This window comes from Balearica regulorum, chromosome 3 (genome assembly GCF_011004875.1).
Source record: "Balearica regulorum gibbericeps isolate bBalReg1 chromosome 3, bBalReg1.pri, whole genome shotgun sequence".
NCBI lineage: Eukaryota > Metazoa > Chordata > Aves > Gruiformes > Gruidae > Balearica > Balearica regulorum.
Window position 1 is genome coordinate 11,294,395 of NC_046186.1, and position 122,462 is coordinate 11,416,856.

The 122,462-nt window shown below is 43.5% G+C and overlaps 3 protein-coding genes and 2 long non-coding RNA genes across 10 annotated transcripts; 3 read left to right on the top strand and 2 right to left on the bottom strand.

The window, feature by feature from the left end:
- Positions 1-18,350: 18,350 nt before the first annotated feature.
- LOC142601244 (uncharacterized) lies at positions 18,351-19,107 on the bottom strand. Its single transcript, XR_012834845.1, has 3 exons — positions 18,970-19,107; positions 18,558-18,642; positions 18,351-18,438 (listed from the first exon to the last, which is right to left on the bottom strand). It is a non-coding gene; the product is annotated as an uncharacterized LOC142601244 (long non-coding RNA).
- A 15,438-nt stretch (positions 19,108-34,545) lies between these two features.
- Positions 34,546-48,525, bottom strand: LOC142601429 (uncharacterized). Its single transcript, XR_012834985.1, has 4 exons — positions 48,446-48,525; positions 43,269-43,547; positions 42,435-42,547; positions 34,546-34,651 (listed from the first exon to the last, which is right to left on the bottom strand). It is a non-coding gene; the product is annotated as an uncharacterized LOC142601429 (long non-coding RNA).
- A 117-nt stretch (positions 48,526-48,642) lies between these two features.
- LOC142601430 (uncharacterized) lies at positions 48,643-79,533 on the top strand. 5 transcript variants are annotated; one of them, XM_075750540.1, is made up of 11 exons: positions 48,643-49,123; positions 59,489-59,548; positions 60,603-60,693; positions 62,158-62,226; positions 64,132-64,338; positions 65,804-65,878; positions 67,503-67,601; positions 74,363-74,469; positions 75,180-75,299; positions 76,748-76,877; positions 77,346-79,533. In XM_075750540.1, exons 1-11 carry the CDS (start codon positions 48,824-48,826, stop codon positions 77,399-77,401), a joined length of 1,314 nt encoding a protein of 437 aa, XP_075606655.1. In that variant the 5' UTR covers positions 48,643-48,823; the 3' UTR covers positions 77,402-79,533. The 5 variants fall into 5 exon arrangements, with proteins under 5 accessions (XP_075606655.1, XP_075606658.1, XP_075606656.1 ...); XM_075750543.1 differs by lacking the exon at positions 75,180-75,299; XM_075750541.1 differs by lacking the exon at positions 67,503-67,601.
- Positions 79,534-86,463: 6,930 nt separating this feature from the next.
- LAPTM4A (lysosomal protein transmembrane 4 alpha) lies at positions 86,464-99,715 on the top strand. The gene is made up of 7 exons (XM_075750546.1): positions 86,464-86,713; positions 93,018-93,138; positions 95,369-95,445; positions 95,541-95,663; positions 96,884-96,979; positions 98,345-98,443; positions 98,940-99,715. Exons 1-7 carry the CDS (start codon positions 86,615-86,617, stop codon positions 99,012-99,014), a joined length of 690 nt encoding a protein of 229 aa, XP_075606661.1. The 5' UTR covers positions 86,464-86,614; the 3' UTR covers positions 99,015-99,715.
- A 2,080-nt stretch (positions 99,716-101,795) lies between these two features.
- On the top strand, positions 101,796-119,746 carry MATN3 (matrilin 3). Of its 2 annotated transcripts, XM_075750547.1 has the most exons (9): positions 101,796-101,996; positions 103,932-104,501; positions 108,063-108,185; positions 108,647-108,769; positions 109,987-110,109; positions 113,137-113,259; positions 114,033-114,155; positions 117,635-117,742; positions 119,271-119,746. In XM_075750547.1, exons 1-9 carry the CDS (start codon positions 101,858-101,860, stop codon positions 119,324-119,326), a joined length of 1,488 nt encoding a protein of 495 aa, XP_075606662.1. In that variant the 5' UTR covers positions 101,796-101,857; the 3' UTR covers positions 119,327-119,746. The 2 variants fall into 2 exon arrangements, with proteins under 2 accessions (XP_075606662.1, XP_075606663.1); XM_075750548.1 differs by lacking the exon at positions 114,033-114,155 and having other exon boundaries at positions 101,837-101,996.
- Positions 119,747-122,462: the final 2,716 nt, after the last annotated feature.

Here is a 122,462-nt window from a genome sequence, read left to right on the forward strand (position 1 = left end):
GTACTCGCTGGGACACCGACCCCGCACCCAGCCCCGGGGTGCTTGGTGCCCTGTAAAAACAGAGCAAAGAGCTTGCCTGCAAAGCAAAGAGGCAAACTGAGATTACAAAAGAGACGGGAGGTGCCAACAAACCATGAAATAATACAGTAGCATTGCAAACAGCAGCCCAGAGCTCCCCCAGTCGAATTGCTCGCTGGGTGTTGTAGCCAAAAAAGCATTGGAGGTTTGCAGTTTGGAAGAGATCACTCTAAACCAGCTCCTGCAGGGGAGGCACGGCCTCTGTCCCAGCACTTCAGAGCAGGCAGCCCTTCTGCCAGTGTCGACACACGTGATGAGCTTTACATACAGCGAGCTGTGATTGCAACACAATGACTTGCAGTGTATTAAAATTTATCAAGTAGTTAAATTATCTGCCAAATCAGGTCCTGACTTGAGACAAGATGCAAAGTCAGTCTAGTAGAGGAAGTGAAGGGGGCGGAGAAGAAAGGCAGCAGCACTCCGGATGTGTTGTAAAATAAACCAACAGCGCACCCGACTTGATGATTACCAATCTGGGGTTTTTTCCAGACGTACCAGATAGAGGAGGTAAATGCCAGAAATCCAGGAATACCGAGAGCCCACCACAAGCCCACAGGATGACAAATCTGCTGTCTGGTTCTCACGCGTCTGCAACCTCTTTTCCACTTCAGCTCGTGGTGTGCAGCAATGCCTCATGGTGGAAGGGACCCACGGGTGTTGCGTTGTGTGGCACGACCCAACCTGGAAGCCTGTGTGTGTGGTGCTTCCTTGCTTGCAGACACTGCCAAGACAAGTACATGGTGCTTGCAGTCCCCTGCTCCCCTTCTTGCTGCCTGGCTGCAAAATTTTCCAGTGGTTCAGCACATCTTCTGTTTATCCTGCTGACCTTTGTACAAAAAAACAATCTCTGTCTTTTGCAGTGAAGAGGATGCTTGCACAGAGCTAACATCATAAGCCAGGTACCTCACCAGCTCCTGCAGCACCTTTGGATGCTAAGAAAGTGCTAAACAGCCTTGCGCACGCCTTGCACGTGTGAGTGACTGGCTGCAGGGGGACTTTTTTGTGGACACATGAGTTTTAGTCCACAGTATCTCACGCAGATGCCCTGGAGGGGTTCTAAGAGATGTGCAACGGCCCTTCACAGACCCTTTTGTAACGTGTTAATGAGTTACCATGATCCTGGTTCCCAGGTCTATGTTCAATCCACGCCAGTTGCTCTCAGGCAGCCTGATTTGTGCACCTCCACCATTAGTAACAGCACCTCGAGCAACTGGCCATTTCTCTGCCACAAATATGTAACTTGTTTTTATAGCAAAGAAATCGAGCCTACTTCCACCCCAGTGTGAAGATCAAAAGTACACTCATCTTCCTTTTCTCAGTCCTGCCTCTGGCCTCTCCACCATCATTATATGGCAACAAGAACCTCACCTACTGTAGCTCCAGTCCTCTGAAACGTCTTTCGCCTCCCAATGACGTGTTTCTCTATTTTTTATTTTTTCCCTGAAAGATTCTCACTTGTTTTTTAATTGTGGGTTAGAGTGAGGCTGGCCCTGGGACAGATGGGCAGGAGCACACTGGGAAGGTGCAAGGCTCTTCCTTACCATAATTTCCATGGGGCAGATGACAGTTACAGTCCTGGCCTGGCCCCAAACGTAACTGCACAAACAAGATGCGGGGGGAGAGCCTGGCCAACACCTGCTGCCACCCTGCCATGTCTGGCAGACCTTGGAGAGGCTTGAGAGGAGGAGAAACACCATATCGCTCGTCACCCTCTCCATGATGAAATGGAATCGCAAGATCCTATGTCAAATGAAGCTGTAGCTAATGCAAGCTGTATCTGGGGCCACCGTAATGAAAACTGCACTGAACACTGAGCTTCTGGTGCCACCAAAGCGCTCTGCCTTCCCCAAACTTCCTGGGAAGTGTTTTGAACTTTATTGTTAAAAGTGCAATTAATCATGGAGCAGAGCTTGAAATCAGTCCAAGTGCAATAAAAGCACCCGAGCAGAGCCTGCTCAGCCCAGCGAGCATTGTTTGCCACGGCCTGACTTCAGGCATCAGGAAACTTCCAGATGTGTTAACTTTGCAGCTCCTGGCTCCTGCAGGAATCTTAACTGCTACCATCTGTATGAGGGGAAAGGCTTTGGAAAAGCAGCTCTCCCTCTCCCTTCACTTACGTTCCTCTGGGCACCAAGAGTTATTACCCCAAGGCCTCTGCAATTTCTGCTAGCTTCGCCCTCATCGACTAACGACTGCACCCTGCGAAGGCGGTGTTTCTTTCTGCTTCCATCCTTCGGCAGGGAGCGTCTTGGTGGAGCCCCTCCGTCAGGCGCGGGACAGGCCCCCTCCATCTGCTCCTGTTCTGCATGTGGTTTACAATATGCTACAGGAAGGCATTTTCTCACGCTATTAAGTTTTCACTAGATGTGGAGGGGGATCAGGAATGCCTCGGATGGCGTAAAAATTCCCTTCTCGGTTTGGTTATTAGGAGCTAGTGGCGGCAGCAGGCAAAATTACAGCCTCCATGAAATCCAAGTCCACTGCTCTGGCACAAGCAAGGGCTGCACACCGTCCCCCTTCCAGGTACGCTGGGGCACCTCCTGGGCCAGCTCCAGAGCCTCTTCAGTTACTGCTCAGGCCTCTAACCACAGGGGTAGTTTGTACCTGTGCACGCTCCCATGCCCAGAGCCTGTGGGTGAGGCGGCTTTGGGGCTGAAAGGCTCCAAAATGGCACTTCCCTTAGTTCCTGCCCTGGGGAAGTTCTCCTTCCCTCAATCTGCCTTTTTTTTTTCCAAGAAGCGGTTGCCTTTTGCTGCAGGTTTGTCACCTTTTTCCTCGAAGACTTTCAAGTAACAACCTCATGCACAAGCTCTGTAAATGGTCTTAATCATCCTGATCACACTTAGCACTTATTTAGCACTCTGCATATCAACAACTCCTCACACGTAAATTAATCGGCTTTTTCAATACCCAGAGGATGGAGGTGAGCAGGAGCTACAAACTGCATTTTGCAGATGGGGAGGCTGACGCGCCGAGAGGTTCCTTGCTTCGCCAGGGCCACACAAGGGGTTAGTAGCACAGCTGGGATCAGAAGTCTCTGGCTCTTAAACTGTGCTCAAACCACCAAACCTCATGGCAGAAGCAAACTGGAAGGACTGGGTCCAAACCAAAAGCGAGCAGTGCCCAGGACTATAAATAATTTCATCTGACGTGGCTTTTATGAAGCTTGTGCAAAGTACAGCAAAGGCTGGTGTTGTCCTGGGGTTTATGACTGTTTCCTTCAGAAACCCTGCAGATCCTTCAGCGCCCCAGCACCCAGATGAGTCCTGGAAATGAAAAACCAGCAAAGCGGTTTGTGACAGCAGAGACCTTGTCTACAGCCAGGATTTTGGGTGCTATCGCAGCAAAGCCAGTAATGAAGTGCAGCTGCTCAAAAGCAAACCTACACATGAGGCCTTGAAATAGCAAAGCAGTGAGTGAAAAACCAGGAGGAGCAGGGGAAAGAGGAAAGGAGAAGCCCAAGCAGAGGGGCTTTGGTAATCCAGGCTTCTCTGGTGGAACCTAAAAGGAGGTACTGGTTACCTGACTGGTAGCAATGTGGCTGAGTACGCTTGCACCCAAATACAAAGTTGAACCTATGTGTTCAAGATGTAACATTGCCTGCCTCGTGCTCCTGGCTGGGAATAAACCAAACAGAGTGAGGCTGTATGATCTTAAGAGATGATTGCACTTTCCCATATTTTGCCTTAACACCCTGCAGCTCCAAAATGCTTCCCCTCGTGTGGGTTCAACTTCTTGCCCTGCTCCTTGGAGGAGGGGGAATGTGACTCAGCCACATTCACACGGAGGAGCTCCAGCTATCCTGACAGCAAGTCAGACCTGCTGTCCTCAGGCTCTACGTGCCCCGGGACAATGTCTTCTGAGAGGAGGGACATTTTCATAAACACTGTGCCAAAGCAGAAGCAGGATGCAGAGACATCCGAGTTACTCATCCTGGCTTAAACCTCACAGGATGTCTCAAGTGACTGAAGTGTAGGCTGAAATACAGACTTAAACCATAAGTTTGGGGATTTTGGCATTAGGTGACTGCCCAAAGAGAGGTCCAACATGAGATGACCGAGTAGATAACCCCAAATGACAGCAGGAAAAACTACCAGATGGAGTTGTCTGTTCCCAAGGGGTTTTGGCATCACTAGTAGCAGCAAATGACTAGGCTTTATTATGACAATATCAGAGCAGAGAAATTATGGTCATAGGGGGAACAATATCTATTTTTTGCTCATCTGTGGGGGGTTTTTTTCAGCTGTTTATAAAATTTTGAAATCAAGAAGTTTCTGTCTTCTCCATTTTTCTGTCAGTGCAGCTTCTGTTTCTGAGAACAGTCCCCAAATGGGGAGCACTGGAAATGAGATGTGAAATCAGAATTCAGATTTCACATTAGAATTAGAAATTGTGAAGGGCAGCTAGCTCACCCTCTCCACTTTCTATGCCGGACAGATTCACTCCCTCCAAAATTCAGTGCTTTCAGTGCTATTTGCTTAATCTGATAGAACAGACCTTTCACTTCGAGATTAAAATGTTGTAGTGTGCTTTATCAAGAAGCAGATAAAATATAGTTAAGGAACATAGATATGTCTAAACATGTTAAATAAAGCAAGGATTTTAGTATTCAATCTGTACAGAAGGTTGCAAGCAATTTATCTGAGCAGCAATTCTAATGCATGTTAATAGTGTAACAATGGAAATGAGAAGCAAACTGGAAGACAAAACCCATGACAGTTGTGACATAGTGGAAATAATTCAGCATCGCTCACTAAGGCTGAGCAGAGGGAAAGGAAACAGAGAAGTCAGGAAGAAGATGATACAGCAGAAAAAGAGAAAGAGCTGTTGTTGCTTCAGAATCAGACATAGTTTCTGTCGTCTTTGCCATTTCTCAGCTCGTTACCCCTAAAACAGGCTCCAGCTGTACAGCATTGACTTAGCAGAGTCAGCCATCGCTATTTCACAATGATCTTCTCACCAAGTCTTTCACTAAAAATTAAATCAAAACCATTTGGTTCAACTGACTTCATATGATAGCTCTGTAAACTGCCAATGATCTGCTGGCTGGATTTGGAAGCCATCACCCTCACACTTTCCCAGTTGGAAGGTTTTCCTCACTTGTTTGCTCTTTTCCTTGCATTCTTGCTTCTTTGTTTTCACCCATATGTCCAGCAGTATCCCAGGCACTGGCTCCTCCACAGTTGCATGGACTGCTGTCCCAGGTGGTCTCATTAATATCTGTGTAGAGAGGATTATTACGTTTTGAATGCTTTCTAGTGCTGGTTTTATTTACAATGCTCCTCATTTCAGGGAATGTTTGTGTTTCCTCGTGACTGATGGTGCTACAGATGTTGCACCACAGCCGTGATGGCAGCTGGAGCGTACAACGTGAGAACTGAAACTCTGCTTAAAGCTTCTGCAGTAACCCAGGAGAATAAAATTCATTCTTCTCCCATCCCATTCAAATACACACATGTGGACCACTATGGCCAGATAGCAGCCTTTAAAATGTTTTTGGGTTTGGTTTTTTTTTTTTTTTTTTCCTGCAGATCTTCAATACAGTTTAGAGGAGATTTTCTTTAGGATCCACATTGAATGGTGTTCGCTAGGCTAAACTTGCTCAGCTGGCCTGATTCATTCTGATCTGATGTGTAAGGGTATGTTTCAATCTTTTGTTCATGAGAAAAAGTAAATTAAAATTAAAGTACATCCCAGCTTATTGCTGCATTCTGCAAAGGCCTGTGCTCTGCACTATGGTTTGTTTTGGCAGACTAGGCTGTGCAGGTCTAGCTGTGCAGGTCTAGCTGTGGGTGTCATTTCCAAACATGTTTGCTGTTGAAATGTTCAGCATCTGATCCATCCCTATACAGAAGTCAGGTTCCCAGTATCTTTTTAGAAGTGGGAGTGAAATAAAAATGTGACCCAGACATCACAGTGCCTTGTATAAATTTGGCCCTATGGCCAAGCTTCAGGACCTGCCTCTGCCTGCATGAGTTCAAACCAAATGGCATGCATAAAAAATCTGGACTTCATTCTCTCTAGGTACTAGGCTACATCCCCAAAACCTGGCTCCAAGTTTAGAAAGACTTTAGTTATATCTATTCCAGAGGCCGGTTCCTGTGGATTACTGAGCAATTCAGTGGCTCAGACAGCCTAACGCAGTGCTAGAGACAATCCTGAGGTTACCTGAGCAAAGGGTCTTTCATCTGCTCAGCCGCTCCCCGGTGTGAGATGACAGGCACTGTGCTATTGCCTAAGCTTATTTTCATTAAGGTCTGTCATCTGTGTGTATTTGTTTGCCCAAATCAGCAGGGTGCTCAGACTACACCTAATTCACTCAGGCTACATCAAGGACTGATGGCATCCTTCCCTAGTAAATGTAAGTGAGGGGATGCTGGTGGAGTAGGGAAGAGGAAGAGAAGGTGCGCCTTTGCTTAGAGATCTTGAGACACCCAAAGGTATATAGGATGGCAAGTGCTGAGGATCCAGACAGGAGTAAACAAGAGAGCTCTGTAACCTAGAACTCTACTGCGATAGCACAAATAAATAATAAGAGCAACTATAATAAAAGTTGTGAGCGGGACAAGGGTGTAGACTCATGCAAACATCCTCAGGATGCATATATATACACACATACACGCACTCTTAAGCATGTAGGTAGCAAAGTGGCATAAATAATTATCTAGATAGTTGTTGCATGCATTTTACTTATGTAGCACTTTCAAGGATCTCAGGGATCTTTGTAGAAATCGGTGAACTGCTGAAGCAAATAAATATTGAACATGCAGCTCAGATGGGGAAATCCTGACCCTGCTCTGAGCAGGGAAGTTGGACCAGATGGTCTCCAGAGGTTCCTTCCTGCCCCAGTGATTCTATGATTCCGTGAAACAGCCTAAAACAGCACAGGAAACCTAGGGTAGGATCAGATACCTTGACTTCATTTAAGCTTCATGTATTTGGTCTAGCCTCTCACATCTTGCAGGAGGTGGCTTGAAGAGCAGATTGGAAACCATAGAGTTCATCAGTCCATATTGCAGCTCTTTGCAGTTAAGTCTGCATTTGCTGGCACATGTCTTATTGCAGTGGTGGTTTGCCACCTTAGATATGCAACATCTGAACAGCCTTCCCATTACGATGCAGAAAGTACTTCACCTTCCAATCTCACAGAAGATCAAGCCACCAATTTGTTCTTGATTGCATTTTCTGGAACAGCTGAAACAAAGTACATGTCTGAATCGTGCTGCTTTAAATGTCAGAAATAAAATATTGCTCATACATAAGGGTCTAAGAACTGCATTGATTTATGGACCAGAGTTTCCCAGAAGTCAGAAATCCACGCAGCGCCCCTGAACACTGAATTCTGCATGTGGTCCTCTGTCAGCTGACATCATACACTAATTGTAAATTCATGTATATAACATGCAGAGAACAACCTGCTGACTTTGGGCCTGAAGGGGTTCACGTGTGGTACATACTCTGGAAAAATGAAATATCTGATGGCCCTTAGTGAGCGGGAATGTGGAGTGAAGTTAGAATCTGATGCGTGTTAAGCCTCACCAATCGATTTGTGATACACAGACAGAGGTTAAATCTGTATTAGTAAATAAACAGTTCCAGGGGATATTTCTGAGTGAAACTCTTGTTTTTTCCAAGTGGTTTTCCATTAAGATCAATTGAACTGAAAATAACCAAACCAAAACAACAGAGTGAAGAGGTGAAATAAAAGGGGAGAAAAGTGAGTGGAAAAAAAAACCATTGAGAAGAAAATCCCACTCTAAAATAGTTGTCAGGTTTTCTGCTGTCCTGGTTTTGGGTAGGATAGAGTTAATTTTCTTCCTAGCAGCTGGTATAGTGCTGTGTTTTGTATTTAGTATGAAAATAATGTTGATAACACACTGATGTTTAGTTGTTGCTAAGCAGTGTTTACAATTAAGTCAAGGACTTTGCAGCTTCCCAGCCCTGCCAGCGAGTGAGCCTTCTGCAGGAGGTGCACAAGAAGCTGGGAGGGGGCACAGCCAGGACAGCTGACCCAAACTGGCCAAAGGGATATTCCCTACTGTATGACATCATACTCAGTATGTAACCTGGGGGGAGTTGGTCGGGTAAGTGACTATGGCTTGGGAACTAGCTGGAAATCAGTCAGCAGGTGGTGAGCAATTGTTATGTGCATCACTTGGTTTGTATATTCTATTATTATATTTTAAAAATTATTTTATTTTATTTAAAATATTATTCTCTTCATTTTCTTTCCTATTAAACTGTTTTTATGTCAACCCATGAATTTTACTTTACAGGATAAACCACAACATCTGCTCTTCTACATCAGCTTTTTAGCCAGTGTAGCCTAGTAGTTATAAAAGGGGAAGCATTGTGGCCAGGCATCATCACAACAGGGCATTTCTACCTGGAAATGGCCAGCTACTACAGCTACCTGTGCCCTTCTCTTGTCTCAATAATGGTAAGATCTGGGATGAGAGTCATACAGATGAAACCTCTCTTGGGAATAAAACGACTCTGAGCGGAGCATTCTACAGATCACTTCTTGAGACTTGGATGGAAGAATTTCCTATTTAGGAGTGCTGACATCAAGAGTTTTATTCTGATCCCATCTATTTCCTTCTCAGGCTGCTAAAATTTCATCTTTTTCAAAGTCTTAGAAAAATTATTCTCAACAAGGGAAAGCTTCCTTCTTTGGCTGGCTTTTTTCCAAAGACGTCAGGCTTTGATTTGCTTCTAGTTGAATCCATGGGAAAAAAATAACACATTGATTTCAATAGCAGTAGAGTTAGGCTGGTGCATGGAAAATTCCTCCATGTAGCTTTTAGTGAATATTGAATCTATTTAATAATAATAACTTTTTCTGGTGCAATTATATACTCAGGAGAAATAATTACTACTCATTACATTAACAGTTATAACAGATATGTTCAGTGCTAGGTCAAGTGGCACTGGGTCAGCAGCTATTTTTCCTTTATACTCCAAATGGCAGCCCATGAATCCCTTGCACACAGGGACAGACATTCATATGTATATAGCCCAAAATGACTTGAGCCCATCAACCTCCAAGCAGCATTAGATCATGCTGTTGCATGAAATTATTCATGTTCTTTCTTCAGTGTTGTCCTTTTTTAGGGCTTCCTCACTGCAACTTATTTTCCATTGTACATTGTATATTATTCAGATGAGATATTCAGATTTGGATATATTAGTCAGCTTTTACAGTACTTCGCTCCATAGGACAAATCAAGTTGCTTGCCTTAGTGGTTTGACTTATCCCTGTCATAAACCTTAAGCCTAGTTTGATGGGCGTATACGGTGGGTAGTTGGACAAGCCAGTTGGGAACATGCAGAGTGGGAGAAGGATAGAATATTTCACCCGCCATTCATGGGAAGAAGGTCACTGGGAGTGAGCCATAAAGTGGATGAATTGCCCAGGCAAGATATACAGATGCCAAAGGTCATGCATTGAGTATCTCTGGTCTGAACAGACAACACAAATCACCCTGAAAGCTCCCTGAGGCAGCTCGGAGAGATGAGGTGCTGCCCTTCTTGTCTGATGGGTCTGCCCTACCAGGCTTGGTGGGATCTGCAGGCTTGGTGGGATTTGCTTTCCAGGGCGAGCTGTATTTCCAGGCAGGAGAGCAGCATGGAAAAAGCTTTTACGAGGAGAGTAGCAGGAGAGTGCAATGTATATGGGGCACTAGCTTCAGTGGCAGAATAAAATGGAGGTGTAGGAGCGAGAGAGTACAGGAAAACGGACACCCAAATAAGCACCTAGATGAAAATAGAGAGCCATGGAGAGGAAAAGGGAAAAGCTGAAGGTTTGGTAGAGAGCAACGAGGTGCTCCAAAGAATGGGGCAATAAACACTGTGTAGCAGGTAAGGAATATATAATTCTATAATATTTTTTAGTCTCTTTTTCCTCCAAACACAGATATCTCTACAACTATGTGCAAGTTTGTATACATCTATATGTCTAAGTCCATACATGTAAATGTAAATAAAACACTGTTTTTATGAAATTCATTTAATGGGGGGTGGGTGGGTGTGTGTGTGTCTGTATATCCTAAATTTTACTTTTCTTCTGACACAGGAAAATTCCCTTAGGCTACCAACATCAGCTGCTTTCTGTTATGCTGCCATCTGTTATGTAAAATAACTAGAATTCCTTTTTTCTCTTTCCCCAGTGGCTTTCCTGTTTTTCAGCTTTGGTCAGCTCTGGTTAGTTTTGTCTTTTTAGCTTTCTTTTATGATGCAAAATAACCTTTTACTTGTTATATAAATAAAATATTGCAAAATAGGATAAAAGGATTTATCTCTACATATAAAATGCATCAAATCTATCTATGTTAGTCATTTGAGAAATACCCTTTCCTTTGCTTTCCAGTTGCTGATTTAAATCACAATATATTCCAAAGTGTACGTGGCATTTATGATGGGAGTTGTAGCAAGTCCACTCTGGTGGCATAGTGGTATACTTCAGATCTGAATCCAGATTCAGATTTTAAAACACCTTTGAAATGCAAATGTGATTCAATTAAGGGTTTTGAGTTAGAATTTTCGTTCATTGAAGATCCAATACCCAAATTATTGTGCCAGGAACTAAATATCCATAATATTTATACTGCCAGTACTTAACAGGGTACTTTGAAGTCTTAGAGACTTGTTAGATTGAGGTGGACTTGGAAAATATGTGAAATGCACTGTAAAGCAGACTGCACAGATATATTGTTATCTTATTTTAATTCTTTTCTTAAAATTTGAACTTTTTTTTTTGTGACCCTTCAATAAGTTTTAGGGTAAAGCCACTGCTCATCTTCCTGTGTAGCCTACACATTCACAGTTTCTTTAAACTGAAGAAATATTCACTATACACGCAGGAAATTCAATTTATATCTCACCAAGGGGGTTTTACAGAAAAAAATATTTTTCTGCAGGTTTTCAGATGACTGTATTAAAACCAGGATTCCATAGTTTATATTGCCCTCAGAAGACAACAATCACTGTGATGCGATGCCTATCCTTCCAGCTCACCGTTCCCCTGGGAGTCCGTACAGCTCCCTCATCTGTCTCGGCTGTTTTTCTGGGCATCCTTTACAGTAATTATAGGGAAAATAGGAACCTGCAAGAAACTTGTTGACCATATGGGTGGCACCACCACTGACCCAACCAAACTTGCTTAAATTCACTGTCATATGGCAGTCACAGATTGAATCAAGTGCAGCTCCACAGAGATGTTCACTGTCAATCAGTAAGGTCCCCTGGAGCAAATAAGCGGTGTGTTTTAGAGGTTCCTCTGCAAGAGTATTCAGCATGGAGGTGTGCTCGCTGTGCAGGGAATTACCCAGCCTTCAGTCTTGTAGCAACATGACAGTAGACTGAAGAGACTTTCCTCTCTTGGAAGAAATCATGCTTTCTTGGATCACTTGAGCAATTTGGCAATAAATAATGGCTTTGAACATTACAACTTTGAGGCTACTAAATATGAGGGGAAATCACAACTATACAGTTTCTATTCTATGCAAGCCCTCTAAGAAGGGGCTACATATCACATACTTACTGAATGATTTCACAGGAATTCTCCAGTTAGGAACCTGCAGGAAAGCTGTAACTAGTAAGTTACCCAAGCCACAGAGCAGTGGAGTTTACTCCATGGGATGTGCCTTTTGGGGGTTTTAAAGGGAATTTAGAGAGATTTGTATATTAGGAAATTTGAGCAGGGACAGGAAGAGAAACCTTTCTGTTACATGACAGATACACTGAGCACTATGATGAGTTGCTGAAACTCTTCAGTCATGACAGCATGTTCAGTATCACTAACAGAAACAAGGATTTATCAGTGGAACATCCCCCCCCCCCCCCCCAGTGACTCATCCTGTCTGTCACTTTTGAATGATATATACTTGGATTGCTTCCTCCTCCGTTGACTTGCAGCCACCTTCAGGGATGGGACAAGTGCAGCTGTTCAAACAGCATGCAGCAACCCTAAACCATGCAAGGAAGTGGAGAGATTTATCATCACTCTCCATCTGCAAGGAATTCTAGGAAGACAGTTGAAATTACTTTGCATCCTCAAAATACTGTGTCTCTTCTGACAAAAAAATGCCAAGGTATCTTTAGTGTCCAAGCATATTTGACTTCTTTGGTTTATGATCACCAAAGCAAAGGCCCACCATTGCAAATCTCATGGAAGGAGCAATATTTACTTTTCAGCTGTTTTGATAAATTGAAAACAAGTGAGTGTTTTGACTGAGAAAGCATCTTTAATGGGAGTACTGAAAGAAACATGTTCTGAATTTTATTTTTTTCCTAATCTCTCACAAAATGCAGAGAAGGTGAAAGAGTTTATGTGGCTATCATCTGGGCAAAATTCCTTTTGTTTATGGCCATTTCTGACTCTCCTGTAGACACATTACTTGATCACCTTCTCTGCAACCAATGTTTTTTCTCCCAAAAGAAGGTAGAATAGTCATTCCCATGTCTTGTGGTTTAACCCAGCAGGCAGCTAAAACAATCACATAGCCATTTGCTCACTTCCCTCCACAGTGGGATAGGGGAGAGAATCAGAAGAAAGTAAAACTCATGGGCTGAGATAAAGACAGTTTAATGGGACAGAAAAGGAGGAGGATAATAACAACAACAGTAACAGAATATACAAAAAAATTGATACACAGAACAATTGCTCACCACCCGCTGACCGATTTCCAGCTGGTTCCCAAGCCATGGTCATGCCCTTGGCCAGGTTCCCACAAGTTATATACTGAGTACGATGTCATATGGTATGGAATATCCTTTCAGCCAGTTTGGGTCAGCTGTCCTGGCTGTGCCCCCTCCCAGCTTCTTGTGCACCTCCTGCAGAAGGCTCATGCCTCCTCACTGGCAGGGCTGGGAAGCTGCGAAGTCCTTGACTTAATTGTAAAAACTGCTTAGCAACAACTAAACATCAGTGTGTTATCAACATTATTTCCATACTAAATCCAAAACACAGCACTATACCAGCTACTAGGAAGAAAATTAACTCTATCCCACCCGAAACCAGGACACCATGTGATTATTTTCAGGAAAATACTCCCAACTTGAAGATACCTTAGGAGTATTTATCTAGCCATGAAAAGAAGCTGTTCTTGTAGTTGTGTTAAAGAGCCAGAACTATGTTGAGAAGTGCACTACAAAGAAGAAATAGATGATTATACAGATAACACATCTAGCATTGTACTGGAAGTTTTTGCAATCAATTTAGTTGAAACTCAGACACTGGTCTGGGCTAGCAGGGCTTCGCAGATTTGTTCAGGGTGCAGGACCGGCTCCAGAGCCCTCAAAGCACAAAGAAAATCACAAGCAGGTTGGCTCTTTGCTGTATCTGCATGACCCAGACACATTATACTAGTGATACCTATTGTATGTATTACACAATTAAAGGATATGATCCTATAACTGGGCTTTGGATCTCTCACACAGGCTCTCCAACACCGAAGCAGAGCGGCTGAAAGTGAAAAGCTCTCTGAGGCTTCACGCATCTTTAATTTTGGACAATGAAGCCTCCCTCTCTGGTTAACAGATCCTGTGTTGCTCCTGGCATGGATTTTAAGCAGCTGTATTGTCAAGGATTTACAAAAATTCAAGCAGTGGAGTATAGCCCAGGGCTCCAGCAAGCACAGTTTAAATGGTATAATTAGGCATTTACTGAGATGTTTCTTTCTGCAAATTATATTACTTGATCTTCACACATTCTTACAGCCTTTATTAGTGGAGGCATAAGGTACTATCATCAGCCCTATTGAAATATCCAATATATGTTGAAAATGCTGGATTAGTAAAGCCAGCAGTTCAAGCATTTATTAGAAATGCAATTTTCAGACCTTTGCATGCAACCAGGAGTTGTTTATTACTAGCCAGGTCCATTTGACCTCATAGGTGCTTCAGGCATGGCCTACAGAAGACCAGCCTGGATGTGTCAAAGAAGGGGGTTGTCCTGGCACATTGGTTTGCTGGTGATTTTGTTTCCACCTTTCATCCCTCTTGTCTATCTGGACTGCAAGCTCTCCAGAGGAGGGACTCTCCCTCACTTACTTAACAAGGTGCTCCCAATGTAGATTGAGGTCTGTGGGCAGTACTCTAACATATATGTATATCTATATATAACATTTTCAGATGAGTAATAAGACATTTGGAAGCAGAATTACCTGTCTTTCCTCTTTGAGCTCCCTGCAATGAGAGCTGCTTACCAATCTACCAGAAGCCAACAGGTCTTGACGTCCTTTTCACCCCCTCACCCTGACCTTGCTACAGCCCTAAAATTTCAAGATATGATATTCCTAGTTGTATTGAACCTTACTTTCTGAAAGACAAAAATCTGGGTACTCTCTCTCTAAAAGTGTGACTCACAGCAGGAAAGAAAATCCTCACAGGAGGTCTACTCTTCCAGATTAATTCCTCATCATTCTTCTAATTCTTGAGATCAGGAAATTATATCAGGAAATGATAGAACACAAACAAAACATGGTTTAAAAGGGAAACTTATATTGAACAAATATCTTTCCTGTTAGGATGCTCATGATGAAAACTGCAAATGGCTGTCAAGGGCAGCCCTTCGCCCAGGGCTGTGCTTTCTTTCCTGGCCTTAGTACCATTCTCCTGAAAAATAGTTCACCTACAGCGTTATAAAAACTGCTGAATCTGAACTAGGTAGGAAATAGCTGTCGTACAAATGTGCCATGTGAATTTTAAAACTATTGCTGATAAATATGTCTGCAAAGAGCTGCAGAAATGATGGAGGTTAATGTAAAAGAAACTACCTTGTGGATCAGAAGCATTTTCACTTCTGTTGCTGGGGGTACAAGTACATGACTTCAGCTTCTAGCTACAATATTTACCAATATCTGCCATATATAAAAGGGGATGCTTAGGCTAGCACATTGTTTTCATTTTCTTCAGTGCTACTTTACTTTCAAGCAAACCTTTGAAAAGCACTGTAGGCACCAGAAGCCCAAAGGCTGAGCGGCCGTGGCTGCACACTGCTGGTGGGTGTCCAGGCGCTGCCCCAGCCCTCTCCAGGATGCCAGCATCGCCCGGTTTGGTGCACAGCCCCTCTGGAAGAGCCACTTGGTATTTATCACTTGTGACTAACCCACCCTAGTTTCCCACCTTTGTGCAGTGTGTGCTGCTCTCTGTATCTGCAGGATACTAAGTCAAGAGTAACTCATGCTCAGTTATTGTGGCAGCCGAGAGATGCTAGAAAGGAAATCTAAGTTGTTTCAATTCTTTCTGTGCAATTTGTTCTGCTTCAGAAAGGGGAGATACATGCAGCGACAAGTCCAACTGTGCATGGTTTTAGGGAGGGTGAATCTGTGGGTGTAACTATGTCATCCAGTGTACCCAAGTTCACAAAACAGGCCTATGAGCCTGAGAAAAAAGGCAGAGCAACAGAGAGACAGAGAAAAAAAGTGAGAAGAGAGGGAGAGAGAAGAGAGAGGAAGAAAGAAGGACAGACAGACAAAGAAAGAAAAGGAAGGAAGAAAGGAAGGAAGGAAGGAAGGAAGGAAGGAAGGAAGGAAGGAAGGAAGGAAGGAAGGAAAAAACAGAAAAAAGAAAAAAGAAAAATAAGAAAAAAAGGAAAAGAAAAAAGAAAAAAGCCCACCACAACAAAAAAAGCCAAAAAAAGGAATGGAGGGAAATTTATACATCTCGTTTATAAGTTATGACTTTTCATGTAGCCTAATTTTCATCACTGAGTCAAAATATGAGATTTAACCTAGAAAATGCACTTAGGAAGTAAAACACAGCAAATACCATAATGATGGAAATACAGTCACAGGCAGCAGTAAACTGAAAGGCTCAAGGGTGCAGACTAGCACCAAACAGCACTCCATCCCCAAAAATCAAGAGACAGTACCAAGCTAGATGAATATCTCTGAACAACTTTTGCTCTTAAACTGTTCAAATCCATATCTGACCTCTGCTGGCCAGGTTTTTCTAGTCTTTTACATGATCCATTTATGGAACAGCACACACCAGCTTCCCAGGCACGGCTGAGGCTGGTAGGTGATATTTTGCATATGACTATTTGGTTCCTCTCAGTGGAGGAATTACACCAAGTTTTTAAGCAACTGATGAATCCAACCACTATTTCTGTTTTCCAAACCCTGAGCAGACACCAGTACTTTGGAAGATAGCATTTGGCAGAGTGAGGTATATGACTGGTCTCCCAACAGATACCCAGGCAGCGTGGCCTCGTTTCGCTCGCCTGCCTGGGAACTCCCCGGGTCAGGTTTCCCACGGGCTAACACACCTTACTGCCACCCCGCCACTGGGACAGCCACGACTGCCTTGACAGAAAAAAACCCACCCTTTGCTTATAGAGTACTTTGTGGCCAGGCTATTATTAACACAGATTTTTATGTTCACATTCTTGCTGTGTTTATATGAAATAGAATCAACGTTATTTGCTTGTTTTAAACTTTTAGCAAGCGTGGAGAGAATGTGCCTGCATGGGAACATGCAGGACTGGCCATCAAAGAGGGATGAGTTCTCTTTGACTCAAACATGCATCCAAAATGCATGTGACAGGTAATTGGTTAGTTTAATACATCACTGAGAGGCATTCCCACATGGGTGTGCTACAGGGACCTGGGACAGCACAAATAAACCAGGGTGAGATGCATATTGCAGAGGTACAAGTCTCCACAAACAGCCCAACCTTGTGCTCAGCCCTCACCGAGAGCCTCATGGGGCTTGTGGAAGCGTCCCTCCTCCTGAGCACTGCAGGGCACATCCCAGCTCTTCGGAAATAATAACCACATAATTTCATGTGAACATCTGACAGTGACAGCTACATCAACACTAATCACAGGTAGTCTCTGAAAGTAGTTTCAGACACAAATTGTAGCATTCCTCACAATTACCAAGTCCTGTTTTAATGGCAGAGTTTGTGAGCTCTCACGCCATAATATAAAGTGTATTGTGCACAGGAATCAACAGCTTCACATGAACTTAAATGTACTTTCTTCTTAAAAGCATAGATATATATTACAGTTGGGTTTGCATTGTAATCCTTGGCTAGCCACAAAAAAACCTGTAGACTTAGATGCTTGTCCCCTGTTAATGAGCCCACAAGACTGATTTCTTGGTGTTATGACATCAATGCGACCTCATATTTACATGGAAAAAATCACCGGCAGAAAACAGCAGCACAAGTCGAATCCTGAAATCCTTTCCTGAGCAGAAACTCTCATCAAAGTCAGTAGGACCAAAGATGTAAGGATCAATTACGTAAAAGTTTCAGGGCTGTTCTTTCAATCTACATATCTAAAAAAAAACCTGTTAAAATGCGTCAGATCAGTTTGCTTTGTGTCTTTTCTTGCCAGCATGAAAAATGCCTTGATGATTGCACAATAACAATCCTTCAAAGAATAGCTCTGATTTGACTTAAAAAACTTCATGATGCTGGCTTAGCCACGTAGACTACACTTGCCTTTGGGACAAATGAGATACTTTCTGCCTATCAAGCTGAAATCCATGCAGCAGTTCTCAGATTTTAATGAGCAGAAAATCTTTGTTGGAAAGACAGGTTAGACTTGATTTATTTTTTTTTTTAAGATGAGAAAATACTGTCAGTAGCAGTGGGAAGGACTTGATGTGTGTTCACTGGTTACAGCAGTTACAAGATCTTGTATATGAAAAAAGGATTAGAGCAGCATGGATTTCACTTTTTGTAGACCTGGAAAATTTAGTTACAGGTTCATATTGGTGAACAAATGCCATGAGCTGATCCCACTGGTATCGACATTAAGGAGAATTTTGTCATGCATTTTCTAAGGAACAGTTCTTACTTATTTTCTTTATTCCATACCCAAGAATCTTACCTGAGCAGCTCAGGGATTTAACTTTGCAACACGCTGCCAGGACATTATAACACAGACAGTGTAGAAGACCTGATTTTAAAGATTTGTCTTAGTATAGGCACTGCTGTAGGAGCAGGGAATGGAGCCTACAGTGCAGGTAGCAGGCAGTCATGGAAATCAAGGACTGTAGACTGAATTTAAGAGTGGCAACACAGCTCCTAGTGTAAAGCAAAAGAGGATGATGTGATTCATGGGTGTATGAACAAGGAAGTAGTGAGTAGAAGTGGGGAGCTGATCTTATCTCTCCCCACTGCTCTGGTAAGACTAATATTGGCATAGTGCAAAAAGTTCTGATGCTCGTATTTTAAATGGGAAAAGTTGGAGACAGGTCAGAGAGAGGAGGGGAGAAAATGTCTCTCTAGTGAAAGCCTGGAAGGGATCTCTGCTTACCGTATCAAAAAGATGGAGACATGACTTGATTAAAGTGTACAAGTACCACCACAACAAGATAATACCATATGCAAAAGATCTCCTTCATCTAGTGGAGAAAGCACAGCAGGAATCAACAGCTAGAAGCTGAAGCCAAACAAATTCATACAAAGAAACCCAGGCATGCATTATTAATAGTAAGAGCAATTAATTCTGGGAACTACTTACCAAAAGTAGGGTTGGATTCTCTGTCTCTTGATGTTTTCAGATCAAGATTGGATGTCTTCCTAGTAGAGATGCCCTAGGCAAACCCCTACGAAAGGGAAGCAAGGTGAGACATAATAGTCCATGATATACCATCAGACCAGTTGACTGGATGATCCTGTTGTTACTACTCACTGACTCTATCTCTGCTAGTAAATTAAAGTGTCAGGACCCAGGCCGAGACTCCAGAGCGTGATCACCTACACAATTAAATTGTTACGATAGTCCCTCATGTGCTGTTGGCCTGGGTCAACTAGCCCTCTCCCAGACACACTTAGCGCAGTTTGGGAATGAGCATAGTCGAGGGCCACAGGAAATTTGGACATGGGCACCCTGTTTTGGAGAGGAGAGGAATGTAATGGTGGTACATGCTGACCAGACCCTTTGGTTGGCAAAATCCAGCTTTGCCTGTATTACTGGCAAAGGCTTGAGTCAAATATGGCTGCACAAGGTTCAACGTCAAGCAAGAGAAATGCCTGTGAATCAGATATTCCAGAGCCGCCTCTGAGTAGGTGGAATGATGTTGACACACTCACAGCTTGGATGAGCCCTAAAAGGCAAAAAAGAAGAATGTTTTGACATATTTTAAATATTCAGAAAGGATAATTGTTTCCTGCAGTAACTGACATTCCATAGGAGTAGTGTATTCCTGCCAGTCATGTCCATACTAGATAGAGATGTTGAAGCAGTGCTTCCCACACAGGGAATTGCAATTAGGCAGCACAGAGCCTGATAACTGGGATCTTTTAAGTGTCAACAAAGCTTCCTATTCCAGTACTCACTTGGTGCTCATTAGCAGCATTGAGTTAATGTGTTTTGCTGCTGTTGCTGATGATGTACAGAGACCCAACTGCTACCCCTCGATGTCTGCTGTAATAGGAAAACAAGGAATGCAAGTTCATTACAAGATCTAGTATCTCATCTCAGGGATCCCAGAAGGATGATCTTCACTGTTTCCAGTGCTGGAAGCATTTCTTGCCTCCTGAATGTTAAACAGATACTAACCCTCAGGCTTTTTATGGAAGAAAAAAATCCCATATACTCTGACTAAAGGTTTAGCAGGCTCTAAACAATTTCTACAATGAAATTGCATCTATAGTGCATATTTTTCAGCACTGTTGAACCTGGAAGCACAGTAAATTATATGGACCATAAAGAGAGTTAGGCAGTAGTTGCTGGGCTACCATGGTACACATCAGATGTCCCTAATCCATAGTTTCGTCTGTTGGGAGACATTGGACAAAAGACTGGCATTATAGCAAGCCTCTACGTAAAAACTTCCAGAGTTCATCTCCATTCATAAATCAACCAACACAGAACCCCCAAGAGAAAATGAAATAGTATTATCCTTTCTTCTAGTTGAAGAAATCAAGACACAAAGGCTGGGTGCTTTTGGTTCACACGATGCCCAAAAAGAACTGAAGGGCAGGTCTCCATTGCTGGTTCCTATGCAGAGACACCACGTAGCTTTATGAGCACTGCATACCTCCAAACCAGATGTTTTCCTCCATGCTGAGTACCACAGTGCCAGGACTAACTAACTTAACAGATGGTATCCAAATGAAGGAGTTTAGCATTAGTTCATGTATCTCCACAAAACACCTAAACCAGCCTTATGCTCTGCGTGTATCACAAGAGTCTCTTGCCGAAGAAAACTGAGCAATTCCAGGTCTCTCTGAGACTTGCTGAAAAAGCGCTACAGCTGCAGCAAGGGAATGCAAAAAGACACTTTTCAGTTCTCTTCTGCAAGCCTAAAGATCCTATGCTGACAACAAGGTCATCTATCTCAGATCAAGGTTTATTATTTTTGTGAAACTCAGATCACTCAACACCTGGAGGCAATTTCCTAAGCATCTGCATTTTTACAATGTGAAGCCAAGGTGGGATGAAAGGGCAAAACCCAGTCAGCTCTCAGAAATCCTGGCACTGCTGGGCTTTGCAAGATTGCCTTAGCTGAGTAAAGTTGTCATTCGCGGGGTATCCATGAAATGCTTCTGGTTTAAGTGAAGCAACACTGTGGTTGTGCTTTTCCTTTCATTATACAGAACACCCATATTTTAGAAAATTTCAGTCACATTTCATCCTGGCCTTAAAAATTTATGTTGTCATAAAAAGTGGATATAACACTGAAAAGCAGCACTCTGAACAGAGGATACAAATATACTAGCAAAGTGTAGAGAGGCCCATGTGTTGGCCATCGCTCATTCCCAACCCAGGCCAGCTTGCACTCTTACAGTCACAGCTCAGGCGTGGTTCAGGAGCTGAACTGTTGCCCACAGGCATTTTGGATGTGGTCACTCAGTTTTGGGGAAGAGGGTTGCTTACTTGTGTGGCCATGAGGCATGCCACAACTCTAGACCATGGGGCAGAAAGCAGTCCTTGAACTATTTTTTATTCACAGTGGTGCCATCTTAGGATTTATCTCACCAGGACATGAGAGAACAAGAGCAAATGAGGCTCTCAGCAGCACTTCAGACATCGGGACTTAGCAGAAGGCAATAAGTTACTGTAAAAAAGTCAAGATTCAATTTAGGACACTAAGTTGAGATGGCTACATCAAGATGCCAACATGTGAGGCAAAGGAGCAGTTCAATTTTTATCACCTGAGACCTTCTTTGTGCCTTCTCTGGCTTCTGGACAACAGTGCAAAAGACTTTGTGTCTTTTCTGTGCTGTGTCACTTCTCACAGCACCACATAAACGTCTTGTGCACCCCAGGACATGTGTATGGGCAACCGAGCTGAGCTCACTGGCTGTGCTGACAAGCTCTCCACTGACCATGATGGTCTCCTATGTAAACTGCATACTAGGTGTGGTTTGCATGTAGACAATGAAATTCAGGAGTTTTAATATAAAGCTGAAACCTACCCCAACTTTCTAAAGGACTAGTCATTAAATTTATAATAAATTTCATTAATTTAAAAAGACAGACAAATAAAATCATATATTGGTCTTAATGAAGATGATTATAAAGAAAAAAATCAGAATACTACTCTTATTTGTTCTGTTCCAAGCATAGAGAGGTACAGATATTAAGGGCTACCTGTGTTGGTTTTGCGTGGCAAGGTTTTGGTAGCGGGGGGGGGCTACAGGGGTGGCTTCTGTGAGAAGCTGCTAGAAGCTTCCCCTGTGTCTGATAGAGCCAATGCCAGCCGGCTCCAAGACGGACCCGCCGCTGGCCAAGGCCAAGCCAATCAGCGCCTCTGTGATAACATATTTAAGAAAGACAAAAACAGTTAGAGAGCGTTTTTTGCAGCCAGAGAGAGGAGGGAGAAGATGTAAGAACATCTGCAGACACCAAGGTCAGTGAAGAAGGAGGGGGAGGAGGTGCTCCAGGCGCCGGAGCAAGATTCCCCTGCAGCCCGTGGTGAAGACCATGGTGAAGCAGGCTGTCCCCCTGCAGCCCATGGAGGGAGGATGAGGGGGTGTAGCGATTCCACCTGCAGCCCGTGGAGGACCCCACGCTGGAGCAGGTGGAGGCACCTGAAGGAGGCTGTGGCCCCGTGGGAAGCCCGCGCTGGAGCAAGCTCCTGGCAGGACCTGTGGATCCGTGGAGAGAGGAGCCCACGCCAGAGCAGGTTTGCTGACAGGACTTGTGACCCCGTGGGGGACCCACGCTGGAGCAGTTTGCTCCTGAAGGTCTGCACCCCGTGGAGGAGACTCACGTTGGAGAAGGCCGTGAAGGACTGTCTCCCGTGAGAGGGACCCCACGCTGGAGCGGGGGAACAATGAGTCCTCCCCCTGAGGATGAAGAAGCGGCAGAAACACCGCGTGATGAACTGACCGTAACCCCCACTCCCCGTCCCCCTGTGCCGCTGGGGGGGGCGGAGGTTGAAGCCGGGAGTGAAGTTGAGCCCGGGAAGATGGGAGGGGTGGGGGGAGGTGTTTTAAGATTTTGGTTTTATTTCTCATTCCTCTGCTCTGTTTTGCTTAGTAATAAATAAGATGAATTCCCTCTCTAAGTTCGGTCTGGTTTGCTCGTGATGATAATTAGAGAATGATCTCTCCCTGTCCTTATCTCGACCCGTAAGTTTTACCTTTTCTCCCCTGTCTAATGAAAGAGGGGAGTGATAGAGCGGCTCTGGTGGGCACCTGGCCCTCAGCCAGGGTCAACCCACCACACTACCGTTACGGATTTCCATACTTTGTATTTCTATTCATTCTGCCATTCTAGTTACTGAAACTTTGTCTACATGAGAAGGTATTGCATTTTTAGAGAAGGTCATGAACAGATCACATCTGTGGATGCAGCGCTGGTCTCTAATGTTTTTTAATATTTTTGTCAAGCATAGAAAGGAAAGGTGGTAATAAATTCCCAGGTCATATCTAGCCTATTACTGCCCTCTCTACAACAGTGACAATGAGTCTTCTCAGATGGGTGTGCTGCAGTGTGAGAACTTCCAACCAAAGAAACAAAGGGACAGTAGCAAAAAGAGGGAGGCTTGGCAAATGGCTAAGAGACTTTACTGAACGTATTCGGACTTGCCAAACTGAGCCCCAATATATGACCTGGCATCTGTCAGGACGTGTCCATGTCCACTATATGCTCAGTCTCGTGATGGGCATGTTGTCAGGCAGAGGAGCCTGACAGATCTCTCTTCTCCACTCTGCAGTTGACAGTCTGCTGGATCATAGAATCATAGAATACCTTGAGTTGGTGAGGGATCCTGGAAGCATCCCTCACCTCGTCATCGTCATCCCATTTTTTTGGTCTTGTCTGCTTACTTTTGTAACACTTTCAGCATGTGCTGCTACACTGGGTCCAATTTTCAACTATGATTCCTTGAAAACTCAAGCAACCCTGACTCAACCTCCCATTCAGAAACTTGGGAGACTAAATGACTCTCTCTGTGCACCCTGGATTAAGCAGTGTTTTCCTAGTCACAGCAGCAAGCTTTAACGAAGTGTTTTAAATGAGCAGAACTTTATTAGAGGGAAGGGAGGGAAGGAAACAGAAGGAAGTATTAGTCTGGGAAACCTGAATTAATGGTCAGCAAGTCCTAGTCTTGCTCCTCAGCATAGTTATTAAGGAATTAGCCTGGACTAAGCTTTCTGCTCGCAGCCGTGATGGTGCGGAAGGGACAGCTGCTGCCCTCCTCCCTGGTCACATTCCCCTTGAAGCATGCCTGTGCTCAGGATGGTTCAGTGGGGTGACTGGTCATTTTCAGGGCTGTGAGTATCCCATGGACAACGATCCCAGCCTTGCTGCTGGTGAAAGATGTCCCCATGGAGTCCTCAGGCTAGACAGATGCTCCCAGTTGCCTCAGACTGGTGCCCCATAGCCTCCATGCCATGGGTTTTGCCATGGGCTGCTGTGGATCATGCAGTACCACCTCTTGCTTACAGCTGTGGAACCTGCTGCCATCTGCAGTCATCACTCTCTCAGGCTACCTCCTCACCTTCTCAGGGCCATCCACCTGGAGTTCTTTTGGGAAGCTGGGGGTGGCTCTTCTTCAGGCTCACCAATGGGTAGACTCCACACCTTTTAAGATAACCAGCCATCATGTTTACAAGCCTTCTGGGTGCAGCAGTTGTCTCCTACTATGTGTTTTCACTGTACCAAGGGCAAAAAATGTAAAGCTTCTAGCTATTACTAATGTAAGTGACAATGATGGTTTCAATAATACAATACTACATGGTCCATGAGACAATTGTAACTCTACCAAATGGCCAAAAATCATGGGAATGCAAACAGGGAGGTGGGATAAAAAAAATACAGTGTAAGTAAGTAGTGAACTGGTGAAGCACTGGCCTCTTTCTTTGCAATGGAGAATGTGGTTGATAACTGTCACCCCTCTGATGCCCAAGAAGAGGGGTGTGTGCTCAGGTAGAAGGGGAAGCATGATGCAAAAGGAGGTTAAGGAAAAGAAACACAGGGAACAACAAAGGGGGAAAAGGATGAGCAGAGCACATGATGTGAGACAGGACAGGAGTGCAGGATAAGGGAGAGAAACAGCCAATCTGAGACATGGTACAGCCGTTTCCTACCCACAATGTTCCATCTTCCTTGAAGATACCCCCTTTTCTTCCTTCTCCACCTTCAGGTCTTCACTACCAATACACTCAGTGTCCATGGGGCTGCAGACCAGGACACCTTCTGCCTGGGCAGCCACAATGGCACCATTGCTAGTGACATCCAAAAGAGCCTGGAAATCCTTGTTTCTAAGGTACCTTGTTTCTGGTACCTTTCCTCCTCCCCCCTCAGCATGCTTTGGTACTGATATTAGCCTTGAAGGTCCTTACATCAGGAACGACTTGCATTTGGTTCAAGTTTGCCAAGTGATATTATAATCTATATTTGTATTTCTCCAAAGCCTTGCTAACAGGTCCCACGATATATTCTCCCTCTCATTATGTGTTACAGAAACTCCCTTCGAACCGTCTCCACTCCCCATGCACGCAGAGCAGCATGCATGGGGTTAACTGAGCTCTTCACAGCATTCAAATTTTTGAAAAATGGGCCACGGGCATTGTAGCTTTCAGCGTGTTTCCTCCTGTGCGGAGGCGCAGAGCTGGAGCGCGCTGTGGGTGGCAGACATGAGTGACATGGTACAAAGTTCAGGCTGGTCCGACTCGGCTGAAGCTGCAGCTGAGTTAAAGGCAGCAGCGCTGGGAGTGGAGAAATGTCTCTGTTGGGTATGATAATGGAGTGTGAGAGATGTTGGGAGGTGAAAGCCATGGCAGACCAAGCCAGCAGCAGGAGCCTGCAAACGCTCATCTCCAGGCGCCCCTCATCCAGGCTGCCTCGTTCCCAAGGATGTGATTCATGGAGACACAGTAATCAAGGGAAATGTGAAATAATTGACATTCACCCCACCCTCTCACAGCGAAAAATGTGTTGGCTTTCATGTCCTGCAGGCAACTTGCTCACGTACGCCGTGTGTTCCTCGGAGCAAGAAAACGACCAGTGGTATTTCACCGGAGAAGAGAACCACCCGAGCAGCGCCGAGGACCACGCAGGACGAGAAGGAGAAGAGCAAACAATCCTCAGCACCCGGCACTGGGAGAGGCCATCCTCAGGGCTGGGACAAGCTGTCAGCCCAAGGGGCATCAGGCTGGAATGATGGTGCCATATTTCCTGCAGCTGACAGTGAGGAGTCATGGGATGAAACGGAGACTTTCCCTGTGGAAGAGCCCTGCTTCACATAAAAAAAAAAAAAAAAAAAAAAAAAAAATTCAATTTGGTGCCATGTGCATAGCTCAGCTCTGTTACGACTTGTGTGTGGTTTTTGAGCAGCTGTCCTCATGGCTGGAGAGGCATCAGCCATTTTGTGCTTAGGCACAAATTAAAGTATGTCTTGTCTTTGTTTTCCCATCATGTGTCCTCTCTGTACCACATACAGCTGATCTTTACCCATCCTTACGTTATGGGAAAGGGCAAAGCACCTAAGAATTCAAGTGCATTGCATCAGAGATAATGCTTTTTAAAAAAAAAATGACACAAAAACCCCACCCTGGGTGTGTGGTGACAATGCCTCCCTCCTTCAGGTGGAGAGAGGTTTGGGGACTTTTCAACATCAATCTGGCAGTTTGGGCTCCTGTTTCAATGGAGCTTCTTCATTAAATAAATCCTATTTAAATATGCTTCTCTATCACCAGAAGAACCACTCTGGGCAAATCCACCTCTCTTCCTTGAGTAAATGTGATGAGCTCACTCATGTGAACTGGATCTGCACTGCTTAAAGTTAGTAACAAACAACTTAGTTAAATAAAATAATTAGCATTTTAGCCATTTCTTGCTCAGATTCTCATTTCCTGATTTCTCTTTACTATCTATGTAGGAGGAAAGCAAGTAGGATCTTCGTCATCCTTTCTGGCTGTGAGGCAATTAATTCCTCCTTTTAATTGTGAAGGTGTTTTGCCATAAATGGTTTAACTTCTACCTGGGCTGTCTTCTGCATCTCCCACTGCTTCTCAAAACCTTTGAGAAATGCAATGTGTTATCACTGCACGAGCTCCCTAACTCCCACATTGTGCTGCCTCTGGAAAATACTTCCGTGGGGACACCTATTATGTCAAGCACTTTTTTTAAATTATAGGGGCTTTAAGTGGGCCTGCTCCCTGCCAGTCCTGATTACATTGCTGTGAGGACAGACAGACGGCTGGCGTGTTGTCCCTGCCGAGGCTGCCCCTCTGCCCCCTTCCCATGGGGTCAAGGCTGCTTTTTGGGGAGCAATTTACTGCCTCTGTGACTGCTTCTTCCCTTGGTGGAACGTGAAAGGAAAAGGAATCACTCCACAAGTACCCTGGCAGCTAGAGAGGGTTAAAAGTTTCTTCCAGAAACCTGTTTTATCTGAAGTTTTTGGTTAATATGAACCAAAATGGTTTGCTAGAACATGTATCCCCTCTGGAGAGGGGAAAAAAGGGAGAGATTTTTGCTTAACACAGGAGAAATTTATTCCATCAAGGTAGCTAACAGGCCAGTGTCAGGGACCATTGCCTAGACAAGAGTTCAAAAGTCCTTTCTACAAATAGTTGGACATGAGGACAGGGACTCGACCTTTAGTCTGCCTTCTGAATCTGAGTATTAAAAAACCCATTTCCTGTTTAGTCAGAGGTTGAATTAATACTTAGAGGGGAAATTTTGGCTTGGGTTGAACCAAGAAACAGAAATTTGAGGTTTCTGGGGAAGAGAAATACTTCTGTTACCATCTAAGATATTTTTGATCTAAACCAAAATGTTTTAAGACTCTTGTGGGAGATAGAACTTAAACCTTCAAAGGTTTGCTTTTGTAAATTTAGGATAATTTTAAAAGTCAAGATGCCTTTCTGCAATGAAAAGTGAAAAGTTATGTTTGGCAAATCCCAGGAAGAAATACCAAAGTAATAATTTCAAAAAATATGCCTCCATTTTGAGGGTCAGTATTTTTTTCTAAACTAAACCCATATCAATAAATAGATTTGGTCTCTCTAAAGGTGGGGATTTTTTTTTTTTCCGGGAAAAAAAGTACTTTTTGTAAAATTAAAGGTAAAATGCTTCCACATTCTCTCACCACACCTGGAATAAGGACCTTGACCATTTGGCTACGTTGGAGTAGGTGTGCTTCTCACTCTTTCATATTATTTTTTAATCTCTAAAAATTAGTGGTTTCCTCCTGTGGCGAAAAAAGGAACCAGTTTTCTGCTCAGAGCCCTTGCCGGGCTGTGCCCTGTCTCCCAGCAGAGGTGAACTCCATTCCAAACCTACTTTCCCATTGAAGGCCTGACGAACGCATGGGAGCAGTTTACAAGTGGGAACACTGTCAGCAAGCCCACTCACACTTCCCGGTCCTCTGGCATCTCACCAGGCTGCTGACAGAGAAAGAGACAACAAAGGAATTACCTAAGATGTGTGGCACAGTCTCTTGTGGACTAATTCCTGAAGAAAGCAAGCCAAAATTATCCTCCACATTTGAGTCTCTTACTGTCCAAAGAAGAGAAAAAAACCACTACTGAACTACTTTTGGTGAATAAGTATCAGGGCATGTACCTGTGTTTAATATCTTGAGCTGGATATCAGTTACACTATTGTGAGTAATATCGGCCGGATTATTACTATTTTGCCACTCCTACAAGACTCAGAGGATGGCAAGCCAAAATTGTTGCCCTTATCTGTTCTGCTTGTTTGCTCTTGTGAAAAGCGAGGGACAGGTTTTTGAGTGGGGCAGGTTTTCGAGGGCTCCTTGTCAACAGCTGTACCTGCTTTCAGCACGATTCACACCCAAAGGCAGGTCAGCGAGCATTATTTTCATTTCCCTTGGAAATGTACTGAGAAACGCCAGGGGTGAGATTTTATGTAATGCAGTGATGTGGTACAGCACTCCGCAGGCAATTTACTGGACCTTGTGATTTAGACTAGCATGAATAAGCAAGGTGACTTTATTAAAATCTCACTCCTGCCTCTACAGTATTGCTGAAACAAAAAGTTTTACATGATCTCAGCATCAGGCATGCCGGTTTGCAATGGCAACATGATGCACTGGTGCACATGGGAACCCCAGTTTCACAGCCAATGCATGTGCCATAAATTCGCACAAAAAATAGGCTTTCCCTCTGTTTATAGGGCCAGGACGTTGCCATGCATATGATTGTACTTTTAGATATTACAACAGTTCCCTTCTGTGAGCAGAAACCTTATTGCCCCCAAAATAAACACTGTGAAACCAAAATATATGCCAAGGGAATACTGGCTTCAATATAAACTGCCTAACTTCTGGCTCCTTAACTGGTACCTTGCTTGTATAACAATCAGTGAGTCAGAGTGTGACCCTGAATGCTCAGTCGTTACCTCCCTGGGTGTCGTGGGGAATGCGGAGGCTCATCTCCCCAGATGCTAATTCTCAAAAGTGTGTAGTGAAGTGTAACATAAGAAAGGGCAGGACTAAGCTTTACATCATTTTTTAATTCAACGACTCATTCATTCAAATAAGATTTATGAAGACATTATGCAATTTTGCTGTATGCAGTCATCAGGGGTGTGTGTAATGAATATCTAATTCACAGACTGAGAGATTTAATTGGATGTAGATCACCTTATGACCATGGTCAGAAAGCAAACAGGGACTGTGCACCAAATGAGCTTATAATAAAATGTGTTGAAGTCTCTGACTCAGTTGTTGTCTTATATAAAAGAGAAATGCTCGAGAATTGTGAAACCTTGTGCATTATGCAAGGAGGGAGTTTAATTACTTTTACTGAATTTATAGATATTTTTGAACTGTTAGCAGCTTTTAATACTCATCACATTTTGAGCACTTACAATCAGAAATAACAACTGCAGGTAAATTTGTCCTTGATACTGCTTTTAGAGTAATGGAAAATTAAACCTATCTGTATGGGTTATTTTACGGTGCTATTTAATTCATATATAATATAATTAAAGAGAAAAACAAGCAAACAAAAATCTTATTCACTCATTTCTTCCTGAAAACTTGTCAAAGAGATTAAATAAACATTTCTAATCAATCATGTAACAGCATATTTACTTCCATTAGAAAGGTTCTCCCACTTTGAAACAAACTCACAGATTCACAGAATCACAGAACGGTAGGGGTTGGAAGGGACCCCTGGAGATCATCTAGTCCAACCTCCCTGCTAAAGCAGGATCACCTAGAGCAGATTGCACAGGATTGTGTCCAGGTGGGTTTTGAATATCTCCAGAGAAGGAGACTCCACAACCTCTCTGGGCAGCCTGTTCCAGTGCTCGGTCACACTCAAAATGAAGAAGTTTTTCCTCATATTGAGATGGAACTTCCTGTGTTCCAGGTTGTGCCCGTTGCCCCTTGTCCTGGTGCTGGGCAACACTGAAAAGAGTCTGGCCCCTTCCTCTAGACACCCACCCTTTAGATATTTATGAGCATTAATAAGATCCCCTCTCAGTCTTCTCTTCTCCAGGCTAAACAGACCCAGCTCTCTCAGCCTTTCCTCATACCAGAGATGCTCCAGTCCCCTCACCATCCTCATAGCCCTTCACTGGACTCTCTCCAGTAGCTCCCTGTCTTTCTTGAACTGGGGAGCCCAGAAACGGACACAATACTTCAGATGTGGCCTCACCAGGGCAGTAGCACCTCCCTCGACATGCTGGCCATGTTCTTCTCAGTGCACCCCAGGACACCATTGGCCTTCTTGGCCACAAGGGCACACTGCTGGCTCATGGACAACTTGTTGTCCACCAGGACTCCCAGGTCCTTCTCTGCAGTGCTGCTTCCCAGCAGGTCAACCCCTAACCTGTACTGGTGCCTGGGGTTGTTCTTCCCTAGGTGCAGGACCCTACACTTGCCCTTGTTGAATTTCATTTGGTTCCTCTCCGCCCAACTCTCTAGTCTGCCCAGGTCTTGCTGAATGGCAGCGCAGCCTTCTGGTGTGTCGGCCACTCCTCCAGCTTTGCATCATCATCAAACTTGCTGAGGGTACACTCTGTCCCCTCCTCCAGGTCATTGAAGAATACATTGAACTCTGAATGCATTTATTTATGTTACCAAAGTGCATTTCAGAAAGTTATAACACATCTATTTTCCAGCTTGCAGTTTACTGGGAATACTGACATAGTTTCTTGCAAATAAAAGGTAGGAAAAAGATAAAAATATAATATTTCTTGCTAAATGTATAAAAATCTAATAATAAAAACTTGACACATGGATTAATTGGAAGAAAAAGCTAATTTTTTTTACATTTAAAAATTCTAAATGTATCATCAAGAAGGAAAAACAGAAACTTAAGTATGCCTTATTATCTTCCAAAGCTGTTCAGTGCTAATGGAGTGACAGACACAGTGATCTGAATTTTTTTTACATGGACATCTGCAACCATTCATTTTATAGAAAATACCAGAAGAAAAACAAGTGAAAATGCATTTGATAATGACTCATACTTTCATTTGTAAACATGGCATAAGCACTTGACACAAGGAAATGGAAGTCAGATCTGGGGAGTTATGGACAGAAACATGATGTACTTTAGACCAGAAAATTGCTGATTATTTCAAGTAATGCTGACCCCAGTCTCCCTCGTCCCTTAACACAGTCACCTTGCCCTTGGCAGTGACAGTCACTGGACTTAACTGAATTCTCAATTCCATTTGTGTTGCTACTATTGGGTTTAATTTATTTATTTGGTTTATTAGGTAGTTAACTAGTTGTGTGAAACTAAGAGTGGGATTCAGGTGTCTGATTATCAGTACCAGTATTGCTCAGTACTTGTGATTGTGTCTCCATTGACTTTATTGACCAGCAGGGACTACAGAGCCTAAATTGTTGTAACAGAGGAAAAAAAAGTACCACATTGGTGTTCTTGCAGTTTTACAGTTACCAGTTTCCACTTAGTCTGCACTCTGTACATCCTCAGGGTTGCAGCAATTCTTGCTGATGGCTGGTCTCAATTTAGTAATTTCATTTCTCCGCTTCTCATGTAGCACAGCGATGGAACATATAAACAAAGCATGTCAATTTGATTTAAGTATTTTGACATCTCCTCTAACATCTTTACAGCATGAGCACAACAATAATAAATCACTGCCATTATTTATTATTTGCACCCCAACTGTCAGTGTTTAAGAGGCATTTGGACAATGCCCGTACTAACATCTTTCACTTTTGGTCAGCTCTGAAGTGGTCAGGCAGTTGGACTAGATGATCTTTGTAGGTTCCTTCCAACTGAAATATTCTATTCTACTCTACTCTACTCTACTCTACTCTACTCTACTCTACTCTACTCTATTCTATTCTATTCTATTCTATTCTATTCTATTCTATTCTATTCTATTCAAAAGCCTTGGGCAAGTTCAGGAGATGACTGTAGTAATCTTTTTCTACATAAAAGCGATGATTCGGTCTCTGCCTCAAAGGTGCAAGATGACTATAAAAAATAATTAGTATAACTTCAAGGTTTACTCCTGAATCCAGGTTCTCCTGGTAGCCAGGAGGATGTGGCAGGATGCAGAAGGCATTTTGGGGTTGGATGGCATGGTGGCCTGGGCCAACACCACAACGGGGGTACCAGCGCCTGTGCTTGGACCTGCACCCTGCAAGCTTGGAGTTTGCTAGTGCAAACATGCCCGATGAGGCCAGGCTTTCAGCTCCAGCTACCTACCCACAAGTAGTTTACAAACCAACCCCCAAATTACATGAAGCTCACTCCTCCCACCACCACATATTTATGCAGTCTTGCCATTCTCAAGCAAAGTTTTCAGCCAAGTGGTGAAGAATTTGATATTAAACACTAAAGAAAAACAGAAGGATAAGAGCCAGTGGCGAAGAGCTGCGAATCCCAGCAGTCTGCGGTGCCTCTTGCTTGCCTGCCCCAGTTTTGGGTTACATCGCGGGTGTGACTCAGCCAAGGAGAGCGAGCGCCAGGAGGGGTCGGAAATAAATGTGTTTGGAGGAGGAAATTGAAGGAAGAAAACTGTTTTCTGCAGGGGAATAGAACAGTATGTAGGACTACATGGTGGAAATCCAACATAAGCCTTGTGCAAGTCTTAACTGCTATGATCCCCCATGACTGTCTTCTCATTCCTTAAGTAATTGAGGCTTCACTTCAGCAAAGCATGTAAGCTCAGGCTTCATTTTATGCTGTCAGTAAGTGCTTTGCTGAACAGGAGCTTAAAGTGTCAAGCCTGTTGCATGAGATTTATCCCACCTAATTTTAGACATTTGCAGTGCAGATATCTACACCAGAGCTACTGACCCAGAGAAACAAGCATTTCTGGGGTGCTGTTCTTTAGCCTATTCTACCTTAGAATGAGAAATACCATTCAGTAGAAGTGTTTGCAAGCAGAGCTTAAAATAGTTACGTCAGATGTAAACAGCTACAGTCTAGGTACCTACATTCATATACCTGAACCACAATAACCTCTGATGACAAGTAAGTAGAAAAACCATACCAATTGGAAGGTATCAGGCAAATGCAAACTGAATTTTTATAGAGAAATGAAACTGAAAATTATTTTCTTGGTGAGAAAGTTACAGTTTTAATTGTTTTCAAGACAAATAGCGGAAGAAAAGAATAGACCACTGTGATTGCCTTGTATAAGGCATTATTTCTTTCATTCTTTCATTGTCCGAAATTGCTCCTCTGCCTCCATCAGTTACTGAGGGTTCCAGCTCACCAGCCTAGCTTTTAGAGAGCTGCAGCTAGGCAAGATTAATCTCTTCCTGTGTCAGACAGATATTTTTGGAGGAGGAATCCCAAATATTCAAGACATTTCTTCAGAATTATTCAACTCAGAACTGGTGTTACTCTGAACGTTGAAGACCGTTCCTCTCCCTGCATAGACAAATGGGATGTAAACTTCTGGGAATTACTGCAAATATGGGAATGCCTGGAATCCCTATGGGAAATAACTGCAAAACCTTTAATCCTTGTTATCTCTGAGAGCACATATTTTTGTTTACTTGATTAGCAGTGGGAGAGGATGACTGATTAGCATGTTGGGCAGTAAAGCATCGCACTGTTTCTCTGTTTGCCCACCGCAGACTGCCTCTGGGAAGATGCTGGTTCCTGGGCAAACACCACTGAACAGAAGAATCATAGAATCGTAGAAAGGTTTGGGTTGGAAGGGACCTCAAAGATCATCTAGTTCCAACCCCCCTGCCATGGGCAGGGTCACCCTCCACTAAACCAGGTGGCTGAAAGCCCCATCCAACCTGGCCTTGAACATTTCCAGGGAGGGGGCATCCACAGCTTCCCTGTGTAACCTGTTCCAGAGCCTCGCTGCCCTCACGTTAAAGAATTTCTTCCTTAGATCTAATCTAACTCTACCCTCCTTCATCTTAAACCCATTACCCCTTGTCCTATCACCCCATGCCCTCATAAACAGCCCCTCTCCAGCTTTCTTGTAGGCCCCTTCAGGTACTAGTAAGCTGCTATAAGGTCTCCCCGGAGCCTTCTCTTCTCCAAGATTAACAACCCCAACCCTCTCAGCCTGTCCTCATAGGAGAGGTGCTCCAGCCCTCTGATCACCTTCCTGGACCTCCTCTGGACTCTCTCCAACAGCTCAATGTCTCTCCTGTACTGGGGCCCCCAGAGCTGGACGCAGTACTCCAGGTGGGGTCTCACGAGAGCGGAGTAGAGGGGCAGGATCACCTCCCTCGACCTGCTGGTCACACCTCTCTTGATGCAGCCCAGGACACGGTTGGCTTTCTGGGCTGCAAGCACACACTGCCAGCTCATGTTGAGCTTCTCATCAATCAATACCCCCAAGTCCTTCTCCTCAGGGCTGCTTCCAATCCATTCCTCGCCCAGTCTGTAGTTGTGGTTGGGATTGCACCGACCCACGGGCAGGACCTTGCACTCGGCCTTGTTGAACTTCATGTGGTTCGCATGGGCCCACCTCTCCAGCCTGTCAAGGTCCCTCTGGATGGCATCCCTTCCCTCCAGTGTGTCGACCACACCACAGAGCTTGGTGTCATCGGCAAACTTGCTGAGGGTGCACTCGATCCCACTGTCCATGTCACTGACAAAGATGTTGAACAGTGCCGGTCCCAGTACCGACCCCTGAGGGATGCCACTCGTCACTGGTCCTCGGTGTGCAGGGGTGGGGTCAGGGAATGGGTGACAACTGCAAAACAGCAGCAGCAACTGTAGCTGTTGAAAGCACAACATAGCAGCAAATAAACTTTTGTTAAACTTAAGGAATTGGTGCTTAACATGGTCTGATGCATACAGCAGGAGTCAGGGATGCTCATTCAAGCACTGAACTGAGGCAGTAAGTTACGACTAAAACTGCTTGACGTTTACTTCTATGAACAGTGGAGACAGACAGGTCCAGAAAACAATTCATCCTATCCCAAGGAAAAGATTTAAAATTTGTGGGTTGAATTGCTTTCTAAATACACCAGCCTCTTTCTAACTGCAAGAAAGTTACCAGATCTTTAACCGAGGTGGATAGCCCAGTCCTTAAATGTTACTAATATAAATTACGTGCTTCTTAGCACTGGAAAAGTCTGCACTTCTATGACATCTACCAAAATGAGGACAATGCTGAGATTGCTGCTTCTATGTGCTACCACAGGGCAGCTGATAACAGAGCTCTGGCCTCTGTGAAACCTGCAGAAGGAAAATTCACGTACAGGACCACAACATATCTTTCTCTTTGGACATTTAAAGCTTTCCAATTCTAACACATGATACAGCTTTTACCGCGAGCAGTAGCCTGGGAGCTATGTGAGGACTGAATCTGGTAAAGAGTTTATTTTACTTGGGGACAGATTCTGTCTGGGTGTTTTGTGGGACTCGAAGAAGAGGAAATGATTCACTGACAAAGGGGGGAACAGACGTCTTGACTCACAGTTTCCTGATCTAACCACTAGACAATTCCTCCGGCAATTCCTTAGTGCATCAAAAGGATGGATTAGTTTCCTAATTCCTTGAACATCATGAAACAGTTGTCCTGGATTATACATTCAGGTTTACCATACTGCCTATTGAGGGAAGATCTCTGGGTTTTATTCTTCAAGTTTGTAGAAAAAGAGCCAAAATAAGTGTATTTGCTCAACAAACTTGTTGATATTAATGGAACCAAAGTGCCAAGTCTGCTGCACTGCTTTTCTCATATGTACAGAGCTGGGGGCTTTGGGGTTGATATACTCAAATCTCACTTAGTTCATAAAGTTCCAAATATATCAGAACACATTGTTTAGACTATGGCTAAGAAATGCAAAAGGATTAGGTCTGCATGAAAGCAAATTTAAGACATTACTGTTCAATTAAATCATTCTGGAGTTTCACTTTCCTTCCAGTAAACAGAATTTCTTTCTATCTATGGCCACTATAAATTGTTTCTAGATCATACAAGGATAATTAAGAGTGCTTTATGAAGCATGGATGCCAAAAAAACTTATAATTACATTTAAGCTCTCAGCTGTACTGAACTCCACTGCTATCAGATTGTCTCATATATGCAGTTTCTTTTATAAATTATTTCCCCTAAAGAGAAAATAACTGTTTCCAAAACCACTTTGCTTATGTTGACAAATCAGTAGACTCACTCCACAAGAGCTCTTGCAGGAGCTTTCGAATTCGTTTCCCACGCAATGTTTCCCCGTGGCTGCCTTGCAGGACGAGTTTAGTTTTAGGACTGTGCCACCTGCTGTTGGAATTGCAGATTTCCCTGGGTCTGCACAGCGTGCAACCACTAGCTCCGACAGTCTGGCTGTGCGTGACTGTGATTTGTTCCCATGTGAGGGACCGGCGTTGCAGGACGACTCTGTCTGCCATCCCCGTCGGAGGCTTCAATCTTCCTAGGATCGTTTATTCCGCTGTTCTGAATGGCTCTGCTTTGGCACAGAAATGTAAGGGCCTCCCTTTGTCCCTGCTGCTCAGAAATAATTTTATTGAAGGTGGTATGACACACATAGGATGCAGGGCCACATTCTGCAGTATTAAATTTTAACAGAAAATTGAAGCTCCTTTCTGCCTTTCAGCTCCATGAGCAAAGGAGGTGCACAGACAGCTAAGGAACGGGCAATTTCAGCATATTTGCTAGCTCTAGGTACCATTGCAATTGCTGTTGAGTGAGGCTGCAGCTCCAGGTGAATTGAGCGGGAAGGGTAGAGGCATTTTGGAGCCTGGCCCCACAAAACAAAGAGCAGAGGGCACCACAGCTTCTCAAGGGCAGTGGGGAGCATCCCTCGGCAACACGGGGATGCCGGGTCTCAAAAAGTGGCTTAAAACCAAGATACTTCCTAGGATGTCCCATGGCTTAGTCTGTCAGTGCCCCTCTACCTGATCCTCATGATGGGGCTGCTGCCATCCCTGAGGCTCAAGAAATTCACTTGCTCACAGAAGCGTTTTCCCAAGGTGAGGAAAATATGGCCCACTGGATCACATTAACCCTGTCTGCTTTTGTCTGGAAGCTATCTTGGTATATGAGTTAGTAACACAGTTATTCCAGTTGCATTTCTAACCAAACAGATGGACTCTCTTAGATCTCACACAGCGGTCCTGTGCTCAGGGCTCCAAAAGTTTCACCTGACTTAGGGCTGTTATTTGGGTTCTGCTGGGCAAGAAGTCTGAGGTTGCGGGCGATGCTCTGCTTTCTAGGTCTGATCTTGCAAAGAGTTATTTCCAGACTCTTGCAATGGCATCTTAACAGCCTGTGATGCCCTGACCCCTCATCTGTGTATTCACAGAGGACCATGTACTGAATGCATCACATGCCCCGTCCCTAAGGCACATGCAGTAATGTCTGCTGGTGGCTATGCATAGCACAGCGCATCTCTTTGGGCAGTCCGGTGCACACCTCCTCGTTAGTACCAAACAAGCTGTTTCTTGATCTGGAAACAGCACAGGCACATCACCCTAGTACTGCACACAACCTGTTTGGTCCTGTTGGGAGGCAGAGTGAATTAGGGTATATATTGTGCAGAGCCGGTACAGTTGTGCAGTAAGGAGTATCAGTGCGGTATCTCAGGGCAGCATTTCACCCTCCTGCATAAATCCCACATTTGTGCATTTGGAGCAAGCTGTGGTAGCTTTAATGTGGCAATGAATCAGGTGACTGAGGCATAAACTGAATGTCCTCCACTGGGAACTGGCATTTTTATTAGGGCTTAGACACAGACAGCACACAGCAGGATTGGACCATCAGGGCATGTTGAATTCCCAGTAAAAAGGGCTAACAAAGTTCAAAATGCCATCAGTTTTCTGAAAAAATTAGTTCTTGGAATAAACACTGTGCTCAGGTATTACCTTAGTTGGTGCTTAGATTGGTGCCATCTCCACCACATCTAAGTGGCCTCCCCTAAGTGCTAACTCATCAGTCGTGGTTTGGTCAGCAGTGTGATAAATGAGTCTGAAAATTAGCTGCTGAGAATTGAAATAAAGTACTAGTTTCTGTTCTTGGAACTTGGTGAAGACTCTCATTGTTTGTAGATAGATCGGCATCTCAGAGGGGCTGCTTGTGCATGAGAACAAGAGGATTGAGAACAAGGAATGAACTCCAACCACTGCCTTATATTAGACTTTAGTCCCCGTTGTTTATAAGCTGGAAGGATCACAGAGCTATTAAAAACTAGACTGAACAATAGAGATATTTATTATTGACATTGCATTACACTCTTAACCACAAGTATCTCTTATCTCACAACATGAAAGCAATACCACTTTGGGAAAACTGAAAACAACTGTGCATTTGGATAGTCAGATTCTTCACAAGGGTAACCCACATCCTCCACAGGAGCATTTCTGAGCTCAAAGGTCCACCAGGGAGGATTGGTTAGGGAAATCATCCCAAATGTATTTTCAATTTAAAAATTTCAACAAGGGCCATCTTCCTGGCAGTCACTGCAGAGCAGGGACGTTGTGCTCCATACCTGTCTATGGCGGCTCAGGAAATCAGGTGGTTGGTGTACAGATGAGCTCTCCAGGGGACAAAGTCATATTTCAAGAGACACAACTGATCTGGAACTTTTTAATCCCACTCCTGGTTCCTGTTATAATTACATCTGACTGCCTCATGTCACTAGCATGTTTATCTGCTGACACTATCAGGAAAGGAAATGTCTTACATTTTAGACACAGAATTATGTTAGCAGTTAGTTAATAGGGTTTTGTTACTGAGAGTTGTAGGACCTGGCATCTTTGGCATCTAGACTGTATAATGAGGGGGAGGTACATGCTTAGACATCAAATCGAGAAAGGCCAGGATACCATGCAAGAAGCTGTTTAAACAAGCTGGCTAGAAATACTAAGAGACATATGCCTTAAATCCCATTCTGCTGTAGGATTTAGGCAGTTTTTAAGGCATGTTTTTCTCTCTACAGCATGAAGAACTCCCAGATCAATAAGCATCATTAATACTCACAGTTGGCATGACACGGGTGCTCCGCAAATACCTGGCCCCAAGGTTTTAGGTGTCCATCCTAACATCAACAGCTCCTGCACTGAAACATCACCCCGCTGGCCATGCTAGCCCATGGCTTGCGGGAACCTGCCCCGATTCTGCTCAGAAATTTGGAAGTTAAAACTGAGGCTCACAGGGAGAGCAAAGCACAGTGTTGCCTGGAGAACTTGTCATCTCCTGTAGCCCATGGGCTGGTGGAGTTTGGGGAAGGCTGATCCGAGGAGACAAGGAGATGAAGGACGTGAAAGCAAAGCCATTAACTCCTGAGACAAAATGTCTTGGCCAGAGCCACCTGGCAGAGCCGGGTGGTGAACATGGCCCCCGAGTGGCACATAAACCAAGTTATGTTTTCTAGTCGGGAAGTAAAATGGAAAATATCAAGAACATAAAAAAATGTCTTTTGCAGACTGAAAATGTGGCTAATATTGCTGTCCCTCCTCCACTTCATTTAATCATCTTAAAACTTGCTTGTAACAGCAAATGATTCATTTTCAGATAGAAACATGATGAAGTGTCAGCAGAGACCCCTGACATAACGATGGCCAGCATTTCCTTCTAGGATTTGAGCTTTTCCCACAGGACATGCTGTCCACTCCAACCCCTTTTTCTGTGGGAGCTGCCTTCCCCAGCGCTGCCTGCAACCTGAAGTTCATTAGAGGAGAGCTGTTAAGAGGTTACGTGATGCTGAAGACCTTTCCCGGTTCCCCCGACTTCAGGAGGTTTCAGAGCGGGCCTTGGATCAACGGCAGGACTGCTAATGAAACAGGGGGGCTGAAAGCAGGAGGCAGAATTAGCTGTGACTTTTTGACCACGAAAGCTTCAGCCAGAGCAAGCTGTGATGGAAAGCAAGTTCCTCCCGGAGAGAGATCTCGAGGTCCAGCCGTCACTGCCAATTTCCCTTCAGCGGGTGGACCTGGGCATGGAGCCGCCTGCCCCAAGGCCACCACGGCTTTGTCCAGCAGCAATGCGGCTCAGGCAAAAAGCTTGTCCTACCTTGCCGTGGCTGCCTACCGTTTCCAGTCTGGATTTCCTCCTCCTGAGACACTTTGCTACCCACATTCCCGAGCTAGGCTTAAAAATCAGACTGCCTCTGATCCATGCTGGGTAAACAGAGTTTAGTTCCCTGTTTTGCATGTGTTGAATTGCTGGTTTTGCATGGTATCTAAAGCAGGCTGTGGGCAGCACAGTTATTGATAGCTGAGAAAAGAGCCACCTCATCTCTAGAGATGCCTTATACAGTCAATTTAAGCTCAATATCCTAAATTTAGGAAAATGTTACATGAAAGGAACCTGCAGTGTAGGGAACAGCTACAGGACTTGAGCTTGGCTTAAACACGCACTCCTACAGAAGCCTGGAAAATTACAAGATACTCCCTTCTGAAAAACACCTGCCAAACACAGCTTTCCCTTCTGAAATGCTGCGTTATTTGGGAAGAAATGCGGAGGAACAAGTAACCCAACGCATGGGAGTCTCCAAAAGTGCTGCTGCAACAAAATGTTGTTGTATGGCACGGCTGGCAAGGTTGTGCAAGAACGAGGTGGTGGGATGGTTTGAATGCTAAATTTTGTCATGTTTTAAGAGAGACAACCCCAGAAATTAAATGTTGCCAGTCTAAGTTACAATGCAGTTGCCATGGCAATTATAAAATGGGAAACCATTGCTGTCATTGCTTGCATTGTCACATGCCTTATGGTGAACTCGTGGCTCCCTGGGTTATGGAAGGAGACAAAAAATGTTGGGTCCATCCCAAGAGGCTGCATTTTTTTGAGGGTGGGGTGAGCAGAGGAGCAGCAACTCCAATAAAACATGCAGGTTGCTCTGACTGTGGCTGGATCCTCGGGGCACAACGCAGGGACACAAGCCTGGGATCTAGGCAAAACAGCAGTTTGAAAAACCTCCGGGCTTAGTCATTAATAGAGATTTCTTCTGCAGAGCCAGATCCAGAAGCTTCTTCATGATGACTCCAGGCCTCCAACCTGGCTGCTGATTCACCCCAGCTCTCCTGGCCGTCCCTCTGGAGCACGAGCTCCGGTGACGGGCCAGCTCTGGGTACTTCACTGTGGTCTTTTACAGCCAGACTCACAATTTCTCTGCCTCCAATGTGAACACACTGAACACAAACCAGGTATGAGCAAACAGCTGCGTGTATACTGTGGGCAGAACAAATAGACATGTACCTACAGAGCACCATGTAAATACAGTCTCCATAAGCTGCTTTTATTCTCAGGATGTATGCCAGGAATATAAGAAATCAAATGCATTTATAATAATCCTTCATTACAGAAAGTGATACTGCAAACAGTGCGGAAGACCACACCTACCGAACAGATAGACCATTGAAAGCAATTCTAACACGTCAGGGTTTTGTCTGCTAATGTCGTACTGACCAAGGCTACCAGCCTATGCAACAACCATAGATCTCTTCAGTATCCTCAAAAAGATCTATCTGTAAGTGCTCCAGATTCCCTGTTAATCACAAAAAGATTAAACGTCGTCTTCTTCCCAACATTGTGATGAGATTAGGCTGAGCTGACAAGATAGACTAAGTGCTGTAGAAACATTATTTCTCCTTTGCAGAGGAAGGAACAGGACAGTCACCTGCTGCCAACCAGCAAGTCCTGCTAGTTTGAAGATGTCATTTACTCTAGTAATCCAATAAATATTTTTGAATTGAAATTAGTAAACTGGCTAGGAAGCAGGAAAAACATGAGCAGGCAGCTCCACCGGAGCCCCTAATGCATTGGTGTGGAAAAGACAGCCAAAACGATCCCACAATGTATATGGTAGGAACAAGTGAATACGTTCAAGAGGCTGAATATTACCTCTCCATGTGATGATGCAGAAAAAGGATGTCAAGAGGATGTGCAAAATAAGGGCCTCCAAAACTAGCACGAAACCTGGTGGAAATGCCTTTTGGTGAGATCTGTAAAGAGATTTAATATCTTTTATTTATCAGAAGTGAGTTTAAGAGGTAACATACTTGTGACACTGAAGCACTTTCTCAGGAAGAATACAGCTGCCATGAGAAGGCTATCTCTGTCAGAGAAAGCCACAGAAATCAGTGGTGGGAAACTGAAGCTAGATAACATTAAGTTTAGCAACAAGATGTAGGTTTTTTCACGTGGAGGATGACTAAACATGAGAAGAAACCATGAAGGATGTGGTGGATGCAGTACATTTTTCTGACCTTCATGCCTCCAGATCAAAGTGGCAGATCCTGCTCAGATACAGAGGTTACGTGAGCATATTTAGGGAAAACTTTGTGGCCTTTGATACCTAGATCGCATGAGAACATGATATTGTCTGAACACTGTAGTGTAAGCCATCCTTTTATCAGTGGATACGTATTCATACATTTTTGACACTAAAGCCTCCCTGAGGGTAATGATCATTTCCCTCCAATGTGTCAGCTGCATCTCTCTGAATGCTGTTTTTCATAGCAATAAACTGTGTGTCATCACTAATTTACTCTGTGTTCACTGTGTCGTGTGCCAGTTTGGAATAAAGCAAGGACAGACACTTACCTTGATTTTAGGAGACTTCCTTGTAGTCATCGTTATCTTGAAAAAAATGCACACATGCTGCTGATCTCTGATGAAGGGACCTAGGAAGTCTTTAAAGCAAGAGCTAGGACTGCCTGTCAAAAGAAACAGAAAATAACCAGCTGATTTCCCAGACAGCTGGATCAGAGACACAGGCTGAACAGCACTGAGAACAAGTATGCATGTAAAGAACATAATAGCAGTCCTGTCTTCTGCTGCTAGACAAATCCATTTTTTTAATTGTATAAAATATTTATAATAGTATGTTGTAGATTGCACTTGGTTTTTTTGTAGAGGGGGAGGGAATAAAGCCTCCTGCCAGATTCCCAGACCTCCACTGCTGATGGGATGTGCAGAAAACCTACCAGTGCTGCTGTATATTCATGCAGCTCTGTGCAGGCTTTTCATCCAGGGCAAGAGTGGATGCTAAGGGTGCAAGAGTGACCTGGGGCACTCAACAGCTTCTTTCTGAACTGTTTGACAGCGACGCAAACGTCTTCGCCTTCAGGAAAGCCAGCTATGCATATTTTTATGTCTACTTCTGCTTTGCTCTCAAGGCTTTTGATTTTATCTTTAAACCAGCAGTGCTTACAGTTCTCAAGATGATTGTGTTCTGCTAAACAAGTTCTTTTGTCCCATACTGTTGCTGACAAATCTGCTAGTGAAACAATTTTACTATTCAGTAACTTCAGTTTTGCCTCCAACTTTTTTGCTGTACCCTTTGAACTGACATTGTTGCATTAATGGCTGCTATGGCTTTGTCTACCATGCATGTCATTGCTATAGCCTATTAAAAGCAGTTGCAGCCGTGCTTACTGCTGGCTTCCTCCTTCCTTTTGAAGCAGTTTTCTTTGACTGCTCTTAATTAACGCATAAGCTGGGAAAGTGCCTTCTTTCCTCCTTTCAAGATGTTTTTGTTTCTTTGTTTTAATTTCACTTCTTTGGCTGAATAGATGTTTCCAGTATGTTCTTTATGAAAATGAAAGGGAAATTGAAGCTTGCACAACTTTTTATTGGTGAAAGAAACCCAGGCCATGGCTCTTCTTTGACTGCATTACCATTGCGTGCTTCTTTCTTTGACTCCATTTCTTCTCCCTATTCAGAAAAGCCAAGTAACATGATTAAAGTCCTCTTCCAACTCAAAGACTTTGACAGCAAACAAAGATGGATCACTTACCAACCAAATGAATCATGTACAGGAAACCAAGGCAAGTGTTAAACATATTTACTAGGGGAATCAGTTAAGAATGGTATGCCGAAGATCTGTAGTTAATTAACACCAGTTGCACGTACTGAAACAAGAGATTGAAATGCTATTCGATAATTAGTAAAAATCTATAAAGCTGCATTCCTCAAAGCAGACACAGATGCTGAAAGGAAATGCTGGACTGCTACGCCAGATATCAACTTGTCAAGGAATTAATCATCTTATTTAATGGCAAATACCTGGTCACGTGGGCTGCCATGCAAAGAGCTGAATAGCCTGAACAGACGGAGCACTCCGCTCATTACTGGTTATTGACAGGCTTTTGCAGGCGTGCAGCTAGCGTGTGCCTCAGTTTCCTCACCGATAAGCTAAACAAGCTCCGTAGTTCATCAGCTTCACGTGTGTCCATGGAAAGTCACTACTGCACCAGGGCTTCAGACAGGAGCAAAAAATGGGAAAAGTCTGTGAATTACACAAATATTTTATGAATGCGTCTCCTGCACATCAGCAGATGAACCTCAGGATTTCGTGCAAACGCCCCTTCGAGCCTGTAAATAAGCCATGGATCGTGAGATCATCTCAGCCTGTAAATTAACGTCATTACAGCAGAGCAAGCGGGTCGCAGCCGGGAGCAGGGCCCCACCGCAGGAGTCGCTGCCCGGGGGACACGTCCTCGCTCTGCATTTCATTTACCCGCGAATGCCTGAAATGGAGATCTGTGCTTTGATCTCGGTCGTGTCCGAACATCCTCCCGCCTGCACCAGAAACAATTCCGGACCGAGGGCTCAGAAACTGGCTACTGAAAGGAGAGCTGCTCCGGGTTGCTCAAACCAGTGCGAAACCACATTGTTTTCCGTGTAGTTACCCCAAATTCCCATAGTCTCAGAGAGGGGAGGATGAAGCCTTGCAACTTTATGAGAAGGGTCTGTTCTGAACAACCTGGTAAGCACCGATTGCTTCGAGTAGGGAAGGGACGGCTCGTTCTCGCCCCTTACCCGCGGCTTTCTGAGCAGAACTCACCTGCCTTGCTTCAGCTGCAGTTTTCTGAACTGTCAGGGAAGCCGATTAGAGAGTATTAAATACTGCCAAGAGGTCTTCTCGCTGCCCCTCAAAAGGTGTTTTTGCTGAGGCAGTTTAAAAGCTTCCTCTTTATCTCTCTGACTTGTGTGCAATCACTAAATTTTCTGTTGCATCCGTTGTTGATTAAACAAGAGCAAGGCTACAGATATTCAGCGTCAGGGTAGGGGCCTTCTCTTGGCTTCTGTGGGTGAATCCTTAAGTCTACTGCTAATACATCACGTCAAGATCTTGTAATTTCTGTGAAATGCTATTAAAACAATTCTTTTGTTCCCCCTTTTTTTTCCAGAAAATTCCATTTTTTTACAATTCAATAGAAAATAGAAATAAAAGTTTATGCTTTAATTTCAGCTAGAAAATTCTGCTTTGCTTTTAACATGAAGACTGTTCAAAACAATTTTGCCTTTTTTTTTTACTGTGATCTGTTGTTTTTTTCAAAATCAAACTGTTTTCATGAAACATTTTAACCATTAATAAGACTGGATTTTTCCCCAGAAAAACTCCCAAAGCCTACCTCCATCATCTTAGCACCTCGAATGACTGACTCTGCATGCAGAAGCGGACAGGTTTGAATATGGCCCATCAGGCATTAGCGACTGCACTATTTTGTCAGCGCACATTAACTGCATTTTGATCTGCAACAAATGGATGGTTCCAGCTCCCGGTTATTGGACTTTCTTTCTGAGTTTGAACGGAGAACAACTCCCCATCAGACTTTTGCAATTAGTTTATGATGTCACACATAAATAGAAAAATATCTTCTCTGGCTCGCAATAAAATTTCAGGCTTTCCATATAACATGACATCACGACAATTTGTGCTATTTTAATAGACCAATACTGTAAGTGATATGCTGTTAAATAAGCCTGCATTAATACTAGAAAAAGGTCTAATATGATGATGCTTATCTTTGAAAATAAATGCCATTACAGACCAGCCACAGTAATTGCCTTTATTTTGTGGAGGAAAAAAAAAGAAATAGAAAGGAAGGGTGCAAAGCAGTAATCTCATAGTCAATTAAGCAATGTTGAGTCCTGAGATATCTTTCAGCTTACGCTTCCCTGGGAAAAAGAAAACTAAACTAATATAGATGAGCTGAAAGTCGTGATATTTATTTATGATGTGAGGTATAGATTGTATGCTTTTTAACAGCTCAGACCTGGAGAGATGTATTTTCATTTTACGAACAGAGAAATCAAGGCAGGGAAAAAAAAAAAAAAGACAAGTATCAAGTTAAAATGTCATAAAACTAATCACATAACTGCCATCTTTTAACTTCAGGGGAAGCCTCCCTGTCTCCGACATTTGCACATGACTGCTCAGTTACCAGCTTAGGGCCCCAGATAGGTACAAGATAGGAATATTCTCAGAAGAAATCAGTTGCAGGGCTAGGAACAGAAACACTGAAATTTCTGAGGTTTCAGACCACAAGATTAGTCGGTGCTGAACTTCAGAAGATAGGCAGGATGAGACTGGCAGACAGAAGACAAATAATTTGTGTGATCCATGTTTAAACAGAAGCTTCCCATCCCAACAACAGCATTCAAATTACCACCGTACCCCCATGGAATCACAGAACGGTAGGGTTTGGAAGGGACCTCTAGAGATCATCTAATCCAATCTCCCTGCTAAAGCAGGATCACCCAGAGCAAGTTGCACAGGATTGTGTCCAGGTGGGTTTGGAATATCTCCAGAGAAGGAGACTCCACAACCGCTCTGGGCAGCCTGTCCCAGTGCTCGGTCATCCTGAGAGGAAAGAAGTTTTTTCTCAGCCCAGAACTGGACACAATATTCCAGATGTGGCCTCACCCAGGGCAGAGTAGAGGAGGAGGAGGATAACCTCCCTCGACCTGCTGGCCACGCTCTTCTCAGTGCACCCCAGGATACCATTGGCCTTCTTGGCCATGAGGGCACACTGCTGGCTCATGGAGAGCTTGTTGTCCACCAGGACTCCCAGGTCCTTCTCTGCAGTGCTGCTTCCCAGCAGGTCAACCCCTAATCTGTCCTGGTGCTTGAGGTTGTTCTTCCCTAGGTGCAGGACCCTACGCTTGCCCTTATTGAATCTCATATGGTTCCTCTCTGCCCAATTTTCCAGCCTGTCCACATCTTGCTGAGTGGCAGCGCAGCCTTCTGGGGTGTCGGCCACTCCTCCCAGTTTTGCATCATCATCAAACTTGCTGAGGGTGCACTCTGTCCCCTCCTCCAGGTCATTGATGAATATGTTGAATAAGACCGGACCAAGCACTGACCCTTGGGGCACACTGTTAGCTACAGGCCTCCAACTAGACTCTGCGCTGCTTATCACAACCCTCTGGGTTCTGCCATTCAGCCAGTTCTCAACCCACCTCACTGACCTCTCATCCAACCCACACTTCCTAAGCTTGCTAATGAGGATGTTATGAGAGACAGTGTCAAAAGTCTTGCTAAACTCAGGGTAGACAACATTCACTGCTCTCCTTTCATTCACCCAGCTGGTCATGCCATCATAGGCGGCTATCAGATTTGTCAGGCATGATTGCCCCCGGTGAATACATGTTGATCACTCTCAATAACCTTCTTCTCCACATGCTTACTGATGACCCCCAGAATGAGCTGTTCCATCACCTTTCCAGGAATGGAGGCCCTCTCCTCTGTATCAAGCATTTCTCCCTCACTCCCAAAACCTTTTTCTCACCATAATGCCATCCAGCACATCATTTTATCAACAATCTTCCTGTATTTTGTCTAGAAATTTCCAGAATGCTATGACATCTTATTGTGCTTTCAAAACCTAGACCTGTTCAGGATGACTTGGAGATAGGCCCAGGACATGGGAATAATAAGTCTTTCATCCATGAAGAATTGATACTCCAACAGAAAGATGGATAATGAGCCTTCCCCATTGCCATCTGCCATGGGTACGCATTTAAGTTTGAGCTTCAGTGCTTAGATCCACACTGAGGAGACAGCAGTCCCCACTGGGTGTGAAATAAAGCCAAGACAGACAAACCCATTCCCTCACCAACCCCTTCTCTGCGCTGAGGTTACTACAACCATGACTTTTTATGCTGTTCTAATTAAATAAGCTTATTTACTATCTTCTTTGTAGTAATGGTCCCTAGCCCTGGTGAGTCCCGCTGAGTTTGTGGCAGGTGTGAGACATGGCCACGTTGAGACACGCTTCTGAATTAGGGGTTCGTTCCTTCCCTTCATTGCTATTCACTGTCCCTCTATATTGGCCACGATAAAATACAGTTTGTTGCTTTAAAAGAAGCTCTATGACTTTGCAAAAAAAAAAAAAAAAAAACAAACCAAAAAGACTTTCTGAGAGCATCACCTGCACTTATGAATCAGATGGGTGGAGAAATTCTCCATCCAGTACAGCAGAGGTCCGTGGTTTGAGGCACTCTGCTTAGCATTCTGCTAGCGGTGATAAACTGTTATTTCTCCGAGGATCAGCGCTAGATGAGAACGCATCACGCGCTGCATTACATAGGCAGTTCTTGCAATCATCGCGGGGATGTTGCTCGATAATGACATACTTGTAACGGCGCCTGAGAACCGAAGTACGTTCCTAAAAACTCTTCTGTCTAGACTGGAGAATTTTGCAAAAATGTATCACTCGTGAAAATCCCGATCCTCGACCAACCACCTGCTCTCCAATGAATGCTACTGATGCCGATGCCCGCAGCTCCGCTGCTCTGATCACACGCATTCGCGTTTAATTTACCGCGTTCGTTCTTCCACAGAAAAGATTCATTCGTGCGTGAACTCCTTCCTCCACGCACGGAACAGCCCCCCACGCGGGGATCGGCAGCGCCCGGGGTCCCACGCCCCCCACACGCACCGCGCAACCTCAACCCCTTTGCAACGAGACTCCCGTGAGCACAGACGTGGCCGCCCCCCCCCCCCCCGCAATCCACCGCCGCGACCAGCCGGTCCCCCCGCCCGGCACGGCTCCGCAGCCGCACTGGTGCCCGCTCCTGGCTGCGGCAGCGAGCGCGGCTCCGGCACCAACTTTCCGTGCGCGGCGGAACTGAGCGGAGCGGAGCGGAGCATCCCACACCCCCCCCCGGGGGGAGCAGCGGCGGCGACCCCGGGGGCGGCCATGCTGGGGCCGGCGGTGCGGCTGGCGCTGGGCGCGGGGGAGCTGGTGCCGCCGGCCCCGGGGCTGCCGGCGCGGCTGCTGGCTCTGCTCTGGCCGGCGCTGGTGCTGGCGGCGGCGGCGCTGCTGGTCCTGCGGGGGCTGCGACGCGGCCGGGCCGGGCCGGGGCCCCGCCGCCACCGCCGCCGCGCCGCCGGGGAGGCGCGGGAGAAAGAGGAGGAAGAGGAGGAAGAAGAGGATGGCCCCGCGGGGGCCGGGGCGCTGCCGGCGTGGCAGCCGGAGGAACAAAGGCGCACGGCGGAGGTAAGGGCGGCGGGGGGGGGGGGGGTGTTCCGGTCCCAGCCCGCCCCCGGCACGGGGGTCTCCCCGGACGAGCATCCTTGCCTCTCTCCTCCCCGGCATCTTTTCCTCCTGCCGGCCTTGGGCTCCGCAGCCCCGCCGGGCTGCACCCGCTGCTCCCAGCCCAGCGGCCACACGGGCATCCCAGTGCCATGTCGCACGCCCGGGCAGCCTGTCCTGCCTGGAGATGCTGCGTCCCAAACCTCTCTTTGGGGGGTTCAGGGGTTAGGGGACCCAGGGTTCCTCTCAGAGCCCTGTGGTGGCATCAAGCTTAGAGAGCAAGGCTGGCCTTACCGAGCACCTGGCCTGGGCTCACTGGTGTCAGCCTTTCTTCCGCCACTTTGTCTAACACCGTAACTCTACGTGGCCTTGAGCCTGTTTGCAGGGAACTAAGGAAACTCCAGTTAATGTCCATCATATTAAGGAGGACGCAAGTATAGTGTCTCTCTTACGGTGTTAATACAAGGTGCTAAAAATGTGTATTTACTCCGAATCAAATCTTTGTTACTATTGCATTAATATGTGATAGCAGCTGTGAGCTGATGACCATGGCCACCTTGTTGCGTATATGTTGTGAGTTTGAGATGATGCACTGCAATGAAGTTTCCGTATGACATGGTCATGGTTGTGTCACTTTGACTTGCTGTAAGCTGTGTGTAGCAGAAAATCTCAGCATAAATTACTGAAAACAGTTTCACCAAGGTATTGCAATACGGAAAGTAAAGCTCTCAGGAGAACATACTGAACATAAGTAAGTATGTACTTAAAATTAATACCTCCAGCATTTCTGAACATTTTAATCGTTACTAGTATCTCCAAGGTCTCACTTCTGAGAAACACAAACCAAATTAATTTGCAGGTGGGGTTTTTTGGGGTGAGTTTAAGTGGTTTTGTTCTTCATGAATAAAATTGTGTCAGGCTTTCCATCGTAACACTAGTTTTCAAGGTTTTATTATTTTTCATGGAAATTTTAACTTTTAGTTGTATTATAGTTATATTTTCATAGGCAGTTCCATTTTAGGGTATTTTGTCTTTCATCAGTGAGAGCAGAATCTTGGCCTGACAGGATAGGTATCTCTGAATTAATAAAGAACAATTAAATCAAAAAGCAATTCAAACAGAACTGCCTGTGCCAAGGGATGAAGAGGGATCTCAATAACAATTTTATTATAGCTTTATAATCATCAATACTAGATAACTTGACTTGGCTGCAGAACGAATTAAACTTTTGCAGAACCAGCAATTATTGGAGGTAGCGTGGGACAGAAAGGGGTGGACACCCACGTTGTCAGAGACAGGCCTGGTGCTGTAACGGTGGTGGGGTTATTAGTTCAAGCCGAAGACATTGATTTTGATTACATATTTTCTGGTCAGAGATGCTGTACCTCACAGGCCTGAATAACAGAAACCAAAGACGAGGAGGAAGAGATAAACTGAAGGGATAAATTTGTTTACAGTCATCTGCAGTTTCTATCATTAATCTCATCTTTTTCTGTACTGAGCGATTGCTACTCTTTAGGGGCTGGATTTCAGCAGTCGCATTTACACAGAGTAGCATCATCCTCTATATGAGACCCATTGATTATTCTCCTATTTGCAGAGGAGGCAAAATATGGACCTAACGAGGTAGAGGATGAGAAGAGGATGATCAAGAAAAATAACTTAAAAGATCCTAAAGAAAGATAACCTGGGGAAAACATCTTACATGCTGAAATGAAAAAATCAGGCTTGTCCTCCCATAACAGTACCCTGCCCCTTCTCTTCTCTATTTGTCTCTTTTGTTTTCTTTTCCCTACCCCCCTTCTCCACTGCTCCTTGTCATTTCCCATCATTTTATCTCTGTCTTTGGAACATCATATCCTTGAGGCAAAAACTTTATCTCCTTACGTAAGTGTAAAACGCCGCATGCTGCTTTGGCACTTAGCTGATGCAAGGATGCCAGAACAGCAGAACACCTTTAATATGCCCAAATTTGCATATGAAAATCTCTACCAAGGCAGCATCAGAGATATTATTAATAACAAAGTCTTCCATCCACAGACATGGCCAATGCCATAAGGTGGGGTGCGCAGCTATTACAGGATGGGAGCCCCTCTGCTGCCTGCTGAGGTATGAAGCCAAGAGACGAATTGCCTCCAGTGCTCAGGTGTGTTGATACATCCCAGCAGCCAAACATCTGCATATCCTGGAGTGGTGGATAAGTCAAGATCTTAATTAAAAGAAACTAGGCAGTTAATTATTTTTTCAGTTTGGGAATGCGTGTTTGCTGGTGATTCCCAGCCCATGGGTGGGCTGTGAGACTGCCTTCCCGGGGAATCTGCTCTCACTGGGCTGCAGTTCCTCTGATGTAGGACTGATCTCCTTTCTGCTGCATGCCTCTATCCCCCATAGCAACAGGCAGCCAGCGCCTGCCCAGGGTACCTTTGCTGGAGGCTGCAGCATACCCTCAGCTCTCAGTGGGGCTCCTTCCCAGCCTGCAGCTCCCAGGCTGCATCCGGCCCTCCCAGCCACCTCCATCCAAATCCGTCCCGGGTCCAAGTCGCTAAAATGCAACGGTGCATAGCTGTGCTCGTCTCTCCCGATGCCAGCGCTGCTGGCAGGCAGCTTTCACGCCTTTCATCTCACTACTTGTTAACTTTGCGTATAGCAGAGTAACAGGATGGAGTGATTTCTAGTGTGAGAGCAGGCTGTGCGCTGTAAGACCCAGTCTGAATTGCTTTCACAGCCCACGTGAAATAAATCTGTTGAACAAACCGTGTTCAAATGGATGTATGGTCTCAACACAATCATACAAGCACATTTTGAATGTGATCTCATTATGCATCACACATAACAAGTTACATTCTGGCTGTTGTCACACACAAAAAAAAGTCTAGAAATGATGCTGGACGGTGTTTAGTCTTTTTCAGGACAGTCTTTTCCTTAATAGTCTTCTAGGAAATTGCTAACAAGGCATGCCGGAAGCCAACCAATCTGAACAAGATTGGTGTTGAGTTTGGGGGCTTGTGTTTATTCAAAGTTTTTGGGTTGTTCTGCAAATTGGTCAGTTCAAAAGAATAGCTTCTTTCACAAATGCAGTGATATCATCTTCCTTAGGCAACTTCTAAAAATATGTATTATCTGATACATCCCAAAAGAAAGCTTTCTGCTTTTCAGAAATGTCTTTATGAACTGGAGATACTTTTTGCCTCTTGCAGGAATTGCTTAACAGCACCAGAACTAAAGATCCCCTCAGCTACAGAGGTATGCAGCTAGACCTTTTCTCCTACCTTTTCAGGTTATACGGTGTTCTTTGTGCCAGTGCAACACAGTTGCATAATTATTTTCATACAGCTGTCTTGGATGAGAATTGATTTTGTAAGTATCCTGGAAGGTGTTGGAGTTTGGTAATTGCCTCCTTAAAATGGAGTCTTGATCCCTTGTTGTAATGCTGCTCTAATTAATTAGAATAGCAAATCCCAGGAAACTGATTTCTTCATCCCTCATTGCAACAGTGGTTTTAATCCACTCATGCTGGGGAAACTCTTCTGTCTTTCCCCAGACGTCTCATCAGATGATAGGAGCAGCTGAGCTGGGGCCAGGTACCCGTCAGCTCCCCGTATTTACGGCTGCTGTATGCGGCCTCTCGTGTATCCTGGGAAGGCTGCCCAGTGGGAGGACATATGACGTAGGCAGCATCGTCTTAGGGCTGCTTCTCTAATTTTTCTTTTGGAATTGCCTTCTGATATGAATGACGACAACTGCGATTCTGGCTCCCGCTTCTTGTCATCAGCCTGCATTTGTTACCTGTTAGTGCTCAAGGGGTTCCTACGGGCAACTTCATCCCTGGGAATATGTGAAGAGGAACAGGTCTTCTCTGCTGATGGTCCAGAACCTTGTCCCCAAGGTTCTTGGAACATCCATTTGATGGGAGCAGGTGCCTTAAACGAAGGGGAAAATTTCGTGTATTCCCAGTATGTATTTCCCATATAATTCTGTCTATTCATCGTGTGTGTTTCCCACGTAATTTTCCCTTCAAATAGACTCTTCTTTCCCACTGGGAACACATTTGCCTGAAGTGATTTTGTCAGGAAAAACTTTGTATTAATGCATATCCATAATAGCTATTAATAATATGATTATTAATATTTACAATATTGATCACGAACCAAGATCCTGCTCTCTTTTCCCTCCCCTTTGCAGGTATATGTGTGTAGTGTGAGCAGGCATGACCCAAAGAAGTTCCTTTATGTTCTTCTGCCATGCATGAACACCCTCTCAGTTTCCTTTACTAACGAATCCCATATGTTTTTGTGGCTTCCTATTGTCACCTTAGTGGAAATTGCATCTGTGTTATCCTTTCTCTAGCTATTAGGACTGAATGAGTAATTCTTCTTTGAAGCTGGTGCCTTCCTGTCTCTGGTGTAGTCTTGCTCTGCCTGAACCCCATCCTTTCTCTTCTGACAAATGCAAGCTTGTCCTTTCCCATTCATAGAATCATAGAATGGTTTGGGTTGGAAGGGACCTCAAAGATCATCTAGTTCCAACCCCCCTGCCATGGGCAGGGACACCCTCCACTAGACCAGGTTGCCCAAAGCCCCATCCAACCTGGCCTTGAACACTTCCAGGGATGGGGCATCCACAGCTTCTCTGGGCAACCTGTTCCAGTGCCTCACCACTCTAACAGTAAAGAATTTCTGCCTAGTAAAGAATTTCTTCACCTGGTTCCCATTGGTTTAGGAAGTAAGTCTCCCAGGCTGAAGTCCATCATCAGCACAGGACCATGTGGCAAAGCCAGACTGGCCAGGATGTCTGCTTGCATTTATGAAAATCTGATTCAGAATTAATGAAACTCAGTGTGCTGCTTTATTTCCCAACAGTTTGTCATGCAGATTGCTCATTGTCTGCTGATGGAGCAATACAAGCTGTTGGCTGGCCGCAGCAATGCTCTGGTTTGCTTACCCTGTGGCTGAGCTTGTGCTTCTGTGCACGGGAGAGAAGAACCCATCTTCCCAGCACAAACAGTGGACTGCGAGCGCTATTGCAAATATCCGAATCATAGTGCATCATGTAGGGAGCAAAGATCAGATCTTCCAGAAGATACTGAGGGAAATGGAGACTTTTTGCTCAGTTTTCAGCTTGTTGATCTGCTGAGAAAGCTGAAGAGTGCAGTGATATCTTCTTCAGTAGTAACACAGTGTGTTTCAGGGAGGTTCTTTAGTGCCCTGGTTAGAAAATTCTTTTCTTTTTGTTCTTTTGTCTTTTTTTTATTATTTTTTTAATTTAGTGTGTGTTGGTGTAGCATTTGCTGTACCAATGTAGCCTTTTGGCCTACGTCCACCACATTTATTGTGTGGTGTAACACAAGGTGAAAAAAAAAATTTAGTTTTTGCAGTGGAAATGAGCAGTAGGAAACGATTTAATTGAAGTATTTCTTAAATCTGGAAATGGTTTTGTGTTCACAGACCCCCTGCCGGAATGGGGTAGTTTCGCTTCCTTTCATTTCCAGTGTCCAGCCCACTTAATTTGAGTTTTCTGAAAGTGGTAGCCGCAAACAATTTTCTGAATCTTTATTCATGTTCTTAAATGAATTCCTTAATTTCTAATGTAGGAGGCATGCAATAGCTCCCCTTGGGTTTCATACGCTGAGTTTATTTTGTCTTAGAATCCCTCTGCTGGGGAAACCTTTGCGTGCCTCCTAAAGGCAGGCAATTTTAAGCACCTTCCCCAAGTGGGACAAAGGGCAGTTAGTGAACCTGAAGCTAATGTTCGCATAATTTTTAATTAATCCTGTAACCAGTTGGTAGCACTGAGATTTGAAAGCAGACTTCTTGACCCGATAGACACTTACAGAGGTGTTTGGTTTTGTAAAAATGACTTGTCTTATCAAACTATTGAAATGCATGAAGGTAAGCGTCTAGGGGTACGGCTTTATGGCTTCAAATACATGGTTTATATATTAATGATTAAACCCAGTATTTTTTAACATTTGAAGAACCTATCACTTTGCCTTCTTTCTTTGTGACTTCATGCAGAACTATATTAACAGTGTAAAATAAATTAAATGGTAGCGCAAGAGAAGAAAGGTTTCAGAGCAATCATCAGACATATAACCTTAGGTTACATAAAAAGGAAAAAAAAGGCAGGGGGTGGGGGGGAAATCCTGTTCCACTCGGTCAAAACCCAAATGGCCATGAACTAATAATAATCCTTCTATTGTTCCACAGAATTTGAGTAGAAATTAATATGCTAAGTCTGATTCCACTAGAAGTCCGGATTCTGTTTCTCTGCATATATTTAATGTATTTGGAATTGCGCTGATGACTTTATACAGTCACTTAATATGGCGGGTTTAGATCTGTTCTCCCTGTATAAAACTACATTTTCATTAAGAAAAAAATTACCCTGACAAAATTAATTTCTCTTTAATGAGTCCATTAGGTTAAGTGCAATAAAATAATGAAAATTCCTTCTTCTTTTTCAGAATGGCCAAACAGCATGATAAAGAGGCATGACTAATCCCATATCCTAAAGGCTTCAAAAGGGAAGAACAGGGTAGGGTGGGGTTCCTCAGCCATACAGCCAGCTTACTGCCTGAAAAAGGGTTGGATAAAGGCAGGATTTAGTACAAAAGGTCAGGCTAGAATAATACCTTTCCACCGAAAGGAAGCTGAACTCAGTAAAAATACTTGGTGATGAAAGGAAGGGAGTTGCTGCTATTACTGAAGGATGGTGGAGAAGCAACAGATACTTCAGGTTTGAAAGAAGAGCATCACCGGAGTGGTGGGCTATTTGGTGATCATCAGTCAGTGGTCAGGTTTGGTATTTTTCTTGCACTCAGCTGCTCATTAGGAAGGATGCAGCAAGGTTCAGGAGTCCCAGGTGGGTATTTAGGGCTGAATAGCCGGTCAGTCAGTGTGAAGACCCCTGGGATGTAGTAAATGACTGTCAACAGTATATTTTTAACCTCTTAGTCAGTAATGGAGAGAGACAAGGATGTTTACCTAGCATATGAAATATCACTTAAGTAGGAAATGTTGTGCTCGCCTGGTAAAAATATACAGCAGTCAGATTAGCAAAGCATTAAAACAAAGTGCTGCAATTTTTCCAGCTTCTTGCTTGCTGTCATTTCTATGGAGAGAAGGTCCAGGGACGTGATCCTGCCCCAGCTGAGACAAGTCTGTCAGAGCCAATATATTGCATCTTCCCTCATTCTCTGTTGCACTCAACATTTTCCCTCTGGAGTTTTCCCTGCCTGTGTCAGGGCTCTGTACAGTTTCGGGCTGTGCTTGCTTATGGCAGCCTGGGGGAGGAAGACAGTTGCATGTCCTTAATCTTGACACCTCCTCGTCTTTCTGCATGTAGTTCCTCATGCTTGCAGAAGCATCTTGACGTAAAGAGAGGCTAACAGGAGGTAGGATGTCTCTTATCCTCTGTACGTGTCTGAAAGAAGGCAAAAAAGCATCCTCCTCCTTGCTTCGTAAGTCGCTGCTGCTGTTTCTGTTGCTGATGGTGGCAGTCTTGCTGAAAGTGGCTTAATTTGGGACATCCATTTGCAAAGCCCTTAGAAAATGCTGAAGATCTCATTACGAGAACTGGGACATCACCAGGCTTTGTTGAGATTGGAAAGGAATATTGTGCTTACATGTTGTGTGGCTTCCCCCAGTTATCCCTTCGTGTATTTATGCTATAAAATTCAGTTTTCCTGAAGTCCTGTGCCATACAGTGGAAACCCCCCCCCCCAACATTTTATATTGCATAGGAATTGTTGTTCAGTAAGACATGATCTATTTGTATCTTCACACATTTAATTCAACAGAAGCATATGCTGAGAAATAAAGAATCACGTAAGCTCAAGATCTTCCCTAAGTGGTTCAAATTTTCACCAAAAATCCCCTGATACCGTGTTTCATGTCTCCCATCCTATGTGAGAGACTGCTTCCCTCCCTGCTGCAGGCACAGTGGGATTTTTTCCTTGAGCAGAAAAGGATGTGGAAGATGGTCTGTTTTGTGGTAGGGTTTATGGAGTGCCTCTAGTAAATGAACCTGAGAGTTTCAGAAGAGAGATGACTGCCTGTAGGAAAAAATAAAGACACCTTTGCTAACTATTATAAAACATTGCTGGGTTTTAACACAGAAGTCATTATTTTACTAATGTTCAGAAGAATATAACTGTAAAGATACCAAATGACAGCTAAGGGAGATGAAAGAGATGTGGACCACTTGGTTTAAGCTTTTAATTTTAAGCTGGTGGAATTACTGAAGTGTAATGTGGCAGGTATTTTGGTTCCTGTAACTGTGGTATTTTACTGGAAGACCCAGAATCGGTGGTGTCTGTGTATTCAGAGAGTGGTATGTTGCAAAGTCCGTAATTTTAGGGCTCCTCCTCCAAATAATAATGGGGTCAGTTGAACGCCAGCCTGCTGGGTCCGTGCTTCACCCTTGTACACCGGGAGTTTGTAACTGCTCTGGGTTTCCAAGCAAGCATCTCCAGGGACGAAGCATTTGCCAGCGTGCAGGTGCCTGTCATGCTGTCTGCGACATGCACGTCAAATCAGACTGTTCTGAGACTTGGGAAATATATCTCTAGAATGCCTTCACAATACCAGAGAACTAAGCATTAACAGGCTGAAGGACTGCAACCCGCTGGGTTTGCTGGGGACAGGCATGGGGGCAATCACCCACAGGATTTTATTTGCTGGTAACTAATCATTGCAAATGTCAACAGAGATTATTTTTTTTGGTGTCTAAGAAATAACTCTGGTTCATCTCTCAGAAGAAGCTGCTTCAAGTCCTGACAGCGTTTCGGAGTGTCTTTGGGATAACACACAAAAACTTGTTGCTCTGTGGAGAAGAGTTTCCTTATGTCCCCAGGTCGCGGTGTGAGAGCTGTAACCTCGCCCGTCACAAGGTGGCTCTGAGCCTTTGCCTCTCACATCTGGGGTGGTGTCCCCATCGCCTAAAGGGATGTAGCCACCCAGTGAGCCCTTTTTAAAAAAAAAAAAAAAAAAAAAAAAATCAGGTTTTATCTTTCCTGATTTACCGTACAGTGTTTTGCGGAGCATGCTGTTTTCTCTCTCTCTTTCATTAATTGCACGCGTTATTCTTCAGCCCTGCAAGAGCACACAGGGCAGAGCGGGTACCGCTCCTCTGCTGCCCAGTCAGCGGGTTTCATCTTCCAGCGTGCGCGTGGTTAAACTCTGCCACGGCGTCTTGGGGACAGAGAGGACTTGTGAGGGTGCGGAGGAGGAGGAGACGGTGGAAAGCATCAGCAGTTCTCCCTTCCCCAAGAGGACCACGGGTATCTGAAGCCCCTTCATCACCAGGTTGTGAGAGAGTGCCCACTGTCTCCTGACGCCGAGGGGACAGCTCTGGGCTGCAGCCAGGGTTTTGCTCGCTGCAGGGCTGCCTTCACCCGCCAGGCATCGGGGCTCCCTGTCGCCCCTTGCCCCAGGCAGAGGTGGAGGAGGGATCAGGGACTACGGTAACAGCCTGGGTCAGGCTGTGAGCTTTGGGTTCAGCTTGGCAGCCCAACAGGTCTGAGGGGACTGAAGGAAACCTGGGCAGCGTTGAACGGGGGTTGCATTGCCCAGGGAGGGCAAGCCGGGCAAGGGAGAGGGGTGCAATACATTTAACATGTGTTCTGTGCGTGTCAGGGGGAAACAGAGGCACCTGTAGAAGTGGGGGGTCTGCCTTCTCTTGGTGCTGCTGCCTCTGTGTAGCATGCAGGGTCCTTGCTGGCACAGCCCTCGCTGTCTCAGCTGCAGCTTGACACCCTCCCACCCCTGGAGCTGGAGGGTGGCCGTTGCCAGTGAATTCTGAGACAGCTGAGACATTAATCAAACTGTAATGGGAAAAGTGCTTAAACTTTTGTGGTTTACTTTACAGGATCTAGGTAGGATGAAAGCTATTCTTTTAGTTGGTCAGATAGACTTGAGGGGGAACATAAGGTCCACCCCAACCAGTAAACAAGAATTAAAATAAGCCTTCTACTGTCTATGCTGTTTTTGTAAGACAGGTTCGCCTTATTTGAAAAACAACTTTGATCCTAGACAATTCTTAGGATAAACGACAAATATGTCTGCTTTGGAATAAATCTATGTGGAGTTTCTGGATTTACATTCATAAAGGCTTAGCTAACACTAATTAATTTGGAATAAATTAACTCCAATTGCAACAAGGCCACAAATCCTAGCCCAGGTTTGTACTGGAGGTTATTTAGCTGCGTCTTTCAGCCTATCATATGTATTTTAGGAAGGTGTTGAAATAATTGTATTAATATGTATATTTACACATACACGTGCATGCACATACGTATTCCATAAAGCATTTTTTTTGTCCATCTTCTAGGTTCCAGTGAATGGCCAGCTTATAACATCAGTCAACATCAGAGAGAAAAAGCTCCTTAAGGTACCAGCAAGAGTTTTAGAGTTTATATATTGTCTTTCAAGAGACACTTGTTTTAAGAATGTCCCTTATTTGGTAGTCCTTTTTAAAGATAATTTGTTGTTCCTGATGTTGGAGCACTTAAGAGATGACTTAGGAACATAAGACCAAGTAACTCTCTGGCACAGTCACACTGTGGTGCTTGTCGCTGCCACCACAAGTGGGACAGTCTCGTGGTCCGAGCTCAGAAGTGGGAGCTGGGATCTCCTGTATTTCAGTTCCCGGTCTGACATGAGACATTTCCTTGGGTCTGGGCAAGGGTTTTACCTTGGGCACTGAGCACTTGTACTGGTGTGGAGGAAAGTGTCCATTCTTTACAGCCGCTTCCAAATGAGGAGCAGCCCCGTAGCCTGGGCAGGGAAGCATGTTCCTGGCAGGGGTATCCCGCCTTGGAAAAGTCAAGAACCACTGCGTTAAAACTAGAACATTCAAAATCAAAGGCTTAAGGTTAGCTCTACTGTTTCATCAAGCCATATGGAAATGGCCTCAGCCACTGCTGTGCCCTTTCACATTATTGTAAACTAGAGATACCTTCATTAAAAATAGGCTATTCCATGGTTTTGGGGTTTTTTTGTTGTTGTTGTGGTTTGTTTTTTGGCGGGGTTTGTTGGTTTTTTTTTTGCTTAAGCATGGGCAGGGTCCTAACTCTTCATTTCAGCATTACTGATTGTAAAGGGAGTAAATAATTTTAGGTTTTCCTCCCTTTTAGGAATAAAATTAGGAATGATGAATGCCAATCTTACTATAAGAGCAGGTACCTGAATTAAAATATCAGCTTTCTAACCTAACAAATTTTGTAGGCCAAAAGCTATAACATTCATTGATTTGGAGTTTGCAATAAAATCTTCTCAGGGGGACTTCAGCTCCCATTTAAAGACTCCAGTGACCTACTACTCTCTCTGAGTACCACCACGTGGTCTCCATTTCAAACCTATTGCCCTGACTCTTTTTTAATTCGTGACGAAATGTAACAAACACCTATTTTATCTTTCTGCCCTGTATCTCCTGTATACTGTAGCCTAAGAGGAAGAGGAAAGCCCAGTCCTCAGACAAGGAGGTGTCAAAAGATCTGCTTTCTCTGGAAAAAGACAAACTGCAAGAGGAGGAAGGTAACAAAAGATCTAGTTCTTCTGTTAGCTGATTTATATTACCGAATAATAACACGGGATGAAATATTTCAAAAGGAAGGTCTTTTCTACTAGAGTTCTGCGTTAATTGGGAAAAATTGTCAGTTTGAGAGCTATTTCTATCACCTGCTCCTTACTGCATGTAACTACATGGACAGGGACCATGTGCTTTCCTGCCACGCTTCTCAGGTCCTTACCGCATTCACAGGGATGGCAAATCTGCGGATGAGGAAGCATCTCTGAAGTGGCCAGAGGTCCACTGGGTAGCGGGGTCCTGTCTTCTTGCTCTTACTCGAATCCTGTGAGCTCTGCCATGCTGATAACACAGCTGAAGCTGCGGTCTTCCCAGGCAGCGTTTTGTTGTGCCCGTGATTGAGGCTGGTAAAGACGCTGGGGGAATATACAGCCAATTTCTCGCACACCCATGAACACAGCCAAGATCTTTGGTTACAAGGAAATCTGCAGAGAAATCTGGCAGAGGCTAGCAAGGCTCAGGCAGCTAGAATTTCACTGGAAAATACATTGCATCCCATGAGCCCCTCTCTGCCTCCCCCCCGCCCCCAAGGGTCATACTGCAAACAACAACATCCAAGCTTTTCCAGGCTTAAAAGATTATAATGTGATTAGTGTGGTGGCGAGAGCAAGAGAAGCCCTCGCTGCTGTTGGACCAGAGTCCTCTCTGTGGAGCCTTGGGTCAGGAGCAGAGAGCCTGCAAAGCTGCTGGAGGACAAGGGGAAATGGCAGAGCCTTTCTTCAAACGGATGTTTAGTTTCTGGAACAGATGAGCAAGCTGAACTGTTTCACGCATTACTCAGGGATGCTTCGGAGAAAGAAAGTGAAGTCTTGGTGAAATCCAGGGACTGTGTTTTTTCCTTTATTAACTATTTGTGCCAGTGCCTCCCCTGACTTCTTGGGTCACGGAGAGCATGGGTGGAGGCAGAACGTGGCCCTGTCGATGTGAATGAATGCGTGTGGAAATCAGCTGGCTGGCAGGGAGTCTGCACATCGCAGAACAGGTCTTAGGGTATGTTCGGGGCTAGAGAAAGGCAGTAAATTGAAGCCTTGTTTGACAGTTAAGATTTTCATTTACTTCGCTGTCAGACGTACAAGGCAGTTGATGCTCTGTTGTGACATCTCCCCCGAGGGAGAGGGGTGTCACGTCAGGCTGACACAAAGGACAGAAGAATCTGTGCAGTTCCAAGAGTCAGGACACACGACAGACAGGTTTGTGATGGGGATTTCTTATGTAACGCGTTTCTGCAGAGACAGCAAAGGCCGCACGTGGGGGAGATGCTGCTCCAGACCGGGGCAGCGCTCGCTGCCCTGATGCCACTTTTACAGCCAGCGTCAGGAACTATCGGATAGCTATTTACCTCGGTGCTAAGCAATAAAGGCAGCAAAGGAAGTTTTTTATTAGCTGGAAATGAACTTTGCTCTGTGTTGTAGGAGTTTGGCAAACCAAGATCAGCAGCCGAGAAAAGAGACATTTAAGGAAGGAAAGGCTGAAACAAAAAGGTAAATGTCCAGGCTCAGTTTACACACTTGATCTTGCTGGGCTTGTCACTCCTTCTCACTTCCCACATCTTTCTGTTTGCTCTATTCATCATTTGGCAGCAAAATCTTTACGCTCACTTAGGCTGTTTACATAGGAAAAGACAGCTCTGGGAGCTCTTACTTGGGAGCTTGCCTTTTACTCCAGGCTTTCATTAAAACATGTAGTATTACCCATAGGACTCTGAAAGCAAATGTCTGTTAGATCTGAGATCTGCTAAAGGCTAGGTCTAATGTGGATTAGTTACTTTTATGTGACTTGACAGAAGTTTTCTGATAATGGATGTATAAAAAACTGTTTAATTTGCTCAGTTCCAAACAGGTTCTTTAATCCAGGCCTGCCCAGAGTAAACAACTATAAAAGGGGGATATACTCTTATCCTAATGAGATAAAATAAATGCTTTGTGCTTAATCCACATATTTTCCTCTGGGGATTTCAAAGTGTCTGCCATGCACTTATGCCTATATACATTACTACTAATTATGTTGTTATAACTGCTGTATGAAAGCCGGTCATGGAATTAAGGCATTTGGAAATGTTTTAATTATCTGTTATAAAATGATCAATATAATAGAGAAACCTGTAAGTTTAATGTATTAGAGTAATTTAGAAGCTAAGATAGAAGTCTGGAATTGGAGACATAGCTGGAAAAATGTGTGTGTTTGTGCACTGTCCGCAATAAGACTATCTTAAAGTGCTCTCAGCTGCTCTACTAAAATTGAAGGCCAAGTGAACAGCAAATTTTAATCTAAAAATGTGCAGACATTTTGAGACCATTTTCTCGTTTGGATTATATAGAGTTACATATCGAGAGTTTGGATTTTTAACTCTTGGATTATAAAGACTTAAATACGTGCATGACAGTCTCTAAGGACTTAAAGTGCTGAGGTCGTTTCTTGCTCTCCAGCAAAGTAGATGGGTCCACATTTGGCTTTCTTCACGTAAGTTGGGCTGTTGGCATTGGTGGTGCCAGCTGCGTGTGCAGAAGGTTAACCACGCATGGTTTAACACTAAGCCCATGCAGGTGTTAAGTGTTTTGGTGACCCAGGGCAAGGGAGCTCAGTGGACCAAGTCGCAGTTGAAGCACCACAAGTCCTTGGTGCAATCCTGGAGCCTGGGCTGTGCAGCAGGCTGAACCAGGTGATTGTGGTGGTCCTGTTTAGTATGGACATTTACAGACCAGTGAAATGTGATCTTTCAGAAAGAAGCCCCTAACCCTGCCGAGTGCTGATTGCTGTTTCCTAGCAGGGAAGAAGCAGCAGCAGCATTTAGGTGTGTGAAGGCAGGGTTGATGTCAGCAGTGGTCCCCACCCCACCAGAGCCCCAGGAAAATACTTTGCTGTTCTGAAGGGTGGATTCATAAAGTGCTTTAGGAGTCCTTTGGAACAAAAGATGTTGGAGGTAACTGTCATTATTTATAATATCCATATTCCTGGTGCTGATTTCTCTAGCAGCCTTGAACTACCAACATCCAAAATATTTTCTTTCTTTTTCCTCGGAGGTCCTGCTGTTCTCTTTCCTTCCCTTTACTGCTCTGGGTCCCCAGCTGGACTCTGGAGGCCTTGAGCCACCCTTGCAGTCAGGGAGGGATGCCCAAGGCCTCTACAGTGCAGCATCATCTCCTGTGGGACTCATTGCTGGACTGTGTTATCCTTCCTTCTCACATGGCCTTCACATTTGCTGCTTCAGCGTCCCACTCCAGAGGCTCTGCTTTACTGCCATTGTATCTGTAAATAATTTCACTTGGAATATAGCCATTACATCTGATGGGTTTAAATCAGGCTTTGCTCTGTTGTTTCGCTTGTACAAACTCTTCATTGTAATTAAAAATCATGATGACCCTGTGATAATGTTTATTCCTGAGAAGACCGCAGCAGAGCATCCCAGGGTAGCTCAGCGGTTGAACCAGCCTTTGACTGGGATGAGAAGCGAGCAGTGTGGCCACTCACAGAGGACACCAGTGGTGGTGGAAAAGGTGCCAAGGCAGAGTGTAGGACCGAGCTGAAGGCCTCAGGAGCCATACAGGAAGAATTGGTGCCTTCCCAGTCAGAAGAGGATGTTTTCTCCAATGTAGGTGAGTGTCAACGTTCAAGCGTTGCAGCGGGAAAGCTTCATGAATTACTGCGTCCAGCAGAGTACAGCCCCACCGACGTTCATCCTGCACACACACAGTGTTGTCCACCCCCTTTGAACCCTGCTAGCTGTTTATTTCCCAGCAGTGTGAAAAGAGAGTCTTTATGGCAGGAATTTCTTCTGTGTTGCAAATTACCCATTGGGTGCAAGTTGTTTTCTACCCACAGGTGTTTAGTGTTTGGTTCCTTTGCAACCAAAGCCTTTCCTTCCGAGGATGCTCACGCACGGTCAGAGTTAGGCTTCAGGGTGTATCTGTGCGTTTCAAAGCAGTATGAGGCAGGGTATGCCTAAATCAGTTGGGTGTTTGACAGCTAGAAGTAGTCTGTTCGTGTCAGTGCTGTGCTGTACCTGCACAGTTTGCCCAGCTTCCCAGCTGATTCAGCCCTTGTTGATGTCCAAATAAACCCATTTAGAGCTACTTTGGGTCTCAGTTGTGCTGTTGGGACATTCTCTGTTTAACATAAGCTGCAAGTGGGAAACTGCATTGCTAAAACCTCAGACGCCTTTAAAGCAGCGAAGGAATGGACTGCCAGGTCATTAAGGCTAAAGATTAGGACATGCTGATATCAGCTTTCTCACTGGTGTTTGATGGTTTTTCATTTCCATTATGGTTTAATTTTTATGGCAAAGTTATGTCTTGCATTGTGTTTCTACTGAGGGTGATACTTTAGATTCTAGAACTATACCAATAATTAATAACTAGGCGGCAATTGGACCTTTATATTTTTCTTTATATCTCTCTTCCTGACTTCTTGGTGGGGTGGGAGAGTTATGAGTTAAAAGTTAAAGTCATTAATACTGCTTTTTGGTTAATTTTCAAAAGCATTTGATTTTCATCATAATCTCACTGATTAATTGAGCTTAATGGCTGGATTGAGTGGTGTATAAGGCCATATGATGCGTCACCTTCAGTAGCAGTAATCCAGTACTCCAGTGATTCAAAAAACAGTTTTAGGTTGCCCTTACCTGAGTTGCTTTCTCTGCTAGAGTTCTTTTTTTGGAACATACAGGGTTGATAGCGGGAGGACATTAGTACCATTTTTTACTCTGCTGCTTTCAAAAGGCCAAATTCCAAGCTGATACATGATACTTCTGCCAGGTGTGCATAAAGGGGACATCAGTTCAGATGAGTGAGAAATTGGTTAAGCCCAGAGAAGTGCCATGCTGGTGTGACGTGCACTTTGAAGGGTGGAGAAGGTGTACGTGGCAACTGGGCTGGAACCGCTCTGTCCATAGAAGATAATTTCTCCTTGTTTGATTCTTCTCCAGCAACAGCAGTGGCTGCAGGCTTGGGATGGAGAGAACATGGAAGAGCTGCAATGAGATTGAGCATGTCAGGTAGAAACTGCAGTCGCCAGCTATGAATGTGACATCACATTTTGGGTTTGTTTGCTTTTTAAATGCAGGAACATGGGATATTGCAGAAGTAAAATCCTGTCCTGTGACCTTTGGGACATTATCAGAGCTGTCCAGGGAGTTAGGTGAGTGGTCTCTCTTTGGACTTCTATCTGAATTCTTCTATCACTTTATTAGATGCTTGGCTTAAAAAGAACTCGCATTGCTTACATATGGGTCTTTTCCCTTGGAGTCACATTTCATTATTCACTCTCCCTTGTAGAGCTTGCTCACATCTGCAATCCAGCACTACCAGCATTTTAAGGAGTGACATCAGAACGTTTTATTGAGCGCGTTCCAAACTCGTGTCTCATCTTGGAATAAATAAAAAAAAATATTGCCTCCCCAGCAAATTCTTTCTCTGTTAGGTTTACTCGCACATAAGGTTTCTGTTGTGTTCTGATGACCAACAAATTCAGAGAATTTCAGACCGAGGGAGTGAGCAAACGCCCAGGTTGGAGAGGCCCTGTTAGAGGCTGCCAGCCAGCAGCTTCCCCTCCAGCACAGCAAGGGATTTTCAGCTTCAGCCTCTCCACGCATGGCCTTGAGAAGGATGGAGCATCTTCTGGTTTTGCATTAATGAAATGCCTCGTTTCTGGCTTTCACTTTGCCTCTTTGCAACTGTCAGTCCTTCTCACTGCCCAGCTCTGAGCGCTCCCGGTTCAAACAGTCTCTGCCTACCAGAAACTCAGATCTGTCTGGAGGTCCAACTGGCCGATGAATGCAGTCTGGTCTTGAATCTTTTAGAGATGCTAAAGGCAAGCATAGATACATATAGATAGACATCCATGCCCAAAACAGCATGTGCCGTGTAAGCCAGAACGCTGGAATTCGCTTCTAAAGCCAGACACGGTAGTAAATATAATACATGCCATATTTTATCATCTATTTTCCAACACTGCATCAGTGGATTGAAGCAGTTCCTAATGTACAGATACTTGACAGGGAGAAATATTTGTTAACATCTGCATTTATGCAGCAAAAAATCAAGCTGATCAAGAGCAAAACTGCATACACAAAGGAGTTCTTTAGGTGAAAAGAAGAAAGGAAAAACCAGAGGTATGAAAAAAAAAGCTGTTGTGTCTGAAAGAAATGAAGAAAACACTGGTCTGTTGTGTACAGGCCTCAGAAAGGGCCTAAGGGGAGTCATTCAGGGAGGCCTGTGAATCCTACTGGTTGCTTTAGTTGTTGAAAATAATAATCAGAAAAACTTTAACTCTTCTTTTTCCTCCAGCAGCTCTCTCTCATCTGTGCTCCTTCTCAGACTAATTAATTTGGTAATTATGGATTTCTGTTAGAATGAACAGAAGCCTTCTCACTGAAGTCAGTGGGAGGGGAGCTGGATACACTGGATGCGGCTTTTGTTCTGCAGGAACTACAGCTCCCTTCTTCCGTCCCCAGCAGAGACGTGTTAGAACTTTACATCTCTGAATATTGTTAGCGCAGCCAGTCCTGAGCAGGTTGTTTGTAGTAACTTATGCGTGTAGTGACCTCATCCAGCCTTTGTTAATAAATCCACCGTTATGAGCAGCATAGATTAACGTGTGGCTTAAATTACATAACGTCCAGGCATCATGACATAGCGAGCAGATAAAGGCTTGATTAATTGGTTTTAATAATGTGAATATACCTATGTGATTATCTTTTAGGTTTGGGGGGGGGGGGTGTTGTTGTTTTTATTTTTAAAAAAGATGCTTTTCCTGTATGCAGATAACATAAAGAGTAAATCATCTGAGGACAGTCCTTCCAGATGCGGTTGGCACGCCGGCTCGACTTTCCTCCCCGTAGATGATGCATGGCAGGGTCTGGGTATGTCTCTTTGCTCATTTTCTATTGAAAGATGGGTGTGCTAATGCTTTACCCTTTCCAGTCTGTTTTCTAAGCCTCAGAAATCAGGGTCTGCTGCCTACCTGGCACAAGGCTGGCAGAGGTGAGGGAGAAACTCAGTTTGAGTCTGGTTTTGGGCAGGCACCCAAAGCTGCTGCGAGCTCGCTCAGAGCAGCAGACACCCTGCGTGGGACCCTTGAGAAGGGCGAGAACATGTAATTTATTTATGATTTTACTTAGAAGGTGACAAAAAAGGGATACAGTCGGTGCGGTCTTGTTCAGTGCATGCATACTGCTGTGCAAAGTGTAATTAGAGCTTCTGGGCAGCAAGGCCAGCTGTAGGGAGGCTGTCTGAAGGCTCCCATAGTCCGGTCTCCTCTCGCCAACAGTTGCACGTAGCAGTTGCTGGCAGATAAGCACAGGAACAGGGCAAGCACAGGGCAATCCCCTCGTGTCCCTCCCCACCCCCAGCAGAAAGTGGGTCAGGGACTTCCTGAGCCAGAGGCAGCGATGTGGGCTTTGTGCTTAAAACAAACAAAAAAAAGCACGTGTTAGCAATCATCTCAGATTACTAAATTTGCAAAACAAATTCAAAGTTGGGTTTGGTTTTCATAACTGCGGCATCGTGTTCCCCTCCCTCCCATCGCTGGGTGGGGAGGGTGGAGCTGAGTGACCCCTTCCCAGGCAGCCCCCAGCCCGGGCTCGGCAGGGTGACCAGGGCAGAGCCGTGGGGAGGACAAGGCGCTGCTAGAGCATGGGGTACCTTTGCCAAAACTTAAAATGTCCTCTGGAATACCCAGAACCCAGATGCAGAATGCAACTCCAGTGGACTGTGGCAATCAGGAATTCAGTCTTTATATGACTGATAATGTTGGGGTTTTTTTAACTTTTAAAATGTGCTCAAAAGGCCGGCATGGGTCCTGAGTGGCTGGAATAATTTGGCATGAGCGGTGTGGGTATTAGATGGCCTTTTCTCTTGACCTTTTGGTCAGGATTGAGTGAAGTATCTATTTATAACCCAATGTTGTTGGGAGGCCTTACCCTGCTCTTGCAGAAACGATGCCTGACGAGCCAAGCAGACCTCTTCTTGCTCGAGCTGCTCTGATTGCTTTAACTACAGGAGAACCCAGAGTGGTTGAATGCGTTGAGAAGAAAAGACTGCAGTCGTCTTGCTCCTCTGCCCAGCAGTAACTGAGACTCTGCAGCAGACGCATCAGCTTGGCCATCAGATGATTTTATAAATAGCATAATTTGCTTTAAAACAAAACAAAGCAAAACAAAATCAACCCAGCCCCAAGCATTCCCCTCTCTTAGCGCTGTGTTTGTTTACCCTGACATTGCTGCTGATGAGCGCTTGGCCCTTTGTAACTTCTGAGCCCAGACTCACCCGTGCGGGAAGGAGGGAGGCAACGGAGGTGGCTCTTCAGCAGCATTTCCTTGCGTTGCATTTAGCACACGGCACACTTGGCACGCTCTGGATTTGATCTGCAGTTGCAAAGCCGGGCAGAGTTCTGCTTTTTCTGGTGCCACGTCTGTCTGAGAGCAGAACAGAGAGGAGCAAATTCAGCAGCTTGCTCTTGCAAATGTCGGAGCAGATGCATTTTGATTGAAAGCAGAAATGGAAGGATTTCTGCTTGCCTTACAGCTTTCTTCTTAGTAGTAGGTTTTTTCCTTTGAATCATCAGCCTTGATATTGATGCAGAGGGGAGTGTCACGAACATGTATTCCCTGAATTTAGATGAGGTAATGGTTGGCATTAAGGTTTGCGCTGCAGGCAAAATGAGCTCTTTCACAGTTAAAGAAGGCCTGTTAGCTCTTGCAGGCCTGCGAACTAAAAAAAATGCCATTTATAACCTGAATATGAGATGGGGTCATTTTATCAAATCCAGATCAGCACATGCAATGAGTCGCTTTGTTCTGCGATGGGCTGGTGCAGAAGGAGGAGCTGGATGGTGGCCTCCTGCCTCTGCCCCCGCTGGCGGAGCGGCCTTGGCTGGCTCCCCGCACCACGTCGGGTTATCTTTTTGTGAAGTACCAGTAATAACAACAGCCTAACTCGCAAAAGGTTTGAGGCTTAAGTGGTGTCCCAACTGAAAGCGTATATACATAGAGGGAGAGAGGGAGCTAGCAGTTAGGGAACTGAGCAGTCACCATGATACGGGAGTGTTTAGAAGACTGATAAATCAGGGTGGTTTCAAGACAACACACTGCTAGGTTGACATCCATTAATGATACATGTCACTGATGGTTAATTCTTAATCATTGTCACATCTGGAGTGCTGTGCCTGTTTCTGGGCTCCCCAGTACAAGATGGGCATGGACACACTGAAGCGGGTCCAGCAGAGTCCATCTGTGTGTATGAACACCTGATGGTGGTCGGATCTGGTCCGCCCAGTGAGCGGACAAGAGGCAACGGACATGAAGTAAAGTACAGGAGATTCCATTATACATAAGAACAAGCTTTTTTTTTTATGGTGAGGGTCATCAGGCAGCAGAACAGGTTGCCCAGAGAGGTTGCAGAGTCTCCATGCTTGGAGATATTCAAAACCCACATGGCCACATCCCTGAGCAACCTGCTGTAGCTGAGCCTGCTGGGAGCAGCGGAGTGGGACTGGACAATCTCCAGAGGACCCTTCCAACCTCAGCGATTCTGTAATCCTCATTCTGTCATCAGTGATTGTCTCTGCACATTCAAATAATTAGTCCTTAGCAATCTAAACCTTCGTTAGCTGGGGTATTCAGTGTCTCGGAGCTGAAGCCACATGGTTAGCACCAACAGATGCAAACCCTCATGAGGGAAAGGGGCTCCAAAGTGGGCAACTTCTTTCATCCTCATTTTTCCCCGCTCATTGATACTGTTTGCATGCTTTTCAGCCCTGCCATGAAGAGAAAATCTCTGGTGCTTCTAGCATAGTTCTCTTAAATTTGGGGCCTGGGAACTACTCTGGTTTCAGCAGGTACCTTTCTTGCTTGTTCTTCAGTGCTGTCCTGGATCCACCAGCCATCTCATGCCTGGTCTGCCTCCTGTGCTCTACCTTGATGGCCCAGTACCGCCTTTGTGCAACTATACCACACGTCTGCCACTGCCCCTTTGGTGACATTTATGTGCATAGGCTTAGCTGTCTCACAAAACACATTATAGGCTGTTACAAAGCGTGTAACCTGCACAATGCAGCTGGCTGGGCTGTTTTAGAGCATTTGTGTCTGGTTCTAAGGCAAGCAAATACACATTTTATGCCATGCATCTGCTTCCAAGCGCAGTGGGCCTGTGCTCTGGCGACAGCGCAAAGCAGTCTCAGAAGACCCATGTTCTGCTTTGCAAATGCAGCACATCTCATGACCATGAGGGCTGTCTTCTTACCTGTGACGTGAATGAATCCTTCTTCATTGCCAAGGCAGATTTTCCCTGGAACCTTCAGAAAGCTCCCGTGTCTCATGACTCCCATCCTTCCTTCTGTCCTGGGGTTAGAATTTTAATTCCTTTTTTTCGTGGGAATAAGCAGCTTCTTTGGATTAAAAGAAGTCTTCAGTCTGGGATTTATCTGATATTTTTGCATCTACTGAATTATGCTAGAGGAAGGTGCCAAATGAGGGACTCCTACACCCAGCTGTTGCTAGCAATAATTTTGACCTGAAACACATAAATGCAAGCTTTAGACTGGAAATTGTCTATCCATTTGCACTGCATGGGTTCCACTTTGTCTACAAATGAGGGCTCAGCAAGGATTTGGGTTAGGACCATGCTCATTATGCAGCCACCTGCCCTTCGCAAAGGGACAGGTTTTCTACAGCAGCTGCCGAAGGACTCGGCACCATAGACAATACGCAGTCCACTGAGAATTTTGCCCTGCTAGATGAAGGGCTGCTGTCTCTTAGGTTTCTGTTGACTATATCGGGGGACAGTGTGCCAAAGAGAGATGCTGATAGCATAGGATCCAAACCTACAACTCTGGACTAGAAATTTTTTATCCCCTTCTCGGTGACACAGACTGATTTTTGCCGCAGTTCCAGCTTCATTTTCCAGGCCAGATAATTAGGTTCAGCCTGTAGAGTACTCTACTCTACCCTCTCTATCAGCTGGCATAGGGAACTTGCTGACTGTTCCCTTTGACCAGACCCCGTTCGCCTGCTCCCCAACACTTCCCAGGGTGCAGCCGGCAGCTCCCCGGCATTGCTCAGACAGCTGGAGACCAAGGGTGTTGGGGTGGTCGGTGCTGGGATGGACTTTCTGCTTGCAGAAGTGCTGGCATCCTCCCTGATTTCTGAAGACATCTTCAAAGTAGTGCTCTTCAGGATCTTAAAAGTATCTTCATTAGGTGGGGTATGTGGAAATCGCCTTGGCCCTGAAATGCATGCTGTAAACAGGACAGGGTTGTTGCTAGCAGGGAACAGAAAAGTACAGCTTTGTCTGGGTGGAGCTGCTGGGGGACTGAGGTGGGTGGCATGCAAGAATCTAATTGGAAAATGGCATTTAACAGCGCTGCTTTTGTAAAAATGGACAGTGGGAATTATCAAGATGTTGGTCTATAAATGTGCTGGGAGAGATCACCTCCGTTAGTGCTAAATCCACCGAGGAAGCAGGAGTACGTGCTGCTGCATGGCACATGCCTTTTTGTGCTCAGGGTTTTCTCCTACTGAAGGAATTACTGACCAGTTTCTGCCTGTGAGAGAAGTTGTGACCCAAGGAGGACCAGTTGCTGATTTTAAAATATTAGAGATTATTCAAAATTTAAAGCCATTTCAAGAGATGTCACCGTAGCTGGAAGGGAAATACGCTACACAACAGGAGAGGTTTTAAACCAGAGCTCTAGGATAAGTACATTTAATCCTATTTTCCCATCAAATCCAGCAAATTGTAAAGAATCTTACATTGCACTTAATTTTACTCCGAGATGATTTTAAACACCCCTGGGACATAATGCTTTGGGAAGAGTAATTCTGAGATGAGGCAGAGTCACCGCTGCCTGGCTGAGCTTCATGCCTACCCGCATGACGAGGGCGAAGCATGAACATAAGCCCATTGCAGGAATTTAGCCATTAAAACTATTTTCATGCTTAAAAATAAGTACATAAACATACTGTTTAAGAGATCGGAAGTTAAATAAGTGAAAATTATAATTGTGGCTTCCCATGTGCCTTCCTTAAGTTACAGTCCATTCTGCTTGCACACCCACGAGAGCATCCATCAACAGAGCTGCTGCTGTGCAGCTCAGGAGGGACTGTCATTCCTGAAGTCATTCACCAGTCCCTGCGTCATGCAGTGTACCTTCCTTGTAGCCAGAATTTGCCTCCTTTCTAGCAGCAGCAGCATGGTTTTGCCTATATTTTTTTGCTGCCATGAGACACTTGTGGTATTTTAGTGCAGAGGCGGAGCGTGCATGCACAGGCTGCAGAGCTGGGACTGGCTGTGTCCTCACCCTGATGTACCTTCTGGCACAGACACGGGGTGGAGAGTGCAGGTTGGTACTGCCTGCAACCACAACAGCTAAATCCACAAGAATTTGTGAGCCAGACCCTCACGTAACTTAAGTGGGGAGAAGCAGCAGAAGCTTTTTGGTGGTGCTAGCCCGTGCTACAGCTTTCACAAACTGTTCTTCAGACAGCTAAGTCATTCATGCATATTGTACTTCTCTCGAATCTCAATGCATTCATTTGCCTAAAATACTTAGACTGGAATTTTTTTGGGGAATACCTTAGAGAATACTTGTTCCTTTTGAAGAAGGAAAGAAATACTGTCTATGTACAGGGCATGGATTTTAAACTGAGAAACTTGAGCAATGTTTATAATCATGTTTATAACATTTGGCAGCAAACTGGACAGAGCAACTTTTTGGAAACAGTTTTCTTTTATCATCCCCAGCATGCTTTTGGTTTTGGCCCCGCTTCAACTAGAAGTTTTTCCATCCAGCTTGGGATTTTTTTTATATTTGTTTTTATTTTAAGAGACATGATCAGCTAAGAGTTATTATTATATGTTGTGTTTTGAAAGTCTTTCTCCCTGTTAGGATAAGAATTAAGAGTGTTACATTCAAACCATTAAAAAGTAATCAAGTAGTCCTTTCAACATCTTATGCTGATTTATCTGCTTTTTTGCATCTCATTTAGTTTGGGTAAAGAAATTAGACTGGTCTGTTTTGTCTTCTTGCCTGAGGATCATTTATTCGCCAGTGCTTTGTGGAGAGGCAGCTGAGGGCTTGTGACCAGATTTTCAAAGGTACCAGATGCTGGCAGATACAGAAACCTAAGAGATTTTCAAAAGTTTTCTGCCTGGCCCCCATGAAATGATCAGAATCGATGCAGGGTAGGTGTTATCTATTTCATGCATATTTAGAGTTGCATGTCAGAGAGCTTTGGAAATCTATGCTATGTTGGTGCCTTTCACATTCAAGAAAAGAAAATGGAAGAGGAAGATAAAGTCAAGAATGCACTTGGTACTGGTTTTTTTTTTTAATAGGAAAGAAAAGCCAATGAGAGCATTAACAAAGGCACACGTCCGTTACTAATGTTACTCTTCCATACAAATAATTGCCTGAGGATTGTGTGTTGCAGTGAGTGGAAGAGCCTGCTGTCTCTGCCAGTGTTTCTGGATATATTTTTAAATACATTTAAGATACATGTGCGTACATGCACACCCAGACATCACGTCAGCAAGCAGGAAAATGACAGAAACTCTTTGCAGCATTTGTGAGCCTGGGGAGTACTATGGATTTGATCATAACTCATTCATGTGCTTGTCCTAACAGATGATTCTTCAGCACTTGACCTAGACTCTGACTGGAAGGCTCCCACAGAAGAGTGGGGAAACTGGATGGGAGATGAGGAGCATCAGACAGGGAACGAGAAGGAAAAGGTGAGGCAGCGGTGTTGATGACCAAGGGAGACCTGCTGCACTGGGGTCTGTCTCAGCCAGACTGGGGTGTCCAGTCCAGGCCTAGAGCCGGACTCCTCCAGTCATGGCGGCTTTCTCACGTGTGAGGAGGCACTTGGTGTGGTCACTCCCCTCACTTGTCTTGAGATAGCTGGAGCTGAGGGACACACATGCAGGACGTGTGAGATGGGTTGGGGGAGTTGGCAGGTTCTGGGAGTTCATTATCTGGATGGCATTGCTGTCCTCGGCGGCAGCAGACATCATCGGGTTTTTGCCACCCTGCGTGAATGAACTCTTTCTACTGCTGCTGACCTTCTGGATAACTGGGGCTTAAAAGAGGTGTAGAGTCCACAGCTGACACCAGCCTTCACACCATCCCAGGCGGCTGGGACGTATTTATTTGAGAGGTTTTGCTGATAGTGATACAGTCCTAGCTTGGGTGGAGAAGTAGAAGCAGAAGACTTGCTGTTTAAATGCTTTCTGGAAGCCCAGGGACATGTCCCTCTTTGGCAGCAGTGGGAAGAGTGTGCTGAGCTTTTGCAAACAGCTGTCTTAAGCCAAGGTGTGTACCTTATCCAGCGAGACGCCCTGCTTATACACATCAGCACACACTCCTGGAAGTAATCAGTTTTCCTGAAAAAAGCCGTGAATCAGCTGTCCCAGGCCTCTTCTAAAATCTCTGATGCTTTCAGGATTTACCTAAAGGCAAAGCAGACATTCATTTCTGCCTTTCTGGACTTGAAAACAAAACACAGCGAAAGAAGAAGAAAACTGAAGTGAAGGAAGCAAGGCGTGGAGCTGGACCGAGACATGTGAGTATTTTGTATTCCCAGAGTAGCATCTGGTTTTCCAAGAGCAGAGGGGGGTGTCTTCTCCATTAGGATGATGTGACCTAAGGGGGGGCTTTTCTTCCTCTCCATTTTGTGGCTTACTCTTCTCTTTTCTCCCTGCCCTCCTATAAAAGAAGGGTGAGCACAGTGACCAGGGGTTTTTGCAAAACAGTATTCCCCAACTCGTTTATGAACCAGTTTGATTTTGCAGTGCAGAGAGGAGGAGATGGCTTTAATCATGGAAGAAAAAATGCTTTCTCAGGCAAATGCACTCCAAGTTTAGTGTACAACTGGGCTGTGTTTTATCTACGATGGAAGGTCACCTGGAGATATTAACAGTAATGCAAAGGTGGTTCCCAAAAGCCAGTGAAGTTAAAGCGAGACGAGTGTTATACCAGTGAAAAGCTTATTGAGAGAAAAACGTCTCAGAGTGCAACAGAGAAAGGCTGTGGAAAATGTCAGCTCATTTGGGATGGGAAGTACAAAGGAACAGAGTGTTGACTGGGTTTTGGACCAGTCCTTCGCTGTGATGTCCTTGTTGCTCAGTGAAATGAGAAATGGGGGAGACCCCCCCAGAATGTCTTAATTGTTTTGCATTCACTTGTCACTGAAAATGTTGCTCTGGACTCGTACAGCTGTGTAGTATCATCTGTCTTCCCCTTGCACCCACTGTGGTCTCTCCTGATCCTTGGGACAGTTTTGCTCCCTGAACTCCCTGAACGGCCCCCATTTTAAGGGAAAAGCTTTTAACTAACTCACTGACCACAATCTACATGGTCATTAGGACATCAGTTACCGGAGTGCTGCCAGGCCACTCTCTCTCTTGCACATCCAATTAGTTGCTTTAGCTTAATGTACCTTAATGAATAACCTTAATAGTGCTGTTCAGACTCCTCAGGACAGCATTGTTTCTTCTGGCACATTGATGATGGGCCAGAAGGAGTTTGTGCTGCGTGTCAGCCCCAAATGCCGGTGTCTTCTGCTGTGCAAGCTCATCCTTTGGAGATGGACACAAAAAAAAATGAAATTACTAATGAAGCCAGACATAGAAAGTTGCTCATCAAACTCCATGTGCTACCTCCAGTATTTCTGTGGACTGTGGTCATTCAGCAGTCACTGGGCACATCTTAGTCTTCAGTCTCACAGTACTTTCACCTCAGTGTATCTTGCTGTTCTTCTATTCACGGGGGAAAACAAGGGGAAGGATGGTAATGAAAGACAATTTCAGTACTTTAATCCTTCCTAAATCAAATAAACAGGAGGTAGGTAGATAACATGCCAGAATATTCTAACCTTTTAAGAACTAGTTTGTCCTGCAGATTCTTTAAATACCCTAATTCCCTCCAATAATGACATTTTTTCTCATATTTTGTACTTGCATATGCTTCGTTTAACTCATATGCTTAGTGAAGCATATTGTTTCAATTAAGCCCCAGCAAGGTTTGGAAACAACAATGGAAGAAGGCCCAAGGGACTTGCTATCTACAAAACATAGCAGTGATGCAGGCTGTGCTTCCTTCAGAAAATCCTTGGACGTTGCTAATAATTCACCCAATAACGGTAAGTGATTGTTTTTGCACATCTGATGAATTTTGGTTTCAGAATAACATGTAATCTGAGAAGTGTTCACAAATGCATTTTTAAGTGAATATGCAAAATGCTTCTCCTTTAGCTGTCTGTGTTAATTCTTAGAGAGGCTCTATTATATTTTTTTCTATGACAAATACCTGTTCCTGCTCCTGCCAGAGTTAATGAGCAAAACTGCTGTTGCATTTAGTGGGAGTAATTTTTGCACAGCGCTTTTAAATGTGAAATGGAAGCAAATGTATATGTGAGTCAGAGCCCACTAAAAACATTCAGAGCCCTCCCCGTGACTTTGGATTATTACCCTTGTAAGTAGGTGGCCTTTGTAAAACACATGTAAGAACGCCAAAATGACCTTCTTCAGGCGAAAAGCCAACAGTTCCCAGAGACGTGATTGTGCGCGTTGGAAGATTTGTGTACTGGCCCCTGTTGTTTGTATGGCAGGTGTACCTGGAAAAAAGGAGAGGAGGAAGAGAAAGAAAATGAAGAAAGAGACTTGAGGGAGCTGTGCAGCTGCTGGAGTGACAACCCAACAGGGCACGCATGCCGATGAACTGCAAGGATTCTGCTTTCTGCAATGCTGTGCTGAGCCCAAAGTAAAGAGAGGCTCTAGGAGACCTCCCAGCGAGAGGAAGAGGGGAAGAGGAGCAGTGAGCCCGACTGTGAGTGTGTGAGAGAGCAGAGAATGAGCACGCTGTGCACAGGAGGTGGCGGTGAAACGGAGTGGCTGTTCATGGCAAACTGCTGCCCTTGATTAAAAGCTGTTGAATGGGGTTTGACTGGTTGCATTAAGTCCTTTCAGTTTTTCACTGTCATGTTGTTTGTCAACTTGTAATGTTATATGCCATTGTAGAAATGGTCAGGACGTAGCTGACTGTGATTGTACTTCGGTCCCATGGCGGATCCACCAGCTAGTCTGGTCCCCTCTGGCATTTTTGCAGAGGTGCTCATCGACAGGCTAGTAATGTACAGAAGGAAGCACTGTTCAGAGACAAGGAGAATAACATGGGTCGTTCTCAAACCTCCTAAATCTTTTAAATCCTTGTTGGCTGCTACAGTCAGACTTTTGCCTCATACCTTGAGATATTTATACTTGTCACCCCACATCAGGCTAGCCTGCTCCACAAGGGGAAATTTCTAAAGGGGGATTTAAACTTGTTTGGAAAGATGATCTAAACCCTTTTTTTTCCTTAGATTTCATGGTGGGCTGAAGTTTAAAGTCTGTATGTCCAAAGCATGTCACATTTGTACTTCTAGTAGACTGAAGTAACTTTTAAAAATAATTTTTCTTAATCTGATGTTTGGAAGTTTTTATCATTTTGTTACTTAAATATTCTAATGTAAACTAAATTTGTGAACGAAATTTTTTAAAGTGTCATTTTAGTATTTATTGAAGAGCGTGTTTTTCTTGTTGTCAGAGGGCTTATAGCATGGAGGAGGGAATGTGTTATAATTGAATACATTGGTTTATAAACACCACCAAGCTGACACCACTAAGAGCTGAAGCCCTTTATCCCTAGGGGAGCTGCAGCTCTGGTGGTAGCTGTGAGGGTTTCTTAGATGGTCCCGAGACTGTGCCTCCACCTGACCCATCCTGGAAGTGCTGCCTCAAAGAATGAGCCAGTGGTTGTCAGATCTCCATCTGCATTCGACTTTTTGTGCCTTTGGAGATCGCGTGGGAAGATTACCTTCCTAATGCACGTTAAACGTATGCACGTTCGTAGGCATTGGGCTGATGCTGTGAAACTCATTTCGGGTAGGACACTGAGTAACCAAGGATGTTAACGGCTTTATACCACTACAGTGGTTTGCATCACTGGGCCAGAGGAGAGCTCGGTGCTTCTGCCATCACAGCCACCCAGTCCCTGATGCTGGCTTGTCTGAGCTTTACCCACAGCTCAACGCTTTTGCCCGACAGCCTTCATCTGTTCCATAGCTGTCAAAGCAGCTGTATCCTTCAGAGAAGCAATTAATTGCAGCGGTGTATTTGTGTTTGAAGTTTAGCTACTATATGTTAAAGCACGGTTCTCTTGTGTTGTGATTTTTGGGGTAGCTAGCAGTACAGTGTGCCCTGAAATTTAGCACAGCAGGAATTGTTTCAGACAGACAGGTGAGGGGTAATCTTAACTGATGCCACTTAGGAGCCCACCGTATAGAATCCGCACATCTTGGTGTTTGTGTCTCAGTGTAGGGGAAGTATAGGCAGTTTATGAACGGACTGAATAGACCAAAGAGCTTTTATCTGGAAAGTAACTGGTTTGGAGCAGATGCGTAACAAGATGGCCTCACTGGAGAAACAAGTACAGCAAGTTCAAGGATTTAGAAGATGTGTTAATGAGTATGTGGGCAATGAGTAAAGTTCTGCTATCTCTGAAGCCAATGGAAAATATTCATTGACCTCATTGGGGCCACAATGTTGCCCAAGGTCTTTGTTTAGCATTGAAGATAACCTCCATCATCAAAAAAAAAAAAAAGGAGATAAAGAGAAGCTCACAAGATTGGTAGATTCCAGATTTCTTCTGCTTTTTTCTCTATATCTGCTTGCAAACTTTTCAATGTCTGTGTAATTATGTTTTATTTCAACATGTTGCAGTATTTAAAATGTTGTTTTTATAATAAAAAAATCAAAACTTTTCCCCAAAGCCCAGCACTCATGAGCAGTTTTATTTAATTAGTTTGTATGTGTGTAAGACCACGTGGTTTTGGCTAAAACTATTTCATTTTCAAGCTTTTCTGAGGTACTGTAAATGTTTTTTAAGAGATTGCCTTCACCTGAACCCTTTTATGTTTAGGAAATCCTCATGACATTCTTCTGTTGTTGGGATAAAAGAACGATCAAGACCTGTACCACTGACAAGTTGACTGTGGTGCTGATGACAAGCAGCAGCAAATTATATTATCCAGTTTTTCTGTCAAATTCATCAGTACCACTCTTACTGACATCAGCAGTATCAGGAGAGCTGTATTTTTATTCTGGCTCCACGGTTTCACAAATGGGAAGTCATCACTCTAATACTCTAATATTGCTCCCAGTAGTTGGGTACCGTTTGGTTGATCTGGCTGTGGTTGTGCCGGGAGCCTTTCTGCGCTGCATCCTGCAGTGCTGCTGAGCCAGGGGCTCCCGGGGATTGGAAAGTGTGCTGAGGGTCTGGTTCCTCAGTTTAAAAAACCAACCAAACCAAAACACAAAGCACACAGCAACTGCTGTTAACTTCCATTCTTTCACTTCCAAGTCATCAGAGGCTGAAAAACCATCGCTCAGCTTAACAAATGGTCTTTGCAGATGGGCAGCACCTTTGAAAAGCAGACCTTTGAGCCCTTTACGAGATTCCCCTTCCTTTCATCACTGTATCTTCAGGCTACTCCCTGATTTCTATGCTTTTAAGAAATATCTCCTGTTCTCTTCTGTGAGAATTAACTGTTCTGTGCAGATGATCAGCCTGCTATGCTGCTTCTGGCACCAGGAGCGTTAAGCAGACATGCTTGGTAATGTTCATTCTCGTAGTCTCTGATCTTCACTAGCTGGAGAGTAGCATGGGTTCTCAGACAGAAGATTCAACATCCCTCCAACAAGTTGTAGCATTACTTGTGCTATAGCTGAACGTTTTTATCCTCTGCATAACTTATCCCTTAGAAGGGTAAACGTAGAGTAGCCTCTTGGTCATTCATCAACCCGGTGTAGTCTAACTGCCAGTTCAGGGGGTAGATCCAGCAGGCTCCCCTTGCCTTTTCCCTAAGCAATTTATTAGTTGCTTGAGTGACACATGCCTTGGGAATAGCCCGTCTGCCCCTGCAGATGGCCCAGTGGCTAGAAATCAAGCCTCTGGTGCAGCCGCGGCGTGGGAGGTAGGATGAAGTGTGGCTGGGAAAACATCTATGATCTGGTTAGAAGCAAGCAATTAATTGTTACAGCAGCAGCTGCAAATGATGAAATGGCACTGCTTAAGTTTCCACTTTCTCTTAAACTCAGTCTGCACTATTTTTGTAATGGTGCTCTTTCTTGTGGGAAGCCTTTTGAAGGTGGAAGATTGGCTATATCCCTAATAATAGGGCCATATCCGTAAGCGATGGATCCATGAGATGGTATCTCAGGCATTAAGATGTGGTTGATGCTGTAATTGATGAACTCCTGACCTAGAAAGCTGTGTTTACTTACAGGCAGACTGCAGTATGCAGATGCAGAGGCTGAAGCTTTGCTTCACAAACTGTGGTGTAACGCTGTCAGGGTTAAGTAGGGCAACTGCAGAGAAGAATTTGGCCTGCTGTTTCATAATTATCTGTAATTGATCATTGTAATAATCTATAATTATCAAGGTTCCACCCAATCTGTGGCTCAGTGGCACGGCTGACATATCTGCATGAGCCACATATCAGGTAGACATGCTAATTGGCAGAAAAGAATGTGTTTACTATGCCAACAACACAGCCCTGCTCCGTAATACTGACAATTTCCTAAGGATAGCTGGGTCCTTGTGAGAGAAGGATTTTATGTTACGGGCTACAAAGATCAGATGTAACCAATTTTTGTCCTTCTTCTGTGATCGTAGTGAACCAGAGCCAGGGGTCTTTTCAAGGCAAATTGAACTTTCCAGTATGTGCCATCCCTGATGTTCAGCTCTGCAGGTGTTCTCATCTGCAAAGGAGGCATCCTCCCATACTGAGCGGACACTGTAATGCATTATCTCAGAAACAAACTCCCAGTACCTTCTTGGGAAAGAGCTACCATAACAATGACTGACCCTCATACCATCCCATCAGGAGAATACTAGAAACTTGCTAAACTTTATTTTATGTCAAACTTTGATTTCTGTATCCACATACTATTTTCCTTTGGTGGTTGTTCTAAGTGCTGTAAGTAACAGACACACGTGATAAATTATTTTATCAAGCACTTCTGGCAGCACCAGCTGCCTGCCACTGTGTTCCTCCTGGAAACCTTTGCCAATGTTCCAAACTGCAAACCCATTTGAAGAGCCAATGTGGAAAGAAGCAACGGTCCTACTTCCCCGAGCCGGTAGCGTTCAGTCCTCAGGCTCCTCCTGTTCACCCTGCCAAGATTCATGGACAGGCAAGTCCGGGCTGAGGGCTGGGAGGGGGACACTGCCAGGAGGTACAGGACATTTCCCATTTCCAGCACCCACTTTGAGTCAGTACTGAGATATCTGAACTTGCAAGTACAATTTTAGGTGGAGGAAAATACTGCACATTATTTGTAGGTATTTTTATAGCTCCTCAGCTGTATAAAGGCTGATATAAATGAACCACAGCTCTTTTAGTTTAGCAGATTTTGATTCTGTAAATGAATACAGGAATTTTTCTTCAGTGTTTGATATTGAGAAAACCTGAGTGGACAGTGAGTAACCCAGAAACGCACTCTTGTGCTAATAAAAGTTGTACGTCATGCTGTCATATTTTAGCTGCTTTTCTAACCCTGACTTTCTGATCCATCTGTTATGAGTTAAAAAGGTTTGGAACTGAGTTAAACTGACTCTTGCTGGTAAAAGATAATTCATATTGTTAACAGCAATCAGCTAGAACAAAAAGTACAGAAGCTTGGAATGTTACATTAGGAATCCCAAAGTGTTGTTGATTAATTCAATAAACAAAAGTAAAATCCAATAAACACAAAACTCATCACAATACGTTCTTATTACTTTTTTTTTTTTACAAGAAACCACTGAATCTCTGGATTAGTTTGTTTTCTTCTAGCAGAATCCATCTTGGAGAAAAAGGCTGGTAAAATTCATTAATGCTGACTTCAGGGTGTCTAGGATTTCATTGTGTGAGTCACCAACAGGAAAGTTTCCCTCCTGACTAGTTTATTTTAGGGTTTTTTCCCCTCACTGATATGTTAATGCTTCGCTTTTACTCCACTACATTCTTATCTTCTTTAAGGAAGCAAAAAGCCAATCTCAGCCCAGATATTTTCATATCTTCTGCACCAGTTCTATTGATTTCTGTAAATTCTGTTGAAGAGATCTGTTGTTATATACTGCAGTATCTATGTAAAGACATTAGTTTCTCTAGGATGTTGAAAAACCTTGCTTTTTTGTTTTGAATTTAAAAATGGTTGTTCAGTGTGGAAAACAACCAAGTCTGAGAAGCAGACCTTTTTTTTTATTTTTGTATTTTAAAATGTAGAGTAGCAGACACACACATGAAGTTATAGAAAAAAATTATAGAAATAGCTTGTTACTGCCCTCATAGTCAGGCGTCTTCCATTTGAGATGGAAGAGCTCCAACATGTCCTGCACTGCACCTTTTATTCCCTGGCAAAGAAGCCACTGCACAGACTTTTGATGTTCCTATCGCTTTCACTAGCCTTTGTGGTGGTGGTCAAATCAGTTCATCTCACTGTGCCTCAGTTTCCCCAACCCCAAACAGGACAGTATTTTCATTATAAAGTGATAGGAACTCTGCCCATGGAGGTTACGTATGATTATCAGCTCATGGTCTGTTGGTTTTCTCTCTCTCCCTCTCACACAGCAAATGCTGAAGCAGAATAGCACCTCATCTTTCAGAAGCAACCTGGCAATAGTTCAGCGCATGCAGAGAAATAATGATTACAGCATAAGTCTAAACCAACATCTTTTAGCCGAGGATAGACTGAAGAACGGCACAAAAGGGAGAGACTGTGGAATTACAAAGATCAGCATAAAACAGTGCTGTATTGTTTTGATATCTTGCAGGTGTTGAACTTAATTTTTTGAAGAAGCTTGAAGGAGAATGAAACCTGGCCTCTCGTGAGCCATGATCCTAGCTGTTCTGCTGTCACAGATTTTTATATTTTTTTCTAAGATGATTATCCAAAAATAATAAGTTGTGTTTGGTAAAACATTCCCATGACTTCTCAAGACAGAAGTTCGAATCTGTCTAGATACAGATTTTGAAAGATCTAACTAGTTTGGCTAATAAGGAACACTATGATACCAAAACTCCTTCCCTCCCTACCTGCTGAGAGGGAAGGAGTTAAGTGTCACGCTGGTAAAGGAATCTGAATCATTCTTTTGCAGCTGCTTCTGACTTGCAGATCTATGTAGGGCTTTCTGCTCTCAGGGTTGTGGAAGCAGATGCTTTGCTTCTGCAATGTCAAGGTCTTTCTGCTATTTGGGAAGAAAAGTTTATCACCAGTACTCTCTGTCTCTTCGGCTGCCATGACTGTAAGCTGAGCCCTTCAGATTTTTTCATATATTTAACCTTACAAATCCTCTCTGAACTAGCAAAAAGGAGAGAATTAAGGTTCAGAGAGAATGAAGTGTCTTGCCTGAGGTCATCTGGGCTGCTTGTGGCATGGAAGAACTGGAATCCTTCAGAGGACAGGACTAAAATCATTAACCTATCCTCTCTTCCCCCAAGTACAGGAAACAACGCAATCATTCTCAAAATACTCTTTTAATCTTTTTTCTTTCTTTCTTTTTTTTTTTTTTTTTTTGTTCTGAGTGGAAGAGAAAGTGGAGAGGTTTTTTATGCCCACTCAGTAGTTCCACATCAGTCTATCCTGCTGTGGAAAGCTGCTTTGTGATGTTAAATGACATTCACATTATTCTTCCCAGTATCTTTGTTGTCTGCAGGGTATAACAAGCAGTGAAGCTCAAGGGAATCGCATCAATTTTTATTCTGAGCCTGGCTGACAAAGATATGAACACTTAATTAAGATTTCTTTCATCTCATGAAAATAGCCCTGAAGATCTGAGCCTGACACGAGCACTGCCAGCGATAGTAGTGAAGGCAGAGTGTCCAAAGATCTTAGTTGGAACACTGGCCCTCACAAACCATTCAAATTGAGAATGGAATCTAGGTGTTTCCAAGTGGATGCCCTAACTCAAGCGAGAGGCTGCTGCTTTCTCTTCTGACTCACTCTAGCCCTGTGAATTCCTCTTTCACACAGGGACAGACCAACAGGAGGGAGAGCCCCTCTCAACTCTGCAGGAACAATGTAATCAATTCAGGCGTGCCCGCTGCAGAAACAGTTGGCTTAGGCTTCCCAACGCGCCATCTGTGAGAAAAACTATTTCTTAAATGACAGATTACAAAAAAAATGCACATTCCTTTTCTATTTATTTACATGGATGCATGTATATTGATTAAAATTAGTCTGGTTTTGCTACATTAAATCAGAGTGTTGATAATTAAGCATCTGTGCACAGGGCTGAGAACATTAGGAGCACTAAAGAAACAAACAATAGTTTATAATAGGATCATTAGAGCAGTCTTAGCAGCACTTACAACATGTTTATTCAAAAATGAAATATGCCCTAAGGAAGAAAAACACCAATTATGGAGCACAGGGGATTTAAAATAAAAAGGTCAGTTTTAAAGCCTTTAAATAAATAATTTCAAACAACTCAGCAACAGCTCATGTTTAAAAATAGACTAAGTAGCTAAAACAATAAAATGTGTTAATTGTAGGACCTGGAATATATCAAAAGGACCAGTACAGTCACCTTCATTACCTTCTCATTGTTCAGAGTGAAAAAACCTCAGTATTAACACTGACTTAACACATACATCTTGGTGTATATATACACAGCAAATATTTATGGTTCTATGAGTGTCTCAAATTGGTTGTACACTGCCGAGAAGGAAATACTTGCAGCTGCACCAGGGTTAAAATAAACTGTGTGCATATGTGTATCAACAGCTCAGGTCTGCAAAAACCACCGGCTGCCCTTGGGTCAGAGGAAGTTTATAGGTCCCGCTCCATACGGGAACAGATCTTGCGTCTTAAGTGGTGGAGCAAGCTCTTACCCCGTACATATAAGAAGGCAGCACTTGGATTTATGCATATTATTTCTAATTAAAACATGTATCTGGCAGCACCTTCCATTTTCAGTGGGACTAATCAGGTGTGATTATTATCCACTCACAAATGGGGACTTTGACTCACAAAAAAGTAAAGCATTATTGCAGGCTAGAACTCACCTCTTCCGTTTACCCTCTTACCACATATCCTCTTAGCACATAACATGCAATATTAGTAATTTAATCCGAGGAATTAATGCAAAAGAATAGCAAAAGGTTTTAAGTGAATTACACCCTCTAGGGCAGTAGCCGAATTTCAGCAAAAGCCGTGGGACGTTGGCAGTATCCCAAAGCAGGCCACTGCAGACTCTACTAAGGAGACATCTACTCCAGATTTTATTGGAAGGGCTGTGGCTGGACAACGCAGGTTTTCCCATAAGGCTTTGGCTGCCCGCTTCGGAGGCCGAACACCGGCTCTCCACCTTGGCCAACCTCCACCGACACGACGTTGGGGAGCAGGCCAGGCAAACACGACCAGAGTCCTGCCCCCCTGGAATGCGCCATGCCAGGCAGCACCAGCCCTGAGGGGGCTGTGGCGGGAGAAGCAGGCACCGCCCCCTCTGTCCGCCATGCTGGGGCGGAGCCCACCGCGGGCCCGGCGGGCATCGGACCTCGCCTCAGGTGAGCCCTGCCCCGCCGCCGCAGGTGAACGAGAGGGCGTTGCACTCAGGGCAGCTGTGATTGGTCCGCGAAGCCGCCAATCACTTGTTGCCGCGGCAACGCGTACTCCCTCCCGCAGGCACACCCCCGCGCTCCCGCTGTCGGCGCCTGATTGGGCGGAGCTGCGGTGACGCGCGCGCGGGGGTTTTACGGCCCGCAGCTGGAGGAGAAGTGGCTGGAGAGAGCGAGCGACGGGGCTGGAGACGGAGGTCGGTGTCGCCGCCGCCGCTACTACTACTACTACTACTACAATGACGTTCAAGCGGAGCCGGGACCGTTTCTATAGTACCCGCTGTTGCGGCTGCTGCCATGTGCGGACCGGCACCATTATCCTGGGCACCTGGTACATGGTGAGAACACCGGCGTGGGGGGCAGCCGGCGCTGCTGAGGGGGCGGTGATTTGGGTTGTGCGCAGCGCGCATGCGTGAGAGTTCGGCCGTTGCCCAGCCTGGGAACGGTGGGCGCGGAGCGGGCAGCGCGCATGCGCCGCCGGTGGGCTCGGGCGGGGGCTGTGGGGGGGCTGTGGCGGCGGGCGCAGCGGGGTTCCCCCTCCCCTCGCCTGGGGAGTTGTTCCTGTTCGGGAGTCACCGGTCGTGGCGCCGGCCGTGGCGGTTGTCCCCTGTGCCGCTCCCTGCGGGGGAACCTGGACGGGTTTCTCGTAGTCACGCGCCGTGGTTCGAGTCTCCCCTCTCTCCTGGGGGCCGTTTCGGGCTTGCCAAGCCCAGTTCGTTGTCACTTGGCGGCCTCCCTTGTTGGGGTTAGAAAAATATACTGAAGGGAAAGTTCAGGGCGTTTTAACCTGGTCTCTGAGGGGTTGTGTTATTCTTCCCTTTCTTAGATTGGAGGGGTAGGGACTTTTACGTGTTTCAAACAGGCTGAATGTGTCCCTGGTAAGAGAGGAGAAACTAACACGTGGAGGGACTGAAATTTGGGGTATGCTGTGAATAGGAGGATAAGATGTGATTCCTCTGAGAAGAACGAGAGGGTCTTCAAACCAAACATGGCTTCTGCTTGTTGAAGAGCTTGGTGGAAGGGGAAGTTCCTGGTTATCTGGCTCTCTGTGTTCTCAACACAATGGTTGAGGAGATGTAGAAAGAGGTTTACTTTCCAAAAGGCCTCTTGTTTTCTGACTGGTGGGTGCCGCTTCTGAGAGAGCGAGCTGTGGTGGTGAACCTGAGTAAAGATAGTATTGCATTAGAGTAATGAAAGTAGAAATGTGAAAACAGTATCAGCAAGTTAAGGCCTGGAGCCTTAACTTCCCTTAACTCCCTTAAAAGGGACCTGAGTTCCCCTTTATTGACGTCATTTCCTTATCTTTCCTTCCCCTTACTCTCATGGGCAATACAAACGTGAGGATAGTTTAAAATGTTGCATCACAGCTTTTCTATTCTCCTGAAGCTGTAACCAAAGCCTTTATTCTCCTTCACTCTTCCCCAGATTGCAAAAATAGAGAGTGCTGAATTTTTATGCCTTGATGTGCTTTGGGGGTTGGAACTTGATGATCTTTGAGGTCCCTTCCAACCCAAACCATTCTGTGATGTAAAGGAGCCATGCACAGAAACTGCTTTTACAGGCATGAGGATTTAAGTTTGGAGACTTTATGTTTTAGCTTCCGCAGCTGTGTGGAAATGCTTTATTTTTTTTTCATCTTGGTCCTTCCATTGACAAAAAAATGTGCAGGTAAACAGTAGAGTAGCAGGAGAAAGGAATAGAAGAAAAAGCAAAGTGGGGGTGTGTGGAAGTGTAGCAACGTTCTAGGAAAGAGATATCTTTTTTCTTTTTCAAAAAGAAAAAAATATCTTAGCGATGATTAAGTTCTACTATTAGTTCATGTAAAATAGAAAAGTAAGGTCCATTGCAGTATTGAACATTGGCCTTGTTTTTGGAAACCTGCAAAACTTCTAAAAGTTTTATTCTGTCCTGATCAAAGGAGGTCAAGAATATGCTTCTAGTACCTCAATAAAAGCATAAATTGTTAACAGTAAGGAGGCAGTCCCCCTTGTTAGGGGACAAACGGACCTTACTGCCTTGCCAGCTTTTGTTTCTTGTTCAGGAGCATCTAGAAACCCAGGAACTTGGTGGTGAGCAGGGATGTGCTTTCCCTGGCCACAGACCCAGTAGTACTTTAAATTTCTACCTCTTGTGCTGTGCTTCTTTTTCATCTTGTTGCCTGGATGCAGCACCTCTTCCTCCTTTCTGAATCTGTGCAAATATCTTAGTGCGAATGGATGGTGAAAAGTTTGCTGGTCATTAGTGAGGCCGCTAGCTTCAGAGGTGGAGTGGCGTCTGAGGCAAAGTGTTCCTTTGATCTCGTGTAACTGCAACGGATTCAGGCTGCTAGAGGGAAAAATATAGTCGAGTTCTGGGTGGCAGGGTGCATGCAAAGTACTTCATAGCTGTGTTTTTCTATAAACTGTATTAAGCACTTTGTTAAAAATTTTCAATGCATAGTTTATCCAGTTCTTCCTAGCTCTCAGCTGAGAAAAGGTGATAACTTTCTGAAGTCTGACAACTGTTAGCTGTTCGTGCTGAAATAAAGCTTTACCGTGAAGTAAGGTGGTCTTGCCTTATGCTTTAAATTGGAATTTGACTACAATTCATACCTTTTCAAGGCAAAGTACAATTTGGACAGTGAAAATTAAACTTATCTTTCTGCTGACCTTAAAAATTAAATGGCCTAGGGTATGTCAGATTGTTTAGACATGCTAATTAATGCACCATTTAAGTATGTCACTAACTTCAGTCTTTCAGACAGTTGCTTGTGACAAGTGTTTCTAAATCAATTTAATAATCTGTGCTTATAAGTTACAGTGGGACAAATTGTTATAACTTTGGAGTGTGTTTGGGTTTTGGTTGGGTTTGTTGAGGTTTTTTTTTGTGAGGGAGGTAGCTTTTTGGCGGGAGAGAATGCTTAGTTCAACAATAGCTTTGTGTTACTGAAAATCTTGGTCAGCCTCTATTTACTGGATACACTGTGTTCCCGTGCTGTGCAGTCCTGAAGGAATTTGATACCAAACATAAAATGGAGCCTCATAGCAATCTACTCCAGATGTTTCAGTAAGATAAGAGTTTTGGCTATTTAATACAGATGCGTTATTCTTATGTAACAATTTCTTCAGGCATTTTCCTGTTTCTTGCTTATTTGTATCCTTTTAAATCTTGTATCTAATTAACTTATCTCCTCACTAAAACAGTTATAGAACTGTCCTTGTTGTGTACTTCTGAGTCTAGAGAGAACAAGGCTGTTATCTTCTAAAATGTCTGTTGCTGATGCTGTGTTATCAAACTGTGTCTTTTAAGCATGCTTTGGTCTGTATGCTGCTCCTGTTTCTGATAAATAGATAAAACTGTATTTGCAAAAAGATGAGTTAAGAATATTTCTAGCAGACTTGTGCTTCAGTTCCAGGATTAAAGTAGTTTGGTTTACTCTGCAACACCCACTACTGTTCTGTGTAGGAAGGAAAATGAAACCTCCTATTCCTAGCTCTGTAATTGCAAATGTGCGGCTTTGAAGTTTTGTTTCTTCCTGTAAACTTTCTTATTAGGGAGAGCGCTTTCCAGAAGCCGGAAGAGTGAACACTTCACTAGCAGAAATCAGATCAGAGTTCCATAAACAGTCTAAAAGTAATAGCATTGTTTTGGAGGGAGTGGCTGTTTCATTCTGGCAGCAAACTTCGGCAATGGATTCAAAGTGATGCAATTGCTACTGGTTATCAGGAGGGTCAGGATGATCTCTCGAGTTGTTTGTTCACTGAACAAGACTTCTAGAAAAGTAAAGGAATGTAACTGGTCTCAATCTAATCTTGATGGTGCTAGAAGCTCTGAAATAACCTATTTAAAATATTTTTTTTCAGATTTTAATTATTTCAGTATAATTTAAAAAAAAAATCCAAAACAAAACCCCCCATCTTGGTTTGTTTCTTCAGGAACATGTTTAACGAAAAATACTGGAGAAGTGAGAGGAAGATGGAAAAAGTGTAGTAGTGCAAGGCAATTTCCTTCTTCTTTCCAACTCATAAAAGGAAACAAGCAACTCATAAGTAGGAATTCTTGTTTCTGTCCAAGACTTAGTTACTCAGAGTGCTTGGGGAAACCTAGTCTGCATGTTCGGGCCTCCAGAGAGATGAAGCACTTGCATGATTAGGCATTAAATGTATACCATGGAGATAAAACTTAATAATTGAAAAGCTAATGCTTGTTGTAGTCTCAACAGTCTTTTGAGTTCTGATCATATGGGGAGCTAATATTTCTGTTACCAGTATGTAATAAATGCTGACTTTGTACTTTAATACCAGCTATTAGATTTTTTAAATTGATATAAGCTACACCAAATTTCTGTTAAGCTCAGCTATCACAATTATAACAAGTGTGTCTCGCTCTTAATACTACTACAAACTAAATTAAGGTGTTTTAATCTTAATGGAACCATTTTAAAATAAGAATATGAACATGCATTTTGTAATTTTTTTTATTATTGTTTTTTGACTTCCTAACAAAAAAGACCAGGATGGGGACTGCTGGAATTAACAGAGGTGTTACCTCAGAACGGTGTACTGTCCACTGAGCGCTGGCTTGTCAGGGTTGGTGGGGGTTTTTAGGTGGTGGTGGTTTTAATCTTCAGATTACACTGAGGCTTACCTGTGCTATGTTTTTTCTCAGTCCTTCTCCATGTAGACCATTTGTGAACATATTTTATTTGCAGTGAGTATATTCTTTCAAGCTTTGATGCCTTGCGATCCAAACCATGTTCTTGCTGCCAGTCACACTATCAAATCGAAACAAGCCTTGTGATCTTGCTGTTACCAAGCTTCTGTGAAAGAAGAACGGTAGTAGTTAAAATACAGGCTCTGGCTGTGTGGTTAAAAGGACTAATTTGGAGTTGTTGGTAACTCTTTACTGAAAGCAGTATGTTGAATATGAGGAATTGCTCAGTGCTGTGATATGATTCACAAATAGCAGTAATAGAGTACTGGGAACCCTGGGGTGTAAATTGGCAGAGGCCTGGGTTTGTTGTTGTTTGGATTTTGTAAGTTAGTATTTTTATTGTGATACTGATCCTAACTGATTGGATTTTGAATGACTCTCTTTATTTTCCCAACTTGAAATGGCTTGCAAGGAAAATAGGAAACTAAAGCTTTAATACTTTGGACTGGGCTTCGTAGCTAGTGAAATTACTAGGGACTTTTGTATGCTAAATTAGGACCATGGATAGGATGAAAATATAAAAAGTGACAGATGCAGAATCACAGTCTCACAATTCCAAGGCATTCAAGTTCTTCAGTACTTCTCTATTAATTCAAGTGCTGCTTGCTTTTTATCTTGAGGCAGATAGCCTGTCATGGCAGTTAAACTCAGTATTGAAGTAATACTGTATTTTGCCCTGAACTTTATCACTTTTTAAGTTAAGTTGATGACACTGTATAAACAATAAATGATTAAGTTTATAATTTAACATGTCTCTTTGTGTTTTATGAAGTAGAAATCAATGTTTCAAGAGATCTGAACCTTGACATAGGCTTTTAAAAAAAAATACAGAGCAGGAAGTTATTTTCCAAAATATAGGTTGATACTCCTGGGTCACTTGCAGAGAGAAGGAAATAGAAGGCTTGAAAATACATTGAGAGCAGAAGGCCAGAGTAGAGAAGGATGAAACTTTTTTTTGTTATGCAGCCTTTTTCTTTGGCATGTCTCTTTAGATATTAGAAACTATGCCCCTGTAAATCTTGAATAGGTTATAAATGCTGTGATGGCAATTTTGCAGAGGCTTAAGCTACTTCTGACTCTTGGAGCGCTTACTGCCACTGAAAGCATTTCTGGTATGTACCAAAACGGGGAACAGAAGTAGTCTTCAATGGCAGTGTTAAGTGAGGAGAAGGACTGGTAAGCACATAGCCAGTGCTGAATGTTTACATATTTTGGGACTCAATCTTTGTGTGAGACGTCTTTAACTGCGTGTAGCCTTTCTGATAAGGACTGATGAGTTTTTAATAAGTGATCTAGGAAGGGGAGGGAGCAAGCGAGCCAGTTCTCCCCTGCTTGTATTAAAACATGGGAGAAACCAAGAAGCAAGCTATGTTTGAGGATTAGAGCTGCAGTTTTTTCTAATGCTCCAGTATTTACTGTGTGATGCTTGCACATCCCCTTGTATTGCTTGCCCCCCAGCGCTATTTGAAAGAGTAGGGTGCAGTACCTTATTTGTGCATTAAATTAATCCTGTCTTCCAATTTGTTGTAGAAAGCAGAAACTCTTTCCAAATGTTCCTCATTGCGTTCATTGTTGTACGTTCTCCTTCCTGGCCTCTTCTAACTGTTTTCAATTTTCTTGTTTACAAATCTGTGCATTCATCATCCAGCAGCAGTTTAATAATGTTATTTGAATCCTTACAAACCCTATCCATCCTCTTAATTTGCAAAGTTATGTAGTTGTGATTCATTAAAACTAGCAGGTGTCCAGTTGTCTTCTGGGGTTTTTTTTGGTAGTAGTTTAACTAAATCAGCTTGAAATTTAATCATAAGTTGGGTGCTCTTTTTTTTTCTTCCACATATAGGCAAAGCAAAGAGTTTATTTCTAACTGAAATAAAAGATTTATTAGTGTGTCCTTAAAAAATCCTAACTGTTGCAATGTAAATAACCTTTAACTGTGATCTTTCTGAGGTGGTGAACTTGCTGATGGGCATCTTGTTGACAGTAGAAGTGACTCATCCAAATATAGTGCCAACTGTTGATATCCAGTATGAAGTCATTGGGAATTACTATGCTTCTGAGAGAATGGCTGGTAGGTGTATAACTGCATGCTCTAGTTTCTAATCAAACAGCAGTATCATGGTGTGTTTGCCTTACGCTTGTGTGTAGTGTATGCATACAGCTCTTTAAATATGGTTGTCTCGTTTTCTGAATTTCTCTTTACTTATTCTGGGGTTGAGGTCTTCTACAAGAATTAAAAAAACCCCTTACATGGAATATTATTTTTGTTTCACATTATTCCCAAGCATCTCAGACAATAAGATTTCTAAAGATTTCTTGGCCTTCTAATGCTTTGAGTGTTGAGGTATGTGTGGAACATCTAACTCACTTTCTCCATAAACATTTACTATCCTTGCTGTGCCAGTACAACAAAAAGCAGAATACTGTTTTTACAGATTTTTGGGGGAATTTTTGGTGATCCTTGTAGATTTAAGGAAAAAGCTGACAGCTATTGTGTGGGAGTTTTTACTAAGAGGAAAACCATGCCTTTTTTCTAAGAACAGTGGAAGAATTGGCATGCCAAGTACTTGAGTGAAAGCAAAGTATTTATCTAAAAAGTTTGACATGCAGAAGAAACAGAAGACAAGCATCATGAGCAGAATTAAACCTACTTCCACTCTGTTATAGATGAAGTATATGATGTATACAAGTGTAATTGGTGTCAAACTTCTGTCTGTAATGACCAAGTTTCTTAATTGTAGTATGACACGTTAGCTTGTGCGCATGCTTTGTTTTTCTTGGTTTAAAGTGTGCAGAAATATGTTGAGTGTGGCACTTCTAATGTGTCTTGTCTAAGTCTATTGTATAAAACTAAAATTTGGGGAGGATCGGATCCAGTCTGGAGTGAAGATAAATAGTACAGCACAAATCTGGATTTTGAGAGTTCTGGTTTACAGTCTTCGTATTAGTTCTTTGTGACCTGAGTAGAGGATCTTTAATTTCTGACCTGTGACTGTAATACTTGCTAGTAATGAAATGAGAGTGGGAACAAGGACCAAATACTTCATAAAGCCAAGATATTAATAAAATTACAGCAGATATCTAAAATGTCTTATGTTTTGTAATAAATGTTGGTGTACTTGGTAGCCTTAAGCTTGTGTAACTGAGAGATGCTTCTGAAGGTGCTTTTTCCACTTTCTAGTGTAAAATGGCTATTGCATGCTTTTGACTTAAATATTCTTGTTTTACCATGTTGGAATATGGGCTAGAGGGTTTTGTGTGCATGAGGGGGTATTACGGTTTTGATTGTGCATGTGGATGTTCTGAGTAACAAATCCTCAGAAGAAAACCATGCTTATTTGTTATTGCAGAGTACTTAGGGCTCTCTGATCAGTGCAATGCATTTCAGGCATGGGAGGACCTCCTTCTTGATGCCATCTGCATGTGTAGACATTATTACCTTGTACTGAATTGCGTACATAAGTGCCTCTACAGTGTATCTTTTCAAATCAGCTGCAGACTAGAAAGTTAAGACTCTCAGATCATCTGTTTCAAGTCTGGGAACCACAACAGTTTGGCTTGGGTATTCCTGAAAACATTAGCTTACCACATCTATAGACTCATCTATAGACCAGCTCAAGCTGGTTTCTTTCTCTACATCTAAAAGTGTAAACTGTGCTTGCTGTATGAGAACAAGTATAATCCAACTCATGGAAAGCATTTGTGCTTCTGTCATCAGTAACTGTGATGCACAAGGAGAATCTTTATCATTCAGTTTCCGTGAGTGTCCTGGATTCTGCTGCCGTTTGGCTTCTGCTCAACTGCCTTTTCTTGTAAATAAGGGGATACCTTCCACACAGTGATTTCCTGTTTTCCTCAGTGTTACTGAAGGAGCAGTGCTGCTCCCGCTGCCAATGACCAAATTACATAATCAAACCATTTTAAAGTGTAAAGGTTGGTACTGTGTTATTTTAAGATTCTTTCCAGTTGTAAAGTTAATCACCCACATACTTTTAGCACTGACATATATTGCGATTCAGCGTCATTATGTTGCATTACTATCAAACTATGTCAGGCTTCTAATTGGTGTGTCTGAGATTATTCAGGGTTTTGATTATGGCACAGGAATTTTTCCAAATGCATGCTGGTTTTCTTGAACTAGATCTTTTGCCATTAGGAGAGGTCTGAGTTACTTCTGCTGCTGCACAGATGAAACAGTTGAGTCAGAACAGATCATAGTAATGATAGAGCTTATATACCTGTCAGCTGCAGTGTGACAACTTCAGGAAATGACTGATGCTATTGTTTTGCTTTTAATGCAGAAAATGCCTGTGTTCTATTTGCTATCTCCCTCCTCATGTTCACAATCAGTGCAATGATGGTGTATGGTGCAATCGCTGTAAGTATACTTATAGTATATGGTTTTAAGCTTGCTACTTGAATCTTTAATGAAATACCTTACAGGCTGCTGCTTTTTTTTTCCTCCCCTCTTAGCATCGTGTAGGCTGGCTGATCCCATTTTTCTGTTACCAACTCTTTGACTTTGTGCTCAGTTGTCTGGTTGCCATCAGTTCTCTAACCTACTTGCCCAGAATCAAGGATTACCTGGATCAGTTGGTAAGTGTTTATTCAGCTCAAGTTGATATTTTAAGTTTGAAATTAAACTTTGGCTTAATTAGATAAGTGACTGAGCTATAATTACCTTCCTGTGAATACAAAAGAAGAATTCAGGCTGCAGCAGCCATAGGGGATGGCTGCTAGAGTGGTTGTGAGAATCAGAGCTTATCAGAGGTGGAAGGGTCAAAGGTGTCATTGTTCCCTAAAAGAAAAGTCAGGGACAGTAAAGAGAGATGGACTTATTGGTTTAAACTGTCTCTGCTCTGTTTACACTTGAAACAAAGATGTTCCTAACACTTTAAATGATGGGGTTCTGTGGTAGGTTTGCTACTGCAAACGTAAAAGGTGTTGACCCCTATTTGGTGGGGGAGGGAAAGAAGTGTATAGGTAAAGATTCATATGGTGTAGGGTTCTACAGCATTATGGGATGGAATCAGAGATTCTGAGGGGTTCTTTTTATGTTCTATATGAGTTTTGTTTTGCAGCAGTAGCTGCTAAGGAAACTGTAATGGCGTTATCACTAACACTGCCTGTGTTTTAACTGCAAGAAGTCTGAATGGATAGATATGCTGTCAGTTGACTGGGATCACAAGCTCTTTCTGGCTGGTGTTTTTGGATCTGCTCAAGTAGATGTAAAAATATCCCAAAAAACAAAACGAACCAACAACCTTTTAAAAAGGAGATTCAAAATAATAGATTGGTGTTGGAGAGAGGGGTTGTTACTGTGGTCAGGGAAAGAGAAGAGTCTGAAATTTGCAGAAGCTTTTTGTTTTGGCTCTCCTGAAGCTCGGGGGCAACTTTTTTTCCTTTCTGCTCTCTGCACATACATGTTACTTCTTGGACTGACAGGAGGTAATTAATACTAAGTCATTAAAGAGTTATCAAGTAGAGGACCGTAAGTACAAACACTGTATACATACAAAATCCGTATTAGCATGAGACTGAGGAAGTGACTATGGACACAGACAGTACGAGGCTTCTGTATAGGTAGCCCTCTTCTGTAGTGACCTATTCTTGCAGGGTAAATTCTGTGTTTTGTGGGAGGATAAAGAAGAAATTAGTGAGAAATGGTACTTTTTCTTGTTTCTGGGGGAGTAGTTTATGCAAGAGTTTTTCTTTTGATGTGGAGTCTGGATATCCTTCTGTCATATTTGTGACTGTGCAGTGTTCATGCTTATCTACTTTCTTTCTTTCCCTTCCCTATTTTTTTTTTTTACTAGCCGGATTTCCCTTACAAAGATGATCTCCTTGCCTTGGACTCCAGCTGTCTCTTGTTTATTGTTCTGGTGGTGTTTGCTTTATTTATCATTTTAAAGGTAAGTTACAATTTAAGCATGTGTCTGTTTCATGAGTTACTGCATTAAGATGCTATCAATCTAAGTTAATTCTCAATGCTGAATTAAGAACTCAGCAGACTTCTTAATGCTGAGTTAAGAACTTTGAGCAGAATTTTTAGGATGTTCAATTATGGTGTGACTTCAGTCTTATATTTTGTGTACTGCTGTCTTCAGCTAACTTACTTGTTTGTATGCAGTGGGACATATTTATGCAGCTCTGCCCTTTCCAAGTAGGAATGTGCAAAGACTTCAAATACCATCTTTTTGCATATGTGGAGATAAACTTAATGTTTGTAATTAAGCTTGTAGTGAAGCAGTATTGACTTACTGCATACAAGTTTTCTAAACAAAACTTGTAAAATCTCTCACTATGCCTAACAAACCAGTGTGTGTGTTCTGGTCAGAAGATGATGGAGGAGGAAACGCATAGGTTAATTCAGAGCTGCATGTTTCTTCCTACTGAAGGGTGATACTACTAGTTAGATTCTTTTTGATGATCTAAAGACAGAGGCATTCATTTGAATTACAAAAACTTGTGCAGACAAAGCATATTAGAGAAATGAGTTGATAATATACATTGGCCATGACAATATTCCTTTATTGCATTCAGATTGAATTTAAGGAAAAAATGAAGTCATGAAAAAGAATTTTACTTATTTTCTATACTTCAGGAGGAAAGTCTGACTGGGGGGAGTGGAAGCCTAATACAGTAGATATTTTTGTATTGATTGGGAAATTTGGTACCTTGTGTACAACCACACTTGCCAATGAAAAATTCAGAGATACTAATGTTATACAGATAATAATAAAATCTAATCCTTATCAAGGTATGTCTTTATACAGCAGTTAATGTTGACTTAAAAGTCCAGGCTACTTTGCTCTACCATCTTCTCCTTGCCACCCCAGTGGTGTGTTCATGCCCCCTCCTTCGCACTGGTAGTTGGACAAATAGTAATGCTAGCTCAGGGATGAGTGGGATTGTGCTGCTGGCCTCTCTTCCTCCTCCTGCTGGCAAGTTTGGACCGAGATCCACAGAAGCATAAGCCAGTTGCGGATTAACTTGATCAGTATTGCCGAGGCAGATAGAGAGATTAGTTGAATGGATCTGTGAATTCTTTTGCTAAAACCTGCGTGGTTCATACTCTGTGTCACTATGGTAGCAAAGCTAAATGGGGAACAACATAGGTTTGTGGCTAAATCTGTGAAATAGCAACCATTCCTCAGATACGTACTGGCTAAGTTGATTTATGCTCCTTTTTGTCCTATGAATGTAATCCAGCATCTAATTTCTTAATCAGCTAATGCATATGAGGCCTTCAAAAAGGGAAATCTCTCTTCTTTCAGGCATATCTAATTAATTGTGTATGGAACTGCTATAAATATATCAGCAACAGAAATTTGCCAGAGATAGCTGTGTACCCTGCTTTTGAAGCTCCTCCACAGGTAAAACCTCTTTTTGACATAAAAGGAATCAGCATCATTTAATTCCGAAGTAGAACACCACTATATCCATCTATGTTTACAAAGATGGGAAAGATTAAAAAAATTAAAGCAGCTAAAGTCACAGTGGGTTATATCTTAGTTACATTCTTATAATGCATAAAATAGGAGGTTTTGTAGAGCAAAGTCTTTGTTTTTCTTGTAGTAGAGTGAAGCTTTCTGATTGCACCAGTCCAAACCTTCCTTGCTGCTCTGCAAAGCCAAGAGACAGTGGGGCAGAATGAATGACCTGGGGTTGGGTTCAGCAGAGCAGTAAATTATTATTGCGCCTTCTTTCACTTCCTTATTAGCTGACTAGAAACAGCAGTAAGTTTTTCTTTAAAGACATTTGCCTGCAACAGAGGATTAAGTTGCTGATGGGGCATGTAGGTTTTTGTTCTGTTTATTTTTTTTTTCCTAAACCTTCTGCATTAATCTCTTCAAAATGTTTTCTTTTTAGTATGTTCTGCCAACCTATGAAATGGCAGTGAAGATGCCCGAGAAGGAACCTCCACCTCCCTACATACCTGCCTGAAGCAATTTTTATGTTCATTAACATCCGTACCAGCTTCCTGGGGGTTTTGTCTTTTAATTTTGCAAAACTGCTTAAGTAATAGAAATATTCAGGGCTTTAGGAGCAAACTGTTCTGTTTAAAATATGTTTGATATAAACTTACTAAGCAAAAGACATCTGGGAGTGATTTTTGTTTGCTTTAATTTTTGTTCTCCTTCATGCTCTTAAACATTTTATTGCCTTAGGGCCTTACACTGCAAGAACTTATGCATGTGACTAACTTGTGGCTTTTAATAATACCAACTGAGCCAATCTGTGATTGAAGTTAGCTACAATTATAAGTGTCTGCAGGATCGTGCCCTTAATTTATATTAATTTTTTTGTAAAGTAGTTCATAAAGACAATCTGATCGTGCAGCAAAATGACAGTTTGCCTTTATCCATTTTTTTGGAGGGGGAGGGTGTTTGAATGTGGTATATACGTGACTTTTTTTTACTTTGCACTTTTCTCATATGTTATCTTACCTTTATTGTGTTTTTTTGTTATGTCTTGAAACATATTTTTCAGGAAGAAGGGAGGGTGGCACAGGAGTTGTATTACAATGCGCTGTGAATGCAAGAAAACAAATAGAAATGTGGAAGATGGTTGCATGCTTCTAATCTTATATGTATTTTCCTCTTTGTGATAAATGATAGTTAAATAAATCTTTTATGAAACATTTACTAGTAGCCTTGGTTGATCTGTTTGGGTTTTAAGTGCTTCAGCGTACTGCGGATAGTCCCACGTACCTGCAGCTTAGTGAACACTGGCTTCCTACAGGTTGTTCAGTGGTTGATCTGGGTTCTTCAGCAAAAGTCCTCCTGTGGGTGGAGAACATGAATTCCCTTTAATGTGTAAGCTTGTATTGCAGCCTTCACAATTCAGGTACTTGGTTGTCTTCTATTCGTCTGGTTGCTACTTGTATGTGAGCTGGGAAAGGGAATCATACTGGAGGCTTCTAGCCCTTGGGGCAAAGTCGATGTCTGATGAGCTCAGGTGTTAAGAGCAGGGCAGACACCCAGCAGGACTAGAAAAGTATTTACATTGGAGAATGTCCACAGTTGTTGGACATTGCTGTAACTTCAGAAATGTTTTTGTAAAAAAAACCCCAAAAAACCAAACCTACAAACAAAACCCAACCAAAAAACCCCCCAAAACAAAACACCAAAAATGGCCAAACAAAAAAAAACGGCTACAAACAACAACTTTCTACTGTTCCTCCTCTGTGGTAAGAGGTAAAATACAATGATCTGCTACTATAGCTGAAGAAAAAATGGCTTTCTGCTTTGGGAGATGAAAGGGATCTGGGATTAAACTCTGGGGAGAAGGATTCAAATTGCTACAGCATACAGATAGCTGGTTATTCCAGTCTGTTCAAGTATGTACTTCCTTCCTGTCCCTGACACCTTTAAAAATGCCCTCTGTCATTGGCACACTATAAGTAATAGGTTCCTTGGTTTTTCCCTTTCCCAAAGATGCCATCTGTGAGATCACCTTAAATTGCAGTGGGGTAAGAACACCTCATGCTGCTGTTCTGCAGCGCCCTGCCCTTCCGGTTACCCTGCGCACCAGGTGTCATGGTACCTGCGCTCGGCTTCCACCTTCTAAGAAACTGCTTTGGATCTGGACTTCCACAGAGCCTCCAAAACCAGGGAGTCTTTGGATGCTGGCAAGGACTGCTTAAATGTGACTTCTGGAGGGGAGCTGAGAGAATACATGGAACTAAAGTGGTCTGAGAAACACACAGCTGAAACTACCAGGGAGTTACACTATGATACTGATAGCGGTCCCGGAACATGTACTCTGGATCCATCTGTGCCTGGGGAGATTCAGTGTGTGTTACAGAATGAAGCCAAAAACCTGCTCCTTCATTACTTGTCTGACCCTGAGCGGGCACCGGAGGAACGCGAGAGAGCTCCAGCCAACGGGTGGGTGTTGAGACTTCCCAACTGAGGGTGGGCATTGTATGGATGAGCAGTACTTGGCTGCAGCAGGCACCACTTGAAATTTGTGCGGGGTGTGTGCAAGCTTTGCAAATGTGACAGTGGCTTCTTCTCCTGTGCAGTCAAGCTGGCACTTGCTCAAGTGAGGCAATACCTGCTCAAGACTATACTGCTGCTGGGTTGTGAGGGTGTGGTGGTTTGTTTCTGTTCTAAATCGGGGCTTCCTGTTCCCCTTAAGTAGATGAAGAAATTAAAAAAGATGGTCCTGCAGTCCCAAATGTCTCCTGTGTGTTCAGCAAAGCTGTCTTGTGAAAGACTGTGCTGGAAATTGTAGTGGATTTGTGCCCTAAGCTGTGCTTTCTGTTAAAGCTTGTTGCAGCTTCCCAGAGGAACTGGCAGGATTTGCAGTGCTAGGGACCAGACAAAATGCCCGAGGTTAGGTTTGACAACAGGGAAGGCAGTTTCTTGTCCCTTGGTGATCACGCTGTGAGCTTTTTCTCCTGTTCTTTGCAAATACTGCCCTGGAGACAAAGCCTTGATCGTAGAAGTGCAACCTTAGCAGTCCTAGATCAAATAATTCCAGTGCAGGAGGGAGAAAGGGTGAGTTTGTATTTCAATTCCCCCTGCTCCCAGGTGTGAACCCTGTCCTTACAGCGCCGCAAATTCCCAAATTTTTGCTGTAATCCCTACAGCCCTCCCCTCTCCCGCAGGCTGAACGCCCCGTCGGGGCGAGGGCTGGCATCCCGCGCCTTCCTGGCCGCCGGCCCCCCTTGGGGAAGAGGCGGCGGGGGGAGCCGATGCCACCTCGGTTCCCCGCCTCCCCTCCAGCGGCCGGCAGCTTTAAATGCGGCGCCCGGGGCCCGCGGGGCAGGCGGCAGCACCATGCGGCGGGCGCTCGGCATCCTCGGCTGCTGCCTGGCGCTGCTGCTGCCGCTGCTGCCCGCGGCGCGGAGCTCCCCGCACCGCCTGCGCCGGCAGCCGCGGCCGGGCGGCGGCCTCTCCGGGAGCCACGCCGCGGCAGGTACCGTAGTCCCGCCGGAGATGCCTTCCCCCCGCAGCCGGCTGCCCCCTGCGAGGGGCTGCGCGCCCCCCGGCCGGCCCTCCCTCCCTCCCTCCCCGGAGGCGATGCCCTCCCGCTCGCTCGCTCCGCGCTTTGCTCGCAGCTACCCAGCCGCGCCGGGTACCGCCTGCCATGGCTTCTCTGAGCGTGTCTCCTTGCACCCTTAGTTTTACGAACGATTGCGGGAGAGCGATGCCTCAGGGATATCTTGCTGTAGCTGCAGCGGTCCGTGAACCATTCGCTTGTAGGCAGAAGTACCGACTACTTTTTATTATGCGAAGCTGGCCTTGCTAATCTCCAGAACCTAAAGAGCTCTGCCCTCACCTGCCTTCATTTGTCAAAACGTCTCTTCCAGACTCACAGAAGGATCAGGCTACTGAAAAGTTGTGGGGTTTTGGGGTTTTTTTTTTAGGGTTTTTTTTTTCCCTAATCTGAAAAAGAATTCTTTTGCCTATAAATCTGGGATTTGGTCTTTTTTTGTAGGACAAACATTGTGTCTCTTTCATATCTTACGTTACACATGCATGCACAAAAATTTCTTCATGTTTTCTCAGCTTTCCAAAGGGCGCAAAGCCATTCTCCTAAATCCTTATGGAAAAACTGAGTTATAGGATTGTGTGTAGCATTATATGTAATATACCTGGATGGGATCCTAAATTTGTCCAATCCATCTCTCTGTCCCAAGGCAAAATCAGCGCTACTGCTGTGTTTCCTGATGGAAGTAAGATATATCTATGCAATTTGATCTTTTCCCTCCCTTTTAACTTGCACAATAGAAAAAAAAAGGTTTTTAATGCGTTAGAAAAAAAAGTGCTGTTTTCACCTCTACTTTTAAGAGAAGTGTGAAGATTTCTTTTTTATTTTTTAACACGAATGGAATGGAATAATAAAAGTCAACTAGATAGTAGCTGGCTGCATCAGGTTCCCAAAACAGCTCTTCAGGGAGTATATTCAAACTGAACACCTCATACTTTGCTATTTAATGCACTGTTGAGCAGGAACTCTCTTGTAGAAATACTGTGCTTTTGGATTGCCTGGTTTTCATAAACCAGCAGTACAAGTCCATACCTTGATGGTATCATCAATGTCAGGATATCAGGACTGAGAGAGTAGAGCTCAGGTTGCCTGCTGTTGCTGTCTTGATTATTTTTCATCTTTCTAGAAGTGATGCTTGTCTCTGATCTGAGCTACGGCTTTTCTGTTTCAGTCTAGATTTATATGTCAGTGAGGAATTTTAGAAGCTAGAAATACTTGTGTAAATGTTCATTTTTACATGTAAAGTTACTTCATAAATAATAAGTTCATTTATTTCTCTACTCTAGAAGCCTTTATCACAGCATCATTTGCATCTTTTTCCTGTTGGCCTTTATTTCTTCTTCTTGTGTACTTTGGATTGTAAGTGACAAGCAAGAAATAATTCCTAATCAGCAATCTATATTGTTACTATCCTAAAAAATATTGTTAAGATCTGTTCGCTATGTAATCTATCCAGTTGTTTTACCCTTTTATATCTGTGGCTTATAAAAATGGAATTCAGGCTTCATAAAAATAAAAAGTAAGTACATATATATATATCATTGCTACACTCCTGTCTTGGCTGTTATGTTTGAGCTACCACCCTTTGTTTCAAAGATACTTAGATATCTTGTGGACTCAAATGTGTACCTATCTTTTAATGCTTAGAAGTGTTCAATTATTTATTACTAGTCAAAATTAATATTTAAGAATGTCTAATGTTGTGCTCACTATAATAATGTTAAGCCTCTTTCTAAAGAATCAAGAGTGCCAGCATTTATCTGGTAGGAGTAGTTTGCCTTGACAGCTCTCACTGCCCTAGGGTGAGAGCTCCGGTCCTGTGTAGGAGATAACTGAAGTGTTTTCCTTCCTTCTTGACAGATTCTGCCTGCAAGAACCGGCCCCTAGACCTCGTCTTCATCATAGACAGTTCCCGTAGTGTCCGACCTGAAGAGTTTGAGAAAGTGAAAATTTTTTTGTCAAAAATGATTGATACTCTGGATGTCGGTGAAAGAACGACCCGCGTGGCGGTCATGAATTATGCCAGCACTGTCAAGGTAGAGTTTCCTCTCCGGACCTATTTTGATAAACCATCTATGAAGGAGGCAATATCTCACATTGAGCCCTTGTCTGCCGGCACAATGACCGGCCTTGCCATCCAAACTGCCATGGATGAAGTCTTCACTGAGGAAATGGGCACCCGGCCAGCAACCTTCAATATCCCCAAGGTGGTCATTGTTGTGACAGATGGACGCCCACAAGACCAGGTGCAAGATGTGGCAGCAAGCGCCCGGACAGCTGGCATTGAGATCTATGCAGTTGGGGTAGACCGGGCAGACATGCAGTCCCTGAGGATAATGGCCAGCGAACCACTGGATGAACACGTCTTTTATGTGGAGACCTATGGTGTGATCGAAAAGCTGACATCCAAATTCAGAGAGACTTTCTGTGGTAAGGTGGTCGGTCCCAGAGGGTGGTGTAATTTGGCTCCTTTTGGCTCCTGCTGTGGCTCCGCTCCCTAAGAAAGAAGTTTTTCTTTTTGAGAAGCGTTACGTATTGCATTTAAATATTTCCTTTGCGACCCGTTGGGCAAACAAGCCAACTCTTTTATTCAGTGGAGGCCAAGTAATGACCTTTAATTTTGAATAGCGACCTTACCATGCAAGTAACAGACCTGATCTCAGTGGACCTCCTTGTGCAGCTGGTCCGATTTAGTGCAAGAGAAAGCACGGCGATCTGGCTGGGGTTCGGCTACGTCTATTTACTGACCTGCCGAGAGCGCACACCGGAGCTGTGCAGTCTGCTCATTTCTTTTCCCATCTGGCTGGGAAGCAAGGAGGGTGGAAGTGTGGTGCTGAAGGGCTCCTTATAGATTCAGAGTAGGAAAATCAGTGTGGCAGGTGAACTGCTAACTTGAGAAATTTGGTGCAGGATGAAGTGCCCCAACACAACGGCAGGTCATCTCGGGATGGGCTTTCACTCTGCAGGCTTGCTGGGCTTCTTCAGTGTGCCAGACTCACACTTTTCTCTGTTTCTCTGCAACTCGATTTAGACAGGGAACTGTGGGATGGGTTGAATTAGCTTTGCTTTTTCAGGACTGGTCTTGGAAAAATGTTCGATATGTATTTGGTTTGAGCTAGAATTCCACTAACAACACAGGGCCAGTTGGGTTCATATTGTCATTTACAGAAAAAAAAAAAGGTCATGTATCTGGAGTATTTAGAACTTCCTACAGATAGCTATGCCACAGCCCTACCCACAAAAATCAAATGATGACTTTTTGATAATTAAAAAACTTATATAAAATAGATTTTTCTAGTAAATTTCTAAGGAAATTACTTGTAAAATAAATCTTCAGCAAGCAATGGGTAAAATTAGGTGTAAAGAACATTGTGAGAGAATTAAAATAACAGCCATCACCTTGGGAACTTGGTTGGCGATGTGTTACCTTGTTATTTCGGAGCCTCACTAAAACTTACCACCATACCTTTTGAATAAGTTTAGAGTGAATAGACCTCTTTATCTAGGTACGAAATAAATGTGTAGGACCATCTGTAGACGGGACACTTTGCCCAATAATTAACATAGGAAATGCCTTGAGGTTTGGCTTGACATCATGTTGTGTTGCTGATGCGACCACATCCTCTCTCTGGTAGCTGGGGGTGGGTACAAGCGCCCACCTAGCTGGACAGGTATGTGTGCTGTGAACATAGCACCGATTTTCCACCGATGTTCTCGCCAAACCAAGTCCTTTCATAGCACCAAAGAAAAATCTCTTGTTCTTAAGAGTAAACTTACTGTTTATTGTGCCAAAGCATAGAAATTATGCCCCCACTAAGCTGGAGGATAAACCAAAGAGAGCTCACACATACACACTTCCAGTGTAACTCTGAGTTCCCTGCATGCAATTAGCCAGCATCTGTGGGATTCAAGAACAAGAACAGGGTCAAGGGAATAGTATTTAAAATGGTTCCTACAAACCAAATGAGTCTAAGAGAGTCTTGTAAGACAGTGTGGGTAAACTGGGTCTTTTCCAGCTCCAGACTGCTTTTTGGTCAGAAATCTAGACTCACCAGTGACAATTAGGATTTTCTTTGCTTTGGCCAAGGCAAATAAATTTGTTCGTAGGGTGTACTGAAAACAGGAAAACTAATGTTCAGGGGCAAAATAGTTGGCTAAGATCAAGTTCTTGATGCATTGAGAGCATCATTCAACATGAGACCATCCTGGAGATGGAAATTCTTAGCCTTGAATTGGTGTCCAAGTTAGGGGAGGCTTGACTTTCCTACCACAAAAATCTGACTGTTTGAGTCTGAGCTTCTCAGTTATGCTTGAAAATATCACCCACAGATTTTGTTCATAAGTTATGGAGATGAATTCTCTTATTCCCAAAGGTGTAGCTGAGTGAAAAGATGCTGTCTTGGTTTGAGATTTGTTTTTACCAATGGAAAAGCAAGACACAATTTCTATCAGCCTTATTAGGGGACATCTAAGTCTTCCAATGTTTTAGAAAATGGGAAATAATTCCTTTGCATTCAGAGATACATGAGAAGATTCGAGCACTCTTGCTTCTCATTTCTTATCTCACCACTATTGCTTTGGAGTTTGATTTTACCAGTAGTCCATACCCACATTGTAACTACTCACCTAGATAAAATCTCAGGTAATAACAGACTTGTCTTCCCATTTTTGTCCTTTTCCCTTTTGTTTCCTCCTTCTTTCTTTCCTTCCATTCCCCCTTTATTCCCCTTCCCACTATTTTCCTCCACCTTTTTTCTCCCCCCTTCCCTCTCTCCTTTTTTCCCTCATCTAAATGTAGCTGTCTAAAAATCATCTAAGTTTAAGTGATTATCTGTTTACTTTACAGTCTGTGGAGAGAAACAGGGGCATCTTGAGGTGACCAAAGAAGCAGCAGATCCAAAGCTAAATACACTTGAGAAAAACTGGTCAGAAGTTAATCAGTTCTGTGGTTAGACCATCTGTGAAGGAAAAGACTGTCAGCACACACAGTGCATTGCAGTGTTGGAACAGGCATTTTGTCTGCCCTGTCACCACCACACACTTCTATCAGCTGCCATCCGTCCCGTTGCTTTTCGTATCGCTGTTTTCTGCTTTCTCAGTCTGATGAGATAGCCTTACTGATTGCTCGGGAATTAGCTGGTCCCTGAAAATTGAATCTCATTTTGTAGTTTGCTGTTTCAGCTTCTCAGTTCTCTGAGGTTTGGACATTATTTCTGTACTGTCCCTTCAATTAGGAGGATCACATGCCTGTAGAAACTATCCTCCATATCCTCTTTTGGTCTTGACTTTTTAAACCTGGTGGAACAAGGCAGCCGTGGCCCTCACGTACTCATTTGGTGGGTCTCTTCGCTGGCTGATACATCTGGACCGTCATTACACAGACAGGCTTTTCATCCCGAGAAGACAGTGTGTTATCCTTGCGCCTCTGAGTAATTTTTCTCTTCCTCCTGGTCTTGATGTTCTTCTCCTTCCTCCCCTCCCCTCCCCTCCCCTTCCTATGGATTTTTTTGGAGTGCAGTAGGAATTCATAAATCAGGTTGTACACCAGTGAGCAGAACTTAGCAAGTTGCCAGACAGTGACTGACACATCTTGGGGTTATTTAAACTGGTTGTCTGTAACAGAAAAGGACTGGATACAAAAAACCAGAAGGTCCTTTTCTTTGCCAAGTTTTCATTTCCAGTGTAATGTTACTAAACGCTTAAAATCTCTCTCTCCCTGTTGCACCCTTTTCAATTCATCTTGTCTTTCTGCCACCTCAGGTGGTGAGTTACTTCAGGGCAGTTGTTCCAGTGTCGTTTATGAGCTTTCTTCTGGCTACAGAATGATGCAAAAGATGCCTGTAACTTTTTGTGACGGTGACATAGCACTGACATTTACTACTACTAATCCAGCAAACAGTGCAAGATGTACTTTTGTAGGCATAAATTATTAATGACTGTTTCTTTCCTTTGGGATGACTGAAATGCCTTTTCTGTAAATGCCCTTTGCAGCTGCGAATGTGTGTGCGCTTGGGACCCATGACTGCGAGCAGGTCTGCGTGAGTAACGGCGGATCCTACCTTTGTGACTGCTACGAAGGCTACACTCTCAATCCAGATAAGAGAACCTGCTCAGGTATTACTCCTTCAGTAAATATGTTCAGCTAGGAAAAAAAATCACTTTTTAACACCATAATTGGATTTGAGAAGCTACTTGTGTACTTCTGTTGAAAGAGTGAACATCTGTATCTCCTTCAATAATAATAAATCTAACAATAAATAATAAATAAATGTCTGATGCAGGTAATGGTGAGAAGTAGATCGATTCCATCACCATCCTTTTTATTATGCCTACAGACCCATTCATTAGGGCCAGATGCCACAACAAAGGCTTCAGATGTAGACACTACATAGATATTTTTTCTCCTACCACTTATTCTAATTCCTTCAATTACTATGGCCATTTCTGAGCTGACTCCGAATAGATATCTGGAATATCTGAATAGACTACAAATATATTAAAAAATGTGAATATGTACTCTGTCCCAAACTACTTTTTATTAACAATGAATTGTTTCTCTCACACGTGTCTTGCAGCTGTGGACATGTGTGCACCTGGCAGGCATGAGTGTGATCAGCTCTGTGTGAGTAACAATGGATCCTACGTCTGTGAATGCTACGAAGGCTACTCCCTGAATCCAGATAAGAAAACTTGCTCAGGTAAGAATTAAAGGCTGCTTTAATATATGAAACTCGTGGAGGCATGGACACGTTTTCTGTGATTTACCTTCATTGTTTCTAATTGCTTACAGACATTGACTTTTAAAATGAGAATTCACCTGTAGACTTTCCCATTGGTTCCGGTAACAGTAAAATTGCATTTTTCTTTAAAGGTGTTGATTACAAAAACGCAATTTGGCACTTACCTACCATTTTATGGTCTTCACAGTACTTTATAAACATCACTTAGTCCCTGGAAGAGGATGAACCTATTCCAGAGATGCCTGCCAGCAGTGTCTCCATTGGACAGCGAGTGCCACTAGTCCATACAGAACTTAAAACCTGATGATTTTCCCCTGTGCTCCCATCTGTCCTGTCAAAACTCTTTTTTTTTTTACAGCTTGCTGCTTCTGCTTCCAAGCTGTGCAGGGATCTGCAATATAGCAGCCCCAATCTTATATCAGCAGCAGCTTCTTGAATTGTCACCCTAACAAGTTAGCCTGTTATAAAAGCTTTTTTCCCCAAATATTTCTCTGGAGGTGTTTCTTTAAATCCAGAAGTTTTCAGCAGCACTAGCCTTAGGGTAACTATTTTACAACTGGTAAGTGCATCCCTCCCTTTGAGAGCACATAAGCATTCTTTTCACCAAAGTTTTCACTCTTCTTATTCCTGAAGAGAGTGAATCCATAATTATGAATTCCATAATCTTCTAGTGCTCCTCTGGTTTTATTTTGTTTGCTTTTGTTCTCACTAGGCTTTATATTTCTTAGCTATTTAATAGCATTTCTGCATATCACACCTGGCTTTTTGTGCCTGCCTTCAGCTCATGGATGAAAGTATGAAGTTAAGTTTTGATTCACCATAGTTACTGCTAACACTGCATGAAACAACTGCCTTGATGTGCGGCAGGTCATCTCGGTATGGTGTTTTAGCTTCAGCCTTACTGGGGATATTCAGGACTGTTAGAATTGTTGATGAAGATCAGAATTGCATGAGATATGGTATAGTAATGTCTTAGAGTCCAGGTATCTGTCTATTAAATAATTAGTAACTAAATTCACTTCTCTGCAGCATAATATAATAATGTAGTAGGGCACTAATTGAATTCTTATTTGAACCTGAATTAAATTGTATTTATAAAAGTTGAAGTATTTAGAATGCTTGAGTGTCTGGGAGGGATTAATAGCTTTTTTTCTCTAAAACCTGGTTCACCACAGCCATGGACATGTGCGCATCTGGAAGGCATGATTGTGCACAAGTCTGTCTGAGTAACGATGGATCCTACAGCTGTGATTGCTTTGAAGGATACACTCTGAATCCAGATAAGAAGACTTGCTCAGGTAAGACCTGATCAAGGAAATATTGTATTTAGCTAAAAGCAAGTAGCTTTAAAAAATCAGGTTAATTTCTGTTATTTTTCTGATAAATTATCCAAGAGTTTCTGTACAACTCCTGAAAACACAGTGCAACTTTATTTCTTTGTGTGTCCAGGAATAATTTGAGACCCATGACTCCTCTACAGTTGTGTGGAGCTTGCAATTGCTATAATGAAAATGCCGTTTGGCATTTCCCTGAGGACTTCACAGTATTTTCACACCTATGAACCACAAATTGCCATATCCACCTGTCGCTGATGAAGGAGTTTGACATGGTTACGATTTAGTCAATTCAAACTTTATTAATAGGATGAGTTAAATCAAAGGTTGAATTTTAGCAGTAGCACTCAATGATTAACTAATTTAAAGATTTACAAGTAATTCAGTAAATATATTATGATCAAAACAGTGACTTAATTACAGATTAGAAGATGACAAGATTTACACTAACTTACTGGAAGGTGTCTTAAATCAAAGTTTATATATATATATATACACACACACATATAAAACATGCAGGTACACACAGACAGCCAGAAATATTTGGGCCCAGTGATACATGTCACTCGCACTCATGAAAGCAAATGTGTATATTTAAACACATAGATAGGTAGGGAGGTGGATGAAGGAAACTGGCTTGTAGTTAAAATTTCCCTCCTTGAGTTTAGAGTAAATACTCACAAGGTATCGGCATTCCTCAGCGGGCAATGGTTGAGACTTGAGAAGCTGACTTTGCCTTGGTCTTCCGTCAGCATACGGTCCTCGTGGAGTTTGTGCCTGAGAGGCACCCCAGCTCAGGAGAGATGCTGGTCACAGCCCGCTGTGATCCAGGAGAGTTCAAAGGGTCTCACTTAGAATCACTATTTATAGGACCCGAGATAATTGACTTTTGTCAGGTCCCCTTCCACTTTGGCCCAGCTTGGATGGCGAAATATTCTGGTACTTTCCATCAGTTGCGCAGAGTCAGGACTTTTCTGGCATCACCCCCCTTTTGGGCCACAACCCAGATACAGGTGTACCAGGCTGTCCGGAGGTGATTGATTGTCACTGTTGTTCCCAAACAACAGGAGGTTGGGGAGCAAGAGCACTGTGATCCAAGTACAGCTGTACAGGCTGCTGCCGTTCCCAAGCGAAGCAGAAGCCAGGCACGTCAAGGGGTGCCTTAACGTCTGCTCTGCTGCCCTGGCAGTGGCCCAGGGAAGGGGGGAGAAATTGCACCAAGTACCGAGCGGCTTAAGGCAGGAGGAGTTGCACCACCGCATCACCTGAGAGAGGAGAAGGACAATATATTTGGTGGGAATATGTGATGCGCGCTACCTGTGTCAGAAAACTCTTCAGAAAGGAGCACAAGGCAATGATGTGAAGAAGAGAAGGGCTATGCTGGGAGAGAGACTACAGTCTGTGTCATCATGAGTGTGATCGCTCTTTCTGGTGGATGTGTTTGGACCTTAAAAAATACTCCAGCCTTAGAGCTCTAGAGGATCTGATCTCTTGTGGATAATAGGAGCATAGACGTAGCTGGTACTTAAGGATGTATATATAAATACATAGTACCTACAAATTAATATGTATTCTCTACCATTTTCATTTAATTAGGATTTGAACATGGCTTATTTCTTTGGATGTCTCTTTGATGATTTATTTACACAAAATCCATTTTTCCACTTTCATCATAATCCCTTTCCTCACTACATTTTCTGTGACAAAGCACTGAACCTAGGCTTCCAGTTCCAGGACATTCCCAGGCAAATCTCTCCAATGAAGTCATAGGTCTCGCATCTCAAAGAGGTGAAGCCAGAAGGCCTCAATATTTATTCCTGCCTAGTTTAGGAGCTGATTTTGTAAATACAGTTCCTAAGATTAATTCTCACCTGGCATGATACAGAGGCAATAAACATCTGTGAGAGAATGTGAATTCAGTTAGGTCCCCTCTTTGGGAGTCCAATCCTAAACCTCCTTTCATAGCACTGATTCTCCCCTGGCATAGTCAAATTCCAGATTACTTCCCTAACATGCTTGCTTGTTTTCTTTCTTCTGAATCTCATTTTGCAATAGGCTGCTAATGATTTCTCAACCAACCAGTTCTTCGTGATATAATAAAAATAGTCTAGGTCCAGGAAAGAATCCCCTTGCCCTCCCCCTTTTCCCCCTTTTCCCCCTTTTCCCCCCTTTTCCCCTCTTTCCCCTCTTTTCTCTTCTCTTCTCTTCTCTTCTCTTCTCTTCTCTTCTCTTCTCTTCTCTTCTCTTCTCTTCTCTTCTCTTCTCTTCTCTTCTCTTCTCTTCTCTTCTCTTCTCTTCTCTTCTCTTCTTTCTTCCTCTCTCTTCCTCTCTCTTCCTTTTCCTCTTTATCTCTTTCTTCCTCTCTTCCTTTCTCTTTCTCTTTTTCTCTCTTTCTCCCTTTCTCTCTCTTCATTCTTTCTTTGCTTGTGCCTTACTGCACCTTCTTACTGCAAAGATATCCAAATATAGGAACCCCTTCTCAGCTTGGGCTTTCAGAGTTGACGTGTTAAATTTGGCAGAAAACATCAGCCTCACACATCAAGTGCCCACTTTGTAACTGGCAGCGGGTGCCACGTCTCTTTTTTTTCCACAGCCGTGTATACTCCTCTGTTTATGGTCTTTTCACTCCATAAAACAGTGTCTTAGCCAACTCAATTAGAGCTGAAATAATGCCAAATACTCTCTTAAAATCCAGATATTTGTTCTCTGAAATTCCTTTAGGTCATTATTTTGTAACTGGGTCACTGCTAGTTCAGTTCCTTTTGCAATTTGTTACAACTGCAAACAAATGTTGCCAGTGTTCCAAAAATTGTATTAATTTTGTGATGTTGATAGCCAGATAAAACCACACTCTGTATACCCTCCCACGGCTAATATACTGACATGCAGTAAAAACATCCTGGTTTGAATCCAAATGAAGATATGTTTGCAAATGGGAATTACTGAAGTTTGGGTGTTGGTTAATCTTCTTTTCTCAAACACCTTCCTCAGCTGTCGACATGTGTGCACCTGGAAGGCATGACTGTGAGCAGGTCTGCGTGAGAGATGATCTGTTCTATACCTGCGACTGCTACCAAGGCTACACCCTGAATCCAGACAAGAAGACTTGCTCACGTAAGAGCAGATTGCTGTTCCCTGTCCCCATACCCTCCCCAGCTAAGTACATGTATTAACATAGCTCTTATTAGCAGGTTAATGTATCTGGATCTGTTTGAGAAACTTTCACATGCATTCAAGTGTTATGAGACAGTTCTTTGTCACTCTGCCTTTTCCACTTCGGGCAACATTCAGAGATACAAAGCATTTTATATGCAACAATGCTAATAACTGCCTGCCATTTGATCTTTCTTTATCATCTTATAACTGAGACCTTCAATGTATTTAAGAAAATATGCAATATTCAGCAAACCTAGAACTGAGAAATAATTGAAGAGAGGTGAGCTGGGGTTAGTCACTCAGTCACACACTTCGCAGTACTGTGGGAACTGTGTACCACCGTGCAGGAGACAGCTTGAGGTGATGTCCTCCCCTCAGGGCCGAATTTCATTTTGCCATTTGTTTCTTTAGTGTCTCAGCAACTTTGTGTTATAGTAAAAATGTAATCATTTTTACTATGTAGAAGTGTTTCCTTCCTTCCCGGTCTCCTTACTGTAAGGTTACTGTGTACTGGAAGCTGTAGGCTGTACAAAGTAAGGACTGAGGGAGACCGCGGTGAGGCAGTTAGTTCATCTCGCTGCCCCAAGGCAAGAGCAGTTCACGTCTCAGTAGTTCCTGGTAAGATTCACATAAGACAGGCTCCCAGCATGTAAAAGCATTGCCACTGGGAAGGATTTAAAAAAAAGTTATCTTGTTTTCGGATAACTGTTTCTCCAAAACGTGCTCTGTAGGAACTGACGTGTGTGCACCAGGAACCCACGACTGTGAGCAGGTCTGTGTGAGCAATGGTGGATCGTATGCCTGTGACTGCTATGAAGGCTTTACCTTAAATCCAGATGAGAAAACATGCTCAAGTAATAATTTAATGTGGTTTTTTTCTGAATATATTTATTGAAGTACATATCTTTATTGTGTTAAATCCCTTTAATCTGTTTGAGAAACATTCTATCAACTCACAAACTCCCTGAAAGTATAATCCCTTTTTATTCTTTCTGCCTGTTTCCACTAATGTTTTGAACTAGTTTGATCCTTCTTGTTTAGTTATAGCAGTTACTATATTTAAAACTACAGTCGACTCTTACCATTCACCACACATTTAAGGACCTCACCGTATTTAAAAAAAATAAATCAGTTATGATCTGCATTTCCTTATGAAATGGGAATAATTGGGAGGATTGGCAAAGCAGGGTTCTGGGGCATCTGTCTCTGGGGCATGGCACTCAATTGAGTACCAGCATTTGGAGGATGGTGGGAGGCCAGAGGGGAACAGAACTGGTGTCAGAAGAACGGCTGCAATGCCAAACCATGTGTTCTTGTCCACTCCTCCAAGCTGAGTGGGGCGGGCATGAACTCACCAACTATTTTCCCTTCAGATGGGCAATAATGGCATCAACAGTTGGCAGAACCTCTGCACCATTTGATGTGGAATCATACATAAAGTTGGGCTGGAAGGGACCTCAACACGTATCTAGTCTGATCTCTGGTTCAGAGCAGGAATAACTTGCCATTACATCAAGTGGCTAAGGACCCTGCGTAAGAGCAAGTTACAAAATAGGTGGATATAGCCAAACACCATCTGCAAAAATAGTAATTTTTTGTAGGTCTGGATTTAAACATAAATGCAGTGTAGAAACATAACTCTAGCATGTTTTGTGTGACTTGTTGGACATCGCAGTGGCAATGGGAGTGTCCAATATTTTGAATATCAAATACTAGAAGACTGTAAATTTCACAGGACTGTAGAAGACTTCAGGGTACCCTTGGACAGTTGACAAAGTTGGTTGGAAAAGTAATTTTGTTAAAACAGACATAATCCAAGGAGGATCTGTATCTGTCATTGGAGAATTTAAATGCAAACATAAAAAATTAACTGGGAGTTGGTTGGAAACCAACCATGTTGGTGTGATATTTTGAACTGGCCTTCCTCCAGCTGACTCTTGAACAGCTCTTCTTTGTACATCGACCATAAAGCTGGTGGAACATTCTAAAGAAGGGAGCTGAACAAATACAGGTTCAGTGGGTGGAATCAAGGTGACACCAGTTTCAACATTGGCTCTAAGACAAACGAATTTCTGCACTGCTAGAAATGAATCTGTTCACAGATTTTGCAGTTTCCCTGCAAAATGGAAATATCAATGACATGACTGATAAACAAAAAAAGAAACCAAAACAATTCCAGAAAAAAAGAGAAATTGTATCCAGGTATAATGTTTCTATTGTTTTACTGTTCTAATGCTCACATAATTTGTTTGGCATTGATCAACTATGCATTTATATATCTACAGAAAAAAATAATTGAATAATCTGCTGTTGTTGCCTTTGCAAGCAATGTAAAAACACGTGTATCAAGAGACAGGTATTACATACAAGTAATACCTCTTCACAACTTGTTGAAAGGGTATTTCATAATTGTAGGCCCTCTTTTAAGAAGGCTCTGCCTTTGGAAGCTTATTATTCTGGTCTCAGATGTAGATGGCAATCACACTATGGTACCTGTGCTTCAGTAGCTGTTGATATGTTTGTTCTTAGCCTGCAGCAAGTGGTGCAGCTTGCCTTAACTCCTGTTTTCTTTATGGAGTAGGTAAGGTTAAATTGCCTTTCATGTAGCTATGAACTCACAGCCATCAGCTGATATGTGACATTATTATACCACAATAAAATTATCATCTTTCTATGCCCTTTGTGATCATCCCTGGCTTTGTGGTGGATTATGGAGAAAAAGGGATTCTTGAGGACAGCTGAGGCTGGTCCCCTGTAAGTCTGGAAGGCTGAGGGCAAGACCTAGGAACAGATTTAGTGGAACCACTGTGCAGTATGGCAATGTTTGCTTTCTCTAAGAGATTGATGACTTCTCTGACATACTAACTGGCTCCTCCATTAATATTGCTGTGCCTTTCTACTAGATTTGAAATTAATTTGGGCCTATTTGAATGTTGCTGTTCCCTCCATCCATATTCATGTGACATTGGAATGGACTTGTGTTCACACCTCTTGATGAATCAAAAATGATACTCCCTATGCATGCGTATTGCCAATGTTACAAACCAAGAGTACTTGTGGGGTGATGCACATTGATGATTTAGCTGAACCTTATTGCTTAGTATTTAAAATTAATACATATGTTCCTGCTTTCATTTTTGTATTATTTATCAAGTGGTAAATTCAATTTTTCTAATTCCTTCCCAAGCTGAGACTTAGGTATCTAAGTTCCACCCACATCTCAGAAACTGATGCAAACTGACCAATTTCTGACACTGACTGACTGTTTAGGTGCCTAAAATCACTATGTGCCTTCCTGCTTGGCTTGCAAAACTGCTGGAGGCTTAACTTTGGATTAACGCATTCTCAGAAGTGCTGTGTTTGGGAGTGATGGGAACCCCAAATGCCATTACAATCCAGCTTTGATAGGGCAGCAACCTTGATTTTGTATAGATAGATAGATTTAGATTCTATTTAGATACATTGAGATTTGAGGAAGAACTCCTTTACGATGAGGGTGGTGAGACACTGGAACAGGTTGCCCAGAGAAGTTGTGGCTGCCCCCTCCCTGGAAGTGTTCAAGGCCAGGTTGGATGGGGCTTTGGGCAACCTGGTCTAGTGGAAGGTGTCCCCGTCTATGGCAGCGGAGTTGGAACTCGATGATCTTTAAGATCCTTTCCAACACAAACTGTTTTGTGATTCAATGATTCTTCTGAAGAGACGCCCAATAAGTTAGTCATGGCCTTAAATAAAGCCATGAATAGATTCTGTTTCCAGTGATGCCAGTAGCCTTCTGTGTGGATAGTCTGATGGTCAAAGTACTACTTAAAAGATGGAGACCTGGACTGCAGGTTCTTCTCAGTCCATATCACTTGAACAGACTCATTTTACTTCCCAGGGTGCCCTACGTTTTGGGCTGGGGGATATTCTGGATGAGAGGGGGAGATGATAGCAGGCGAAGGGAAGATTCACTGTAGTCTAACAATCATAGTTGATGGGGGAGGCTGGCTGGTCCCTGCACCCAGGCCTCTTTTTATATTTTGTTCAATAATGGTCTAATTTAAAGGATGCAGAGGATCCAGGTAGGCAGGTGAGGAACTCCCCGCTCTGCTTCTTCCTCAGTTAGAGTTAAGCTCTCTCTTGCCTGCGCTGTTTCTGGACTATGTCACTCGTATCTCTGGCTACACACCTGCCCCTGGTCATTGCTGTCCTTCCTTCTCGACGGCCATGGGTTGCAGTGCTGACTGTAGTCTCACAGCATGAGTTCAACTCCCATTGCAGAATCGAGCATTTTCCTGGGATTTAAATGTTCGATAATTGTCATAAATATTCTAAATGCTGTTTTCTCTCTTAGGAGCCATAACGAGCAGTCTCGTAACAACTGAAGAATCCTGTAAGTGTGAAGCCATAGCTGCCCTGCAGGACTCAGTCACCTCACGCCTTGAAGCTCTGTCCACAAAATATATCCTTTTTCTTACATGATCTTCTGCATTCAGCTCTTTACTGGTATTTTAGAGGGAGCTGCTTTGATGTTAGCTGGGGAAGGAACACTTCACAACAGAAAGTATTTTCCTGGTAATTTTAGAAATGTTATGGAGGAAAATCTTGGTTGTTGCAAATACCATTATGCTTTCACATTTCATTGAAGGACTTTAGTATCACGATACAGATAAAATGCACATGCCCACACCACCTAGATTATATATGCTATGTTGAACATCAAGCACTGCTCTGTTCGTAATTCTTCCAGATGACTTTTACTGTTACAGCAAATGCTGAGTTTTGAATCCTCCTATTCGTAGTATGTGTATGTCCCAAAATTTTCAAGACACCCGAAACAGTCAGTGTGACATCAGTCTGACCATTACTGTGGTATTCCTCTGCATCCCAATGCTGCAGACAAGCACTGGCCCAAGCAATTTTCGTGCACCTTCTTCTCCTCCCTGAAAATGTGCTAGCCTATTAATGTCCAGCTGCTGGGATATATGAGAATGGGAGAGCTGCGAGGCAGGGTGCCGAGGCTGAAGGCACTGGGCAAGCCTCAGGCCCGCAGGACATCTGAGGTTCAGGCTGGTGGGTGCCAGCTACGCTGCGCTAGAATTTACTGGCTTCATTTGCTGCAGCGTGGGGCCTGTGGCAGTGAAAAGAAATGTAGTCAGCTCCTGGATTAGACATTTCACAAACGTGGGAGAGAAAAAAACCCCCACCCCAACAAAAAAAGAGAAGGTAGTGAACGTGGTGGTACCACAGCAAACCTGAATGCTGAAATAAATGCCCTCAGATGGCATGGCAGGAACAAATAACTGGAAGTTAAAGTTTTTGAGACTGCATGCTTTTTTCTGTAAAAGGTGCTCTTGTTCAAATAGGAATTGATTTAGAGGAGCACTATGTCAGTGGTTGTCATCCTGATCCCAAGGGCTTCAAAATCAAGGAAGAGCGGGGTATTTAGGATTAATAAAAGAAGAAGGGCAAAGCAGGAGACTAGTAAGTTTTATATGTTAACTAATTATTTATACAGATAAATGATTGTTTTTCAGTTCACCAAAGTTTCTGAAAGCCAAATGAAAACTTCTGCCAAGGACAGAAGACTTTCCCAGTCCCTGAACAAATTCAAAGTTATTTTTATAAGGTCTAATTGCAAATCCCTCTTCTTGCAGTGTGCCTGGAGGTCAGTTTATCTGCCTGGGAAAGATGAAGGGAAGACCCCGATTTTTCTTGGATTATTAGTAACACATCCTTCAGAGAACAATCTTTCTGCCCTACAGAGCTAATGTTACGCAAGAAAATGTGGTGATTTCAAGTCAGGAATATACTTTATTACAAAGAACTGAGGCTTTCTTTCAAAGTTATTATTTGGTGTGCAATTTGGTCATTTAGAACATTTAGAACTTCATTTAGAAATTAGGTTTGTTGAAAATGCAGCAATAGAAAGATTATAAATCAACCAAACCTTATAGCCATCTATTATATTGTCCTTAACAACTGACCACTAGATGAAGTGTCTGAGAAGCTACAGGCATATCAAGGCAGACAGCAGATTGTCTGAGCCATCTCTATACTTAATGCTAAAATAATCTTTCAGAAGCAACCCTTTTTACTGTGTTCAGCAAGCTTTAGTTTGTTGCACAGCAGTTGGTTTGTTATTACTGACAAATGTCAAGACTTCAGGAAGACAACGGTCTTGAAAATACAGTGACTCTGAGGATCCTACCATACTTTATAACCATAAAGCTACATATACCTGCTGTGCTTCAGTCTGTACTACAAGTAGTACAGTAACTGCATTTTTATTCTCTTATTTAAACATAAACACAGAAAAAAATGAATGGATACAATATATCACATTATATAAAACTGTGAAATGGCAAGGCAGAGAAAAAATGTGCCTATGTCATTTGTCCATTAAATGGGAAAGTAATTTGGGGTCTTGTAACTTATTTTAATAAAATAAAGGATGATCAGCACACTGATGTTGGAAGTTTTTTTGTATACAACTTAAAGGATGTGTGTTATGAAATAAAGTTTTTAACAAAAACAAGGAAACAAAATCTCAAAGATAATGGAGGCATAAATGGAAGAAATCCATATAATTAAACAGGATACTGTCCCCAAGTCACAGAGCTGGAAAAAAACCTGTTTGATTTTAAAACCTGCAAGACTTTGTTAATACAAATAAAAGGTTTAATAGTAATTTCAAGTATTAATAATGTTGTTTAACACTCAGAAGGATGAAAGACATCCTCCAATTCAAGGTTTTTATCCTGACAGATTTACTTATGTTATTAATCAGTTATTCTTGCTGTCATACCACAAACTTTACTGGGACTACTTGTGTCAATTGGGCTTGTAGGATAAAGCACACAAGCTAACAATTTAAAAATTTAATTGTTAAAATAATCCACTTGTTTTGCACACTAGGCATTTGTAATCATCCAATGGCTTTAGAAACTATATTTAAATAAATTTGAAGATGGAGTCAAAACTATATTATTCTTTTTTTCTTAGAACTGAAAAATCCAAGATATTTTGTAGAGCTTTGCAATATAATTACACAAAATATTATATCAGTAGTTGGTATGCCAGGGACATATTATAACGACATCTGTGCTTGCTTCATACCTACCCTGCACATAATAGATACAAACAATTGCAAGGAAAATCGGTGGGCACAAGTTCAGTTATCACGCTCACCACACACACGAGTGAGACTTTAGATATGTCTGTACAGTAATGTTACGTTAGAATATAATACTAAATAGCACAGGTGAACATGGGACAGAGCTTCAGCAAGGGCTAAAAATGAGTGTATAAACTCTCCAAGACCGCTGGATTGGTCTATGGTTAATATTTTGTGATGTGTCCCCACTGATACTAATTTGCTATAGTTCAATTAAAGTAAGCGTGAGACAACCTAACTATGCTACACTTGCTCCCTTAAAGTGCTGTGTATGCATATTTTTTTCTGTAAGTCATGGAGCTTTATATCCAGCACTTCACTTTGCTTACTTTCATGATGTCCTCTGCTTAGACATGGATATTATATATGGATTTATAGAGCCAGAAGTATGCCTTGGCCTCTGTAATTGGTAAGAATAAACAAGTTGTAAATCTAATGCAAGACTTTTCAACTTCTTGGCAATTGGGAGTGGATGACATCAGTCCCATTTACACTGAGGCCAGTTGTCAGATGAGATACGTAATTTTATACAATAGTGGAAAATTGTCCTGGAGGCCAGATGTGTCTTGCAAGCTGTCAGCTGAGCAGGCTTTGTTTCATGTATTAGTATTCATAACTCCATTTTACATTACAAATGATAGTATTTATATTCAGTTCCTCTGAGCAATTATCTTGTCTCATTTTGTGAGCATCAGATAAAATTCCAAGGAGATATAAATGATTTCTTTAAAATAGGACATACCAGCATGTCCTATTGACTGAACATTTTTATTTTAAGTATAGATGTACTTGTTGATATGGGATGAGCAATTATACTGTTTTAATTATTGGGACAGTAGAACTTTAATGCAGAGAACTGTTATGAAAAGAACTAAATGTAATTTTTTGGGTGGTATTTTAAAATTATTTTTATTCTGAATAGAATATTTCAGTTGGAAGGGACCTACAACCATCAGCTAGTCTTACTGCCTGACCACAAGCATTTTCTAAATTACCTTTAGCTATCTTATTCAGCTCTAAGATACAGGGATTTGGCCACCTCTGCTTTATAGTTGTCTTACATATGTGCTTCTAAGTTGGCATCAGTCAAAAAGCTGGATGCTCAGTGCTCCTCACTGTTGCATGTTCATGTAACTTCAATAAAATGACGTGACAATAACCTCTGGCTGGTTCTATTTCTCTGCATTTCCAGATAGCCTCTCTGAGAAGAGGGGCATGCACTAAACTTGGTGAGACACAGGTTTGAGAACTTGGCTTTGTCATGATCCTCCTTTGACATTGAACTAATTGCTTATATTTCAGTGTTTGTGTTGTGGATAATTGCACGGCAGAGTACTTAGCTGCCACGAAGGTGAGGGGGATGCCCTGGGAGACGTGGCACTTGTATTCCTCCAGCGTCAAGCAGGCAAGATTTTAGAGCAGGATGCAGAAGAGACAGGACAGGCCATCTTTAGTACATCTCCCATGTTCCCATTTTCTGTCAATCAGCTACAAAACAGCTTTGGTATGGAAAATATTTATTTTGCAGCTGGGTCCAACCTCGCTTGGAGTCAGCGCTGCAGAGCCAAACTGCTCCTGAAGCCCCCTGCACCAGACTCGATGCCCTCTGCACTACTCGGCGTCCAAGCGCTCTGTAACAGTAGCCACGGGGCTTGCTTGCCCTTACCCGCTGAATCAGGGCATTATTCCTCCGTGTACGAGAGGCCCTGACTGACCAGACCCGGGGGAGCGGGGATGGCGTCCAGCGCCTGTGGCCTCAGCCACTGCCGCCCGTTACCTCAGTCAACAGTAGCGCTTGGGTAATGCCAAGGTAGGTAACCCCGAGGACGCATTGATACAAGTTATACTAAAAACATTGTGCAAACACTGCGGCATTCACAAGCTTTCGCATTTTTCGTCACATACAGGCAGAGTGAGCGTTACTACCGAGTTACCAGTGCTTTCTACCCAAGCTGAGCGTGATCACTAACGCACTGCCCGCCGCTGTGCCGGGGCGGGCAAAACC

What these genes read in the sequence shown, in the direction of transcription:
- LOC142601430 (XM_075750540.1), top strand. Translation starts at nt 48,824, where the DNA reads ATGCTGGGGCCGGCGGTGCGGCTGGCGCTGGGCGCGGGGGAGCTGGTG. An exon ending in AACAAAGGCGCACGGCGGAG is followed by an intron (nt 49,124 to 59,488) that starts GTAAGGGCGGCG and finishes TCCATCTTCTAG; the next exon opens with GTTCCAGTGAATGGCCAGCT. An exon ending in GGAAAGGCTGAAACAAAAAG is followed by an intron (nt 62,227 to 64,131) that starts GTAAATGTCCAG and finishes ATTCCTGAGAAG; the next exon opens with ACCGCAGCAGAGCATCCCAG.
- LAPTM4A (XM_075750546.1), top strand. Translation starts at nt 86,615, where the DNA reads ATGACGTTCAAGCGGAGCCGGGACCGTTTCTATAGTACCCGCTGTTGC. An exon ending in TGCTTCTGAGAGAATGGCTG is followed by an intron (nt 93,139 to 95,368) that starts GTAGGTGTATAA and finishes CTTTTAATGCAG; the next exon opens with AAAATGCCTGTGTTCTATTT. An exon ending in AGGATTACCTGGATCAGTTG is followed by an intron (nt 95,664 to 96,883) that starts GTAAGTGTTTAT and finishes TTTTTTTACTAG; the next exon opens with CCGGATTTCCCTTACAAAGA.
- MATN3 (XM_075750547.1), top strand. Translation starts at nt 101,858, where the DNA reads ATGCGGCGGGCGCTCGGCATCCTCGGCTGCTGCCTGGCGCTGCTGCTG. An exon ending in AGATAAGAGAACCTGCTCAG is followed by an intron (nt 108,186 to 108,646) that starts GTATTACTCCTT and finishes CGTGTCTTGCAG; the next exon opens with CTGTGGACATGTGTGCACCT. An exon ending in AGATGAGAAAACATGCTCAA is followed by an intron (nt 114,156 to 117,634) that starts GTAATAATTTAA and finishes TTTCTCTCTTAG; the next exon opens with GAGCCATAACGAGCAGTCTC.